This window comes from Pipistrellus kuhlii, unplaced genomic scaffold (genome assembly GCF_014108245.1).
Source record: "Pipistrellus kuhlii isolate mPipKuh1 unplaced genomic scaffold, mPipKuh1.p scaffold_m20_p_27, whole genome shotgun sequence".
Taxonomy (NCBI): domain Eukaryota; kingdom Metazoa; phylum Chordata; class Mammalia; order Chiroptera; family Vespertilionidae; genus Pipistrellus; species Pipistrellus kuhlii.
In genome coordinates this window covers 4,055,036-4,199,214 of record NW_023425526.1, presented here as the reverse complement: position 1 = coordinate 4,199,214, position 144,179 = coordinate 4,055,036, and positions in this window count along the sequence as shown.

The window sequence follows — 144,179 nt, the reverse complement described above, 5'->3', positions numbered from 1 at the left end:
CAGAGCGGTGAGATGGGCAGAGCCCGGGGACAGGCTTGGACCGGCCTGTTCTGAGCTCGCCCACCTCTCCCTCCCTCAGGACCACCTTTGGGGCAAGGGGGAGGGAGGGCCTGGGGCCACCTTTTCAAAAATAACCAGGAGACCCCAGCGTAAACCCGACTATTTGCTCACCTATCAGACGCTCACCATCTGTTGGTTTGAGAAATGATACTCAGTTGAGAAACCGAGGAAACCTAGTATTTCAGACTGTCTCTCTCCCGGCGCCTTGAACCTGGAGAGTGGCCCGCTAAGGCGGGAGCAGAGCGGAGGCCGAGGAAGGAAGGGCTGCTTCTGAAAGGAGGGCACCGCCACAGCGGCCTCAGTCTGAGACGGAAAAATGCCTTAGCTCCACGCAAGCCCGAGTTCAACGGCGTCCTTCATTTGTGAGGTTGGCAGCGCGGAGCCCTGCGCCAGCAGGTACTTAGATATTCACAGAGTGGAGATGGAGCAAGAATCCTGACACTGCCGGCTCACAATCACCGCCGCTGGCAAGCCGCTATACTTGCAGCATCCCCTCGGCATCTGCTTCATTACAATAATTTCCAGCCATTGAGCCTCTGTCTGAGCGAGCGCTGGGAACAGACGCGTGTTACTAATTTGAGTCTCTCTCCGCTCTCTCCCCACTTTGAATTTTATGCCTGTTGATGAGTTTGAGGTCTGCAGCTTCCTATCCTTATGAGCAGACACATCCTCACCACATCCGTGTGCGTCAGCATGAGGAAAGGGCGCCCCGAATGCGTCCCTCTTCCTTCTGCCAACGGTTAGCATCAGCTGAGTGTCCCGACTTTTTCTCCGATCAGAAGCGGGCTGAGACTAAAAGCCTCCTTTCCTCTGAGTCTGTGCAGAGGTCACCTGAAGTCTCTCCCAGGTGAGGTGGTTCATTTATCTAAAATGGCAGTTGGTATGAACCTGGATTTGAAACTGTACCCCGCCAGAGTGCCCCATGCAGAGAACAGGGGCTCTGAGATTGGCTTGCAGTGAGACATGACTTAACCGTAATTTGCCTGGACTCTCTCACCTGTAGATGAGACCACCCTTGCTGTCTATCCTTTTGAACAATGTTTTCATAGGGGGATTTCTTGGGATAAACCTAGTAGGAGTGAATCTGATATACCTAGCAGACTGGGCTCCTCATTACCACTCACTCTATGCTTTGTCTCCTATTGCAGGTCAATGCGAGTGGCCCGATCAGAGGATCTTGAATATCTACACCCATTGTGATTCACTAACATTTATCACTAACGTCAGAGATTGGTGCATGTGATTCCTGAGCTTATTACAGGAGCAAGCTTCTCTAGTGCTACTGGGCATAGTCTTCCTGCCTCCTTTGCCAGGCTGTTGCGTCAGTTTAAGATGCTCCTTTGCTTTTATTGCATTTGCCCTGTAAGATGCATTCCCTCACCCTACGGGATGTCTGGAGACGGGGATATTCCAAGGTTGGAATGTTTGTTGCTCTTTATTTAACATGATTCACTCTTTCTTTGATCTGTGGAACTTCCTAGCATCCTGCCACGGTTGTTGGGACCCAGGGACGGCATGCTGGAGCCTGCTTATGTATTAATTGTCTGGTGCTGAATGATTTTCTCTCCACCACATTCAAGCTGCTACCTCTGCAGTCTGGTATGCAGTGCCGCACTGCATCACTGAGGAGAGCAATTGTAAATTAAGTAGGTTCTGAAATTGCCCGTTGAACTCACATCATTAAATAATTCTATGAGAAATTCATAAGCAGAGACAAGTAAAGGATTAAAAGGCTATAAAATATGTCCATGGCATAGGGAGGCATATACACTTATTTTACCCTTTGTTCTGGCCACAAAGCACCCACTGCCAGACCTGGTCTGCCCAAGGCGTAACAGTGAGCACCTGAAAGGAAGCATGACCCCTCAGTGCCCCCAAAAGGGGAATTATTGCAACAGCACTTAGCTCATTTCTAGGACCTGATACTCAGCTGAGAAGCCAAGGAAACCTCTTATCCCCTGGCATCACTCGTGTTACACTGGTCCCAGTGAGGCGGTGAGGTGTCCTTCCCCCTTTCTTACCTTCTCCGCCAGACAGCCCCCTCCTCCACTCCCCTCCCATCCAGCAGCATGGAAGCTGGGAAGGGACAATGCTTGTCTTGCACAGAAGGCATTTCTGCCATTCACCCCAAAATGCTAAGAAAGTTCTACTCACACCTGGTCGCTGGTCCTTTTCTCTCCCATTATTTGTATTTATTACTGCTTTTTTATTTTTTTATTTTGGCAAGTGTTCATCCAAGTCCTCCCAGTTTCTCTGTTTCCACCTGGTCTAAAACTTTATGAAAGCAAAGGCAGTTCTATTTTCAAACCACTGCAATTCAGTAAAAAGTAAAAAAAAAAAAAAAGCCAGGGAAGGCCCAAAAGCAGTGCTCTAGTTACCCACAGTCATGTATCAAATCACTCCACAATGTAGTCATTTAGAGGAACAACAATTACTTTATTGTCCCTCTCAGGTCTGCAGGTCCGGAATTAGAGGAGGGCTAATTCCTACACATGGTCTCTGGTTCTTCCTCAGCGCCTTCCATGCAGCTGCTGAAGATGTAACAACTATGGACTTCCTGTGATCATTTCCTCTTGCACAGTCTTGGGGGCCTCTCTACGGGCCTCTCTTCAGCTGCCCAGTTGGGCTTCCTTACAGCATGGCTGTCTTTGAACAGGAGGACAAGTCACATGACAACTGGAGACGTGAAGACTGAGAGTCCAACAGCAAGACAAAAGCCATGATGCTTTTTCTGACCCAGGCTCGGGAGTCACACAGCCTCACTTCCAATGCATTCTCCTAGGTCCAGGGAGTCCTCTGCTTACCCACACGCCAGAAGAGTGGACTCTGCTTCCTACAGGGAGCCTGAGAAGATTCTAAAAGTCACAGGATTTGGGACATAATGCTGCAGGGATCCCCCTCTACTGTGTTAGTTCAGCTTTTTTATAGATTATCTTTATGAAACACTGGCTCCCGTGTCTTCTTCAGCCCACGTGCTTTCTCCCTCTGACTGCTATATATTCTTACCTACCAAGGAGGTTCTGTTGAGCTTAGATATCCAATGATGGTCTTCCAGAAATGAATCTAGAAAATGTAATAAATCCCCTCATCTCGAACTATCATACCCCACCCAACACACACCTTGATGAAAATCACTTCTGTTAAAATTTTATAAGTTTCCCCTTTGTTCCACATTTTCAGAATTATGTGTCCATGCTTTTCCTCTCCTCTGACATCCAGTTGGTAATTCCTGCTTATCTCTCTATAAACTAACTAAATGCAAATAATTAATACAAATCTAGCATAACTGCACTAAACTATGTTCTCCATAAATGTCTCTTCGTTATCCACTTCTCAAAGAAGGCTGGGATGAGAACGAATGATTTCATTCCAGTACACTCATACTCATAGTAGCATAATTCACAAGATCCAAAAGATGCAAGCAAACCAAGTGTCTGTCTACATATCAATAGATTTAAAAAACAAAACAAAACAAACCTGTGGTATATGCACACAGTGAAATATCATTCAGCCTAACAAAAGAAGAAAATTCTGACAGATGCTATAAACTGCCTGAAACTTAATGACATCATGATAAGTGAAATAAGCTAGTCACAGAAAGACAAATGCTATAGGGCTCCACTTGTATGAGGTAGTGAAGCAGCCAAATTCATAGAGACAGAAGGTAGCCTGGGATTGCCAGGATCTAAGATGGTCAATCGGGGTTGTTTGATGGCTAGAGCTTTGGCTTTCAAGATGAAAAGAGTTCTGGGATTGGATGGTGGTGAACGTTGCACAACAACATGAATGTAATTAACACTATCGAGCTATTCACTTAGAAATAGTTAAAATGGTAGATTTTATGTTAGGTGTGATCCAACACAATTTAAAAATTTTTTAAAGAGTTGCTCAACTCCCTTAAACTTTTCTATTTAAGATTTGTAAATTAGATCCTAATCGCAGCTTCTGCTCCTGGGGTAATCCACTAAGGCCTGACAACTCTCTTTTCAGATACCATTTTGCTAAGTTACCGATCATAAAAGCAGAGCCCATCTATTTAATAAAAACGTTTTTGAAATCAAATGGGTGACTTTTAGCACCTTTAGATAAGGATGTGAATGTGCATGATTTACTCAGAATTATCAAAGATGAACTGGTGGGATCTTGGGAAGTGACAAAAGGTAATGCAGGGGTACCTGTGAGTGGGAGGATGCTGTAAGTATTTGAGCTCAGATCTGTTGGGATCTCTGAGAATTTGTGTAGAACATGCTTCAGAGCTGTACCTTCTATTCTTCTGGTCCTTCCTGTTGATGCTGGTATCTGGTGAGTCTCATTCCCCCTATCCAATTCTCTGCTCTTCCAACACATAGGTAGCCAGTTCCCTTTATTAGTACCTTCCATTGAAATACCTAGAATGGGATCAATAGAGTTAGTGCCAGTTCCTTCTGCACAAGAGATGCTAATCATAATATCACCAACCCACTGAACCAAGGACAGTTTCTGTCTCTCTCCAAATATCATGTAATGTGAGAAAATTATTTATTTATTCTGATTTACTTTTTAAATCTGCTGTCATGGGGGTTTTATTTTACCTCTAAAAAATCTAAAAGGTCATCTTTAAAAAGTTAGCCTAAAATTTATACTTTATATAATAATTGAACTCCCCTTACTTATTATTTATTTGTTTATTTTTAGCATCAAGTGTAATTGACATTCAGTTCATTCATTGGACAAGCATTTGTTTCCCATCATGGGATCTAGAACCCTTGTCAGCAAACTCATTAGTCAACAGAGCCAAATAACAGTATAACGATTAAAAATTCTTTTGAGAGCCAAATTTTTTAAACTTAAACTTCTTCTAACACCACTTCTTCAAAATAGACTTGCCCAGGCCGTGGTATTTTGTGGAAGAGCCACACTCAAGGGGCCAAAGATCTGCATGTGGCTCTCGAGCTGCAGTTTGCCGACCCCAGGATTAGAGCATCATCCTCATACTCTAAGGTTGTGGGTTCTATCCCTGCTTCATGCATATACAAGGATGAACCAACTAAAAGAAAGGCTAATCACAGTCTGCAAGTGTTCCCTGGGATGGAAGCAGCTGCTTTTCTGAGGACAGGGGAAGGACTACAGCCTGCCTGCAGAGCAAGTAGAGCCTACCTGCAAGGCTGTAGGCATGGCATGTACACTTAGCGTCTTAGAGAAATAGGCTGTTTAAAATCCTTTCTGTAGATAAAATGGATGTGCACAGTCTATCCATAAAATCACATAATTATTTGACTTGTTTTACACAGAAAATTAGAATTGTTTCTGAGGGTCATATCTGGTATGAGGATGAGAGAAACAATGAGGAAGAAGGCAGAGGTAGAGACTCTGAGGAAAGAATGCCTCCATCATTTGTAAGTGCATTCAAATATGCCACTAATAGATGTTTTTCATAAAAACAAACATTTCCTAACTGTGCTGTCACCCCCAGTGTAGGATGAACCTCACCCCATCAGGAAGACGGCCTTTGGGGAGACTGAAAGCAGTATTGTAACGGAAGCCAGAGACCTGGGTCTGGATCTGGATTCCTCCACATTTTTGTTGATTGGCCAATTACCTTTCTTTCTGAGCTTTGGGTTTCTTGTTGGTAAAATGAGGATAATAATATAACAACATGAGCGTGCTGCAAGGATCCGAAGAGCTAGTAAATGAGAAACTGCTCTGCAACCTGTGGTGGGTTGTGGGAATGCTGATTTGGTGGCAGTCTGAGGAAAGTAGGGGCTGCCATCACAATTGCTGAACATCTGCAATTGGAATTTCAAGTCCTAGGAAGAGAAATGTCTATTGTTTAGGACTTCAGATGATGAAAGTTCTGTAAATTGGATGCTCAGTTATGAACATCACTTGGTGCAAAGTGCTTTTCTTGTCTTATTTCATGATTTTCTCTTTGACCTAATTTGCATCCCATTTCTTCCTTTCAACCACAACTTATCCTTGATATGTGTAAATCTTTTAAATAGATTATTTTTAATTTACATATGCATGATATTGTGTTTTATATATCACTCTGCATTTTACTTAATATGTGTGTGTGTGTATTTGTGTGTGTGTGTGTTTCAGTCTATCCATTTAATGTCATCAGTAACTATTATACCAGTAATTCTTTTTTTAACTATATTCTTGACATGGATAATACACTTTTTACTTTGCATAACAAATGTCTTTCATCTCCCCCTTCTTAATAGTTCATCAAAAAGGATAATTTAATGCCAAAAAGTTCTCAAGGATGGATTCTCAAACTAAAGGTTAACATTTATGTTAAATACATCTAGAGTATCTAGATTATCTAGATTTGGGGTGAACTCATCCATTGCCGTTGTGTGTGGATCAGTGTTGCTTTATGTCAGGCTACAAATGGGGAAATGCTTTGTGGGCCAGAGCTGGCTTCATGGGCTTGGACCTGTACAGCTGCACAAGGCCTTAGAGGGCCTCTGGGCGTGGGTTACTGTTCTGCTTTCACTGTATTTAAATTCTCAATAATTTGTGAAAGAGGCCCTGCATTTTCCACTGAGCCAGAGAAACATGGAAGTAAAAGCACATTCTTAGAAGCGTGCTTAACTTACGTGAATTCCTCAAATCTCCCAGTCCCAGGACACAGGGACGATGAGTGAGTGGCTTGTAGAAAAGAAACCTGGCAGCCATCCATGGGATAGCTTTGCATCCCCTCAGCGATGAGATCCATATAACTGGCTCTTCAGGTTACTTTCAGGCCAGTGAGTTTTACTTTAGAAAACGTGATTGATGTGTCTCCATGCACACACCATTTGTCTGTGGCAGGCAAGCTCAGATGGTTGGGGCTTTGTGCTAATGAGGCATAGGTTAGAGGTACTGAACGTACCTCTGTGGGCCACTTAGCTTTTGTATCATTCATGTCCCCAGACTACTCCCAATACCGGCCACCTGTCTTGAAAATGTATGTCTACATTCAGGAGGAGGAGCCATGAAAATGAACTGGATAAATTGCTAAAAATATACTGTGACTCTTGTAAATCAAACCCTCTATAAGTTCCTGGGGTTTGAGAAGGAAACACCATTTTAAAAAGAGCAAGCATAATACTCAAGACATGCGTGGTCTGTGAATTGTGTGAATAACTTGTTTTTATATCCTTGGAAAATATGTAATCAAATGAGAATATGTTATACAAAACAGTGGTGAGGTGCCCTTCTCTTTAAGTAAACTAACTATAAATATTTACTTGCATACAGAAGAGTGAACATTCACTTTGCAGAAAACTCATCTTACAAAAAGCAACCACAGATGTTCGTGAATTATTTAATTGGCAAATCCTCCATTAAATGTTACTGAAATAATAGTGGAGTTGAAACAAAACATCTTGGTCTCTTCTTTTTTGTGTCTTTTTATAGAGCAAAGCATATGTTTGACCCAAACCATTCTTATTTGCTTTGGGGGAGGGCACAAGACAGAGGTTAGGAAACAATCCACAGCCTCCCTGACCCACAAGCTTTTCTCTCCCGGAGGCACAGGAAGCCAAGTGGTGGTGCCCTCACAGCTGTCATACCTGCCCTGCCCCATTCTCATGCCACCACTTTAGTTTGAACCCTGGTCATTTCCTCACTGGACCCTAAAGCACACAGCTAATTAGTCTTGTCATCCCCAACACTGAGGGTGACCTATGAGGGTGAGCTCCATGGTCTGGCTGCTGGGTTCAGACACTCACTTCGACATTTACCAGCTATGTGACTTTTAGTCTTTGCCTCAGTTTTCCTCACTTGAAAACTGGGAATGATGATAACTGGCTCATGAAATTATTGTTAGAAATAAGTTAATTTATCAAATGCTTTTTAACAATTTCTTGAAATATATTCGAACTATAATAAATCAATGTTAAATTCTATTATTATTACCATTAATATTGACCATCATTTTTCCCCCCTATAGATGGACCTTGTAGGCAGACTGTTAGGCTAAGTTCTACTGTCAGACGTCCTGATTAAGTTGTCTTGGATAAGCTCCCAGCCCTCGAACTAGGTTTCCTCATCAACAAAAAGTTTACCCAAGTGGAATTAACCACAGTATCTGCTTCACAGGGTTTGGTGATGTGATACTAGAAACTGCAGTAAAGTGGTCGGGACACTGTCTAGCACTTTTTAAATTTTAATATTTTTTAATTTTTTAATTATAGTTGATACACAATATTACTAATATATTAGTCTTAGATATACAACCTGGTGTTTAGACATTTATATAACTTACAAAGTGATAAACTCAGTACTGATCTGACACCATATGTAGTTATTACAATGTTATTGTCTTCATATGCTTGACAAATGGGACAAGTACATATCAGCCGAATCATTGATAAAAAAAAAAAAAAAGGCAACAGATTGCCCTCTCCTGCTTAAAACCATGTTATAAGACTTCACCAAATATATCTGTTAAGTGACCATCACATACATTCCAAATACTGGTGTGAAGCTTCAACAATATTGCACACCCAGGTTGCAGGAAGAGATCCCTCCTTCATAGGAGTTTATAAATATTTTGAAAAAAGATATAAGTTCTAATGCTTAGGGAAATTCTAAAGACCAACAATAGCCTTCCAAGAATTAAAAACTGTGAGCTCCTGCAAAGCTAGAGAAGACTCTAGAGTTTGGGACCAAGACATGAACAACCACATGGGAGCAGGTGAAAAAAACCTCTCACCTGCACACACTGGAATGAATTATTTTTTAAAGTCCAGAGTTGTGAAAGGCTACGTGGTCCAAGAGAAAAAGAATTAAAAACTTCATACACCAACCTAGAGAAATAGCAATGCAACTTGACATCTGTCTTCAGTTATGAGAGAAAAGATCACCTGCAAGACTTTAAAATCACAGGCGTGTGACATGAGTGTACATGAGATCCAAATGTATATTACTTCCTCATGCTATGGGAGCCACAACCTAAGAAAATTTCATCTGTAATATGAAATATCAAAAAAATATGAAGGGAAAGAAAGAAAAACTGCTTTGTAGGGACAATTATGCAACCCCAAGGGCAAAAGAAATCCATAGAGACCCCATCAAAGAACAGAGAAAAAATACTATTATACATATAGAATTAGGACCCAAATAACTGAACAATAAAAAAGACCAGAAAATAAGTGTGATGGGAATTAATAAAGAATTTAAATATATATATATATATATATATATATATATATATATATATATATATATATTATAAAAATAAAAAATGAATTTAGAAAAATAGCAAAATACAAAATATATATCCAGAAATCAGTTGTATTTTTATACACCAACTAGAGGCCTGATACACAAAATTTTGCCTGGGGGAAGTGTGTCGCTCAGGCTGGCCTGAGCCCTCTCGAAATATGGGATCCCTTGGGCGATGTTGGACATCCCTTTCCCAATCCAGAACCCCTCGCTCCTAACCTCCTGCCTGCTCACTTCTAACCACCCACCTGCTCACTCCTGACCGCCCATCTGCTCTCTCCTCCATGCCTCCTGCTCACTCCTTACTGCTTGCCTGCTTGCTTCTTAAAACTTGGCTTGCCACTCCTTAGCACTGCCATAAAGGCAGGAGAGGCTCCTGCCACTGCCCTGGCACTCGCCAGCTGTGAGCCTGGCTTCTGGCTGAGTGATGCTCCCACTGTGAGAGCACACTGACAAACAGGGCACAGCTCCTGCATTGAGCATCTGCACCCAGTGATCAGTACCATCATAGCAACCAGTCGTTCTGGTTGTTCTGCCATAAAGGTCGCTGGGCTTTTTTATATATACATAAATAATGAATTATCGGAAAAAGAAACTATTAAAACAATTCCATTTACAATTGCAAAATAAAAATACATAGGAATAAATTTAACCAAGGATATAAAAGACCTGCTCTCAGAAAATTTTAAGACACTGAGGAAAGAAATTGAAGAAAATAAAAATAAGTGGGATCATATACCACGAACATGAATAAGTTGAATTAATGTCATTAAAATGTCCATACTACCTGAAAAAACTATAGGATATTGAAAAAAGAGATAGAGGAAGACATAAATAAATGGGAGAATATACCATGTTCATGGATTGGTAGAATCAATATCATAAAATGTCCATATCACTCAAAACAATCTATAAATTTAATGCAATCTCCATTAAAATATCAATGGCATTTTTCACAGACCTAGAACAAATACTACAAAAAAATAATATGTAATAAAAAACGACCCCCAAATAGTCGCAGCAATCCTGAGAAAGAAGATCAAAGTTGGAGGGAACACAGTACCAAATATCAAGCTATTTTACAAAGCCATAGTTCTCAAAACTCCCTGGTACTGGCACAAGAACAGACATATAGACCAATGGAACAGAACAGAGAACACAAAAATCGACCCAAGCCATTATGCTCAATTAATAAAGAGGCAAGAGCATACAATGGAGTCAACATAGTCTCTTCAACAAATGGTGTTTGGAAATCTGGACAGATACATGCAAAAAAATGAAACTATACCACAAACTTATACCATAGATTAAAACAAAATGAATAAAGGACTTAAACATAAGATGGGAAATCATAAAAATCTTAGAAGAATCCATAGGCAGCAAAATATCAGATACTAGAGGCCCAGTTCATGAAAATTCATGCACTGGAGGGGGGTTCCTCAGGTCAACCTGCCCCCTATCACAGTCCAGGAGCCCTCAGGGGAAGGAGGCAATCCAGCAATCAGGAAAAGGCAAAGCCCCATCACATTTCTGCTGCTGCCACTGCCAGAAGCACAAACTTCAGGTCAGTCCTGGGGGGCTGAGCAGCCGACATCTGAGGTTTGCTTGCATCTTGGCTGTCAGTTAGGCAGCTGCCATCCAAGGCTTGCCTGCACCACAGGCAAGTCCTAAGTGGCTGGGGGATTGAAGGAACTGGGGAATTCTGGAGGCAGCCATACACCTGTCATTTTGGTGGGGTTGAGAGAACTGGCACCACCATCTTGTGGCTGTGGGTGCTGCCATATTTGAGGGTGGGGCAGCCAATTAACATGTTCCCTCCTTATTGGCTATGGGTGCCGCCATCTTTGCAATGGCATGAGGGTCAATTAGCATATTCCCTCTTTATTAGATAGGATATGTCCTAGCAATATCTTTACAAATACAGCTCCTAGAGCAATAGAAACTAAGAAGAAAATAAACAAATGAGACTACATCAAAATAAAAAGCTTCTGCACAGCGAAGGATATCAACAAAACAACAAGAAAGACCACTGCATGGGAGAACATATTTGCCAATGTTATATCTGATAAGGGACTAATCTATAAAATTTATGGGGAACTCATATATCTTAACAAAAATAAGATAAATAATCCAATCAAAAAATAGGCAAAGGACATAAATAGACACTTTTTGAAAGTGGACATATAAAAGACCAAGAACATGCTCAAAGTCACTAATCTTCTGAGAGATGCAAATCAAAACCACAGTGAGGTACCATCTCACACCTGTCAGATTGGCGATCATCAACAAATCAACAAACGACAAGTACTGGTGAGGATGTAGAGAAAATGGAACCCTTGTGCCCTGCTGGTAGGAATGCAGACTGGTGCAGCCACTATGGGAAACAGTATGGAGTTTCCTCAAAAATTTAAAAATGGAACCCCCATTTGACCCAGTAATCTCACTTTTAGGTATATATCCCAAGGAATCAGAAACACCAATCAGAAAGGATAAATGCACCCCTATGTTCAGAGCAGCACAATTTACAATAGCTAAGATTTGGAAAAAGCCTAACCCATCAATAGGTGAATGGACTAAAAAACTGTGGTACATCTACACAATGAAATACTATACTGATGTAAAAAAGAAAGAACTCTTACTATTCACAACAGCATGGATGAAAATGGAGAGTATTATGCTAAGCAAAATTAACCAGATGAAGAAAGATTAATTTCACATGCTTTCACTCATTTTTTTAATATAACGAACAACATAAACTGATGAACAAAAATAGATACATGCCGAAACCGGTTTGGCTAAGTGGATAGAGCGTCGGCCTGCGGATTGAAAGGTCCCGGGTTCGATTCCGGTCAAGGGCATGTACCTTGGTTGCGGGCACATCCCCAGTAGAGGGTGTGCAGGAGGCAGCTGGTCGATGTTCCTCTCTCATCGATGTTTCTAGCTCTCTATCCCTCTCTCTTCCCCTCTGTAAAAAATCAATAAAATATATTTTTAAAAAAATAGATACAGAGACAGAGAAGCATTGAACAGACTCTCAAACTTCAGAGGGAAGGCAGAGGAAAGGGGGTTAAAAGATCAACCAAAGGACTTGAATGCATACATATAAGCATAAGCAATGGACACAGACACTAGGGGTGGAAAAGGCATGTGCTGGGGCATGGGAGAGGTCAATGGAGGGAAAGTAGACATATGAAATACTATATGTAATACTTTAAACAATAAAGAAGTTTTTAAAAATGTCCACACTGCCCAAAGCAATCTATGGATTCAATGCAATTCCCATCAAGATACCAATGGTGTATTTCACAGAACTAAAACAAATATTCCAAGAATTTACTTGGAACTACAAAAGACCCAAATAACTGCAACAATCTTGAGAAAGCAGGACAAAGTTGGAGGAATCACATTACCTGATCTATACTAATAAAAGGGCAATATGCTAATTAGACTGGGAGACCTTCCAGGAAACCTTCCGGACATCCTTCCAGACAAAGTCATGGTGATGGGGCTGAGGTAGAGGCAATTAGGGGTGATTAGGCCAGAAGGGGAGTGCAGTTGGAGGTGATCAAGCCAGCAAGGGGGAGGTGGGAGGAGGTTGAGGGCCAGCTGGCTGGCAGGGGGCCAGTTGGGGGAAAGCAGGACAGCAGGGGGGCAGTTGGAGATAATCACGCTGGCAAGGGGGGGGGGGTTGAGAATGAGGAGGCGGGTTAAAGGGCATTTGGGGCAAGCAAGCTAGCAGGCAGAATGGTTATGGGCAATCAGGCAGGCAGGCAGGTGAGCGATTAGGAGTCAGAGGTAACAGATTACTAGAAGGATGTCCCACTGCTGGTTTAGTTGGACATCCCCCAAAAAGTCCCCGATTGGAGAGGGTGCAGGCTGGGCTGAGGGACACCCCCCCAGTACACAAATTTTGTGCACCAGGCCACTAGTATAAAATAATACTACAATTTTATAGTAATCAAAACAGCATGGCACTGGCATAAAAATAGACACCAATGGAACATAATAGAACCCTAGAAATAAAACCTGGCCTTTTTGGTCCATTAACATTTGACAAAGGTGAAAGAACATATAATGTAATAAAGACAGTCTAAACAATAAATGGTGTTGGGAAAATTAGATAAATTAAAAAAAAATGAATCTAGAGCACCTTCTTACAACCTACACAAAAATAAACTCAAAATGAATTTAAGTCTTTAATGTAAGATTCAACACCATAAAATTCCTAGGTAAAAACATTCTATATAATATCAATAAAAGGGTAATGTGCAAATTGACCCTAATGGTGAAACAACCAGGAACAACCAGTCACTATGACATGCACTGACCACCAGGGGGCAAATGCTCAGCATAGGAGTTTATCCTTGGTGGTAAATGTGCTTCCACAGGTAGAGTGCCACTCAGCCAGAAGCAGGCTCATGGCTGGCTAGTGCAGCGGTGGTGATGGAAGCCTCCCCCACCTCGACAGCATCTCAAAGAGTGTCCAACTAACAGCTTAGGCCCACTCCCCGCCAGAGGGATGTCTGACTGCCAGCTTAGGCCTTATCCCCTTGGGAAGCATGCCTAAGCCAGCAAGTGGACTTCCCATTAGGACTCTCAAACTGAGAGAGGGTGCAGGCTGGGCTGAGGGGCTCCCCTGAGTGCATGAATTTTTATGCCTGGGCCTCTAATAGGCAATAAAATTTCAAACATTTCTCCTAGCAATATTTTTTCCTGATATATTTTATCACGCAAAGGAAACAAAACAAAAAATAAACAAATGAGACTCCATCAAACTAAAATGTTTTGGCACCAAGAAATCACCAAGAAAATGAAAATACAATCTCCTGAATGGGAGAACATATTCTCCAATGACACATTTTATAAGGGGTTAATACCCAAAATGTATAAGGAAATTATACAACTCAACACCAAATAATAAACATTTTGATTTAAAAATGGGCAAAAGATCTGAATCAACAATTCTCCAAAGAAGACATACAGATGGTCAATACACATATGAAAGATGTTCAACTTCACTAATCATCAGAGATATGCAAATTAAACTACACTGAGATCTGACCTTACAAAGGTAAAAAATGGCTATCATCAGTAAATTGACAAATAACAAGTGTTGACAAGGATGTGGAGAAAGGGAACCTTAGTACACTGCTGGTGGGAATGCAGACTGGTGCAGCTGCTGTGAAAAAAATTAAATCTGGAAATGCCTATGATGCAGTGATTCTAATTCTGAGTATATATATATAAACCCAAAATGCTAAGTGGAAAGAATATATGTACTGCTATTTTCATTGCACAGTTATTTGTAACTAGAGGCCCAGTGCACGAATTCCCTCCTCCTAGCTGGCGATCCAGCCAATCTGGGCCACAGGAGGTTGGCTGTGGGAGTGCAATGACCACCAGGGGGGCAACTCCTGCATTCAGCATCTGCCCCCTGGTGGTCAGTGCACATTACAGTGACAGGTCAGTTGGTCCCTTAGGCTTTTATATATATAGCTAGCCAAAATATGGAAACAATCCAAGTGCCCATCAATAGATGAATGAATAAAAAAGCCATGGTATATATAAATTATGGAATATTACTTTGCCATACAAAATGAAATCTTACCATTTGTGACAGCATGAATGGACCTGGATAATATTATGCTAAGTGAAATAAGTGAGTCAGAGAAAGATAAATACCATAAGATTTCACTTATATGTAGAATCTAGTAAACAAAATAGAAACAGACCCATATTTACTGAGAATATACTGAGAGCTGTCAGAGGAAAGAGAAGTTGGGGGCTGGGTGAAGGCCTGGGGTGTGGTGGAGCTGGGTGGAGGGGGTCAAAGGCAGAAAAATGAGGGACATCTGTAATATTGTCAACAATACATTTTTTGCCCTAACCGGTTTGGCTCAGTGGATAGAGCATCAGCCTGGGGACTGAAGGTTCCCAGGTTCCATTCCAGTCAAAGACATGTACCTTAGTTACAGACACATCCCCAGTAGGGGTGTGTAGGATGCGACTGATTGATGTTTCTCTCTCATTGATGTTTCTAACTCTCTATCCTTCTCCCTTCCTCTCTGTAAAAAATAAAATAAAATAAATAAATAAATAAATAAATAAATAAATATTTTTAATACATTTTTAAAAGTCAGAAAGCAAAAAAATAGAATCCCCAAAATAGAAAAAGAAGCATATAATAGTTATAAATGAACTTGGAAAAAAATAGAGACTGAAGAAACCCTGAGGTTAGTTATGGTTATTTTTACAAGTAATTCCTGGCATTTAAGGAGAATTTCATAATTTTCACAAATGAAGCTTCTTGTATTCTGAGATGCCAGAACATTAAGAAGAATTGACTGAGCTTGAAATCTAAATAACTTTTTCTTCTAAGCATGCACATTTTTAAATTCTCTTTGAGTCAACCTACCACAAAAGTCATTTTCACTGGGTGATCATTTCAGACCTCAATTTGTTTCAAACTCCCGAGGGCTATATTCCACCTTCTGATAGGACCTCAGTAGAAGCAGGTTCTGCTGAGACTGGGCAGGAAGAATGTGGAAGTCCCAAACTGTGGGCAGTGTGTGCTTCCAGTGTCTGCCTGCAAGGCTGTGTCTCACTGTACCCAGACAGAGGTCTGGCCCTTAGATTCTTCTTGATTAGAAAGAACAGACTGGCTAGTTCACATTTCTTTTATTTCTTCATTTTATTTTATCTTTAACCATATGAAAATAGATGATGATAGAAGATAGATGATGATAGATAGATGATAGATAGATAGATAGATAGATAGATGATAGATAGATACCCTGTTTCCCCAAAAATAAGACAGTGTCTTATATTAATTTTTGCTCCCAAAAATAGGTTTTATTTTCAGGGGATGTCTTATTTTTCCATGTAGAAGAATACCTTACACATTTATTGTTAAATGAAAATAAAGGAAATTTATTACCTGTATACGGTATGGTAATATGGTAGTTGTCAACACAAACTAGACAAACTGTGAATCCTACAGTATCAAGAATTTACTCATTTATTCAATGACAATCATGGCATCATCTTCTGGAACATCATCATAACAATCCAATTCCTGAATTTCCTGGTGAATTTTTTGTGACTCCATTTCTTTCAGAACCAGTGCACTACATCTCTCATGTTTAGCAATAGCACTGTCTTTAAATGAGTACTTCTTGTCAAGGTAGCCTGCTCGCAGTGCATTTGCAATGCAACTGTCAGTGATTTTCTCCCATGAATTCACCCAAGTCACAACTTCTTGCAGTTTAGGTTTCACAAAGTTTCCACGCTGATTTCCCTCCATTCTATTTTCAATGTAGTCATTAATTTCCATGCACAAATTGTCTTTGAATGGCTTGTTTATTGCAATATCAAGAGTGTGGAAATAGGCTGTCATTCCTGTGGGAATCATTATCTGATCTATTTTTTTTTTCTCGTGAAGAAATGTCTTCATGTCTCTAGTGCGGTGAGTGCTGGCTGCATCCCAGACTAGCAGACCTCTTTGGCTCCCTTGCATAACAAGCAGCAGCATTAAATCGACCCACTTCCTTATAATTGCTTGTGTGGCCCAGGCTTTTTCAGTTTTAAGAATAAAAATGCCTAAAACACGTTCAATCTTTTCCTTCTTGCCCTTATAAATGATTAAAGGTGGGATTTTAGTGCCATCCGGACGAATTGCCAAAATACAGGAAACATGTGCACTTTCATAAGCAGTGGAGGGAATGTACACTAAGGAGGCACCCACTGTTCAATTGTTGTTTGAGATGATTGGCCCATAAACACTGCAGTTTCATCCATAGCAATCATGTTGAAAAGAGTGTATTTAGAGTAGTCAGCATCATCAATAAAGGACTTGAATGCAAGTGCTCGCTTAATAATTTGAGTATCTTCCAACCTAAACAATGTTGTAGATCTTAAAGACAGTTCACTTCGCTGAAGGAAATTATCCGGCCAGTGTTGTGATGCTTTGAATCTTCAGGGGCTATGTCAAACTGTGGTGCCATTGCAAGGGCAAATTCTTGAATCTGAGCCCTATTCACAACCAAAGCCTTTGCTCTCCTGTCAACAACCCATTCACAGATCAGGTCTTCCAGTTTGGAAAATAATGGTTGCCGACCTGATCCACACTTGTGCTTTTTAGCATTTCCCTTGTCCACTTGTTCAATGAGGTTACCATACTCTGCTTGCCATTTTCGGACAAATCGGATATTCAACATCTTCTCTTTGCAGAAAGCAGTAAGATTTTGGCCCCAAAAGTTTTCTACGATTCCTTTCTTGTACTCCATGGAGTAATTTTTTCTTTTAATGCTCATTCTAGGGGAAAAAAAAAAAAAAAAAAAAAAAGGAATTGGGGTATCAAGGTGGGGGGAGGGGGATCACTTAAAATGACACAGGGGGGATCAGAGGGGGGAATCAAAATGGCACAGGAGAATCAGAGGGGGGATTACCATTTTAGTAACCCCTTTTGATCCTCCTGTGTCATTTTGATTGCCCCCTCTGATCCTCCTGTGTCATTTTAAGTGATCCCCCTTCCCCCCTGTGCCCCTGAACACCTTCACCAGACATCCCCCCTACCCCTTTATCAGACATTTACCCCCTGGGGCCTGTCTGGGGACTGTCACTGGCTTGCTGGGGCCTGGATCTGGGCTGGAGCAGGGTCTGCCACTGACTGAGAACCTTCAGTCATCATGAGGGCGGCCTCGAGCATCAGGTAGTGTCACCACAGACAGACCAGCACTCACCACCTTTGCCGCGTCCTGTCCTCTCTAATCCTCCTGTTCTTCTACAGGCATCTGCGAAAGTCTCCTCCTCTCTCCCGCCCCCTGTACACCACTCACTCCGACCTCCGCTCAGCCTCCACACGGCAGTGACGTCAGAACTCCGCGTCACTGGTTGCTAGACGCCATTTGGGGCGGCCCTAGAGACCAGTTTACGGTAAATTAATTTTCATTCTGAGACAGAGCCTAGGGGGGCCTTATTTTTGGGGGGATGCCTTATATTTTACTCAGAAGGAAACCAGTAAGTAGGTCTTATTTTCGGAGGATGTTTTATTTTCAGGGAAACACGGTAGGTAGGTAGATAGATAGATAGATAGATAGATAGATAGATAGATAGATAGAGATAGATAGATAGATAGATGATAGACAGATGATAGATAGATGATGGATAGATTTGATCACAAAACGAAGACTTCTAAAATTATCAGTTATGCCTTCAAACTGCACTATATCTAATGTGTCCCAGGTCAGGGCCTGCTCCAGGCTGAACCGCAGGGGGAGGCCTCCAGGGCAGGGAGGTTTCGCTGATGCTCCTTCCTGGGAGGACAGAGCTCAGGGTAGACCACAAACCCAGCTCTGTAGGCAGCACATTCAGAAAATTCTCCAACATAAAAAATACACTATTTTTCGGACCATAAGACGCACTTTTTTCCCCCCAGAAGTGGGGGGGGAAAGTCCCTGCGTCTTATGGTCCAAATATAGCCTACACATATACTTTTAAAAAAAAGTTTTTTTACTTGCCCGGCTCTGTGTGGTCTCTGTGTGCTTGCCCGGCTCTAAAATGGTTCTAAATGCTGCTGTTTACTTTACAGGGTTGATTACATGTGTTTATGACTGTGATGTTGGGTTTTAATGCACATAAAATATTTTAGGACACTATTTGTTTCAGAATCTTTTTTTCTTCAATTTCCTTCTCTAAAAATTGGTGCGTCTTATGGTCCGAAAAATACGGTATATTGTTTATCACGGGGAAGGGGGTAGAGAGAAAGAAAGAGATAAGGAGGAAAAGAACTCTCCCTCTCTCAGCCTGGGAAAGTCAGTAGGTACCAAGAGTCTTTTATCACACAAAGGGCTCCTAGCCAGCACCCCCTGGGGACAGGGCCACCTCGCCTCAGGGCAGTGCTTCCCCTGCCTCCAGGCCTTCCTGCTCCACTGGGGGATGTGCCTGAAATAAGGTACAGTTACCAGCAGGGACGCCCACTCAGCCTTCCCAGGCCCTCCTCTGCCTACCTGGCCAGGTGGGGGTAGGGGGGCGAGTGGGGCCTGGCAGAGGGAAAGCAGATATCTCCCGGACATCTGAATTGGGAAGGAAAGAGCCACCCTGACTGCAGCACGGAAAAGCATAGCAATTTAGGGTCCGGGCATTGCTTATGGAAGGTGCACGAGTTTTTTCACCCTCCTCTTATTTTTCCCTTAAAAAAAAATAATTGTTAAGTTTTTCAACATTGTGGCCTTAGGAGGTAATTTGCTAAATAGGACAAAATTAGCTGATTTTTGGGCCATTTGAAAGAGCGTTTCTTTTGAAAGCATATAAAATGTATTAAAGCAATCTTCGAAGCTTTACCCCTGCTTGAGATTTTAATTTACTCCGAGCTAATAAATTATCCCCCTTCGCAGGAGCTATTGAAAATTTTCGTTTAAATCCTTTTTAAATTTTAATGCGTTCAATTGAATCCGGAGCAATTTGCACACACACACTCGCAGCTTGGGGTGGTCAGCCCACCAGGGCAAGCCTGAAAAGGGGTCAGATTAGCCCCGCGCCCCGCCCGCCCCTAGGATCGCCAAGGTGGCATTCACCAATGCGCCGCCCCACGCAGACAGGCCTGATTGTGGGATAATCGCTTTCCCACCACAGCATTTAACAAGTGCCCCGGTGAAGGCCAGCAGCATTTTCTCCAGGGGAGGAAGCCGCGGCCAGGGCCGCAGGGAGGGGGCCTGGAGGGAGGGGCGGGAGGAGGCCGTCTCTGATTCCGGAGGGGGCGCCCCTGGCTTGAGCGCTGGGTGCCTCTGGGGAAGCACAAAGGCCCATCGTCTAGGGCTCACCTATCAGAAATATTTTTCCCACTATATATCAGTAATTGCACTTGAACATTGCCTCGTGCCCCGGCGGGAGTCCTGAGCAAGCCATAGGAATCAATCCACCTTTACAGCTTCCACCCGGCACGCTCCGCTCCGGATGCCATCTCTCTTCCAGGGCAGACCTGTCCTCAGTGTGACAGGTCCTGGTTAGGCCACCGTGTTTGTAAGGGTTGCACTAGTTAGTCTGGGTGGAGCTAACTTCCATGCAGGCTGCAGGGATCCCCTCAGCTCCGCCTGGTCGGATAACCAGGGCCTCTGCGGTGAGCAGTGTTGATCGCTTGTCTCCTCCGCTTCTCCTTCCCACGCAGCTGTCCGGGCCCTGCCACCAGAACTAATATTAATCAATCATAGACAGACCTATTGCATTTTAAAAATCCAAAATTGGGAAAAGAGCCTGCGTCCCAATGGGAGAAGCCGGAAGCCTGTGAATGCAGGACCTTGTAGGACGGCCCTCTTCCTCCTGGGGCGGCGGTGGGGGGCATGGAGCGAGGACAAAGGGCAGGCCTGCCCTGTCCCCGGAGAAGGCGGCCTGTCCGCAGCCAGGCTGGAGGCTGGAGCTGCCCAGGGCACCGTACCCCTCCCTGAGGGGCCACGTTGATGTGGGTGGACTCTAGATTGTGCAGTGTCTTTGCAGAAACAGAAGTAAAAGAGGAAGCTTTACCGGATACCTGTGTTTTCAAAAGCCCGTGAGTGTGGCTTTGCCTTCTAAGCCACCAGCACCTCACTCTCTTAGGGAACCCTCACGCACAAATAAACCAGTAATCAGATTAAATCCCTGGTGAAACGCTGAATGTCTTCCTCTCAAAACTGTTTCTGTTTTTTAAGATGAATGTGGTTTTATTAAATAATAAGAGGAAAATAGTTACATATTTTAAAGATTCTCTTAAAAATATTCACAAAGGAGCTCATTAGCTGTAAGTATACTATTCTTTTTATTTTATTTTTCAATTACAATGTACATTCAATAACAACATATCCACAGATACAGAGAACAGACTGGTGGTTGGCAGGCGGGAGGGGAAGAGAGGCTGGGGGGTGGGTACAAAAGACGCAGGGATTTAGAAGGGGAAACTGTTAGTCACACAACAGCCATGGTGATGTGGAGCAGAGCACAGGGAATAGAGTTAATACTGTTATAATAACTATGATGGTGTCAGGTAGGTATTTGATATCGACGAGACCACCTTATAAAGTATATGATTGTCTGGCCACTATGCTGCACACCCCCCCCCCCCCCCCCCAAGGTTTTGAACAAGGCAAGGATGTCTGACTTATCACTGCTATTCAACATTATCCTGGGCATCTGGCCAGCACTATAAGGCAAGGAAACGAAATAAACTGCATGTAGATCAGGAAGAGAGTGAGAGCGAGAGCGAGAGCCAGAGAGAGAGAGAGAGAGAGAAGAAGAAGAAAGGAGGATGGAGTGAGGGAAAGAAGGAATCTCTTCCTATTTGCAGACGGTATAATGGCTTACGTAAAATATCTCATGGGATATTTCGAACTAGTAAGTGAGCTCACAGCAAGGCCATAAATTATGTATTTATCTTATCTTTTGTATTGATCTGAAAGAACCAGCTTGTTTGAATAATTTCCTAGTTTTTCTGTTTTTAATTTTATCTATTTATGTTCTTATATTTTCTATTTCCTTTATTTTTCATTTTTTAATTTTAATTTTTATTTTTTGCTCCTCTTGGGCCTATTTTGTTGTTTTTCTAGATTCTTGAGGTGGGAGCTTGGTCTATTGATTTAAGATTTTTCTCTTTTCTCATGTATTAATGCTATAAATTTCCCTCTTTGCATTGTTTTATCTGTTTCCCATAAATTGGGATTTAAATTTAATTCAATTCAATGGATTTTTTTTTTGTTTGTTTCCTTTCAGACTTTCTCTTTTACCCATGAATTATTTGACATTTGTTGTTTAGTTTCCAGGTATTTGGAAAGTGTTCTGTTATTTCTCTGATATTAATTTCTAGTTTGATTTCCTTGTAGAAGAGTACACACACGTTATGATTTTAGTTCTTTTAAAGTTTTAAGGTTTGCTTTTCTGGTCCAGTATATATGTGCTATGGGCATATTGGAGAGAATATAGGCTGGGCTGAGGGACACACTCCCCCCACCCCCGCCCCCTGTGCATAAATTCTGTGCACTGGGCCTCTAATATATATATTAATGTCCCTCAGCCCAGCCTGCACCCTCTCCAATCTGGAATCCCTCAAGGGATGTCCGACTGCCTGTTTAGGTCTACTTGGATCGGGCCTAAAAGGACAGTCAGACAGCCCTCTCACAAGCCAGGACTGCTGGCTCCCAACTCCTCTCCTGCCTTCCTGATTACCCCTAACTGCTTCTGCCTGCCAGCCTGATCACCCCTAACCACTCCCCTGCCAGCCTGATTGATGCCTAACTGCCCTCCCCTGTAGGTCTGGGTCCCCCCAAATTGCCCTTCCCAGCAGGCCCAGTCACCCCCAACTTCCTTCCTCTGCAAGCCTGGTCTCTCCTAACTGCCCTCCCCTGCAGGCTTGACCATTCACAACTGCCCTCCCCTGATGGCCATCTTGTGGCAGCCATCTTGTGTCCACATGGGGGCAGCCATCTTTGACCCCAAGAGGGCAGTTATCTTGTATATTGGAGTGATAGTTAATTTGCATACTACTCTTTTATTAGATAGGATAGAGGCCTAGTGTACAGGTGGGGGCCAACTGGTTTGCCCCAAAGGGTGTCCTGGATCAGGGTGGGGGTTCCCTTGGGGCATGGAGTGGCCTGGGTGAGGGGGCTGTGGTGGTTTGCAGGCTGGCCATGTCCCCCAGCAACCCAAGTGGAGGCCCTGGGTTCTGGGGTTTATTTATCTTCTACAATTGAAACTTTGTAGCCTTCAGAGGAGGCCTGGGCTGACCAGAGTGCAGGAAGCTCGGCTTCCTCCACCACCAGGGAAACCCAAGTCTCCTGCTCACTCTGTAGCTGCAGCCATCTTTCTTGGGTTAATTTGCATTCTTGCTCTTGATTGGCTGGTAGATGTGGCTTATGGGCAATGTGGTGGTATGGTCAATTTGCATATTGCTCTTTTATTACATAGGATTGGTGGCCTACACATGGAAACAAGCAAAGTGTCTGTGTTACAGGACTGGATAAAGAAGATGTGGTTCATATATACAATGGAATACTATTCAGCCCTAAGAAAGAATGAAATCCTGCCATTTTCAACAACATGGATGGACCTTGAGAACATTATGTTAAGTGAAATAAGTTAGACAGAAAAAGCTAAGAACCATATGATTACACTCATTTGTGGGATATAAAACTAAAAGCAACAAATGAATAAATAAGAAAAATAAACAAACAAAAAAATCATAGACACAGACAACAGTACGGTGGTTACCAGAGGGAAGGGGAGTGGGGAGATAGGAAAAGGTAAAGAGGGTCAAATACTAATATATAGTTATAGAAGATGATTTGACTTTGGGTGGTGGACACACACAGCAATATACAGATCTTATATCACAAAATGTGCACTTGAAAACTATATAATTATTTTTAAATATATTTTTATTGATTTTAGAAAGGAAGGGAGAGGGAGAGACAGATAGAAACAACAATGATGAAAGGGAATCATTGATCAGCTGTCTGGCAGCCCCATACTGGCATCAAGCCCACAACCTGGGCATGTGTCCTGACTGGGAATTGAGCCATTACCTCCTGGTTCATAGGTAGACACATGCAACCACTGAGCCATGCAGGCCAAGCAAACCTATATAATATTATAGTCCAATGATACTCCAATAAATGCAATTTAAAGAAAAACTATTTCCACCTATTCATTAGTATAAGAAAGAAAGAAAGAAAGAAAGAAAGAAAGAAAGAAAGAAAGAAAGAAATATACATTCTGCTGCTATTGTGTGGAGTGTTTTCTAAAGGCCAATTGGAACCTTTTGATTAATAGTTTTGTTGAGATATTCTATATTCTTGCTTATTTTCTGTCTAGTTCTAGTCATTGTATTTTTTTAATCTTTATTGTTGAAAGTATTACATATGTATCCTTCTCCCCTCCCCCTTTGACCTGTCTAACCCACCCCACCCTCATTCCCACCCTCATCCCAGTTGTGTCCATGGGCTATGCAAATATGCAAACAAGTTCTTTGGTTGATCTCTTCCCGCCCACCCACTCTCTCCTGCTTCCCCTCTGATGTTTGACAGTCTGTTCCATAGTCTATGTCTTTGGATCTATTTTGTTCAACTGTGGTTTATTTATTCATTCAATTCTACATATGAGTGAGATCATGTGATACTTATCTTTCTCTGACTGGCTTATTTTGCTTAGCATAATACTCTCTAGGTCAATACATACTGTTGCAAATGGTAAGAGGTCTTTGTTTTTTACAGCTGCATAGTATTTTATTGTGTAAATGTACCTCAGCTTTTTTTATACACTCATCTGCTGATGGACACAGGCTGTTTCCAAATCTTAGCTATTGTAAATTGCACTGCTATGAATAAAGGGGTGTATATATTCTTCCTGATTGGTGTTTCTAATTTCTTAGGATATAATCCCAGAAGTAGGATCACTGAGTCAAATGGGAGTTCCATTTTTCAATTTTTTTAAGGAAATTCCATACTGTCTTCCAAACTGGCTGCACCAGTCTGCATTTCCACCAGCAGTGCACTAGGATTCCCTTTTATCCACATCCTCACCAAAACTTGTCATTCATTGATTTCTTGATGATAGCCATTCTGACAGGTATGAGGTAATACCCACTGTTGTTTTGATTTGCACCTCTGGGATATTAGTGACTGAGTATTTTTTCATATGTGCTTTTTGGATTTCTGTATTTCCACTTTGGAGAATTGTCTATTTAGGTCCTTTGCCCATGTTTAAAAATACATTTTATTGATTTTTTTTTTATAGAGCAGGAGGGAGAGGGATAGAGAGTTAGAAACATCTATGAAAGAGAAACATTGATCAGCTGCCTCCTGCACATCCCCTACTGGAGATGTGCCTGCAAACAAGGTACATGCCTTTGACTGTATCCAAACTTGGGACCTTTCAGTCCACAGGCTGATGCTCTATCCACTGAGCCTAACCAATTAGGGCTGCCCATTTTTTTTAATATATATTTTTATTGATTTTAAAGAGGAGGGGAGAAGGAAAGAGAGAGATAGAAACATCAATGATGAGAATCATTGATAGGCTAACTATTGCACGCCCACCATAGGAGATTGAGCCCACAATCTGGGCATGTGCCCTGACCATTGGGAATCATAACATGATCTCTTGGTTCATAGGTCAATGCTCAGCCACTGAGCCACACCTGCCAAGCAATTTGCTCATTTTTTAAATGGATTGTTTGTCTTCCTTTTGTTAAGTTGTACGAGTTCCCTTTAAATTTTGGAGATTAAACCCTTGTTGGCTATATCACTGGCAAATATGTTCTCTTTTCATTTTGTTGGTAGTTTCTTTTGCTGTGCAGAAGCTTTTTATTTTGATGTAGTCCCATTTGTTTATTTTCTCCTTAGTTTCCTTTGCCCTGGGAGGTGTATTGGTAAACATTTCTATGAGAGATGTCTGAGATTATGCTGCCTATGGTGTCTTCTAGGAATATTATGGTTTCATGACTTACATTTAAGCCTTTTATCTGTTTTGACTTTATTTTTGTGTGTGCTATAAGTTGGTGATCTAGTTTCTCCCCTTCCTCCTCCTCCTCCTTCTTCCCCCCTCCTCCTTCCCCTCCTCCTTCTTTTTGCATGTATCTACCCAATTTTCTCAACACCATTTATTGAAGAGACTGTGTCCACTCCATTGTATGCTCTTGCCTCCTTTGTCAAATATTAATGGAGCATAATGCCTCAGGTCAATTTCTGGGTTCTCTATTCCATTGATCTATATGCCTGCTCTTATGCCAGTACCAAACATTTTTTAGTATAGTGGCTTTGTAGTATAACTTGATATCTGGTATTGTGATTCTCCAAAATTTGTTCTTCTTTCATAAGATTGCTGTGGCTATGCAGGGTTTTTTTTGGTTCCATATTCATTTTTGCAGTATTTGTTCTAGGTCTGTGAAATATGCCATTGCTATTTTTTTAAAATATATTTTATTGATTTTTTACAGAGAGAAAGGGAGAGGACTAGAGAGTTAAAAGTATTTATGAGAGAGAAACATCGATGAGCTGCCTCTTGCACACCCCCATACATGTCCTTGACCAGAATCGAACCTGGGACCTTCCAGTCCATAAACCAACGCTTTATCCCCTGAGCCAAACCGGCTTCAGCTGCCATTGGTATTTTAATAGGGATAGCATTGAATCTACAGATTGGTTTGGGTAATATATATATTTTAATAATGTTGAATCTACCAATCCATGAACCTGGTATATTCTTTCACTTGTTTATATCTTCCTTTATCTCTTTTTTTTTTCAATGTTCTATAGTTTGGGGAGTACAGGTATTTTACTTCCTTGTTTAAGTTTATTCTTAAGTATCTTAACTTTTTGTTGCAGTGTTTAATGGGATTAGCGTTGTTTTTTCACTTTCTCTGAGAGTGCATTGTTGATGTATAAAAATGTCATAGATTGCCGAAACCAGTTTGGCTCATCAGTAGAGCGTCGGTCTGCGGACTGAAAGGTCCCAGGTTCGATTCCGGTCAAGGGCACGTACGTTGGTTGTGGACACATCCCTGGTAGGGGGTGTGCAGGAGGCAGTCGATGTTTCTCTCTCATCGACGTTACTAGCTCTCTATCTCTCTCCCTTCCTCTCTATAAAAAATCAATAAAATGTATATTTTTTAAAATGTCATAGATTTCTGGGGGCTAATTTTGTAATCTGCTATACTGCTGAATTCATTTATTAAATCTAGTAGGTTTTTTTATGGAGTCTTTAGGGTTTTCTATGTACAATATCATGTCATCTGCAAATAATAACAGTTTAACTTGCTCCTTCCCAATTTTGATGCCTTTTCTTTTTCCTTCTTGTCTGGTTGCTATGACTAGGACTTCCAATACTATGTTGAATTAGAGTGGTGAAAGAGGGCATCTCTATCTTGTTCCCCTACAACCATTAGGGGAAATGGTTTTAGTTTTTGCCTATTGAGTATGTTGTTGGATGTAGGATTGTCATATATGGATTTCATTGTGTTGAGATATGATCCCTCTATACCCAATTTGCTGAGAGATTTTATCAAAAAAAAGGATGATAGATTTTTTCGAATGCTTTTTCTGCATCAATTTATGTGATCATGTGATTTTTGTTTTGTAATCTATTTATGTGATGTATCGCTTTTATTAATTTGCAGTCATAGTAGGGGACTTCAAGATCCCACTGATATCACTAGGTAGATAATCTAGACTAAGAAATCAACAAGGAAAGAGTGATTCTAAATGATACATTAGATCAGATGGAATTAATTGACATTTTCAATACATTTTACCTCAAAGCTACAGAATATACATCTTCTCAAGTGCACATGGGACATTTTCAAAGATAGACCACATGTTAGGACATAAATTAAGTCTCTCCAAGTTAAAGAAGATTGAAATCATATCAATCATCCTCTCACAATGTCATGAAATTAGAAATCAACTACAACAAAAACACTCAAAAACATTCAAACATATGGAATCTAAATATCATGCTACTAAGCAATAAATAAGTTACCAAAAAAATCAAAGAAGAAACAAAAAATATCCTGGAAACAAATAAAAATGAACACCCCAAATCTGTAGTACATAGTTAAAGCAATTCTGAGAGGGACGTTTATAGTACTACAGGCCTACTTTAAAAAAACAATAAAAACTTTTAATAGGTTATCTAGCCCTACAACTTAAAGAATTAAAAAGAGGACAATAATAAAAGCCCAGAGTAAATAGAAGAAAGGAAATATTAAAGATCAGAGTGGAAATATATGACAATTTAAAAAAAGATACAGATGATCAATAAAACCAAGATCTGGTTCTCTGAAAAGATAAACAAGATTGATGAACCTCTAGCCAGACTCAACAAAAAACTAAGAGAGATGACTCAAATTAACAAAATCAGAAATGGGAGAGTTGAAGTAACAACTGACCCCATAGAAATACAAAGGATATTTTAAAAAATACTATAAACAGCAATATTCCAAAAAGCTGGACAACCTGGAAGAAATGGACACATTCCTAGACAAATACAATCTTCCAAAACTCAATCAGGAAAAAATCAGAAAACCTGAATAGGTCAATAACTACTGGTAAAATTGAAGCAGTAATAAAAAATAAAAAAAAAATCTTCCAGCAAACAAAAGCCCTGGTCCATGGGCTTCACAAGGGAGTTTTACCAAACGTTCAAAGAACTATTAACACCTATCCTTCTCAAACTATTCCAAAAAACTCAAGAGAAAGGAACACTCCCAAGCTCTTTCTAAGAGGCCAGCATTACCCTAATTCCAAAACAACATAAAGACACTACAAAAGAAAGAGAATTATAGGCCAATATCCCTGGTGAACATAAAGGCTAAAATCTTCAACAAAATATTAGCAAATCAGATCCAGCAGTACATTAAAAAGATCATACACCATGACCAAGTGGGATTTCTTCTGGTTGTGCAAGGCTGGTACAATATTCGCAAATTAATAAATGTAGTTATATTAATTATTAACAATAATTATTGAGGTCTTCAACTATAATTATGGATGTGTATTCTTTTTAGTACATATACATTTAATAGTGTTATGTCTATTTGGTGGATTAAAATTTAATCATTATGTAATATCCCTCTCCCTGGTAAATGTTTTTTCTCTGAAATCCACTCATACTTTCTTATGATTGAAGTTTTCATGGTTTATCTTTTCCATCCTTGTAATTCAGCCTTTATATATTATTATACTTGATGGGTTCCCTATAAAAAACATATAATTAGGTTATGTTTTTATTCAGTATGTTGACTTCTATCTTTTAATTTATGTTTAGATCATTTATATTTAATGTTTTATTGATATAGTAAAACTTAGATCTCCCATTTTATGTTCCATTTTATGTTTGCTCTGTTTTTTTCTGTTTTCTTTTTCTTGCATTTGGCTGAGTTATTTGAAGGTGTTTTTTTAAAATCATGTTTTGATTTGTCTATGGTGCTTTGAATATATCACATTGTATAATTTTTTAATGAATACTTTAGATTTTTCTGTACACTTTACTTATCGAAGTTTAATAGGGTTGACTATCTTCTTCTGCATCTTCAATTCCACAACTGTTAGGTCATTTGTTGGAGTTGTGCATGTCCCTGAGAGTCTGTTGTTTGTTTCTTTTTCCACAATCTCTTTTCTTCCTGTTTTTTAGCTGGAGTAATAAATATATATTTATGTATCTTTAAGGTCAATAGAATTTTCTCTCTAGACACTTAGCATCTCTTGAATTTTACTCCATTCATTGAATTTTTAAGTTATCATATTTTTTTTCAGTTCTAAAATATCCATTTGGTTCTTTATATCTTTATTTCCAACATATTTGAAATTTCTCAATGAAACATTTTTATGAAGGCTATTTTAAAATGGTGGCCAAATAATTCTACCATCTATGTCATCTTTGCACTAGAAAATGTTTATTTTCTTTCCTCTTTAAATTTATCATCTTTCTGGTATGATTATGCATGTTACCTTAGATTGAAACCTGGAAAAATTGAATATTATAAGAGTCTTCTTACTTCAATCTCACAATTTAGAAGCCTCCTCTGACACTGCCCACACCTGTGTATGCAAGTCCACGTGCCCGTATGGCCCTGTCAAATTTGGGAGGGGAGGAGCTCCTTGGTGCGGCTGAGGAGGGAAGGAGTCAGGCCACTCACCAGGCCTCGATCCTGGCTGGTCGGGACACAGGGCCTGTCCACTACTCCACACCTTTTCCACTGACACCAAATGGGAAGAGCCTGCGAGTGCTTGGTGATGAGGCTCTGCCAGGCCTCCTCTGTGCCACCAGGAGAGCAGGGAAAGGGCATCTCCTTCCCGCAGGTGGAGTCAAGCCTCCCTAGCAGTGTGCGGGGTGGGACTGGGGTCATAAATGGGGAAGGACTTAGTGTGAGGGCAGTTCACACCTACCCAATCGGGTGGAAGAGCGAGCTCCTCCTGGCCTTGTCTGATGCATCCCGAGCTGCGGGGACAGAGCGGGGGGCACTGTGAGGGTGGGAGCCTAGATTCCTCCTCTGCCTTTGTTGCAGGAGGGCATTCCACAGGGGTTCCACAGTGTTTGTCACGAGTGAACCAAAGACTTCTGTTCACGTGGCCTGTTCTCGTTTGTTGGTTTGCCTCAGGGTCTTTATGGGCCTTACCCATTGGCATTTCCAGCTTCCTGGTTCCTCCAAGGGTTCAGTCTGGGACACATGTGCCTAAAGGAAGGCGGGAAGCTTCCAGACACGTGGCTTCCCTGTCCCCATGGTTAGAGCCGCCACCTCTCCCCCAGGCAGCGGCCTGTCTGCTTCTTATAGGACACCCACAGCTTTAGCTGCCATCAGCAGGAAGCTCAGGGAAAGCGTGTCTCCCCATCTTCCCAGAAGCGGAAGTCCTTTTGATGTATTCTCAAATTATTATTTAGTTTAAAAATGTCTTTTTCCCAAGACACTTCTGTGGCTGTATTTATTAATAGACAAAGGAGTTACTTTTTCAGAATTTGTGTTCATTAAAATTTGAAAGCATATAAAAACAACAAATAGTTCTGATGATAACCGTCTCTTTTTCATATTTATGTGGAAGCTGCTGCATCGTGAATATTGAGCTATGCTGTTATCCCTGTCCATCCTGGCTCTTAATAAATGTAAAATCTGGCAAATGTTACCACTTCTAGTCCTGACTTAGCTTTGAACTTAAGAACAGAAAATGCATTCCCTTATTAAAATTTGAAAAATGTCTTTTTGTGAATAGAATTTCTACAGATATTTATGTATCTCTCTCCCACTACCAAAATATTCTCCCAGACTTGTCCTATCTTCGATTTTGTAAAGGTCAATAAATATAAATTTACTTACATAGCTTATATAATAGCTATAAAAAATAATGAAATAAGTTGTTTTTTACCTGCTCCTGGTTTCATTTTTAACTACATTGAAAAGAGAGGAAGCTGAAAGGAAGGGAAAGGAGAAAAAAACAAAAAACTAAGGGCAAGTCAGAGCCCAGGGGTGACAGGCGGCGAGGGAAGAGCAGAGAGAGGAGAGGCCAGGGCAGTCACCGGGGAGGGGGGAGGAGGGGGGGGGGGGTGTTTGGCGTGGCGCTCCCGTGTGAGTGCTGGAGAAGGTTTCTTGACGTTGAGGCAGACTTTCCGGGTTCAACAATGATGAGTGGATAAAGTAGGAGTGGTACATGTAGGGAACAGAATTATAACTCAACTATGAAGAAGAAGGAAATTCTGCATTTGCAACAACACGGATAGAGCTTGGAGGCATTATGCTAAGTGAGATAAGTCAGACAGAGAAAGACACAGAATATATAATTTATATGTGGAATCTAAAAAACCTGGACTTGTAAAAGCAGAGTAGAATGTTGGTTACCAGGGGTTAGGGGTGGGGCTTAGAATTGGAGAAATGTGCTTTGGGTACAAACTTGCAACTAGTAGCTACATTCTTGGAGATCTGATGCACAACTTGGTGATTGTAGTCAACAATTCTGTATTACAAACTTCAAAATCACTGAGAGACTTCATCTTAACTGTTCTCAATACACAAAAACATGATAATTATGACAAAGGTGTTAGCTGATGCTGCTGTAGTAATCATATTGCCATATATAAATGTACCAAGCCAATATGAGGACATTGATGCAATGTCATATTTCAATTACATCTCAATTAACAACAAAAAAATAACAAACAAACACCTTCGAATCTGAAGTTCACATGATAAGGTATTCTCAGCCAATAGCTCCAGGTTAAACCAGAACAGGAACTGACTGGGCCTAGGTGGTCCTATTTGGAAGCCCAGTTTATCACTTGCTCCAGAGGTGCCCTCAGGGGCAGAGGGACCACATCCTCGCTGGGATCAGCACATTCTCTGGCCCAGGGGCAGCCCAGAGTACAAGCTGGAGGAATGAAATCTGGAGGGATGCCCCCCTTAATGGGACCTTGAGCAATCACTTTCTGAAAGACACAGCCCTTTGGAGATTCCACCTGAAAATTCACACACACACACACACACACTCACACACACACACACACACACACTCACACACACACACAGGCACACACACACACAGGCACACACTCACACACACACGCACACACACACTCACACACACTCACACACACTCACATACACACACACACTCTCACACACACACACACACTCACACACACACACGCACACACACACACTCACACACACACTCACACACACAGGCACACACTCACTCACACACACTCACACACACACTCACACAAACACACACTCACACACACTCACACACACACGCACACACGCTCACACACACACTCACACACACACACTCACACACACTCACACACACTCACACACACTCACACACACACTCACACACACACTCACACACACACTCTCACACACACACACTCACACACACACACACACTCACACACACACACACACTCACACACACACACACAGGCACACACACAAGGAAAAGTATCATTTTTAGTGTATACAGACAAATGTCATTCTAATCAGTAAGTTTGGGAATAATATTTCACTTCCCCCAGATTAATAGGTCAGAGCCTGGCAGTGGCAATGTCTGAAAATTACAGGAACAGGTTGGTGTGTCACAACTGAGCTCTTTGCAATAAGGAGTTGTCACTTGCAGGGAATTGAAGTTACGCGGGCAAGCGCACACTCACGTTCTCTGACAAGACGGGGGAGGAGCCCAGCACAGGTTCACATCTGGATTCTAGCGTCCGCAGGCGTGGGAGCGGCCCTGGGATAGGCACCCTCTGTGCATCAGTTTCTCCCAGAGCTAGTGGGAATGATGAGATGGTCACAGCTGTGAGACCTGAACGCTGTGCAGGTAATAAGCACAGACTTTAAATGGTTACTTTGAGTAGCTCTCTAAATTTCCTATATGTCTTCTGGCAAAAGTATGTAATAGTGGGGCTGAAATCAGAATTTTTCTGAAAGGAAAGAGAATGAACAGCAAAGATGGTGCCATAGCTTTCTCCTGCAGGCCACAGGTCTTACCCCACCCAGCCTACCCACCCCCCAAGACCATCTTCTTGGAAAGCAGCAGACCAGATAGGCTGGGGATCAGACGGCCACGTACTGGGAGCAGCATCTGCCAGGGGCCTGCCCCCGGGAGCAGTGGAGGTGTCTGGATTGTGTGGCCACTCTCGCTGCTGGTGCTCAGGGCAGCTGCCCGGACAGCAGGGGGAGCCGTGCAGCAGAAACATCCTCGGCCCTGATGGTGCGGGGCTCTCCCAGGCCACTGCCCCCTGCACCTGCCCAGCAGTGTGGGAGGAGCTCCCCATCAGCGATGCCCACCTGTCTGCTCACTTTCCTTCCAGAGTCCAACTCCAAAACCCAGCCTCCCACAGGAGGAGACGTCACAGCATGGAGCATGGTGCCAGCAGGGCCAAGGCTGAGTCTGCAGCTCCAGAAGCTTCCGTCAGCTCTGCCTGGCATTGCAGACTGCCCTGCGGCCTCAGTGCTCTGGGCAGCAGTGTTCACAGTGTCAGCATTGCCAGGGAACCAGGTGCCGCGCAGACTCGGGGCACTGCGGAGGGGAAGGAGGCCAGTGACAGTCCATGCGGGCCTGCATTCACCTTCAGGATGTAACGCTGTCCATCCCAGAGCCTCCGGCCCACTGCTCGCAGGGGCTGGTCCTGTCACTCGCCATGTGTGAGGACCCGTCTCCTAGAAGGCACCATTCCACTGTCTGTGCTACAAAGCCAGCCAGAGGAGGTGAAGAGAAGGCCCAGAGGAGGGAGGAGAGTGGAGGGGGCAGGGTGGGGGGGATGCAGAGGCAGTGGGACAAAAGGAGACAGGAGGCAGAGGAGGGAGAGAGGGAGAGATGGGTCCCAATCCCTATGGGGCATTTGAAAACATGGGTGACAATGATATTCCCACTTCCACAGGAGGAGGCAGGAGGCTGGAGAAGGCAGGTTTAAGAAGAAAATGCTGACTGTACACAGAATGTTCAGGAACTATTATCTCACCTGCTGGAGCTTGAAGTGCTGGTGGAACGTGCTCTGGGCGGGAGCTGCAGCTCCCCTGTAGCCAGCCTTGGGGTCTGGGTGATCCAGGCCAGCGGCAGGGGACGCAGGGCTGTGGGCTGTGCTGTGAGCCCGCAGAGCCTGGCACGCTCACAGGGAGGTTCAGACAAGCTTTCCTGCCACCAGCAGAGCCTCAGAACGCACCTCGCTGCGCCTCACCCGCTGCCCACCACCGGTTACCTTGTTGTCGAGTCCCCCCGCCCCGGTGGCCTCCCTGCAGGCATGCAGGTCCGCAGCCTCTGTGCAGTCTATCTGCTCCCACACCCCACTAACTCCTCCCACACCCCACAGAACCCACATGGCAGGTTTTCCAACATTTACACCAAAAGTTCACTTGCTGCGTTCAGATCTGAAAATCCTGACTTTGTTCCGAATGGAACACCTGAAATAATTTAAAGTCCACGGTCTTTCCAAAGACTTAATTCCCGGTGCTACTCCGCCAGCAGGCAGCCTGTGAAGGGGCGTATAAATCAGCCGACGCTCTCTGACAGACATCCAAGAACCGGCTGGATAAAAGGCAGGTATTTGATCTCCTGTTATGAAGCTGGCTCAGCATTCCCTCTGCGCTGAGTGCCGCCTGGCTCTCCGCGGGGGCCGAGTGCTGGGGTGGCAGCACCACTGGGTTCAGGAGATGGACAGGCCTGGCGTTCACAGTGCCACGTGGCATGTAGAGCAGCCATGCCCATGACGGTGAGCATGTAAACAGGCAGAGGAGTCGCCTGTCAGAACACACCTGCCTGTCTCCTCCCTTTTTCTCCTCTTTCAAGAAATGAAAGGAAGTTGTTCACAGGGAAAGAAAGTAGGGACTCAGTGTCACCTCTGAGGGCTCCCCGGCCACCTCGGTGTCCCTCTCGGTGCCAACCCCAGACGTGGCTCTCCGCCCCTGCTGGTGGCCTGTCCCTGAGGCAAAATAAATCAACACATTTCATTCAGCAACTGACCGTATAATTTTCCCAGTTTGCTTCATGCTTTACTTCTATGCAGACAAGGGCTCAGATAAAAGCTAAAGGAACTGGCCGGTTGTTGGGAGGGACACACACGCAGGAGTCTGGCCAGGGCAGCCTCTGACCCCGCGCGGCCTTCTCTCCTGCACATGCAGACCTGCGCCAACGGCCTCACATTCAGAAGGGGCATCTCTTGCGTCCCAAACAAGATTTCCAGAAGAGAACAGGGTGTTGACACCATCCCTTACCATGCCTGAAAAACCGTCATGTGAGAGGTTAGCAGTAAAAATGACTTCTTTGGCGTTGCAAGGTGAATATTGAGAGTCAAATAAATGCAGATTAGAAACCCTCATCATTATCGAGCTTAATCCATTGACATTTAATACCATCCTAGTTACCTGTGCTTATAAAGCAGACACATTGCTGGCTCCCAAACACTTTGCCAGGGTTTTCATTGCAGCAAGGGCACAGACAACCTTTCCAGGACTGAGCACGTGTAGGGTGTTTGTTAATGGCAAAAGGCCCTCTTTGACTGCATGTCCAGGCTGTTATCACAAGGTACATTATCAAAATGTCATTACCAGGTACATTTAAGAAACACAGAAACATTATAATCATTTGAATTTATGATTTAAGAAAGAAAATTATTTAAGAGAAATTGAATGTAGATTAATTAAACTAAAGGAAAAGTTTTAATGATCAGTCATACTGTTCATTGATTTTTTTACTAAAAGAAAATTTTTGAATTAACAAGTACATATTTAGCTGAAACCGGTTTGGCTCAGTGGATAGACCATCGGCCTGAGGACTGAAAGGTCCCAGGTTGGATTCTGGTCAAGGGCATGTACCTTGGTTGCGGGCACATCCCCAGTGGAGGGTGTGCAAGAGGCAGCTGATCAATGATTCTCTCTCATTGATGTTTCTAACTCTCTATCCCTTTCTCTTCTTCTCTGTAAAAAAAATTAATAAAATATATTTTATAAAAAACAAGTACATATTTAAACAAGTTTTATAAAGCCACCATGCCTACTTCTCCCCTCCAGAGCTGTGATCTCATATACCACTCTGCCTGGGGACACAGCAGTTGCTGTGTCAAGGTTTTTTCTAAGGTCAAGATTTATTCTAGTATGGTTTTGCTCAATTTTTTAACAGAATATTTTCTTGCTTTTTTAATAGTCTATTGATTTTTAGAAGAGAGAGAGAGGAAGGGAGAGGGAGAGAGAGAGATAGAAACGCTGATGTGAGAACACAATGTTGATCAGCTGCCTCCTATATGCCCTTTACCTGGGATCGAGTCCACAACCTCCCAGTGCCCAGGACAAAGCTCAACCACCAGAACCACACTGGCCAGGGTTGGTTTTGTTCAATTTTTTTTTTACCAGAGGAGATCCATTTGTTTAACCGAGAATAACCTGTGGTAAACAATCTTCTACTAACTATAGCCTCTCTTTTTCAAGGAAAAAAATAGGTGTCCTGCTTGCTCCCCACAGCCAGAGCACCCTGTCAGCAATTCTGAAGGACGAGAGACCCAGTGGATGGAGGTAGGAGCAGAAGGCACAGGAGAGGCCGGGGTTCTGAGCCAATAGCTGTGCACCTGCTAACGAGGCTGACATGTTTGGGCAAAGCAACCCAATTTGCATTTGTCACTAGAGTGAGACATTAGCAGCATGAATACTGAGAGGGACAGATGTGCCCGGCAGGACTGCCACCTCAGACAGCCTGCTGTCCCAGCAGCACCAGGGGTCGGCCAGCCCAGGGGACACTCTCCTCGGAGGAGCCCGTGGCAGCACTGCCAGACACATCAGAACAAAGGAGAGACGTATGTCCTTCCTCGAGGTCCCGGGGTCCTGGTTAATGGATGGGGATGAATGGCCGGTGCCCTATTGTGTGCTGAATTCAAAGTCCAAGGGGATTGGCTGTCTTTTATGGATGATGCCCTTCACCTTTTCTAGCTCTCCACCCACTCACATTTCTGGTGTTCTTAAGCGATGCAGAGATTTAACAGATCTGACTCTGAGTTGGTGGATGCTGCTTCACCAGGGTCCTCATATTGTCATTTGTCAACTCCCGTTTTTTCCAAGTCTTTCAAACAATGGCAACACAACTGGGCACAGTTTAGAAGCTGGGCTTATTCTAGCAGATGGAAATTACATTGGCTTCATAGCTGATTTTCACCATAGGCCTATCCTAATATATAAAAAATCAGGGTCCATCACAACCTAAATGACCAGATGTTCAACTGAACACCAGGCTAGGGTCCGGCACAGCAGAAATCAGTCTTGGGTCCTGGCCCTCCACGGTGCAGGGGCAGGAGGGAGGTGTGGGAGCAAAGCCATGCTGCCATCAGACTGGATCCCTCCCCACCCAAGGGCTCTGAGGAACCAGAGCCATGCTGTGATGGGACTGGGCTCTACCCAAGGGGTCCCAGATTGTGAAAGCATGCAGGCTGGGCTAAGAGAAAACCTCCTCCCCCTGTGCACAAATTTTTGTGCACTGGGCCTCTAATCTATATATATAAAAGCCTAAGTGACCATTACAGTGGAATGGCTAGTCACTATGGTGCACACTGACCACCAGGGGCAGACACTCAGCACAGGAGCTGCCCCTTGGGGATCAGTGTGCTCCTACAGGGAGAGCACCGTTCAGCCAGAAGCCAGGCTTACAGCTGGTGAGCACAGCTGCCACAGCAGAAGCTTCCGTGGTAGTACTACGGAGCAGTGGCAGCAGACAGACACAGTAGGCTGGGATGAGCATGAGCAGTGCAGCACCAGCCCTGATTCAGGCTCCTCCCTCACCGCCTGCCACTTGGACCCCTGCTATATTCCTCGGGAATGTCTGACTGCCAGTCTCGGACTTCGAGAGGGATGTCCAACTGTAGGCTTAGGCCATTCCTGGTGCCGTTCTCTGTAGAAGGCAGTCAGTCTGAACAGCTCAGTGACTCAGGGAAGCACAGGAAACTCAGGGTGAGCCTGCCTCTGCGCTTGCCTCACCCACTAGAGCATGTTCACAGGACAGACCGTGGTGGCCCAGCCTGTGCACATGCAGCAGCTGCTAAAGCTCAGTCAACAGGCTGTGCAGCAGCAGAAGGCCATCCAGCCACAAGCCAGCAGGTGGACATCCCCTAAGGGATCCTGGAATGAAAGAGAAGGGAACTCCCTGCCCCCCCAGTGCATGGATTTCATGCACAAGGCCTCTAGTTTTCATTATAAGATGAACATTTACATTAGTCTAATTCAGTCTGACTTGGAATTCCTAAGCTGTGTTATTTTTATGTGAGCCAGCGGTTGAAGGCAGGAAGGTGTGGGCATGTTTTTCTGAAAAGAGCCAGTAACTAGTAGGCTGTGGTGCCTCCCTCACAGCCTCTCAGCTGTGCAGATGAAGGGTGGACGCCACCCTAGACCGCCCAGGATGAGTGGCTATGGGCGGGGCCAACAAGATGTTCTTGTTAGAACAGGCAGTGGGCAGATTTGTACCACAGCTGGACTTCATTGATCACTGTTTAGAATAAAATCACTCAGAAATGAAATAGTTTCTAGAATGTTCTCCCGGTTTGCAGAAAGCAAAATGACAGGAGTGTAAAATCCAAGCACCCAGACCTTGTGACTGCTCCTCTCACTGCTGGGTGCTGGGCCACTGAGCAGGCCCTGGGCCTCTCTGAGCCTGCATGAGGGTGTGGCTCCCTCCGCACCTGCTTTCTCTGAGATTAAGTGTAGGATGTTTGACAAGCGAAAAGCGAACACGCGGGGAAATGTTAGTCTCTTAACACTGCCCACACCCTTTACCCTGAAACTCCATCCCGCAACCCGCCTGTGTCCCCTCTTCTCACCTTCTCATCTCAGTCTCTTTTAAGTTTGCTCCTATATTCTCCTTCGGACAACTGCCTGTGAGTGTTCTGGACGTTTCTGGCCTCGGGCCTCCTCTCTCTTCTTAAGTGATGACACTAAACCTCTACAGTTTTAGGTTCGGTAATTGGAGGGCTGCTAATTAAACCCACCAAAGAAAACAGAGTAGCCGGAACAAAGACAAATGTTTATTCATATTCACATGCCGGACCGCAGAGAGGTAAGACTCAGGAAGTGGATAGCATTTGGGGCTTAAATACCAACTTAATAGGGAAGAGGCGGAACACTGAAGGGAAATGCATGCCTTCTCAATGGACTGGACAGGGAGGGATGGCATTAGGGAAAAGAATGACTTTAAAGGAAGATAAACGGGTCACAGGAAGAGAGGGGGAGGCATGCCCATTGCTTCTGTATGTCCACAGCGCGGGCGCTCACCAAGTCCTCCCCGCACCCCGCTGTGCGAGCCTCATGCTCTCCACTGGCTCACATTCCTTAAAGGAAAGGACGCCCTGGCACCCCATGCTGTGCCCCTGCATTGCCTGGTGGTGCCCTGCTAATGGCACTGCAGTGCCATGTTCTACATCAGCAGTTCCCGGGCCAAACTCAGACATGGTGACACGTGCCAGAGCACCCTGGATGTGTCCTCTCGGGGCAGAGGGCAGCCACAGAGGGGGGTCCAGCACCAGCCTGCCATGAAGAGCTGCTAATTGCCTGGCAAGCTCTACTGCTGCTCTGCTCCTTTCTCCAACCCTATAAAATGAGACACTAGAGGCCACACTCTCAGACCTGAGGCTGTACTTGCACTCAGCAGCGTACTAGTCTCTTCATGCATCTGCCCATAACCCGGAAAGGGAGGGGTGAAATTCTTGGGAGTGGCAAAAACTGTAAGAAAAGGCAAAAAAGCATGAATTTTGACAACCTTTGGATGCCCACACAGGACTGCCTGTTTCAATATCTGTTCACTCAAGAGGAAGAGATTTAGAGTGTACTTAGGTTTAAAAAAGTGTATAATTCCATTCTCTGGAGTGGGCTGTGGGATGTGTGATAGCTCTGAATCCTGACCTGCTCACTGTCTCCTGGCACTCAGGGCACTGCACAGCAGGGGACACGGAAAGCAAAGGTCCCCAAAGCCGTGGGCCTTTCCGGGTGGCAGCCCTGACTCTGCAGATCCTGGGACCTTTACACAGGTCATAGGCTCAGCTAGGACCAGGACACCAGCAAAACCCATGGCAGAGGACCATGCCCCCTGCTCGTTACAGGCCCAGCACAGGCCAGTCAGTACGTACTGTGCAATATGAACATCACTCAGAAATGTATCTGGAAAATTCCAGAAAACCTGCCTTTTCCTCACTTTCCCAGCAGCAAGGAGAGGCAGTATCTACAGGGAGGCCCAGTCCCAGGATCTCTAACCCTAATCAGATGCCATCTGGGGAAGAGATCTTTGTCAGAAAAATCCAAAGGAAAGATTTCTCCTAAATAGGTTTTCACAGAACAAAAATATTTGATGGGAAAAGAATAGCTATTTGGGGAAGAACTTTCTGAAGAGAACAGAGCATTTCATAGGCTTGAAGCCCTGTCTCCAGCCCTACATCCACCCTGCCTGTGGCCTGTGGCATGGGCACAGTCGTGGTTTGATGGACCGCAGTGGTATGTAAAGCGGTGACACCTGTCCTGTAAAATGAAGGGGCAGCGAGTGAAAACCTGGGTGATCTGGGTGAGCCCTGACATTACTCTTCTGTTGAAATAAATTTTGCCTATAAGTCTGAGCAGTTACAAATAAAAGTGTTTTTTTTTTAATTATACTTTTAGAACCAAAAAAATATATATTTTCAGAATATTAAATGAAATACATGAGGGAACCAGGCCTCATAAAATTATCTCTTCTCATCACCATAATCTAGTGTATTCAAACACAAAGCTGTTTTGGGGGGACCGAGAAGCAATGATAATACTAACTATGGACTCTGGTGCAATCTCTTTGGAGTATGATGCAAATAAAATCCTTGTCTTTAAATGAAGTTGGACTTAATCAGAGAATCAGGACTAACCAACACAAGAGCAAGGCACCAATAAAACTTAAATACTCTGCACATGGAGGTAAGTGCATGAGCATCTTTGAGTGTCTGTGTAGGTGAGTCCCTGGAGGTGTATGGAAGGAAGCTGAGAGCTACCAACCAGGATGCCTCTGAAGGTGAAGAAATGGACCTGCTGTTTTCCCAGGTTATGGAGCAGCTGCTCTGGGGCTTGGAATCTCGAAAAGTTGAGAGGGTTCAAGACAGGTGGACTCTGCTTTAAAATAATGATGTGTGAAAATTCAGGTATAGAAAAAAGATAAAATAGTGAATATTAATTCAACACTCAACCATGAGCTTTCCATCTGAAAAAGCATGAAGAACAGGATCACTTTAAAAAAAAAAATTGGAGAGCATTTAAACTGTGATCCAATTCATACAGATTTGAGAACATATTCTTGAGAGTATTACAGATGCCCCACCCCTTTCCTCCCCTTGCCCTCCTCTATCTGGATTCTGCCTCACCCCAGGCCTTCACCACCCTAGTGTCTGTGTCCATGGGTAATGCATGTATGAATATAACATCTTTAGTTAATCTCTTCCTGCCCCTCTCCCTCCATCCTCCTGTGATTTGTCAGTCTGTTTCCATGTTTCCATGCCTCTGGTTCCATTTTATTCATCAGCTTATTTTGTTTATTAGATTCTTTGTTCACTTATTTTGAATCTTAATTTATTAATAGATTCATATTTATGCCATTTTACTGTTCATATTTTTTATCTTTTTTTTCCTTCTTCTTAAAGAAGATACTTTAACATTTCTTGTAATACTGTTTTGATGGTGATGAACTCCCTTAGCATTTTCTTGTCTGTGAAGCTTTTATCTGATAACTTTGCTGGGTAAAGTAATCTTGGTTGTAGGTCCTTGCTTTTCAACACTTTGAATACTTCTTGCCACTCTCATCTGGCCTGCAAAGTTTCTGTTGAGAAATCAACTGACAGTCTATTGATGCTCCCTTGAAGGGAGTGCTTTTCTCTTGTAGCCGTTGAGATTCTCTCTTTGTCTTTAACTTTTGGCATTTTAATTATGATGTGTCTTAATTTAGGCCTCTTTGCTTCCTCTTGTTTGGGAATATCTGGGCTTCCTGGACTTATATATCTATTTCTTTCACCAAGTAGAGGAGTTTTCTGTCATTATCTCTTCAAATAGGTTTTCAATTTCTTGATCTTTCTCTTATCCTTCTGGCATGAATGTTGGTATACTTGAAGTTGTCCAAGAGGCTCCTTAAATTATCTTCATATTTTTGGATTCTTTTTCTTTTTGCTCTTCTGATTGGGTGTTTCCTTATGTTTCGAATATCTGATTTAATTATTGGCATCCTCTACTCTACTGTTGATTCCCTGTAAATTACTCTTCATTTCAGTTAGTGTATCCTTCATTTCTGACTGATCCTTTTTCATGTTGTTCATGTTTTCAGTAATTTCCTTGAAATTCTCACCAAGTTCCTTGGCATTCTCATTAATATCCTGAGCAACCTTATAAACATTGTTTTGAACTCTGTATCTAGTAGTTTGTTTGCTTACACTTCATTTGGTTCTTTTTCTGGAGATTTCTCCTGTTCTTTCATTTGTGACATGTTTCTTTGACTCCACATTTTGGCTGCTTCCCTGTGTTAGTTTCTGTGTATTAGGGAGAGCTGCTATGTCTCCTGAGCTTAAAATTGGTAGAATAGCCTTGTATAATAGTTTTTCTGTAGGGCTCAGTGGCTCAGCCTCCCCAGTCACCTGAGCGGGGCACTGTGTGCCCCCATGTTGGCTGTGTGTTCTGTCCTGTGTAGTTGAGCCTTTATTGCTATTGGCATCAGTGGGAGGAATTGACTCCCAGGCCAACTGAGGACCAGCTGTGACTACAGCAGAAGAGCTGCTGTGCAGGAGATACCCCTGTGGAGCAGAATTTGCTTCGGTGGAGCTTTGATGCTCACCAAGTTCCCCCGTGAGTGTGTCACTCATGGATGTGGTAGAGTTATAACTTGGTTTGGTTAGAAGCTGTCCACCAGTTATACTGGCCCAGAGGGCTCCTGGAAGGTGCAAAGTCTGCCACTGTCTGTGCCCTGACTGAGGCCAAGCTACAGAGCAAACTGCAGATGGCTGATACTTGTGTTCAATTAGGAGGTGTCCAGAGAGGCCAAGCTGTGAAGCAAGGTTGGCTACTGCTAGTGCCAGGCCTTGGGCCACCTATTGATAAGTATGGGGCACACTGAGTCCAGCTGCTGCTTCTTTTAGAGATTTTAAGAGAGTCTGCAGCCTAAGCCAGAACAAGTCATTCATTTGGAAATGACCCTGCAAACAGCTTGGGTAGGGCTGCAAATTGAGTGGGGTGGGATCTCAAGTAATCACTAAGGCGGGGCAAATAGTGTGGACCAGATTGATGGAGACTCAGACATGATTCCTGTTTGTCAGTCTGTTGGGTGGAGTACCAACACTTTTTGTCTTGGAGAAAGCTGTCCCTAAGTTGTTGCCCTGATGCCTGACAATTGATTTCCTCCTTGTATGTCTGTAGCTCCTTTCAAGCTGCTGCCCCAGAGCTAGAGCTCAGAGGGAGTAAATCTGGGTAAGTCCATGTGTGATCCCTTTAAGAGGAACTGCCTGGTACTCCAGCAGACTCCATCTCATTCAGCCACAATCCCCTCTGGTTTTTACAGCCCAAACTTTCAGAGACTTTTCTTCCCAGCACTGGAACCCAGGGCCAGGGGCCTGGTGTGCAGATGGGACCCCTTGCTCCTGATGGGAGGCCTCCTCAGGCAAGACATCTCTCCCAATAAAAATCATCCCACATGTTGCTATTGGAAAAGTTCATTCTGAGCCTCTGCCCCTCATTCCAGTTTTATTGTGCTTTCTTATTTAACTCTTTAGTTGTAGAACTTCTAGATTCAGCCAGATTACAGGTGGTTCTGAGTTGTTTTGTATTTTATTGATAGTTGTAATTTGATGTGGTTGTGGGAGGATGCAAGTACTAGTGTTTACCTACACTGCCATCTTGAATCTCTGAGAACATAGTCTTTAGGCAAATCTAGTCACATTCACAAATTACAGATATTGTTTCTGCATATATGTTATTTTTAACAAACAAAAATCTTACATGGGACAATAACTTTCCTTCTTGAGCTGCTTTGGTATATTTATATGTGAATTGAATGAGCATCTGAATAAAGTTGGCTTTCATAAATATAAATTATATGAGGGAGTCTTATTTGATCATGAGTAAAGTTATTTCCATTGCAGTGGAAGGCCTATTCCAGCTATTAGAAGGCAAGCAAACTTTAAAATAGAGTTTCTATAAAATAAACTGTTGCCTTCTCTCTGTGTTTTGTTTGTTTTTTGTTTTTGTTTTTGTTTTTTCTCAAAGTAGCCAAGAAAGAAGCTCAGGATGTGGCCTTTCTTTTACCTACTTCTTTTTTCCTGGAAATATTCAAAGGAAAATCTTAAACTAAAAGAGTTGTAAATTGCCACCCTTCCCTTTTATTGGCATGGGAACCCACCTGCTCCCAACAGCAATCCACAGGAAAAGTAAAGTAAGCTGCCCGAGAAGATGTGCCTATGGTTTTGTCCACAGGTGATCAGAAATAATGAGGCAAGTGATCAATCTTAATTCTTGCAAACAGTACAGTACCTTCACCCATCCAGGCCATCATCTTGCTTATCAATGAAATTGCATGACCTCAAAAACTAATTTGCTTGTGGATTCATTCCCTCTCTGTCTGCAAAAACACAGCCTTTCTATTAAATGATTCCTTAATCTTATTACCCTATTCCAAAAAGTTCCTTAATACATTACTCTATTCCAAAAAAATTCAAGTTGGAATTGAGTGGAACCCTTTTTTACAGAACACTTTCAGCTCCCCAATAAAATAATGCTCAGTTTCACACTAGTAGCTTTCAGAATGCCAACAATTCCACATAATAATAATTTGTTTATTGGTGTTAGCACTCTGAAGTGAACCTGAAATAAAGGAACCCAACTATTTTGAAAGCTCAAACAGTGCTCAGAAATATATAGTTTCTCAAACTTTGGAGCTGAGTGTGAAATGCTAAGAAGAAGGTACTGGGTAGGTAGTTAATTCATATAGAGAGGTGTAATTCTCAGCATTCCATCCTCTAAAACTCGCACTTGCTCATGTGAATAGATCTCTTATCTGATGCTTTCTCGGTGAGTGTATATGTCTGTGTGCGTGCGTGCGTGTGTGTGAGTGTGTGTGTGTAGGTGTGTTTATACTACATATGTAAATTTTGTTGTTTTAAGTTTTCCACTTAAGATGATATGTTTGGCAACCTATACTTTTTTTGGGTTGTGAAAAACTGCGGCCCCAGTTGAAGTCACAGGTAGCAATAACATGGCATGCCAGTAAAACAGAAACATTAGCCCTGAGGTAATCCTTCAAAAACGCCTGAGGGATAGAAATGTGGCGTTTCTTTTTCTGGCCATATGGTATTAATGTTTGTGAGTAAAATCATGCTGTGTTTGAAGATGTCAGTGGTTTTAAAGGCAATGCTTCTCTTTGGCAATTGCTTGCTTTTAAGTGATTTGCTGAGAGTCAATCACCTACTAGGAAAAAGCACTTGGCTGAGAAACACATGCTTTCAAGAAATCAAGAATTAGAGATTAATTCTGCCCCCTTCAGTGCCACCTAATATTCACATAGCATTGAATCTGACCAATACCCTTGGGTTTTAATCCCATTTATTTTGGCTAATTTTCTAATTTCTAGGGGGAAGCATATTAAACAGGTACAGTGCATGTGGTGGAACTCATCATGAGTTAAATATATTGTAGATGGATTGGGAGCTCAGACTCACATTTTCCTATAAATCACTACACATAATACAAACAGAGAATACTTTAAACCTTATGGACAAAGTGGCTGGGAAAATAATAGAAGACATCTAATATTTGAGTTTTCTCTTGATGAGCAATTAAAATTTAGAATCCATTAATGCTTAAGTAATAGGCTTTTACTAGTTAAACACTATGATGTATGTATGAAAAGATACTTTAAACATATACAGTATATAAGATGGTATTTTTGGAATATTCTTTGGTTTATTTGTAAGATGGTTGGTTTTTGTGTTTGCTTTTTTGTTTGTTTAATAGTAAGATAAGTTTAACTGCAATTTCCAGGTTATGTCTATGAGGGTAATATTCTGTATTGTTAACTTCATTTTCTATCTTGACATGTTTATAAGGGTTTTTTACAGATCAAAGAAACAAAGAAAAATGGCAAAACAATGCCTTAATTAAAACTGAATTAGAATAAGGTTATACACATCATCAAAAGAAAATGCATTTAAGTGTCAAAGTAGCCCATGAGTAAAGCCACACTCTTCTTTTCTGGACCAGAAGGGTACACACACACCAAGCAAGAGGAAGCCTTGAAATTCAGAAAGCCCATCACCTGATTTGGGGAAATTATGCTTCAAATGTGAGATAAAACCATACAGGAATTTAGCATTTTCACCAGCATTTAGATCAATCTGACAGGTATCTAACCTCTACTTCCAAACACAAATGGGCAATTTAAGAATAAACTTTCCTGAGTCTATTTGCATATGCTAACTTGTCCATCCTCTAATTTGTGGGAAGCATAAATATTATAAAGGTTCAAAGAACAACAGACAAAAGAGAGAATAACTACAGGATTCTCATTTCTCCTGCATCCTGCCTCTCAGCATTGATTCTTATCTCTTCAGTAATGTCCAACCGTGATTATTTCTGGGGATTCCCTCTTGCCATTCTCTCCTCTAGCAGGTGAATTGGCAAATACTAGCTCATGGACTAACAGGTAGTGGAGGCAGAGGACATCTGTTTCTCCCAAAGCTCATAGAGTCCATGTCATGTGCTTGGATTCGTTTAGCTTGGAATTGCTTTAAGAAATAATGCTTTCACCATCAATTGGCAGATAAGTTACTACAACCTAAAAGATGCCAATGAATGAGCTGGGGGACCAGCAAAGAGATGACAATGGTCTGGTGTAACAGTCATGTTCTTATCATCTATTGGTATTAACTGAGAGGGATGTAAAGTTTTATAACCTGCACCATACACTCTTAAAGCCTATTTCAAGGCTGATTTAGCCTGAAATTTTACTCCTAATTGCATCTATTTAATTAGCAGAATAACTCTCCTTTAGCTTTGGTATTTATTCTGAAACATTGCCTTAGTACCTAATTCATTATCATTAAAGCATGGTTCCTTAAGGTTAGATGATCACTCATTTCCAAGACTAAATCCTCTCATAGCCCAACTCTGGACATTGTCCCTCGTCCTCTAGTTATTTTCCATAACTTAATATCCACTCTCCAAATCCAAGCACAGAAAAAAGTTCCTCGTAGTAAAAACATATTTACCTTGCCCGGCCATTTACCTTGTGGCTTGGTGGTTGAGAGTCGAACCAAGAGGTCACAGTTCAATTCCCAGTTGGGGCATGTGCCAGGTTTGGAGCTTCATCCCCAGTGGAGGGCATGCAGGAGGCAGCAGATCAATGATTCTCTTTCATCATTGATGTTTCTATCTCCTCTCTCTTCCTTCCTCACTATCCTTTTTTCCTCCTATCTTTCTAAAATCAATAACAAAGAAAAAAATTTACATAAAGTTTTTACACCATTTAATTTGTGAACCTTGTGTCTATTATATATCAGATACATAAATGATTGCTAGAAGATGTCATCTGAAAAAAAACAGATTATACACAGTAGCTAACAAAACACATTGAGTCACCTGAATATCACGTGACAGGCCCAGGCTGAGATCAGTTTTTCACAGTCATTTAGTATTGAAGTGTTTTTAATTCTCAAGCACATGTTCACAGTTCTAACCATCTTCCCAAAACATCCAGCTGCCTCCCGCACTTCTCATCTAAACTCTGTTTCCGCCACTTCATTTAGGTACCATCATCCTAATGTTTTGCACTTGTGTTACTCCTTTTACCCACCTGCCTTAGAAGTATTATCCCATTATCCTCACAAATGCCCCTTTTAACAAAGTTAAAATTAGCAATGTACGATGAAGAATTCTCATAAATAATGAACATTAAATACCTTCCTGTCAAAATAAGTGGGAAGGACACTTTGCAGTGCAAGACTCCTGATTTTTGTTGTTTATTCATGTACTGGCTAATTTGTGAAATTTTATAATCCACAATGGATTCCCCTGTCATTAGTGCTAATTAGTAGAATTCTACTGTACTAATAAATCAACATTACCCAAACACAGTGTAGGGGGATGGCGGTTGTAATATATACTGCCTATACATTTTTAAAAATTAGATCATGTTCACTGCTTTAGTCCTGACTTCCACTCAGAGGATGTTGATGAAGATCCCATCCCACAGCTAGGTTTGCATAGAGAAAGCATGCGTATGCATGTATTTAACGATTGTGTATTCAGTCTAGTGTCACACACTTGGTACAGGGAAGGAAGGAACTTGAGCCAGGAAGTGACCTCTGGTCTCACATCATCCAGTGCCCTGAGGTAGGAGCTGAATATAAAGAAACTTGCTCCAAGTCTAATTGGAACTCAGGGATTTTCACACCTACGGCCAGTCTCAGTCTCTCAGCACACCCACTGGCCACCCATGCCGGAAGTGTGACCAGAGTGCCACTAAAGGGTTAGTTGTCATGTGCCGTAGCATAGCCATGATCTTCCTGCAGGTCCATTCATTCCAGTCTTCCAACCCACACCTGAACTAAGGCCCATCTGCTACCCTCGCACTCTCTCTGCCCCATTAGCTGCTTAGCTGGGAACTCTGTGCTTCCTCTTTATATAACGCTGTGTGTATTTTTTTCTCCTGAGAACATTCAGTCAATTATATTAAACGTCATGGCTGGTATGTAGCTCAGTTTTCCTAAAGCATTTATCTGACTCAGGATTCCTCTATTGAACAGTATACCTTTCTTTCAACCTCGCATCATCATTTCATTACAATAGACCAAAACTCCCTGTCCAGTTTGCACCATGAAAGGGTATATGGTCACAACCCACATTTGTTGAACTGTTTTGCAGCTCCTTGCACAGTCTGGCTCTCAGGCTCAATATTTTGAATTTCCAGTAACAGCCCATAGCCAATCAGTGAAGTGCTTTTTGACTGTATAGCAATAAACAATGTTCAACAGTCACTTGCAAGACCTGGCATTTCTCTGCCTTTTTACAAGCGGATGGGTGTCAGGAAAGTCCAAGGTCACAGCTGTAGCAAATCAGCCAGTGTCACAGTCCCAGGCGAGAGGCCAATGAGTCTTCCTCTCCAGAGAGCTCCCAGAAAGAGGCGACTTTTCCCTTTGAAATGGGACGGAAATTTTTCTAGGTGAGCTTCCAAGGTGCTTTTAAGTGGCGACACTTTGATTTTCTCTGCGGTTGCTTTGAATTGTAATTTCTCCTAAATTTTTATGACCTTGTAACTGAATATACATTTATGTGCACAGATAAATATTCAACATATCTACCCACAGTACATTGAAAAATATTGAGTATAATTTTAGTATCCACCTACTATACAAAGGGTAGTCAGAATCTTACTAATAAATACCTTGGCATTCTTCACTACTCTGTAGTCAGAGGCAGAGAAACTGGTTTCTGTCAAGGCTGGATGAATTTAAGAGGCTGCAAGATTGCTTTGAACAGGTACCCTGAAGTCTGGCTGTTTACCAAATCCTGTGCAAGTTTCTGTGGACTGCTGAATTGGTCTGAAGTGAGGGGAAAGACTGTGCATATTGTGGACCTTGATATGACTTCATCTGCTGTTCTTCCCCATCAGATTATAAAATAGACTTTGAGGTGGCTCAGTTAGGTGAGGAAGTGTTGGGGGCCATGCAGGAGAAAAAAATGTTACCAGATGGGATCACATTTGGTTTGTGAGCATATCATAATAGATATGCTAAATATCATATTTTATCATGGGAGAAATGTATGTTTTTCCACCTAGTTTATATGGAGGAAGCCTGGACTATACGTGCTGAAGGAAGTCTTTGCTTTAGGACAGGTTCTGGTTAGTTTTAAGGTCTCATCTGAAACTTTTAATGTGTGACTGTCATTGAAATTAGGAGAGTGTGCATGGACACCTGTGTGTAGCTTGGCGCCTTCCTCTTGGAGGACCTCTTGTATCTGTTCCTCATGGTTTCTCACAGGTCCGATCACACTGGGTGGTGAATGTATAATAAAATGCAAATGGTTGGGAAACTATATGTATATTTCTGAAAGTTATAGACTTAGCCCTATTGACAGACAAAATGGCCAAGACCTTCGTCTGACAATCAAAACGTTATAAATGTGACATCCGAAACATTTCTCTATCACTGCTCTCCATTTAGCTCTCTTCTAGTTTCATAAAGTGAGTCATATCATCAGATATCAATTAAAAGTTGTGCCATTACAAGCAATGTTATATATAGAAATTCATGTGCTAAAGCTGAATACATAGATAAAGCAAACACTCACGGTGAGTAATCAGCACCGAAGTTTCCCAGGTGACTCATGTCCATTCCAAAAATTAGTATTGACTTCACCTGCTTCATGAACAACAACAAAAAGCAGAGACAGCGGCTATAAAATTGGGGGCATAATGACAATTAGTGACCACTCTATTGTTTCTAAACAGGAAGTTCATGGAGAAGATCTTCAGATGTTATAAGTGTTGAGCAACAAGATTCTTTTTTAAGTTGTGAAAAAGCCATTGATGACACTGTTCCTCGCATTGCCAAAGAAGACATCACTCCGTTCCCAATTTCCTGCAGAAGAGGGCAAAGAGAAAGCCCTGTCAATGCAAACTGTGTGCACACAGTGCCCAGGAGCCTGCATCTCTACAAGATGAATGTTTTGAATTTCAAAAGGGCCGATTGATTGCAACTATCATATGTAATATGAATATTTTTAATTTCCTGAGGGTTTGTCAGTCCCAACTATTATATGTAACACTAAAGGCCTGGTGCATGAAATTTGTGCACAGGTAGGGTCCCTAGGCCTGGCAAGAGATCAGGAGTGCCCTCTGGGGCCCGCAGGCTGGGGGCAGCTCCTGCATTGACTGTCTGCCCCCTGGTGGTCAATGCGTGTTATAGCAACTGGTTGTTCTGCCATTCAGTGCACGTTCCAATGGAAGACACAGTACCATGCTTCAACAAATGGAAGAAGGACAGTGGTCCTCAACAAGGGTCAGTTTGCCCCTGTGAGATACTTGGCAATGTCTGGACACCTTTTTGTTTTGCATGACAGGAAAGGAGAGCAGACACAGGCAGGCATCTCAGTGGGCAGAGACCACTGCTAAACATCATCCAAGTCATAGAAGAGCTCCTGCAACAGTGATCTGGTGCCTGGCAGGGGACTCCGATGCACCAGGTTGTGGGTTTAGTCCCTGCTCAGGGCACATACAAGAATCAACCGATGAATGAATGGTTGTGTGCAACAAATTTATGTTTCTCTCTTCCTTCCTCTCTCTCTAAAATCAATTTAAAAAAAACATTTTTAAAGAGTTATCTGTCGAGAACACTAAATATGAGAATCACTGAATTAGGGTGAACAGGAATAGTTGCCAGTGGCTGGCGATACATTTCCCAAGTGTCAGTGGTCTAAAAGCCTGTCACTGGGAGGCTCAAAGATAATGTTCTGACTGTCTCGCCAGGGGGGAGCCTTGTGGGGAGCTCCGATGGCTCCTGCAGCTGGGTAGATATTTGCCTGAAGCAGAAATCCCTTTACTCTCTCCCTATTCATCATCATCATCATTACTTTTTTACTTGGTTAGCAGATGTTTCTTTAGTGCTCTGACATCCTTTTTAATTTGCACATTTATTAATTCGGCTGCCAGAGAACAGAGCTCCTTACCTGCCGAGTCCTCCCGTGCCTTGGGGCTGGAGCATCACACGCAAACAGCTGCCCTGGCCCACCAGGCAGCACCAGGCAGCATGCCTGACCTCCAGCACCTTCAAGTGGGACACTGAATGGCCAGTGCAATTCTGGCTTTTCTCCAAGTGGAAGGAACGAGCTGCTCCCCGTCCATTTACTCATCCACTCCAAGGGGGATTGTTCGGATTCTATCAAGTACCCTCACAACATCCCATTTGTGGCTGCGACAAAGAAGTAAGCAATTAATCAGACATCCCTTGGAACAATGCTGACCTGCCAGCATTCAGATGCTTTAATTAAAATCTCTGCACAGTATATGCCAGGGTGACAGCCTCGCAATGTCTCCACCGGGCAGGAAGCTGCCCTGCTCACCAGTCCTGAAGCAAACTCGTGCTGCTGACCTCCCTGGAAGGAGACCGGGAGGACGCGGAGAGGGTGTCGGCGCAGTCTGTGCTGCTGCTGCTCCATCGCCTGCAGAAATGGCTTCCGCTCCCAGCAGCTCATTCAAAGGCAGCACCAAGGATGGCCTGTAGGGAGAGTTTCTCTGGTGCTCTCCTTTTTTTCTTTTTCTTTTCTCTGCTTTTCTTTGGGGGGAGGGAGAAACAGGGGCCTAGCCCAGGAGGAATCAGATTTTACTCCGAGTGCGAGGCTTAATTCACCTCTGCTGCTTCAAAAATAAAATGTCAGTGCAACTTTGAGATCTAAAATGTTTAAATATCAGTAAGCACGGAGAAAGCTGGATTTTTTTTCTTCAATGTTAACTCATCCTGTGACAGGTTTTAGCCTCTTGATATTCATGCCTGCTCCCCAGTTGTTCCTGTTGCTGCAGTGATACAGATTGCCAAGTCCCGGCGCACACTGCATGTCGGGGGAGGTTACCTGGAGAGTTTGGAAAGATCGGATCCACTTATCCCATCAGCTCACACATTCTTCCAAAGTGGATGTGTGATTTCACTGAAACATGTCAGCATCTGTTTAATACACATGAATCCCACCATTCTCTTCTTAGTTATGTGCTTCCACACTTAACACGAGCCTACTTCTCAGTGGTAACATGGACATGCTAAGAGGTAATTTATAACTTGGGTGGATCATTTTTCAATCCAATCCAAACTAATTTAAAATGCCTCTAACTCTTCATGCCTGTGCTCATTGTCCTACACTTCAAGTTTAAATATTTTCTCTCTTGTTCTTGCAAAAATTCTTCACACAAAGTATTTTTACAGAATTAGTCTCATTCATAAAAGTTCCACTAGAGCATCTAACAGCGTGAATATAAGTCTTCCTGTCTCCCAATATTCCCAGCTGATTTTCAAAACTCCCTGTGCCTTTTTCTAGGCATCCAAAGCCTTGATGTCTTTATTCATGTTTCTCCCGGCGCTGCCTTCAGAGCTGGTGACTTCTGTGCTTTCCACTATAAAGTGTTTTCACAGCACATGTGGCTCCTAGATGTTGGGGCACCTGTGGAAGCCGCGTCCCCAGAGCATTAGAGGGCCTCCGAGCCTCCACTGCCTCCTGCTCGGGGCTCAGGGCTTGGCCTGCTTTCACCTCCGGAAGCCGGCTCCTCTCACGTTGTTTATCCACCTTCCCTCAGGGCACTGCACATGGTGAACTTCCTTCTCCACTCTGCAGCCCCTGCCACCCTCTCTTTCTCATATCCTGCCCCTTTCAAGTTTGTGTTCTTTTCCTTTGAAGGACACTGATACTTCCCACAATAGTTTTCAAGTTGGAAATATGAAACGTAAAATGCTCCTTCATTTCCCTTCTCAACCTCTCTACTTCCTTTCTGTGTTTATTAAAATAATCTCTCTCTCTCTCTCTCTCTCTCACACACACACACACACACACACACACACACACACACACACACACACTGAAAACCAGGCTCAGAGAGAATGACAACTGACTTCAACACATCGGCTCGGTTGTCACTGACAGTGAAACAATGGAGGATCTCAGCAGAGAGACGTGGATCCTGTTGGAAGTGGCCAAACAGGACTACTGTTTAGAAGAATACAGACTATTATAAAAATTGCTGACAAGGAAAATTATTTTTTTTTACACAAAGTTCGGTTTTTCTCTCACCCTCTTCATTATTTCCTCATACCCTGTTTCCTGAGCTATTGATAGAGATTAGATGTATTTGTAAGGATTCTCTAGAGCACATGTGTCAAACACAAGGCCCGCAGGCCAAATCCGTCCCGCCAGGCCTTGCAATGTGGCCCGAACCGCGCTGTCATCACTGCACTCCGCTGCGTTTCCATCACAATGACAGTTTATGACTGTTCAGTAAACCATTCGGCCCGCGATTTAGGCTGGATTTTAGATTTTGGCCCCTTCTCTGATTGAGTTCTACACCCCTACTCTAGAGAAACGGAACCATAAGGACACAGAAAGACAGAAACAGTAGTAATTTATGTGTCCTGGCTGGTTTGGCTCAGTGGATAGAGCTTCATCCTGTGGATTGGGGGGTCCCAGGTTTGATTCTGGTCAAGGGCACATGCCCAGGTTGTGGGCTCAGTCCTCAGTGGGGGGCATGCAGGAAACAGCTGATCAATGATTCTCTCTCATCAATGATATTTCTATCTCTCTCTCCTTCTCCCTTCATCTCTGAAATCAATGAAAAATATATTAAAAAGAAAAGGAGTAATTTATGTTATGGAATTGGTTCATGAGATTGTGGAGGTAAATCCCAAATCTGCAGGGTAGGCCACCAGGCTGGGGACCCAGGGAGAGTTGCAGTGCATGTCCCAAGACAGCCTGCTGGCAGAATCTCTGCTCACTCAGGGGAGGTCAGACTGTGTTCTATTATGGCCTTCCTCTGCCTTGGTGAGGCTCATCCACATTATGGCGGCAATCAGCTCTACTCAAAACCCGTCCATTTAAGTATTAATCTCATCCAAAAATACCACCAAAGAAACATCCCAAATAATTTTTGATCAAATATCTGGATACCATGGCCCAGCCACATTGACAAAGTGAGACATGGGATGCTCACTGTGTTCTATAAAACACTGGTCCCCGGGATTGAACACCAGTCCCCGGGGTTGATCACCGGTCTCTGGGATTGATCACCGATCCCCAGGATTGAACACTGGACCCCGGGATTAAACACTGGACCCCGGTATTGAACACTGGACCCAGGGATTGAACACCGGTCCTGGGACTGAACACCGGTCCCGGGATTGAACACAGGTCCCCGGGGCTGACCACCAGTCCCCGGGGTTGAGCATGGTCCCCGGGGTTGAACACTGGTCTCCAGGATTGAACACTGGTCCCGGGGTTGAACACTGGTCCCCGGGATTGAACACTGGTCCTTGGGGTTGAACACTGGACTCAATGGATCATCCCCCAAGGACTTGCTCTCATTACAGGGAACAGAATGAATGTTAATATATGTCAAACACCTCCCAAATTTCAGGAGCCCAAGAGCCAGCCTCATTTTATTCTTATAACAACCTATGAAGTAGTGTCATTATTACAATTTTTGATATGTCAATGCTCTTATAGTCAAAATTTAACACTGGTCCCTGGGATTGAACATGGTCCCCGGAGTTGAACACAGGTCCCCGGGGCTGAATACTGGTCCCTGGGGTTGAACACTGGTTCCCAGGGTTGAACACTGGTCCCCGGGATTGAGCATGGTCCCTGGGGTTGAACACTGGACTCAATGGATCATCCCCCAAGGACTTGCTCTCATTATTACAGGGAACAGAATGAATGTTAATATATGCCGAACACCTCCCAGATTTCAGAGGCTCAAGAGCCAGCCTCATTTTATTCTTATAACAACCTATGAAGTAGTGTCATTATCACAATTCTTGATATGTCAATGCTCTTATAGTCAAAACTTATTAATGTAGATATATTACTTTTATCAAACTCACACTTTATGAAAAAAAAAGACTCAAAGTCTTCATTGAAATCATTGCCATCATCAGACAAGCCACTTCTGAATCATGTAAATCGCCTGGCTCTGGTCATCACTGCTGTTTACGTCTAATTTGTGTGAGATACAGCATTTTTTTATCTATTATCCCACAGAATACCAATAGTGGTGTATTTCACCGCTACTGTAGAAGATTTTGTGAAGTATGACTTGGAAGTTCTCAAGTTTATGAAGAAGCAGAAAGACCTTTGCTCACCCCTATAAGCTTCCAAAGCCAGCCAGACAGAGATGGTTTCAGGCTATACAGTTAGGAAAAAAAGTTAGCAAAGAGTAAATCTAACTGCCTTTTTTTTCTTTTGAGTGAATATTCGGTGGTGACGAGGAGGGAGGAGGATGCGGCCTCTCTCTCCTGCACACATGGCAATAGGTTTGATCAAAGTGACACGGCAGTTTAGTTGATACTGGGTCAACACAGCCTTTCGCCTTGGGGTCACCAGAGGTAAAGCAGGGGCTCCATATGTTCCAGTGCTGAGGGGAGAGCCAGGAAGAAACACGGGAAATTTTGGGAGGGGAGGAATGAAATAATAGCAAAGTCCCATTGCGCTGGGGAGAGGAGATGCTGAATTCTTCAAGGTCCAGGGCGTAAGGCTGCTGTGCACTCTCTAGAGTAGGGGTGTCGAACTCAATCAGAGAAGGGGCCAAAATCTAAAATCCAGCCTAAATCGCGGGCCGAATGGTTTACTGAACAGTCATAAACTGTCATTGTGATGGAAACGCAGCGGAGTGCAGTGATGACAGCGCGGTGCGGGCCACATTGCAAGGCCTGGCGGGACGAATTTGGCCCGCGGGCCTTGTGTTTGACACATGTGCTCTAGAGGCTGTGCACCACGTCAGGCTCTCTGCTTGTTTCTGCCCCTCATTTCCGTGTTGCCGGGAGTGCTTTTGCTACAAGGGCATTCTTGAGTAGCTATGGCAGAAACCATAGAACTCTCAGAGCCTGAGAGTATCCACTACTTAGCCTCGGACGTGGCATCTGCTGGCCCTGGGCTGGGGCAAAGCCAGCACCAAGCGTGCCCACCCTCCCAGCCAGCGCCTGCTCCACGGGACCTTGTCCAGGTACCTCCTGGACACTCAGCAGTGATTTTTTCAAACATCCTCCCAACATTTGTAGCGCATCCTTGCTTCCCCCGTTTTAATCAGGATGACTGTTGAGGAAATCACCTTTATGTTACTTTGATACGCTCAGGAGGAAAAAGATTCATCAAGATGAAACCAGGTTTGGCCTGCAGGAGGCTTTTGTAAGAGAGAACGCCAGAGCACTGGAAATGGGGGAGAGCTAAAACCCTGGTGTAGTCAGGCCGCCAGGCGGGGGGAGCACTGAGCAGGCCTGACACCTGAGACAAAGAGCTGCGGAGCCCACCTCCTGACCACAAAAGGGGCCGACAGCACCGGCCCTCCTGTGCTCCCGGAGGGTTAGAGAGCCGGCACCGACAGGATGCAACAGACCCTGTCACCGCTGAGCGGCCGGAGCAGGATCTGTTCCTCACAACTGTGTGGTCGTCTAGGGAGTGTCAGTGTCTCACCTGGTCCTCACGGCCTCCGAGGTCAGCGCTGGGCTGGGGCTGTGTGGCTGTGACTCCGCACATCCCTCCAGGGCTGCCCCGAGGGTCACCTATGGCCCCGTGAGGGCAGCCTCTGGCCATGCCTTTACCAAGTCCTGCTGCCTCCACGTCTGCTGACGTGTTAGCGGCCCAGACAAGGCACTGGCCCAACCCCGAGCAACGTGGAAGCCACTGATGGGAGGAGGCTCCAGTGTGGAATTGCCAGCCCCATAATGTGAACAATGACTGACTGTCGCCTAAGCCACTCAGCCTAGCAGCCTAACCTGGCAAGGACAGGCAGTCCAGGCCAGTGGCTAATGGATGCACACTGAGCTGTGTTTGAACCTTGCTGTGCCACTTCTAGTCACGTGGCACTGGGACTGCCTTTGACTTCTTTGTCCAGCACCTACAAAGTGGGCATGGAGCTGTGGTGAGAGCATGCAGTCTTGTGCTGGCCTCAGGATGCTCCCGGGCCGCTGTTCCTCTCAGGTCTGAGTCCATTCCAGTTCTCCCGGCTGCAGGAGGTACCACCTGCTTTCCTAACACTGAACATACCTCGCTCTGGGCCTGACACGCTGTGGGTGCTCCCTTAAGCACCATAGCGTAATCCACCTAAGTGTTCCCACATTTTGCAATAACTTTTTAAAATGTAGACATTTCAAAACTATTTTTAGCATAAAATAGTGCAAAAAATTGAGATTGGAAAGAAGTTCAATAATGTGTAATGTTGTCATATGGGCCAGGGCTACAAATTAAAAGAACGTTTTGAAAGAAGAGAAGCTATAGCCCCACCTTTATTAGCAGCTGACGGTGCATGAGGCCTGCTGACCCTGCCTCCATGTACCAGGCAGGTGCTCAGCGGATTTTGCCTTTATGAGCTCCTCCTCGGCCCCACACACATCTCTGAACTGTCACTCTGACGCTGTGGGGGGGACCGAGGAGCTCCCAGCACCCAGGGAGCAGGTGGCAGGCGAGGATGGAGCAGCCACCCCAGAGGCCTGTGCCGCTGCTCTGCTCCCCGTGGGAGTGGGAGCCTGCCCCAGCCCTGGGGGCTGGCTGGCCGGGAAGCCAGATGAGAAGAGAATCTTCTGCAAGAGGAAAGCGCTGCCTTGAGACTCAGACTTCTGATACCATTTTGGTCTCTCAAGGTTTTTTGTTTTGTTTTTGTTTGTTTGCTTGCTTCTATCCAAGTACACACAGTGTTCTAAGGTAGTTGAGTTTCCAGGCTGGCTGGCTAGAAAAAATTATTCACTTTACTTCTTACAAATCAGCATATTTTACCCAAGGGAGCTTTCAGAATATGTCACTCTCTGTGCGCTGCCTCTTCCAGCCAGAGCCCTGGCCCGCTCTGCCCAGCAGCGGCGGGTCTGCTCTCATTAACACAGACACCACAGCCCGGTGGCGGATAAAAGCACTCCCTTTTCCTCTACTGCAGGCTGGTTTTACATAAAAATAGACCATAACTCAGACTCTGTAATGTCTGTGGAAAGGTTAGCATCGTTACCATCCAAATGGACTGAACTAATAAAAATTATATTTGTTATAATCCAAATAGATTAGCTGGCCTTAAGGGCTTAGCTATGTATTGCACTTTTCAATTTTCTTATAATTAAATTAACATAAAATAGTCTTCACAAATAAATGACTATTTCAAAAATAGTTAAGTCTGTTTAACAAAGATGGCGATGCTATTTCCATGTGCAGGCGCTCAGGAACAGCTGGGAAGTGCAGAGAGGCCCCTCTCTGTGGAGTGGACTCCAATCCAGAGGTTGGCAGAAGACGCCTCCTCTGTCCGGTGGAGGCCGGCGGCCCAGCTGGTGAACAAACCAGGTGACTGTCTGGGACCGCTCCTGCTCTTCGCTGGTGCTCCCAGCAGGCAGTGGGCGGGGACCGGGACCAGTCCAGAAGCCCATTGCCACAGGACCTGATGCCATTTTCTCAGCTAGTCTCCCCTTGTCCTGCCTCCACACACCTGCCTTACAGATGGAAACCTTGTCAGAATGGCGCTTCCACTTGTAAATCCTTCCCTCAGGAACTTGTTTTGTTCAGGTGTCGCGTTATTACCCTTCCCAGCAGTGCTCACAGTGAGTAAGCAATGGTGACTTAGCCCTCCCCCCACCCAGAAAAGACCTAAACGAAGGCGTGGACACCCCACCCCGGCTGATTGATTGAATTCCTTAAATGTGAAGATCATCACAAAGCTAATTAATTTCAGATGAGCCTATTGTTTCATTCTATAACACTCATAAAAAGAGATAAAGAAATGAAACGGGTTATGAATCTGTTGCGATTTGAAGCAATAAAAGCTTGAGATTTCTCAGTTCTAAAAGTCAAAAGGGAGAAAACTCAAGGACAAGAGGTTGGAGCTAATGCACCGGCTGCGGGCTGAGATGCGGGTCTGGCTGTGCCAAACCCCTTCACTCTTACTGTCTGAGCTCGTTATCCCACACCTTCCTGGCTGTGAAAGAACCAACCCAATTCAGGAATGGCCAACAACAGCCACAGAGCTGGTGTGAGCCAGAGAGGGCTTCGCTAGCCAGAGGTAAGCAGAGGCATCGCAGACTGTGGAGCCAGGTCTGGTCTGGAGGTGCCCTGAGTGGAGTATCCGTGGAAACCTGAGGCAATGTACCATCACTGCTCAAATGTGCATGCAAGGACTTGAAGGGACTCTGAACTTGACAATATAGTCGATAGCCATCATACTTGAGTGCTCTCCTTTGAGCTCAGTGGTTGCCTGCATCAACAGTGACATACAGTCTAACATGACTACATGATAATATCATGTGAACACACAGGCAGCCCCTGGCGTGCCAGTGTGATTACCTCCTTGAAAGGAAATGCAAGATATCTTGACCATGTTGAGGCAGATGATGCAAACTCTTTAAGCCTCTGTGTGCCCTGCCGCTGCCACCTGTGGGATTTAGTCCCATTAATACCCACACAACAGGCTGGGCGAGAAAAATAGGCAGGAGGCTCCAGAGCCCATTTGGCTGCACATCAGCAGCTTTTGCCGTAGGTCCCCTGAGGGTGGAGGCAGGAAGTGATGATGCAGGAAGATCCCTAAATTATCCGGGGAGCACCTCTAGTTATGGCACCCCAACTCCCCATCATCATGGATGAGCAAGATCTGTCCACACACATGGGAAGATTAAGAACTTTAATTCAGAAGCTCCAGTGAGGGGAGCAGCTGGGGAACCCTGGAACTTGCATTTGAGAGCTCCGCCTTGTAGGGCACGTGACAGTGAAGTTATCCATCGTTGTCTTCCGAGTGCCCGGCACAAGGTCGATTTCTAACATGCAACTGCTCTGAGGACAGGCCAGACCGAGGAGTCAGACGCCTGCAGCTCAGAAGGGAATGCACCCAAGAACCACCAGCCAGCACCTCCATCTTGGACTGCAGCCTCCAGAACTGCCAGGAGTAAATCTCTGCTGGTCGAGCCCTGGTTGTGGTGTGTTAGTCTGTGGTGTGTGTTGGTCTGTGGTATGGGGTCAGTCTGTGGTGTGGTGTTGGTCTGTGGTGTGTGTAGTCTATGGTGTATGTTGGTCTGTTGTGTGTGTCGGCCTGTGGTGTGGGGTCAGTCTGTGGTGTGGTGTGGTTCTATGGTGTATGCTTGTTTGTGGTATGGGGTCAGTTTGTGGTGTGTGTGGTCTGTGGTGTATGTTGGTCTGAGATGTGTGTGGCCCGTGGTGTGGGGTCAGTCTGTGGTGTATGTTGATCTGTGGTGTGGTGTAGGTATAAGTTGTGTGTTGGTTTGTGGTGTGTGTTGGTCTATGGTGTGGGGTCAGTCTTTGGAGTGGTGTGTGTTGGTCTGTGGTGTGGGGTCGGTCTGTGGTGTATTTTGATCTGTGGTGTGTGTTGGTCTGTGGTGTGTGTTGGTCTGTGGTGTGTGTTGGTCTGTAGTGTGGGGTCAGTCTGTGGAGTAGTGTGGGTCTGTGGTGTGTGTTGGTCTGTGGTGTGGGGTCAGCCTTTGGAGTGGTGTGGGTCTGTGGTGTGTGTTGGTCTGTGGTGTGGGGTCAGCCTTTGGAGTGGTGTGGGTCTGTGGTGTGTGTTGGTCTGTGGTGTGGGGTCAGTCTGTGGTGTATTTTGATCTGTGGTGTGTGTTGGTCTGTGGTGTGGGGTCAGCCTTTGGAGTGGTGTGGGTCTGTGGTGTGTGTTGGTCTGTGGTGTGGTGTGGTTCTATGGTGTACGTTGGTCTGAGATGTTTGTGGCCCGTGGTGTGGGGTCGGTCTGTGATGTATGTTGATCTGTGGTGTGGTGTAGGTATAACGTGTGTGTTGGTCTGTGGTGTGGGGTCAGTCTGTGGAGTAGTGTGGGTCTGTGGTGTGTGTTGGTCTATGGTGTGGGGTCAGTCTGTGGAGTGATGTGGATCTGTGGTGTGTGTTGGTCTGTGTTATGGGGTCAGTCTGTGGTGTATGTCAGTCCGTGGTGTGTGTTGGGGCAGCCAGGCTGACTGAGACAGAGAGTGAGTCCATATGGGGAGCAGGCACAGTGGGCACTCAGCCAGACCCCCTGGCTTACCTAGCACACACATGGACACACATACACATATGCACACACCTTCCCAAGCTCATGCCTGCAGAAATGTGTGAAAGTCCTTCAGGCAGAGTCATTCTTGCCAAAGCCACTTCCTTTCTCTTCCCCAGGGAGGCGGGTCTCAGGGAGGCACAGCTGGGTCAGGAGTGAGGAGGCAGTGTCTGGTGTCCAGGCTGCTGTAGCACCCTGAACCGGGAGGCTCACACACACACTGCTTCTGAAGTCAGGGGCTGGGAGCCCAGATGGAGGTGCTAGCGGACTGGGTGCCTGCTCTCTGGCTCCCAGTCCCTGTCAGGTCCAGTGTTCGCATGGGAGGAGGGAGGAAGCTCTCAGGAGCCCTCTGAGAGGAGCAGCCATCCCACTCACAGGGGTTTTGTTCTTGACCTAACCACCTCCCAAAGACCCCTTCTAATGCCGTCATATCGGGAATTAGGTTTCAACGTATGGATGTTGGGAGATACAGACATTCAGATCACAGCAGCTGTCAACAAGGCTGAGCCCCTTTCACACCTCTCCTGGTTGCTCTGGCACTCACCACACCCAGGGCAGCTTCCCCAGAGTGCCAGCTCCCCAACCCCACTCTCCCTGCCCAACCTCCACTCCCCCTGCCCAACCCCAACTCCTTGCCCAACCCCCACTCTCCCCACCTGACTCCACTGCCATCTGCAGGCACCTCAGCAGGGGCAAGCTGCCTGTGGCTGCCTCTCCCATGTACCAGCTCATTAGACCCTGAAAGACTCAGCTTCCCTGGCACTTTCTTGCTGAAGCCTGTTTCTGAGGGGAGTGTAATTCCCGGTCTCACAGGAGACCACGCTCTCTGGGGACCTCAGCATTAAAGTCTCTCTCCTCCCTCCCACACACACACCCCCAGCTGTGAGGAGCCACTCTGTATTCTGAAAGGAGGGGCTGCACTCAGCTCCTCGGGTCAAACCAGGCCATGCTTAAAACAGCACCGCAGACAGCAGGGGAGGAGAACATTGACCTACATACCAGAAAACCCCAAGCCTTCCATTTCAGATCCCAAAGCAGGAGGAAATTCCTCCCACACACCTGGGACATTGCACAGGAACACGGTAAAAGTCCACTGTCAGAGTGTAAGGACCCTCAGAATGGTCCAACCTGGTTATTAAGTAGAGATGCACTTCAAACCACCTGCAGGGGCGGTGGTGTCAACGTGGACAAGAGGACCTGACTCTCATTTGAGCTGAATAGGAAGGAATTGACCCTGTGCTGTTTAGTTGGGTGAATAGGGAGAGGGGGTTATTTTTTTCCCGTCATTTTCTGAGAAGTAAAAACACCCATCCTCCCTGACTGGCTCCCCTCACGCTCCGTGACCATGAGCTTTCTATACCCTCGCACCTGCCGCCTTGAAGGAGTAGAGCAGGTAGGGGTGGTGGGGGCTCGTCCCAGGAAAGGAGAGCCAGTGAGGGCAAAATGACCAACCTCTCTCCTTAGAGATGGGCCCTGTGCATGGCTCCTGCTGCTTCAATTGCTCAGCCATGTCCTTCTCCGCCCATCTACCTTTCTCATGAAGATCCCCCTTCACTTCTTCCTCTGGTCCTGTTCCCTCCACCTCCCATTCCCCCATCAGATCCCCCTTAAACATGAAAATGACTTCCCCACTTGGGTTTTCATAATGTGGGACACGGATCCAAACCTCTCTCCACATCACTCCGCCCCAAGGACAGCTCGGGGAGATGTAAACCTGAAAAATCACCTTTAATGGTTTCTAGAACACAGACTCTCAGGCCTTCCCTCATTGAATTTGATTAAATAGGTACACGTTGGCCCCCCTAACTCTATTGTAGAGCACAGAGTGATTATAATGCAGGTCACCCAAGAAATACACAGCAAAGAAAGCTGGTGTGGATGCAGAGCCCTAGGATTCCTAGTTCAGCTCTCTGCACAAAACATCAACTACCTATTTGCACAGCAAAGGAAACCACCAACGAAGTAAAGAGACACCTACTAAATGGGAGAAGATATTTGCATATTATACATCTGATAAGGGGTTAAGATCCAAAAGTTTAAAGAACTCATATGACTTATCCTCAAAAAAGTAAACAATTCCATTTAAAAAATGGGCAGGGGACTTAAATAGACCTTTCTCCCATGAGGACAATAGGTAGCCAATAGACATATGAAAAGATGTTCAATGTCACTAATCATCAGGGACATGGATATTAAAACCACACTGAGATATCACCTCACACCTGTCAGAATGGCTATAATCAATAAATCAACAAACAAAAATTGTTGATGAGAATGTGGAATACCCTGGTGTGGGAATGCATACCAGTTAGCCACTATGGAAAATAGTATGGAGATTCTTCAAAAAATTAAAAATAGCCCTAACAGGTTTGGCTCAGTGGATAGAGAGTTGGTCTCTGGACTGAAAGGTCCCAGGTTGGATTCTGGTCAAGGGTATGTACCTTGGTTGCAGGCACATCCCCAGTAGGAGGTATGCAGGAGGCAGCTGATTGATGTTTCTTTGTCATCGATGTTTATAGCTCTCTATCCTTTTCCCTTCCTCTCTGTAAAGAAGCAATAAAATATATTTTTAAAAATTAAAAATAGAGCTGCCATAAAATCCCACAATTTCATTTCTGGCTATGTATCTGAAGAAAACAAAAACACTAATTTGAAAAGATATATGTTAATTTATATTCATTGCAGCATTATTTTCAACAGCCCAGGTATGGAAGCAGCCTAGATGTCCATCAGTAGATGTGTAAATAAAGAATCTGTGACACACACAATGCACTCTGGAATACTGCTCGGCCATAAAAAATTAACTCTCGCCATTTGAGCCAACATGGATGGATTAGGGAATGTTATCGAAGAGGAATAAAGTCACAGAAAGATAAATGCCTTAGGACCTCACTTATAAGTGGTATCTGAAAAAAATGAGTAGACAAAACAAAACAGAAACAGACCTGTAGATATAAAGAACAAACTTATGGTTGATAAAGGAGAGGAGATGGGCAGATGAACACTAAAAAAGAAACAAGCAAACAAAAACAAAACCACAAAAAACATTTAACTAACTCGCCTCCTCTGAACCCTACTTGTCTCCTTTGATCAAACGGGAATCGCCATCCCCTCACACGGCCCTCCAGCACAGCCAGGGACCAAATGAGACCGTGCAAAGCACTGAGGAGACAGGCAATGGCAGCAGCTTTCTTACTAAGTTCTTCCACACTCGTTCTCAAAAATCAACTCTTCTGATTAGTGTCATGTTATTAAATAACAGAAAATAACACTCTTGTAAAGATTTAACTTTCACCTTAACATCAATTTTCTTCCCCATAATGTCAGACCAGAACCTTGGGGACTTTAGACAAAGGAAATAGTTTTCTTTAGGGTCCGTCTCCATGATCAATCACCCAACTCTTCACCTTGCCATGAGTCACCTTTGTAAAAGACAGTACATTGGAATTTCTCCTTTCATTCCAATCATGTCAGTGAAAACCTAAACTCACCATGAAATGGCTCCAACTCATCACGATAATCCCACCCTCCAGCATCTCCTGCATGCTGCTCTCTTCCTCCTGCACTTCCTCACACTCAGCATCAGGACACCGCGGAGGCCCAGGCATTGGCTGGCTGGCGGCCTGTTCTCACTGCTTCCCATCTTCACCTGCAATGCCCGCAGGGATGACCACTGCCTCTTGTCTGGTGTGTTGTGTTTCACAGCTTTTTTCTTTGTAATTTCTACTGCAGCCACTGGGCCTGGCATTCTTTCCCAAAAGGACAGGTTGTCTTCAGAATCTCGGAATCCCCAGCGCCTCATCAGAGGCTCAGTGACGGGTAAACAAGTCTGGACTTCTGATTTCTTAGACTAAAAGATAAGAAAAGCACCAGAACACTCTTGAAAATGTCTTGAGGACAACTGATGTCTAAAGCCAAGTTCTCTATATCTTGGTCTGTTTCTGTCTGGTTTCATCTATAATACATCTCCTCCTCTATCCCTTGCAAGGGTTTAGTGGGATAGATTGAGTAGCACCTAAGTGTTCTGTGCTTCAGGGACAGAACTGTAGAAATGAGATCCCAGACTTCTCTAGGCCTAGTGTGTCCATGGAATGTAAAATTGTAGCATATTGCTTAACAAGTAGTGGATGACCACTATCTATTTACACCTGGTAAAAGGAACACCCATGCATTTTTGTCTCTTCATTAGTACTCTTCTAAACTTCAGTCATTGTTTACATGGTGCTATTTGGGAATTATTGCAATGGGGGAAGCAATTGATTTATACCACATTTTACATTTTGTTTCAAAATATAAATGGTTTGTACATGCAGTTTGCTTTATTCTTAGGCACGGTGTTCGTTTCCAGGACTGCCGTAGCAAAGAATTACAACCTGGGGCTTCAGACAACAGAAGTTGTTCTCTGTGGTCCTGGTGGCAATGGTCCAAGGCCCAGGCGTGGGCACGGCCATGCTTGCCTTGGCTCCAGGGAGGAAGCCTTCCTGGCCTCCCTCCCCTCCCTCTGGCGGTTGCCAGCAATCCTTGGCATTCCTCAGCTTTGTCTGTATCACTCCAGTCCCCGTCTCCATTTTCGCATGGCATTCACCCAGCTTGTCTATCACCTAACTTCCCTCTTCCTATAAATTAGATTTAGGGCAAACCCTAATTCAGTATGACCTCACTATAATTTGATTGCATCTGCCAAGACCCAATTTCCAAATAAGATCACATTTGTAGATCCCAGGTGGACATGAATTGGCATGGCTGAAGCCAGTGTGGGTACTGCTTTGTCCTGAGAACTATAAATACGTACAGCACACTGATCTTGTCCTCAGCCAGTCCTTTGTGGGGAAGCAGGTGAGTGTGCAGTTAGTGAGGGGAGTGCGTGGGGATAGGGAAGCTGATGAGAGAGCTATTCAAACATGGGATGCATTTCCCTGGGGCAGGGGTCTAGCCTGTGTTCCTGGACTGACTGCCATCCCAGAGAGAACATCTCCAAGTCATGGAACTAGGCTGGAGGAAGGGAGAGGGAGACAGCGGGCCGGTCTCCACGTTGGTGCAGATGCCGTTAAAACGTCAGTCAACTCAGGCCTGGCTAACAGATATCAGGGGCTGGATGCCTTAAACAGCAGTCATTTATTTTCTTACTGGTTTGGAGGACAGAAGTCCAAAATCAGGGTTCCAACTGATGTGATATCCTTTGAGGATGAGCTCTCTCTTCCTGGCTTTTGATGGCTAACTTCTCCCTGCAGCCTCATACAGCCTTTCTGTGTGTGTTTGGGGGAGGGGGATGTCAGAGAGGAAGATCTTTGACATTCCTTTTCCTTTATAAGAACAGCATCCTATAAGAACCCCTACCCCACCCTACACCTCCTATTTAAGTTTAATTACCTCCTAATACTGGGTTCAATGGTGCCCCCCCAATCTTCAGATATAGTCACATTGGAGTGAGGGCTTCAACATGTGAATCTGGGGGACACAGTTCAGTCTATAGCAGAAGGGGCCTTGGAAATCACAGTCCCAATCTCCAATGACAATGAGGGTCATTCGGTAGGTGAAGAGTCTTGAAGAAGGTAGCCCAGCTTGACAAAGGCAGCATGTTCTTCACATTCCTCTACTCTACTGAAACCTCGAGTCCAAAGTTTTGACTTGTCCTTAGCTTTCTCCTTCACAGAACACATACATACATACACACACACATACACACACACATACATACATACATACATACATATACTTCTTAAATAAACCAACATGAATAGCATCCCCTTCATTTTCACTTATTTCCAAAGGTATTATATAGAAGCTTAATGCAAAGGCCCCTTCCATAAAGGGTCATAGATTAAAATGGATAATCACTTTGAATTCTTCATGAACCTATTTGTTATGTATAGCACTATGTGTTATACATAACAGGCAAGCATTAAATATAGATCGTATTTAAATTGATAACTAACCCTTACTACTTATACTACTCTAAGCACTTTGATATACAGTGGTGCCTCACACAACGAACTTAATTCGTTCCAGGAGCAAGTTTGTTATGCGAAAAGTTCGTTATGTGAAACGTGTTTTCCCATAACAATACATGTTAAAAAAAATAATTCGTTCTGTAGCATAAAATATGCTAAGATGACATAAAAAAGATAAAATTTTTGTTATTATTTTTATTTAGATACATCTAAAAACATAATTAAAAAAAAAACAAACACACATTTTTTTAATTTTAAGACAGACTAAGTAGAGTCTACCGAATCTTGCACATCTTCGTCCATTTTCTGCTTTTTGGCCGATGGTTTCATAAAAAACCTGTCCAAAGTCGTTTGTTTTTCTCTTTTCTCCAACATCTGCCGGAAATAACGGACAAGAGTATTGGAGTAAAGATCATTGATCCTGTTTGCTTCAGCTGAATCCGGATAGTGGGCATTGGTAAACTCCTGAACTGCTTTCCATTTGACCAGGATGTTCTTGATGTCAGCAGTTGGGATTGGTTGATTGTTTGATTGTTGCTCCTTGTTATCAGATGACGCTTCCCTTTGAACATTGTCCTGTTGCTGGACCAGAAGTGCTTGGAGCTCTTCAGTTGTCAGCTCTTCTTCGTGTTCCTCAATAAGCTCCTCTACATCCTCTTCCTCTACCTCTAATTCCAACCTTTGGGCCACTGTGATGATATCCTTCACCACTTCTGTGTCATCTTCTGCTTCTTCCTGGGTCCACGAAGGCACAAGCATCTTCCAAGCAGAAATGAGGGTCCTTTGTGACACTTCTTCCCAGGCCTTCTGTATAAGTCGTATTGCCATAAGGACATCAAATTTCTCCTTCCAAAACTTTCGGACAGTCATATTGTCTCCACCAAACTTGCATTCTTCAAACACCTTATTAAAGAGGGCTCTAGTGTAGAGTTTTTTAAAGTTCGCAATAACTTGCTGATCCATTGGCTGAAGAATGGATGTGGTGTTTGGTGGCAAATACTGCACCTTGATAAAAGGATAATTTTCCTGCAATATTTCCTCTAGGTCTTTTGGGTGAGAAGGGGCATTGTCAAGTATCAGAAGGGCTTTGAGCGGCAGTTCTTTTTCCAGCAAGAATTTCTTCACGGCAGGAGCAAAGGTTTCTAGAATCCATTCGTTGAAGATAACTTGGGTCACCCAGGCTTTTTGATTGGATTTCCAATGGACGGGCAGTTTGGACTTAATAACATTATTTTTCTTGAAAATTCTTGGATTTTCAGAGTGATAAACCAATAGAGGTTTGATCTTGAGGTCTCTGCTGGCATTAGACGAAAACATAAGGGTAAGTCTGTCCTTCATGGCTTTGTGTCCTGGCAATTTCTTCTCCTCTTTTGTAATGAAGGTTCTGCTCGGCATTCTTTTCCAGAAAAGACCCGTTTCATCGGCATTGAACACTTGTTGTGGGCAGTATCCTTCATCCTTAATACATTTTTGAAAGTTAATAGAGAACTTTTCTGCTTCTTTCTTGTCAGCACTGCCAGCCTCACCATGCATAGTAACGCTGTGGATTCCACACCTTTTCTTAAATCTAAAAAACCACCCCCTGCTGGCTTTGAATTCTTCTTCATTATCTTGATTGCTGCTCCTTCCAGGGACGTTTTTCTTTAGATCGTCATAAATTCTCTTGGCTTTGTGACAGATAATATCTTGGGTTGTTACGTCACCTTTCACCTGCCTGTCCTTAATCCAAATCGCTAATAGCCTCTCCATTTCCTCGTGGATTGAAGACCTATGTTTTTCATGAAATAGTTTTGATACTCCTTTGGCTACTTTGGCTGATTTGATTGCATCCTTATTTGTCAAAATGGTGAAAATGGTGGTCTTGCTGAGGCCAAACTCTTTGACGAGGTCACACTGTTTTTACCCCACATTCACTCCTTCTAATTATTTCCTGTTTCATTTCAACAGAAATCACCTTCCTGCTTTTTTTAGAAGCCATGATATAAAAAAAATATTGAGTTTAACTTAAAAGGACGACTGCCATGATACGTGCGTGATTTAATTCGTAATGAAGAACGATTGCCGCGATACGTGCTTAAGTTAAGCGCAGTGACTAACGACTGCCTGCAGTGCCTGCGTGGAAGGATGCAATACATCGGCAGCGATTGTGGAAGCTCGGGCGAAGCAGTTGTGGAAGCTCAGGCGAAGCAGTCGTGGAAGCTCGGGCAAAGCGGTCGTGGAAGCTCGGGCGACTTCGTTGTGTGAAACGAAGTTCGTTGTATGAATCATGAAATGAAGTTCGTTGTGTGCAGCGTTTGCTGTGTGAGGCGTTCTTTATGCGAGGCACCACTGTATTAGCAATTTTAACCCTCACAGTAACTTAATACATAGGTTTTATTGTCAGTAACATTTTACAGATAAGGAAATGGAGGAACAGAGAAATTTATTAATTTACTCAAGTTTTACTAATGTATACATGAATAAATGGATGAATCAAGATATCCAAAGATTATGTTAGCTTAATGTTTTAACCCTACCTATCCATACCCCTCTTCTTTCAACAATCTCTAGTCTAAATTTTTGGGGGGATATTTTATTCTTGTTGAAGGTAAGAGAATGCCAGACAAATCACACTAATAATGAAAGCCACTAACTATAAATATTCACCACTCTATTTATTATCAGTATTTTTATCAAGATTCATACTAAAACAAGTTTTTATATAAGTATTTATACTAAGACAAGTTTTCCCAAAATAATATTTAACCTCACTATATATTATATGTATTCTGTTACTGTCTATTGTATTCTATTTTGGTCTTAGTCTAGTTTGTCCTTCAATTTAATTTTTTATTGCAGATCATGGCCAACAAGATTAACTTCATGAGTACAATTGGGTCATAATCAGCTGTTTGAAAACAACACTGCTTTATATGAGTAGATTTTTCTTCTGCTTTCAGTTGCTATATTCATGATTATAAAAATGCCATATGTATATCATAAAATATGTTCAGATTTTTTTAAAATATGTTTTTATTGATTTCAGAGAGGAGAGGAGAGAGAGAGAGAAACAATGATGACAGAGAATCATTTATCAGCTGCCTCTTGCACATTCCCTACTGAGGATCGAGCCCACAACCCGGGAATATTCTGTTGGCCAGAATCGAACCCAGGACCTTTAGTCCACAGGCCAATGCTCTATTCACTGAGCCAAACTGATGAGGGCCAGAATTTTTTTATTTTTTTTTTAATGAAAGCTTTGCTTTCAGCATGGAATAGATGGCACTAACCCATTTCAGAGGCTTAGGCTTTGAAAATAAATTTAATTTTTCTCCTTTCAGAATGTTTCCTTTCAATGGATGTGACCTGCTTAAGCAGAACACATTTTCTTATTAAAAGAAACAATTCAGGCCCAACCCATGTGTCTCAGTGGTTGAGCGTCAATCCATGAACCAGGAGGTCACCTGTCAACTTAAGGTCAGGGCACACACCTAGGGTTACGGTCTTGATCCCCAGTAAGGGGCGTAGAGAATCCAGCTGATCAATGATTCGGTCTCTCATTGTTATTTCTATCCCCCTCTCTCTCTCCCTTCCTCAAAATGCATTTTCTTTTTTATAAAAAGGAAGACACAATGCAGGTCAGACATCAGATTGTGGTTCCATTTAAGTTATAAATTGTGAATCCCAGATGCATCCCAAAAGTTGGAGAAGTCACATTGTTTTTTTGAATTTCTAGTGCTATAGTAACCCTATTTTTTTTTGTACACACCCACTGTTATGCAATCAACTTTCTCAGTGTTGGACCCAAAGCCCATATTCTGACAATTCAGTTTGATGCTTTCCCTCAGAGGCCTGAGATCTGCATCTTCCAGGGCTGCAAAGAGAAAAAACATCAAAGAAAGAGTTGAATGCATCTTGGAATGATGCACTCAGCAGGTAAAAAGAGCTAATATATTTTTTAAGATGATAATAAGATAGGTTTGAAGCATCCCCTATATATTCTGTTTACTTTAAAATCATGAGACAGAAAAAGAAAACTGCATTTGAGATTGAATTGAAATGTTTCTTTAAAATATCTTAATCTTATTTATAGGAGTAAATTTTTATGAAGGCCAAAGGGACATAAATAAGTATGGCGCTGCATTATTAAACAGCTGTAGGACAGCCTGGCCAGGGGGCTCAGTTGGTTGAGTGTTGTCCCCTGCACCAAAAGTTGCAGATTCCATTCCTGGTCTGGGAACATACCTGGGTTCCAAGTTCAGTCCTGTCCAGCACATATAGAAGGCAACCAATCAATGACTACCTCATCTTGACGTTTCTTTCTCTTTCTCACACTTCCTCTCTCTAAGCATGTCCTCAGTTGAGGATTAAAAAAAATAATAATAAAGTTGTAGGACTTAACTTTTTAAGAGATTTTAATGATATCAGTATTATTTTTCTCAAAAAAAAAAAAAAAGTTAGTTCAGAGATCTAATTTGCCCTTCCCCTTCCTAAAGCAAGAAAGAGTCACCTTTCAGTAAGCCACCAAGAGAGGATCCCAAATATCTGGGGCCTTCCAAAACAGAATTCCCACCTGCCTCTGCCATGGACCTCACAGAACAGTGATTCCTAAGGTGGCCAGGGCTGCACTCCTTCTGAGGTCCTGGGCCGTTCTCCCAGAAGCAGCGGCTACAGCAGGGAGCAGCATGCCAGGGCCCAGCGGTATAAGCGGGTCATTGGTTTGCAGTTCATTAAGACCAGCCAGTGATTCTCAAACTTGAGCAGGTACGTATCAGGAACGCCTGAGGGCTTGCTAACGCCTGGACTGCAGCTCACCCTCCCCAGAGCTCTGGCTCAGTGGGCGGGGCCAGAGAGTTCTCAGGCCAAGGCATTCCCATGGGCTACAGTCTAAGAGACCCACTGCTCCAGTTCCACTCTGTGGGACGGGAACACTTGAACCTATCCCCAAGGGTAAAGCATGGGGCCTTCCTGATTTCCTTAGCGATATCAGCTGCAAGCTGGTGATCAAATTGACCGAAGTCGGAGTGCACGATGAAAACAAGAAGGTGGCCATTATAACCACAGGAATGCTGTCCCCACTCAGCGAGAACTTACAGACTCTGAGACTCAGCCCGGGTTCTCAAGATCCTATCTTTTACGAAAGGAAAGGGAAAGAAAGTTTTATCAGACTCAGTGACTATAGAAATAAATGCACCAGCCCTCGTTCTCCCTCTCAATAAGCAGCTGACATTTCATGACACCAGACAGAGAAAGGGCAGGCACGTGGGGCCAGCCTGTGTTCGCAGGAGCAAGGCCTGTGACTTATCTGTGGGTAACATAAGGTTTGGGAGCACAGGTGCTCTGAGACACGGGACCTGTTTTCACTGAAGGACAGAGAGGAGAAAGAAAAGGCAAGGGACTGAGAGAAGCAGTGCTCTTAGCGACTGTCACTCGGAAACAGTTTGTCAGCTGCGGTATGGTCCAGGAGACTGGCTACAGCAGGTGGAACTGTGAGCTCATCTCCCACAATGCCACAGGCAGCCCCTGCGGAACAAAGAGCACAGGTAAGCCACTGAAAGCAAGCCTCAGGGAGGGCCAGCGGATCACGTTAAGAGAAGAGACTTCATTAAAACCCAAAGACAAAAGCCGCCGAGATGACTCAGACAGCATTATGCATTTATCGAACAAACACTGCTGAAGACATTTCCGCAAACTGTGTGTTTAAAAAGTAATAAATAGCTATTGTGCTAACTTCATAAACTTGTCAGGCTGTCTTCATTTTATTTTCCTGAACAAACTGGATTTCTGTACGGCTCATCCCCAGCCAGTTAATAAATACATCACCCTAAAAAGTGCTGTGGCGGTGCGTTTACAGCGGATAAAATATGGATGAGGCCTCGCCCCGGGCGTCAGTGTGATTTAATATCCACACCTCCTGCGGGAGGAAGAGATTACTTGGCGGCTTCACCTGCCCGAGAGCGACCTTTGCCCTGAGTAACAGCCACTCAGCAAATAGCACCAAATGAAGACGAAGAACAGCGTATAGATTTGCCATAAGAAAAAATTGATCTCCATCCACATATTAAACCTGCTGATCGGAGCTCTGCACAGACCCCTGGCCGCCTCGGGGCGGGCGCAGCTCTGCGGGGAGCCCCGTCAGGAGCCCAGGACTCCGTCCCACCTCCTTCCTGTTATTACTTACGTCTCAGACCCTGGAATAGCATCTCTCCTCAAATGCTCTTTGACTTACTGTCTTGGTGTTAAGTGTTTTCTCTCTGAGCATTTCAGAGATCAGGGGGATCTTATAAATGAAGGCATGTTCCCCAGGGAAATTTCTCAACAATCTGATTTAATTTATATCTTTTTTTAAAGTTCTGTCTAAATGATTTAAAAAAAAGAAGAAAGAAAAGCTCTCCAAGGAACACATGTGTTAGCTCAGAAAGTAAATTCTTTTTTTTTTTTTAATATATTTTATTGATGTTTTACAGAGAGGAAGGGAGAGAGATAGAGAGCTAGAAATGTAGATGAGAGAGAAACATCGACCAGCTGCCTCTTGCACACCCCCTACCGGGGATGTGCCCGCAACCAATGTACATGCCCTTTGACCGGAATCGAACCCGGGACCTTTCAGTCTGCAGACCGATGCTCTACCACTGAGCCAAACCGGCTTCAGCAGAAAGTAAATTCTTATTATTACCATTTTGCCATTCACAAAGGCTGGTGACTGAGAGCTCTCAGCACTTCAAAGGTGGAGAGAAATGAGCTTTAAGACCAGAGTGCAAAGAAGTCAATTGCTGCTGAGTTATTCTCATTCCAAACACATACATGTGGAGCCGGTGACTGTTGGGAGCATGTGCACGGAGCGGGCGCAGGGCCTCCTCCAGCGGCTGTGAGAGAGGGGCTGGCTGTGTTGCTCGGGGGCCAGGCCTCCAGCCCCCAGAGCCTGTGCCTTCCGACTTTGAAGGTCTCCCAGGTCTGCTGCCCCTCAGATGTGACTGCCCCGCTGGGTCCACAAGAGGTGAGAGCAGGCCTGGGGGTGGGGGGGTGCTGCCTCTGTGTGTGTGTACATGCACACACACACACACACACACACACACGCACGCACACATGCACACGCACATGCACACACTGTCCATGGCAGCTCTCCCACCAGGAATGAAAACTTCCTTTGGAGATGAACTGGACAGGCCTGGACCCTCCCACACCGACCGGCCCAGATTCGCTCCGTGGGATAGCTCTGCCCTTCCGCCATCCTGATGCTATGAGGGGTGGGCCATGCAGGGTGACCTTCTGGAGTGACAGATGTGCCAGCTGCAGGAAAGCCAGGCTGGGCCCCAGGCCTCAGGGTGGGAGGGCTGCCAGGGGTGGTGGGCAGGAAAGAGCCAGTGACAGGGAAAAGGCCAAGAGGAGGTGACACTGTATGCTTGGGATGGTTTGTTTTTAAAATACATGTGCACAGTGTGAGCTAGGGAAGAGCGTCGGGGACACTTGGCAAGAATCCGGAGGTGGCGCAGCGGGAGGGAGGTTTCAGTGGTCCTGAGTGTCCAGCCTGGCCGGCGTCTTTCCCAGACCCACCAGACAGGGAAGGTTGTGTGTTCAGTAACAGATGAAAGGAAAATCATGCCCGAATTTTAAAATACCAAAGTCCTTTCCAATTTCCCCTCATTGGGACACAATTTTATTTTTATATTTTGTTTACCTTCCCACTCTCAGTTTACAGATGATCCTGCCCACCGTTCTCAACATGGAATTTGTTCCCTAACCACGACTGATGTGGCCAGGGATTTGGTGCCAACCTTGCCCCGCAGTGGCAACAAGAGCCCAGCCCGAGGAGTGCCAGAGGAAATCTCTCCGATTAAGAGTCTCCACTTCCCATCTAGCAGGTGTTGAGAAGATCTACAAATGAGCAGCATTGATCTGCATACTGAACTTTATTTGCAAAACTAGCTTTTGGAGGAATAAACTTACTCACTGAAAATGATCCCATGGAAATTGATTAGCATTTCAAAACAACTTGTAAGTGGCCATTTATTTTCTATTATTTTTAAAAAGCTCACAATACTGCTAATGATTCTCCTTAAGAGTCCTGATAATGGCTGTGTACTTACAATAACCTGGTATTACACCCTCAGGGCACAGCACCCCTGCATGGCATAGCATTTTTGTTTTCAACAGGAGACTCTGCAGACCTCTGAAACTCTCCATGACTCAGCAGATTACAGGTGTGACTCCAAATCTTGCAATTCCTGATGCTTCAGGTCACCAGTACTAACCACTCCCTGTGTCAGCATCCCTCCCTCTGCTAAGACCCTTGGCTGGAATGTGCCTACTGAGAAGAGGTGGTTCTAGCTCTCACCTGTCCAGTCTAACACTTTCTCGGGCCCAGTCCCACTGCAAACTAAGTTGCAGCTAATAGTGCACTTTTAATTTAGTTTAGGTGAATTAAGTTTTTATTTTTTGTTTTTCAATCCAAATTAAAAACCAGTTCATGTCCTGGTGTATTTTTTTCATAGACTTTATTTTTTTTCGAGCAGTTTTAGGTTCTTTCTGTTGTATCTTTAATATTCCCTTTGTTTTCTTCATTCAATGAATGTCACTGAAAATGTTTGGAAATTATAAACCATGGTTTTTAGCCTGCATGGATTAGAATTTACTGCCCCTGAAACAATGATAAAGGGGAAATTTTCATACAGAATTTCACTGATGCTATGACTAAAAATAAATTCACTTGAAATGTTTTTTAAAAATGGAAGGTTAACTTAGTGGTACGTGGGCAGGCTAAATAGCCATCTCAGATGGTGGATAAAGAAAAGTTGAATTTATTTAAGGAAAAGAGGAAAAGGGACAGGGATAACCAAGGGAAAGGGCTACAAGGCACTGAGCCAAAGGGTACTGGGTCCACGATGGCAGCAAAATGTACCTAGGACCGCCGAAACCGGTGTGGCTCAGTGGATAGAGCGTCGGCCTGCGGACTGAAAGGTCCCAGGTTCGATTCCGGGCAAGGGCATGTACCTTGGTTGCGGGCACATCCCCGGTAGGGGGTGTGCAAGAGGCAGCTGATTGATGATTCTCTCTCATCAATGCTTCTAACTCTCTATCACTCTCCCTTCCTCTCTGCAAAAAATCAATAAAATATATATTTTTTAAAAAATGTACCTAGGACCATGCAACAAGGAAGGGTATGGAGGCAGCAGCAGGAGAGCCAGGCTGGGCTGCTCTGGCCCAAAGGGGGCCCTGGAGACAGGTTCATAGGGTTAGCGTGGGGTAAGCTGCCACTGCCTATTGCTCCTCTGGTTAGGGTCTCTTAGAGGATAGAAGGGGGAAGGGACTGGCATGGACGGACTCCTTTGTCTCCAGTGTGTTTCTCTCACTCCTGCAGGTGGAAATCTTCTGGGAGGTCTCAGGGAGGGTTCTAATAGAATATTCATTAGCTCTCCAGTGAGCTCTTTCAGGGTCCTGGCCTCCACTGGTTCTGAGGCAGCCATGGCATACATGTCTGGTTATTTTCTGGGCCTGGAGATGCAATATACCTGAGGCGTAGATGTTATGTCAGGGGTGTAAACCACATGAGCAATGATATGCTAGAGGGGAAAGGTCAGGGGAGAGAATGAATCACAGGACCACTGATAGGAACGAGCAGGGGGCCAGACTATTGCTAGGGGAGAGAGATTACCCTGGGGGCCAGGTCCTTGTTTCCCCAGTTTTACCCCTCGCTGGGCATCCAGAGTTTTCTGCCCTGGGGAGTGTCTGTACCCTTGCTCTGCTCAGACCTAACAAAAGCATGGAGCTATAGATCATTAGTATTCATAAAAGAGCTAGATTGCTTATTTTTTTCCTTGGGGAAAAAACTTACAAGTGAAATTGCTGTATCAAAAGGAAGATCCATTTTTAGAATGCTAATCTATGGACACACCCACACCCACACTCACACGCATGCATTGTCCCCAGTTACTACTCTCAAAGGATATCCCTGCTACTCCTCCTCACATCCATTCAACACAGGATGCTTGTTTTCCCAAACACGGCCAATGCTGCTTCCTCTCACTTTAAAAGATCTGTGTAAGGAGTATCTTATTGTTTTCACTTGCAATTTGTCAATTTCTACAGTTTGACATTTTTCACATGTATTGTTCTCTGGTAAATTCTTCATGTCCTTATCTTATTTGTCTATTGGGATGGTCACATTTTACTTGTGATTAATATATAAAAGCTCTTTTCCATATTAAGAGTGTTAATTAACCTTTATTATTTAGTTACAAGGACATTCTTCAATTCTGTTACTTGCCTTCTATTTTTAAATTTTATTTTTCTTTGTTAGTTTGCTATTATAATATAGAATACGAGGTGAAATTGTTTCATTTTGAATATTAAAATATGGTAAAATACATAGGGTATTTTCCTTCACACTCTCTGTCTCAGATGTAAGGTACATTTTCTCACCCGCTCCAAATTATATATTCATCTATATTCCTTTTAATATTTTCTTCCAGTATTCTGACTATTTTTGTACCAATGTCATGCTATTTTTGGCTTTATAGTATATTTGTGTTAAAGCAAAGTTTTCCTCATTCTTATTTTCAAAATTCCCTTTGCATTACGGAGTTTAGTCTTATTAATGGATTACTTAGAATAAGACTAAGATCCAAACTCTGATTGAAATTACATGAATTTTATTTTAATTATTATGAAAAAGTTAATGTTCTTATCACTATTGAGTCTCCCCATCCAAGAATACTGCCTGGCTGTGTCTGTGCTAGCTGGTTCCACCACGTCACCAGGTGAGATCTGGTTTCTCATGTCAGTCACGCACTCTCCTTTCCAATCAGGTTACTGGACAGAGGACTTTCTACCATTTTTAATGCTTATTATAATTCTAGGAGGAAGTTATTACATTTTTACTTTCTTACCAGCCAAAATTTCTTAAAATTTCAGATAGCTGTTCAGTTGCCTCCTTTTTATTTTACAAGTTTATTAATCATGTTATGTACAATTAATAATTTATCTCTCATCTCAAAATTTACATGCCATGTTCTGATTCCATGTCTAACTGCAATGGCTGACTTGAAAGGTAAATAACAATAATAATGGTGGGTATCTTTACCTCCTTTGGCATTTAAAGAAATACTTTTATTGCTTCACCATAGAACATAAAACTGTTTTTGGGTTTGAAACAATGACCGTTTACAACATAATCTGCCGAATATGGTAAGCCTGCCATGGAAACCTACTGCATGGAAACAAAACAAAAAGTTCCTTTCACAATGCCACTGCTCACTGGCAGTGCACCGTGTCACCCAAGAGCGCTGATGGAGAAATACACATGTGTGTTTCCAGGCCTGCTAGCACAACAGCTGTCCTGCAGCCCAGGGACCCAGGAGTCACCTCTACTTTGAATTCTCAGTATTTAAGAAATACACTTTGTGAGAGGATCACTGCCAAAGATAATGGTTTCTCTAATGAACTTGAGCAAAGTGAATTAAAAACATCATGGAAAAATTTACCATTGAAGAAGCCTTTAGGAACATTGGTGGCTCATGGGAATAGATCAAAATATCAACATCAACAGGAGTTTGAAAGAAGTGGATTCCAATGCTCATGGATGTCTTTGAGGGATTCAAGACGTCAGTAGAAGAAGTAACTGTAGATGTGGTGGAAATAATAAGAACTAAAATTAGAAGTGGGACTTGGAAATGTGACTGGATTGCTGCAATCTCATGCTAAAACTCAACAAATGAAAGCTGCTTTCTATGGATGAGCAAAGAAAGTTATTTTTTGAGATGGACTCTCCTCCTGGTGAAAATGCTGTGAAGATTATTGAAATGACAACAAAGAATTTAGAATATTACAGAAATTGATTTGATAAAACAGAGTTAGAGTTTGAGAAAACTGACTCCAATTCTGGAAGTTCTACTGTGAATTAAATGCTATCAAACAGCATTTTATGTCCCTAGAAATGGTTTGTAAAGGAAGGAGTCAGTCAATGCCACACATTTTAATGCTGCCTTAAGAAATTGCCACCCAAACCTTTAGCAACCACCACCTTAATCAGTCAGTAATCACCAACATTGAGGCAAGACCTTCCACCAGCAAAAATTATAACTTGCTGGTGGCTCAGATTATGGTTATCATTTTTAGCAATAAAGTGTTTTTAATTAAGGTGTGTACATTGTTTTTAGATATAATACTATCTTATATACTTAATAGTCTACGACATAGTGTAAAAAATATTTTAAATAAAAAAACTGTGTGACTTGTTTTATTGCAATCCTTGCTCTGTTATGGTGTTCTGGAACCAAACCCACAACATCCTGGGGCATGCCCATACAACACACGAGGTCCCAGATTCAGGACAACAGAGTGTGTTCCTCACAGCAACAGCAGGAGCCAGCGTATCACCATCTTATGGACTCCTTAAGCCCCAATTCCTACAGGGGACGCAAAGAAGACCCCATGACTCTCCTACATATATGGGCTGCGTTCCAGGCAGGAACCCTGAGTGTAGAGAGCATGAGCCTTTTATATCGGGCACCGAGCCTGCTTGTTCTTTGCTCCAGAGTAAAATACTGTCTTCGTTATATTACCAGCATCCATGAAACTATGGCGAGCTAATTTGTTAGCTTGCACGTAAGATAAAATCTCCTTTGCTGCGAATGGAGATACTTGTCCTATGATACTGGGCTGTCTGCTGTGTGACATTCTGTAAGGAGGCCCAGCAGAAAGGCAGTCACTGCCCTGGTTTGCAAGACGTTCAGGAACAGGACAAGTCTGCGGAGAACTGGCTCTCAACACTGATACTCTGAAAACCATGACTTGGGACTACAAGTTTTCCATGTTCTCTGAAACATTGCTCAAATTATTTACCTTTTATGGGTGAGAAGTGCTCTAAAACACACACACACACACACACACACACACACACACACACACCACCCTAGGAAAGTGATCACAAGTTTGTTTGTTTGAGAAAGTAGAGACTACACATGTAAAGTCATTTTGAAAGGAAAGTAGGAGAAGTTTTATAGACTGTATTTCCGGTCATCTGTTGCTATCTCTCAGCCCACCCCAAACACAGTGATTTCAAACAACAATTCACTATCATGTCTCACGGTTCTTGGCTCAGCGGGGTTGGGGCTGCTCAGAGCTTCTCGTGTGGCTGCTGGGAGGGTGCAAGGGCTGTTTCCCAGGGGCCTGGTCAGCGACCTCCTGGGCTGGAAGGGCTGGAACGCAGGGGCCTGGTCAGCGAGCTTCCTTCCTCTCTGCGTGTGGCTGTGACCAGCTGTGCTCCCTCCCCGCCTGGCGGTCCTGGCTGGCCGTGCTCCCGCAGAGGAGAGCTCCGGAGACAAGGCTGACGCTGCAGGACCAGGCCTCAGTGACCCTCTGCCCCTCTTCTGCCTCCTTCAGTGCTGGCAGAGGCCAGTCCTGGGCTCACACCCAGCTCGGTAGCAGGCTGCCTGGCTCACTGGGGCCTCCCTCCTAAACCTGCCTCTTCAGGAACAGAGAGGGAGTGTGGCCCGCACACCCACGGCGAGTGTCACACATTCAGGAGAGAACCAGTGATCTGCAACCAGAAGCCCCAAGCTTGAATTCTGATGTCTGATACTTAGTGACTGTGCAATCTTAAACGAGAGGCGAGAGCCTACTGCCCCATCCTTAATGTAGAAATAATGTCGCCTCACGCACAGGTGAACAGTGAGGAATGCATTGAGTGACTGGAAGCGCTTTGAAAAACCAGTGACAGTGTACATATTAATACCGTAGCTTAATATGGACCAAATTCTTCACTTGACTTGCATATTTTGAAATTGTAACTTATATTTTATAAAATGGATCATGCCCGTCTATTCAACTCACCTGAGAGTAGTTTAGGACCCGTCAGTAAGCGTAGGTTTGCTTATGTTTCAGAGAGCCTCACTCTTTCTGGCCTTGAAGTTTCTGAATACAAGCGAGCAGGGCACATGGCGCCTCACTCAGCAGGTGACACTGAGCTGCTGTGTGTCACAGGAGCCAGGAGCTGGCCCGGACACAGGAGGCGGCTGCCAGCCTGAAGTTGTACTATAACATTTCAGTCTGTCCGCGGAGAGTGCCAGTCCCAGAAACAGCAAAACCCCGAGCATTTAAAACAGACCATCACACGGAACACCATAAATTATTGCTGCCAAATACTCTATCACTCCTCTATGCTAAGCAGAGTTGTCTGCCTGAGGGAAGAAAATACAAAATCAAAACCTTGCTTCTGCTTTCTTTTGATTCCCTCTCTTGCCCACTGCTGGAGAAACTCGAGGACACCTTTATTTAATTATGTAATACCTTCTGTCAGTTTTACATATGTAAGTGCTTCTTGGAGTTACTCAGGATGGGGGGAAAAGAATCTATTTCAGAAAAAGAGTGAGATAACCATTCTTACCTGCCACACAGAAGGATGTGGCAAAATAGAAAATTGTATGTAAAAAAAATATAGAGACACAAATATATTTTCATCCTGATTTCCATTATAATTTCAGATTTGGTTCCTCATGGGAAACTGATCTAAAGTGCGATAGAAATCACCATTTAGGATCTTCCCATCCGTTCCAGGGAGTGCCCTGCCTCTCGGCATGCCTTCCATGCCATGCCGTTCCCTGCAGGGGCCTCTGCTGGAACCACCAGCCAAATGCGAATCAGGCCCTGGGTCATGACCACTCAGTAAGGGCAACATACATCACGTGCACCACTCACAGGTCGCCATGGGTTTAGAAGTGTTAAGCATCTATCAGTCCACGTGTCCGCCCACAGCAGCCACACCATGGTTCCAGGTTTCCAGCGGAACCCGAAGGCAGCCAGCCACACGGAGGCTGCATGGACTGAATGCAGCCTAAACCACTTCATTTTCCCCTCGCAATTATGATATGATCAGTGTGAGCAGCACCCATTAATACAGGTATTAAATAATCACTTCTACGTGTGAGAAAAGAGAACAGGGAATGAAGCATTCCTACAAAGTAATTCTATAATTTTTTGTATTGTAGTTTTCATTTATCTTCCACCATCAGAAAAGCCAGGTTGACTTATAATTTATGTATAGGTAGAAGATGATAGATGATAAAGAGATAAATAATAGATTGATAGATCAAACCTGAAGATACACTGGAGAACTCCCCTTATTTCTAACTGCACAAAATAGAAACTATCCTAAGTAAATATGCACAGATCCAGGTTGACTTATCATTCATGAGAAAGGAACTTCCAGGCTGGTTGACAGCGTTCAGTCCCAGGGACCTTGACATTCACTCATGCACTTCCTTATTTATTAAACATTACTGTGTCAAAAGCTGAAGAAGGAACCCAGGTATGAAAGTCAGAGTCCATTTTCATGTAGCTTATATCTAAGAGTAGAAAGACATGCAAGCAAAAAATGTTACACAGTTTAGTGAGAGTTATAACAGGGTCACAGTGACGCGGGGGTTCTAGAAACAGCGACTTCAGTCTGTGGCAGCGGCAGGGTGAGTGGGACGTGCAGGTCAAGGGTCTGAGGAGAAGGAAGACCATTAGATAGGTGAGGTGAGATGTCAGAGAAGCCTCCCGGTCCAAAATGTCCAGGCTGGCAGCGTTAGGAAGGCACAGCGGTCTAGAACAGCCCGTGTCTTGGCAGAGCTGCCGAAGCTAGGAAGCCAGGTAGAGGGGGCAGAAGATAGAAGGCCACCCTTTGAACAATTCCATCGCAGTCCGCAGAGAGAGTTTTCAAGTCTTTCTGAACAAATCCGCTGGGGCTTTGTAATAGCAATTTTTAGAGACCAAAGTCACATCATAATTCTGTCCCTCATGCTCGCAGCTCCCAGGGCTGCTTGTCAGAGGTGAGGATGGGGTGTGAGGGGGTGGCCGCCCCTGGCTGGTGAAAGGCGGCAGGGACACTCAAGTTACAAGTGCTAAGGAGGAGGGCTTACCTTGGAGTTAAAAAACCTCAAAGCGATTGCCTTTTGAGGAGTGACTTAACTCTTCACTATAGGAGAACAAAGCACTTGACAATTGTGAAAACAGCGCTTGAGGATGTGAAGCTGCCTGGGTATTCCCGGGTTCTCTCATACAGGATGCAGGAGAGCTGCTCATGTGTTGCAGGGGCACTAATTCCATCAGAACACTGTACAGAGCATGAAAGTCACTAATATGAAGCGAAAAATCCAAGCGTCTTCAATTATATCAGAAGCACTAGTCCATTATATTACTCCTTTACACAGCTCCTTTCTATCAAATCAGATTAGCAAATTTGGTTTAAACTAATGTGCTATAAAAATCTTATCATTTTATTAAGTATGAGAAAATTGTGGTTTTGCTGATATGGAATGGTTGGTCTCATTCATCCCTCTAAGTCAGATTAGTGATAAAGGAGACCTTCGCTGTCCTTTATTCCCCATTTCTTAATAATAAAGACATGAATCTTATCCCTTGGGTAAGAGCAAGTTTGGAATAAGATACAAAGGAATGCCAGCAGGCCCCTCGCAGGAAACTTACACATTTAAACTTAGAGTCCGGGTAACTCACTTTTAATGATATTTGCTCTCACCTTCCCCAGAGCTGCCCACCAGCTTACCAGTGCTTTGTACCTTTTGCAGGATGTACTTCAACTTGAGCATGGCATTTCCACCCCCTATACTAAGAAGTGTAACTTCCACTGAATTAAGATGGAAAACGTCTGCCTAACTGGAACACCTGAGAGGGAGGCCTGCAGCTGAGGGCCCCTCCTCCCTGACCGCCACTGTCAGCCGGTGACCTGGCCCCGAGAAAACCAAAGCCCCGTGGTTGGTTCTCGTCTTTGAAGGACCTGCTTCCCCTGCCGGGAGGACACCACACCTCCCTAGGCTTCCTCTGACCTCGGGGGTGGCTCTCTCAGTGCCACTGCCTCTTCCTCTCGTCTCCACGTCTTAACGTGGACCTGCTCCAGGCACATTTCTTACCATCTTCCCCCTAAACGTACTCTCTGTGCTCTCACCAGGACGCGCTCACTTGCAGCCTTCTCCATCGCAGCTGATCTCAACCTGATCCTTCCAGGTGCTCAAGTCTTAGTCATCTTTGACTTCTCTTTCTCTCACACCCACATCCAACCCACTGCTGGCTTTGCCTTCAAAATGTGTCAAGAACCCAACTTCTCATCACATGATAGCTGCGTGGTCTCAGCCACCACTGGTGCCCAGATTACTCATGATCAGACTCCTTGCAGCTGCCTCACAACTATCAGGGACCCTTTAACAACAGAAGCCACCTGTCTTCTCAAAACCCTCCGATGGCTCTCTTTTTACTCCCAGTGAAACAGAAGTCCTTACCGCAGCACAGCCCTCTGTGGTCTGCCGGCCACAACCCCTGCCAGTTGTCTCTCTGAATACGGCTGCCAGTCGGCCCATCACTCATTCTACCCCTGCATCCCAGCCTCTCTGCTCTTCTTTCAAAGCATTCCCTTGTCCTGGCACTTTTGCTCTGACAGTTCTCTCTGCTTGCAACGGTCCTTTTTCCCAGGTGTCCACAGTGGGCTAACATGCCCTAAGCCCTTGGATCAATGTAGGATATGTCATAGAAGTCAATAAATGTTGAATAAATAAATGCATATACTGAAAGATTACCCATCCATAAAAATTATTTGTGAATATCATGTTTTTATTTTACATTTTTAATAATGAAAGTAAAACAAATTGATTTGGAAATTATTTTTAAAATAACCATATATTAGTATATAAAGCTATAAAAATTACATCTACCAATCAGTGATTTTTCTATAATTATTTAGAGATTATATTATAGTGGAGGCACTGATGGATATTGATTTCTTTTCTTTTTTTTTTTTTAAGTTATATCAAAGCCATTTTCACATTAGGAATGTATTAAGCTTGGTGAGGTGTAGCCAGTAAGGTTTATCCAAGGCAGGATTATTGTTAAAAGGATATATCCAAAACATATTTTCTAAATAGCTACATAAAACCCCTTTATGCAAGTTAGCATGTTCTGCTTAATTATGGTCATTCATAGTTTCTTAAGTATTTTTGTTATTTGCTGAAGCAATGAACATCTTTGTGCAAATGTCCTTGTTAAGATATCAATTTATTATTGGAACCAATTCATAGAGGGCTAGGAGGTCCTGGGAAAGTGGCATGCATATTTTAAAGGTTCTTATCTATATCAGCAAATCGCCTTCCAGAAAGAGGTTGCCAGTTTATGCTGTCACCTGCAGTGTATGTGAGCCAAAGAGAAATCATGACAGGATTGAGAATCATAAAACTATTTAATTTACCAATTTTATACGGTTAAATTGTGAGTTTATGATTATAGCAAAACTGAGCATTTCTTTACATCTGATTAACTATTTATATTTTTTATTGTGATTTATCTTTCATGTTCTTAGTCAATTATCTATTGAATCCTTACATATAACACCTATTCTCCTCAAACTATTCCAAGATGTCAAGAAGAGGGAAGACTTCCAAGCACTTTATATAAGGCAAACATTATTCTAATTCCAAAACCAGATAAAGACACTATAAGGAGAGAAAAGTACAAGCAAATATCTCTGATGAACATAGATGCTAAAATCATCAACAAAGTATTAGCAAATCAGATCCATCAATACATTAAAAAGATCATACATCCTGATAAAGTGGGACTTATTCTGGGGATGAAAGGTTGGTACAATATTTGCAAATCAATAAATAGTAAATATGATATATCACATAAACAAAATGAAAGATAAAAAGCACATGATCACAAAAAAAAAGCATTTTACAAAATCCAACACCCACTTATGATAAAGACTCTCAGCAAAATGGGAACAGAGGGATCAAAACTCAACACAATCAAGGCCTTATATGAAAAACCTACGACCAATATCCTACTCAATGGTCAGAAACTAAAAACATATCCCTTAAGTTCAGGAACAAGACAGGGATGTCCACTTTCATCACTCTTATTCAACAAAGTACTGGGAGCTTTAGCTATGGCAATCAGAAAAGAAGAAATAAAAGGCATTGGGGAGGGTCAAGATAGCAGCATAGGTAATTATGTTACTGGCTTCCTCCTACAACTACGTCAAAATTATAACTAAACTACAGAATAAGCATCATTCAGAACCACCAAAAATCTAGTAAACAGAAGTCCTATAACTAAGGATATAAAGAAGAAGCTACATTGAGCTTAGTATGAGGGGTGGAGGTGCAGAACGGATTAGTTTAACACCCATATGTGGCATTTTTAAATCAGGATGGATATCTTGGTTGCAGGGGTCCCCTGGGAGGAGCAAGGGGTCCCAGACCCATAGCAGACCCCTCATCCCAGGGTCCCAGAGCTTGGAAGAGAAATTCCAAAAATTTGGGGCTGTAAAAATCAGTGGGACCTTGGACAGTTTGTATCAGTGATTAGAACATTGACCCATGTATTGGAGGGTTAATGGTGGGTTTGATTCTGGTCAACAGCACATATCTTAATTGCAGGTTTGATCCTCAGTCCTGATCTTGGTGCATGTGGGAGGCAACCTGGCAATGTGTCTTCCTCACATTGAAGTTTCTCTCTCTCGATCACTCCCCCTCCTTTCTTCTCTCTCTCTCTCTCTCTCTCTCTCTCTCTCTCTCTCTCTCTCTCTCTCTCTCTCTCTCTCTCTCTTTCTCTCTCTAAAAATCAATAGAAAAAAACATCCTCCTGTGAAAATTAACAAAAAATAACAATAGGGAATGTAACTGATGAGATGGAGGTTGCAAAAGTCTCAGACAGTTCCTCTTAAAGGGCCCACATAGGGGCTTACTCAGACTCACTCTCTCTGGGCTCCAGCACTGAGATAGCAGCTTGAAAGGCTCCTGGGACATATGGAGAGGAATTGAATTGTTTAGCCTCATGGCAATAGTTGGGGCTAGCTCTCTCACAGACAAAAGTGCTGGCAAAGGTCATTGTTCCCTTGCTGAGAATTTCATGCCACAGAGACAACTGGCAGGTGCCATACCTGAGTTTCTATCAACCTAGGACACATTGTTCACACTGCTCTGGTGATTTCCCCACCCCATCTAACTTGCAAAACCACCCAAGCCATTTGTAGTGGCTTTTCTTATGAATGGCCTATTGTGGCTCAGGCTTCAGACTTTTCTAAAGTCTCTCAGACATGCAGCAGCTGGCCTTAGCATGCCCCATAGCTCTAAATAAGGAGACCCAGGTCTGGCATTAATAGCAAAATGCCTTAGTTCACAGCTTGGCCTCTTCTGGGCACCTACAAGCCCAGCACAATTAACGGCCATCTGCAGATTGCCCTGTAGCTCCTCCAGAGTGCCCCAGGCAAGGCAGAGGGAGTGGCTGACTTTACTCCTCCTGGGAGACCCCAGAGCCATTGCACCTAATGGTCAGCTTCAGACCATTCAAGATTACAAACCTACCACATGCAAGGGGGACACACTCAATGGGTGGACTTGGTGAGCACCAAAGCCCCACTGAAGCAAATCCTGCTCCACAGGGTCATCTCCCACACAGCAGCTCTTCTGCTATTGCCACAGCTTATCTGCACAGCCTACTAGTCTAGGGGTCAATTTTTCCCAGTGATGTCAACATTAATCAAGCCTCAACTACATAGGATAGAACACATAGCCCACAGAGGGGAACACTTAGAGTGCCCAGCTCAGGTGAGTGGGGAGGCTGAGCCACTGGGTCCTATAGGATACCTACTACACAAGGCCTTTATCGATTCCAAGAGACATAACAGCTCTGCCTAACAAATAGACACAAACACAGCGAAGCAGCCAAAATACAGAGATAAAGAAGCATGTAAATGAGAGAACAGAAGAAATCTCCAGAAAAGTAACTATGAAATGGAAGCAAGTAAACTACCATAGATAGAGTTTAAAACAATGGTTATAAGGATTCTCAAGAAACTTACTGAGAACTTCAAGGAACTTAGTGAAAACATCAGGAACACAAAAAAGACCAGTCAGAAGTGAAGGATACAATAACTGAAATGAAAAATAACTTATAAACAATCAATAATAGAGTAGAGGATTCCAAGAATAAATCAATTATTTGAAATATGAAGAAATAAAAACACCCAATCAAAAAAGAATTCAAAAATATAAAATAATGTAAGGAGCTTCTGGGACAACTTCAACCATACCAACATTGGCATTATAGGGGTTGCCAAGATGAGAACAGAAGGCGCAAAAAAATTGAAAAACTATTTAAAAAAATAATAACCTAAAAATTCCCCTACCTAGTAAAAGAAATAGACATACAAGTCCAGGAAACACAAGGGAGTCCCAAACAAGAGAAACCCAAAGAGGGGCACACCAAGACACATCATAATTGAAATGCCAGGAGTTAACAACAAAGAGAGAATCTTAAGAGCAGGGAAAGAAAAGTATTTAGTTATTTAGAAGGGAGTGCCCATAAAACTATTAGCTGTTTTCTCAACAGAAACTTTACATACCAAAAGGGAATGGCAAGAAATATTCAAAGTGATAACAACAAAGATCTACAACCAAGATTACCCAGCAAAGCTATCATTTAGAATTGAAGGTCAGATAAAGAGCTTCACAGAGAAGAAAAAGCTAAAGGAGCTCATCACCACCAAATGGGTATTACATGAAATGTTAAATGGTCTTCTTTAAGAAAAAAAGAAGAAGAAAGATAAATAATATGAACATCAAAATAGCTGTAAATACATATCTGTCAACAATTGAATCTAAAAATCAAAATAATTGAACAAGGAATCTAATGAACAAAATAAACTGACTAATAAAATAAAACCAGAGGCATGAAAACCTGGAATAGACTGACAAATCTCAGAGGGAAGAGGGGTAGGGGGCAGGAAGAGATTAACTAAAGAATTTATATGCATATATGCATTACCCATGGACACAGACAATAGGGTGATGAAGGCCTTGGGTGGGATCCAGGTGGAGGGGGTCAATGGGGAAAAAAGGGGGAGGAACATCTCAATACTCTCAACAATAAAGATTTTAACAAATAAATAAAAAATAATAACATTAACTTTTTAAAGGCATCCAATTGGGAAAGGATGAACTAAAACTATTGTTATTCACAGATGGCATGATATGGTATATAGAAAACTTTAAAGACTCCATCCCCCCCCCCAAAAAAATACTAGATTTAATAAACAAATTTGGCAAAGAATCAGGATACCAAATCAAATCCAGAAATCAATGGCATTTCTATCCACCAATAATGAATTCTCAGAAAGAGAAACTAAGAAAAACAATTCCATTTGCTATTGCAATAACAAAAAATAGAGTACCTAGGAACCAATTTAACCAAGAAGATGAAAGACCTGTACTGGGGAAATTATAAGATACTGAAAAATAGAAATAGAGAAAGATACAAACAAGTGAAAGTATATACCATGTTCATGGATTGAAAGAAATTACATCATTAAAATGTCCATATTACCAAAAATAATGTATAGATTCAATGCAATCCCTATTAAAATAAGAATGGTATATTTCACAGATTTAGAACAAATATTCCAAAAATTTATATAGACATATACCCATCTCCAAAAGGACTCTGAATAGCTTCAGCAATCTTGAGAAAGAAGAACAAAGTTGAAGGGATCAGAATTCTGGATATCAAACTGTACTGCAAAGCAATTGTAATCAAAATATTCTGGTATTAGCATTAGAACAGGCATATGGATCAATTGAACAGAACAAAGACCCCAGTAATCAATCCATACCTCTATGGCCAATTAACATTTGACAAAGGAGGCAAGAGCATATATGGAATGAAGATAGTCTATTCAATAAATGATGCTGGGCAAGTTAGACAGATACATACCAAAAAATGAAACTAGACCACAAACTTATCATACACAAGAATAAACTCAAAATGGATAAATGACTTAAATGTATGTAAGTCACAAAACCATAAAAATCTTAGAAGACATAGGCAGTAAAATCTCAGACATCTTCTATACAAATATTTTAGTCAGTATATCTCCTAGGGCAAAGGAAAAAATAAACAAATGGGACTACATCAGAATAAAAAACTTCTGCACAGCAAAAGAAACTATCAACAAAATAAAAAGAAAAGGAACCCACTGTATGGGAGAACATATTTGCCAATGATACATCTGATAAGGGGATAATATATATAATGTATAAAGTACTCATACTACTCAACAGAAGGAAGACAAGCAGCCCAATGAAAAAATGGGCAGAAGACCTAAATAAACACCTCTCCAAAGAGAACATACAAATGGCCAATAGACATGAAAAAATGCTCAACATCACTAATCGTCAGAGAGATGCAAATTAAAACTACCATAAACTATCACCTCACACCTGCCAGAATGGCTACCATCAAAAAATCAACAAACAGTGAGTGCTGACAGGATGTGGAGGAAAAGGAACCCTCCTTCACTGCTGGTGGGAATACAGACTGGTCAGTCACTGTGGAGAAAAATATGGAGTTTCCTCAAAAAACTAAAAAGGAAAGTGCCTTTTGACCCAGTGATTCCACTTCTGGGAATATATCCTAAGAATCATAAAATGCCAATCATAAAAAAAGATATGCTCCCCTATGTTCATAACAGCATTTACAATAGCTAAAATCTGGAAACAGCCCATGTGACCATCAGTAGATGAGTGGATTAAAAAAAAAAAAAAAGCTGTGGTATATTTACACAATGGAATATTATGCAGCTTTAAAGAAGAAGAAGGAGAAGGAGAAGGAGAAGGAGAAGGAGAAGGAGAAGGAGAAGGAGAAGGAGAAGGAGAAGGAGAAGGAGAAGGAGAAGGAGAAGGAGAAGGAGAAGGAGAAGGAGAAGGAGAAGGAGAAGGAGAAGGAGAAGGAGAAGGAGAGGAGGAGGAGGAGGAGGAGGAGGAGAAGGAAGAGGAGAAGAAGAAGGAGGTGAAGAAGAAGGAGAAGGAGAAGGAGAAGGAGGAGGAGGAGGAGGAGGAGGAGGAGGAGGAGGAGGAGGAGGAGGAGGAGGAAGAGGAGGAGGAGGAGGAGGAGGAGGAGGAGGAGGAGGAGGAGGAAGGGACTCTTAACTTTGGGACAGCATGGATGGACCTGGAGATTATAATACTAAGCAAAATAAGCCAGTCAGAGAAAGGTAAGTACTGTATGATCTCACTTATATGTGGGATCTAATGTAAAAAATAAACTGATAAACAAAACCAGAGTCATGAAAGCATGGTACAATCTGACAGATGTCAGAGGGGAGGGTGATTGGGTGGAGGGGGGAGGGGCAGGAGGAAAGAAAGTAAAGAGAATAGCCAAAGAACATATATGCACTGCCCATGAACACAGATAATGGTGTCTAAGGGAGGGGAGGTGGAGGGGGAAAAGAGGGCGGTAAATGGGGGACAGCTATAATAGTGTTAACAATAAAAAAATTCTTACATGTAAATACCATTTTGCCATCTTATAATTGTTGCTTAAAACCTTTTAGCACTTTATCTGATTTTACTATAGCGTTATTACTCTCTAATATCATTAGTCTCTCCCCCACATTAGGCTGTGAGCTTTCTGATTTTTCCCCTGATAAACAGAAGCTGGTAAATAGATTTGATAAATTGGTGGCAATTCAAGACCTGCCTACAGTCAAGAAGCCAGGAGACTGGATGAACGGAATGAATCCAAGGCCTTTTTGCCACTCTCCCTTGGAGATTAGAGACTGATTTCTGAGGGGGAAAGGGAAGAGGGGGAATATAGCATCTCTGGTTTAGAAGGAACATTAAGAAAGAAGGCAGTTTTTCCAAAGATCTAAGTAAAATAAAATTTCTAGCATGTAGGTCCCAAATGCCTTAATTTCCACAGCTCTATATGCATCCCTTTGACTTTAGACTTTGACCTGAGCAAAATCCGGTCACCTATTGAGTTAGTGCCATCCCTCCCAGGCAGTAACTCCCTACAAGACTGGCCGAGAGCCAGACTAGCGTGTATACTGCTGTTCCCATAGTGATCCACATAGCAATTAGCACGTAGCACAGTAAGTAAATGTTTTTGAGTGAATCAACAAATCGACAGAAATGAAAATAGTAAGTCTAAACAATCATTGCAATGTCAATATGTCTACAGGATACCTTTTTTCAAAAATAGTTTTCCTAGAAATGAAAATAAACTTATGCAAACTAATGACCTGAGGGTCAAGGGTAGAAGATAATGGGCTGGAGAAAAAGCATGAAGAGCAGAAATGGAGGCCTGGCCATCATCTTAGGTCACTAAGATGGATGTTGAAATTATCCGGATACTAAAAAGCGACACCTTAGCTGTTAAAGTCAGACATTGTGACTTATGTTCAGAAATCCCAGGTAAGCATATTTTGCACTATTCTTCCCAGGATAGTTTTCTGAGTTTTAAAGAATGCCTTTTATTCCAGTTACCTCCGGTTACATAACAATCACATAACAAGCAATATTTGTTCTACCCTCTCACGGTCTGAAGTCAGGTTCAGGGAGGTGATTCTCACCTGGGACCCTTCACAGAGCTGTGGCTAAATGTGTCCGAGGTGGACCATCTGCAAGTTCCTGTTTCTCACGTGGGCACCCCTCCCTGCAGCCTCTCAGCGTGCCTGGCTTGGCTCCCTCCGGCAGGCGCCTCCGCCCAGAGAGCTTTCTGCGGAGAGAAATGAGCCAGTCAGAGAAGACAAGTCCACATGATTGATCATTCAGAATATAATGAACACACTGACTAACAAGCAAATAGAGACAGGTTTAAGGATGGAGAGCAGGCTAATAGTTTCTAAAATTAAAGATATTTACGTCTCCTCTGGGATCGCATTTTCCCTGTCCACAGAACGAGAAGCTAAAACTTATATCATACTTCCCAATTCTAATATGTAGAAGTCTATAATAGACTCTTTACTCATCCTTTAGTTAGTCTAGTACAAAAAGTCTAAAAACTGCTTCATAAAAGACACTTATTTTCCATGACTGAACCTCAACCATTCAAATAACTGACAAAAATCCCTTTCCCTCAATGACTAGCTACTCCTGAATTATTATTGTCTAATAGAAACAGTTCTGAATTTACACATAAAAGATAAAGTTATTACAACATTTTGAAGAAAATCTTTGAAGCTAATTATCTAAAGATTAGAGAAAGGATATATTTTAATTAATTTCAACCCCTGGATTGAGTAGGAAGCAGAAACATGAAAGAAAGATTTCCCAAGGAAAGTGGTGGTGGGGAAGGGCCCCCACCCCTGAGGATTACCATTTAATTTTCAGCATTGATTTGAAATAAATGCTGGTGTGATCTCCGCGGGAGGACTGTCTCCGTTAGAGAGCTAATGAGGATGCCCGCAGTATGATAAGCAAACTGGATGCTGTGCTCCTTTGTTAAACTTCCTCCTGCCTTCCTCCCTGCTCCGGCTTCAGGGAGGAGCGGAGCGAGCAGCCACACTCTGTCCTCTCGGGGAAGTGCCAGGGAAGGTGAGTTTTTGGGCGGTGCCTTGAGCCTTTGCTCATCTTTTTACTTACTTTGCCTCCATCCAGCATCTGACACACTGCTTGGCACTTTGAATTTTGATAAATTGCCTCAAATATTTTGCTGTTCTTTATATTAATGAAAAACTTAAAAATTTAAGTCATCCAATTTGAAAGGTAGGAATGATGCACACTCTGCCAGACTAAGCTTACAGTTACCTACAGGTTATGTCTACAGCTCAATAGTCATATACACTGAGTGGCCAGATTATGATGATCTCTGAAAGCATAATAATCTGGCTACTCAGTGTATATGCCATAGGCCTGATGAAATTCATGCAAGCTGCCCGGCCCCCTGCCCCACAGCCACTTCATCAGGAAGGTCCTCTAGAAGGACGTCCGGTCTAATTAGCATATTGTGCTTTTATTATTGTAGATATCCTGATTAAAACATGGCTTAGGACTTGATCAGACATTTCTCCAAAGACATACAAATGGAGAATAAGTACATGAAAAGCTGCCTAACATTACTAATCATCAGGGAAATGCGAACCAAAACAAAGATAAATCACCTAAAGCCAGTCAGAATGGCTATTATCAAATAAATAAAGAAGAAGAAGAAGAAGAAGAAGAAGAAGAAGAAGAAGAAGAAGAAGAAGAAGAAGAAGAAGAAGAAGAAGAAGAAGAAAAGTTCTGGAGGAGTGGAGAAATACCAACCCTATTGCACTGCAGGTGGGAATGTGAATTATACAGCCATCATGAAAAACAGTGCGGAAATTCCTCAAAAAATTAAAAATAGAGCTACCATACAATTTAGAAACTCCACTTCTGAATATTTATCCAAAAGAATTGCGATCAGAATCTTGGATAAATATCTGCACTCCCATGATAAATGCAGCATTATTCACAAGAGCCACGCCATAGAAAGAAGCTAGATACCCATGACAGATGAATGGATGAAGAAAATGTGAAGTATACTAATACATACAATGGAATGCTATTCTGTCCTAACAGAGAAGGAAATTCTGAAATATGTGATGACATGGATGAGCCTGGAGGACATTATGCTAAGTGAAATAAGCGGGTCATAGGACTCCACCTCCATGAGGAATCTAAAATAATCAAATCCATAGAATCAAAGAGTACAATGGTGACTGCCAATGGCCAAGAAGAAGAGGAAATGGGAGTGGTTAACCAGCATGCATTAGTTCCAACTAAGATGAATGAGCACTAGAATCTGCTGTAGAACTCTGGGCCCAGGGTTCCTTTGTGTATGTATATATTAGAGGCCGGGGAGGGTGGGGGGAAGATCCCTCAGCCCAGCCTGCCCCCTCTCATAGTCTGGGAGCCCTCAGGGTAAGTCCTACTGATAGCTTAGGCCTGCTCCCTGCTCCCCACAGGGAGCAGGCATAAGCCGCAGTCTGGCCTCCCTCTGCAGGAGGCGACCAGGCCAATCAGGGAAGGCACAGCCCCATCACTCTGCTGCTGCTGCCTCTGTCGGCTGCTGTGGCTCCCTGCCTTGGGCTTTCGAAACTGCTGTGGCTTTGTCTGGAAGGATGTCCACCTGTCCAGTCTAATTAGCACATTACCCTTTTATTATTATAGATATACATAGACACAAATAACAATGTGATTGCCAGAGGGAAAGGGGTACAGAGGTGGAGGTGGGCAAAGGGAAAATTGGGGAAGGAAAGAGACTTTGTTTGGGGTGATGGGCACACGATATAGTGTGCAGGTTATGTCTTATTGAATGGTACAGTTGAAATTTGTATGGTTTTTGTGAACCAATGTCACCCCATAAATTCAATAAAAAAAAACTAAATAAAAATGAAATGAAATCACACTCATGGCTTGAAAAAATTACCTACAGCTTTAAAGAGTGTGGAATTCTCAGAACTTTACTAAATCTTAATTTCTCAATGGTTTTGTTTTATTGAAAAAACATGTACAAAGTCCATGCAGGGTGTGAGAGGACCAAGCAGGCGCTGAGAGTGCCAGGACGCTGCCCCCCTGCCGGGAGCAGAGCTCCTGGGCTCCAGCTGGAAGGCCACGGGGACTTCTAAGCTCGGCAGTCGAGGTGCCACAGTCCTTTTCTGGCTCCCATTTCTGCTTCCTTTTGCCAAGCTTTGTGTTTAAGTTACCTCCAATACACCTTATTTTATCTCTAGAACTATCCTGTGATATCCAACTCATGCTCTTTCCAACATAATGCTCAAATTCAAAAGAAACGAAGCCCACTCTTTCTTCCACACTATTGGCCTTCCACAAAGTTACTGTAACTTTGACCTCCTAGACAGCCTTCCTAGGTGGCAGCATGATCCTCACAAGGGCATACAGCTTTCAGTTCCTCTCACAGCAACATGGTGCATGTTAGCAAAAAGTCCATGACATGACCCCATCAGTTCCAAGAGCAGTAGGGATGCTAAAGAAAAATTCCAAGTGGCAGAGCCACCCAGGCTGATGAACAGGGAATTTCCAAGGCTCATTAACACCCACTTTAACTTAGTGTCACTTTATTGACACAGATTAAACTTTCCCCTTTCCACTATTATAAAGCTCCTAACTGAACTCTGTTCTTTTATTAAAGCCTTCATTTACCATTTATATTTTTAAAAACAATATTGCCATCTCTTATTTACTCAAGTCTATTTTTCTGTTAACCTACTTTCTAGGCATGAGTATCTAACATTATGATGAGGATAAATTAAATTCAAGAATAGTTTGACTCTTCCTAAACAAAAAAGGACTAACTCATATGTGTTACCATACAATGCATACCAAAGAAATTGTCTCCTCATCAGTGATTCTTCCTGTGACTTAACTACGAGTGCTTGACATGAAAAAGATACAATCAGAGAGGTTGACAGGAATGAAATGATGGATGACTGGTGTATCACTGAAATTGTAAACTGTGCAGATCCACTGCAAGTTTTGAGCAGAAGGACCACGTGATCAGACAGGAATTTTAGGGAAATTCACCTTATTTTATCTCTAGAACTATCCTGTGATATCCAACTCATGCTCTTTGGGAAAGCAAGTTGGTGGGAGATTCAACCTAGGCAAGAGGTGGGAGTCCGTGGTACTGGAGATGGAGAAAGGAAGGCACAATAACATATTTAGGTATTAGAATCAATAGACTTAGGGTATGAAGAAGAAGGAGTCAAGATGACTACTGACTCACTGGGAGCAATCCAGTGGAAAGTGAGGAAACATTAGAATGCCATGGCTGGGACAGAGAAAATGTGTTCTTTTGCGGACATGTTGGGATTCATAGATGAGATCCAGTTGAGAATTCAGTCTCCCAATGCTTTACATACATCCACATCTATGAAACTCTAGAAAGTGCAGATGCCCAAGTTACTCCTCCACACCCACCCCAAACCTACAGAACCAGGTTATCTGGTATTGGACCCTGGAACTCCTCACAGGGTTCCTATCACAAGGATATAAATTTCTGAGGTGATTTAATATTCCTGTCTGAACCTTAACATTTCATTTTTAAGTTTAGGTTTAAAAATCATTACTGCTCAGGGGTAGTTGAAATTCTGGATGTGAGTGAGATTATACGGAAAGAATGACAAGGGTGAGAGAAAAGAGACACTGAGCAGAGCACATGCACCATCCTGGCATTGAAAGTGGAGCTGAGTGGAGGGAGACCAAGAAGGAGCCACTTGCAAGATGCACGAGTTGAATCTGTCATGAGAGCACAATTGGAACTGATGATGAGGATGCTTGAAGAGTTCAGAGGAGAGAACCAGTAGCCTAGACGTTTGAGAAAGTTTGTTTTATGAAATCTGTAGAACCTCACAAGGAATTCCTCTTAAATGCATTTAGGCAGAAGGAAGAAAAGGACGGATGAGCATAGAGGTAGGTAAGTTGGTAATGCAGGGCATAATGAGGGGAATTGATGCATTGTGTGGTGAACTGCTTTGTGAAGGGTGCAGAAAAGGGACTCTCTGAGTGTGGATTGGTTTAGGGTAGTCCTGAGCAAAGTGGGAAGAGTGTGAATCAGAGACATCAAGAGAGACTGATTGTGTAATTGCTGCTGAAGCTCTCCACACATCAGGTGCAGCAGCAAGTTGTCACCTTGAGGATTCAGCCGGTCAAAGAGGTTAGAAAGCTGAGGGGCTGCCGTGAGGGAGGCCAAAGTGGTATTCCGGCTCCATTGGAAAGGAAACGGAAGTACGGACAGTGACGGGTGGAAACAACAGGAAGGGGTCAGAGAGCAAGTGTAATGCCAGGGAGGGGGTGGGCTGGAGATGGGAGGAGTTCCAAAATCACTCCATAGGATTAAGGTCTCAGAGCGAATTCCCAGTGCCCATGGGAGTGAGATGCCGGCACGGGATGCTCAAAGCAGTTTGAACTTGGGTTGTTGGGAGGGATATTTAGTACCTGACTCTTAAAGTCCCGGGTCCTGGGATAGGCAGGAATGGAAGGGAAAGCTGTGAGCTGGGACTAAAATCCTCAGTGATCAAGGGACGGAGAGAGCTGAGCTGGTGGCAGCAGATTTGAAAGACAGGGCTCCTGTGTGTCTGAGTAAAAGTCTAATAGCCGCAGGGAGTGAGAAAGTGCCAACTGCCATTTTCCCGCCACACTTGCTCCACTGTGCTGTGGCTCCAGGGATTTAAACACACCGATCTGTGCCCCCTCTCTCTTTAAAACGTGCCCGGCTCCCATCGCCCTGAGTCAGGTCATTGTGAGGAGGCCCAGCTTCACATCCCTCTCCTGCTGGGAGAACCAGGCACCTGCTGGTTGCCCCCGTGCCTCTGCTCTCCAGCCCCAGCCCCGAGCCATGTGTGCTCCGCCCTCCTCTGTGGCAGTCCCCGGTGGCGGGGGCGGAGGCTCTCAGCCCATACAGGACCCTCTGGAAGCCCTCCTGACTTGCTGCTGCCCCCACGCCCCAACTGTCCTGTAGAACTGAACCCACTGAGTAGGTCTAACAAAACAGGACGGTGATTTTTGGCTGCTGAGCCAAATTTGAAGAATATTTAGCCAGGAGAACTGACTTCTTTTCCCTTAGATTGTCAAATTATTAATAAAAAATGACAACTAGCAACATAACAATAACCTTCCAGTGTGAATAAATTAAAATCATACCTATTTTTGGTCAGATTGGCAAAAAAATATATAATTTTTGGTGTGCCACGCAATGAGAAATGAGTCTTGTGTGCCGTGGGATGAAAAAGGATGATAGAGGTCTCTTCCCCTGCTAGATAATCACCTTGAGAACAACTGAGTTTTTCATCTGTTCTCTGTACCTTCAGCCCTGGCATTGCGCCTGAGACATAGCAAGCCTTCCGTAAACACTGACCAAGTGGCATCTGCTCACTAAGCTGCCGAGTTAGTTCCTGTCATGGGACAGCTTTGGTTTATAGATGAGTCATAATCTCAGAGTCACCACAAACCCACACAGTTTCCAAGAATTATCATAATAATCTAGTCTCAAACTGGCATACATAACTTATAGTTTGATAGGGCCTCATCCTAACACTGACATGGAGGAGACACAATTACAACTTTCCAAGAACAAAAAGAAACTTCTCTTTCAGTGGACCTGCCACCCTGCAGCCGCCCAGTGGGTTGGAGTGTTATTCTATACAGGGAAAGACATTGGGGGGGGGGGGGGGGGGGGATGCGATCCCAGGCCCGGTGAGAGCACATACTCAGGTTGAGGGTTCAATTACAAGTCTCTCTCTCTTTCTCCCCCTTTCTTCCTCTCTCTAAAACCTAATTTTTAAAAAAAAAAACAACAACATGTATATTCTTGGGTGAGGATTAAAAAAGAAAAGAAGCAGCCAATAAGTTCTTTCTCTCTTTCAACTTCTAATCTTAAAGTCAGATCCAAACTCCTGAAGAGAGGCATCTGAGGTAACTGACACCACATATATTTTTAAGGTGCATTCAACCTCTTCCTCTCTCTCTCACTTTGAGACTTTAACACTTAGCAGAGCTTTGAGGATGTTTGGTTGACTGAGGTTGTTAACTGAGACTAGAGCAGTGAGAGTGGGCTCATCAGGGCCCAGACATCTGTGTGTAAAACCTCCCCCAGGGGGTTAGGCCCTGCTCTGGAGCATCCCAAAGCGGCAGCTTTCCAGGCTGCCTGGGCTCCTGGGCAGTGAGCAGCTGCCAGGCGGTCGGCTGAGCACACCCAGCTGGTCACGTGAGGCCACGTCTAGACAAAATGAATGGACGCAGCACGCCCCTCCCATCAGGCCCATCAGGCCATCCCAGCATTTGGTGCAGATCAGCCCGAGCTCAGTGAACTGGAGCAGCGTGGGAGCGAGGCGCGGGTCAGACTGGAGCCCTGCCGCCGTGGTCCTAACTCCAAGCTGGGCTCCCCTTCCTCACTCCCCCCAGGGGCTCCTTTGGATCTCAAGTCCCACCAACCAACAGTCCCAACAGGAAGCTGTCTCTGCACCCCTGCCGAGCACCTGCCTGCAGAACCCAGGGCCCAGGGCCCAGGCCTCTGCACTTCTACCGATTGGCTACGGGGGAGAGGGGACACTTTAAGCCGGAAGAGGTGGCGACTTTTCCCAGCTTCCATCGGATGACATATATGGTGGAGGGGGGACGGGACCTGCAAAGCATAACCTGGTCACAGATACAAAATGTGACTGAGCCGAGCAGGCCGCCCGCAGCCTAAACTTCACAACAGGCAAAATAAATAAATAAGGAAATCGCTTTGGAAGAAGTTTAAAAATCACAGTCCTCCCTCAGACGTAAACACGTCTCTGTAAACTGGTTATCAGTCCTGTGAGAGGGAGCCTGTACTGTGGATAAAGAACGCTGTTCAGAGCCCTCAGAAGAGAAAACAGGGAAGAAGGGAGACGCCAGGAAATCTGCCGAGGAAATGGAAGCTGTACGGCTTCCAGCAACTCCGGGGCGAGGCAGGCGCTCCGCTCCCACCAGACATGTGGCCCCGCAGAAATGTGCCAAACAGCACAGTGTGGGCTCCTGTCTCCCAATTAATACCCTGAGGAGCTGCTCCCATGGCCAAGTCCTCAGCCAGCCCGTCACAACCCTGTCTGTGCGGGAAAAGGCTCCTGTTAATTCTGCCTAATGCCCGACAGTGGCTAAGCACCATTAATACTCCCTAATTTCATTGTAGGTTATTGTAATCATATCAGCATATATCTCAGTGGCCGCGCGAGGCTCAGCCGGCTTTGGTGAATTACAGGCCACGTGACGCTGCTGCAGAGACTGTCTTCCATCACAGCCAGACCTCCCTGCCCTCCCCGCAGTCAGGAGCCTAAGCAGGTATTAATAAAGGTCTCCTTTTTTAAATTGCACAGCTCTAAATGGTCTTTAAGGGACCCAGCAGTAATCTCAAGATCCCTATATTTTAGCAGGGAAGCAGGACAGAGGAATTAATAAGAGCCCTTTCTGTGTAAACTGCTCCCTGCTCTGAGGCTGTAGCGCGGTGTCAGGGCGCTAAGAGAATTTTAAATGCACAGGATGGATTGTTTGTGTTGCAAAAGCGAAACAGGGGGCAAAGGCTAAGAGACTTGAGGAAATTGAAAGACTGCCAGGGATGCCGGGATGCAAATAGCAACAAAACAGGGATAAATGCTGCTGCTCACATATGCAGGAGTCCTGCGGAAGGGGAGAGGAGAGGTTATTAATTTCCACCGGGCTGTATCTTACAGCTGGCGGCTCAGCATCAGTTTTTGGTGTAATGAAAATGGTCTGAGCGGAAGATAAATGGTTCATAAAGTGGACCATTTAGATGCAATCGAGGCTCAATCTGCCCAGTGACTAATCACATCCCCCCAGTGAAGCTGAGTTCCACGAACAGACCCTTTTCCCCGCCGCACCAGTGAATTGTGGCCGGGTCTAAGTTCACGGCAGGCGGAGAATTATCGTGATTTATGGGCGCTCCCGGCCCCGCCCGGTGCGGGAGAGTGATCCTCCCGGCTCCCCGGGGACCGCCGCCGCCTCGTCCCCGCGGCTGGAGAAATGGGCTGCTCGCGCACCTGCAATTTTTCTTCTTCTGCCGCTGAAGGTATATAATATATCTCTAAAGTGCGTAATAAGTTTCTGAAAAACGTGTTTTTAAAAGGAATTGATTCCAGTGGTTTATCAGCCGAGCAAGGCCACGGAGGAAGCGCACCGAGGCGGGGTGTGCCCGGCCGCAGGGCGGCGCCCTTCCCACCTCCCTTCCCGCTGCCCACGCCCCGCCTGCAGCCGGTCCAGAGCATCCTTCCACACGGTTTTCTATGTGGTAGATGCCTCTCGTCATGAACTCTGATCCAATAAGGATGCTGTTTCTATTGAGACCTCACTGGTCCTGATTCCACATAGAATGGAGTGGGATCCCTCAGAATGACACTAAATTGCGAGGGAGAAAGGTTGCGGCCAGAAGAGCCTTCAGCGCGTTTGCTCGGGGTTCCTGTGCACAGAGCCGCTTACAGATCATTTCATTAGGACATTATTCTGAGCAGCATTATAGCAGCTCACTGGCTCCCCAAATCCTAGACCTACGGCACATAAACCCGGGTGATGGTCAGTGTTCTGTCTGGGCGTCACTCACCGAAAGCCCTTCGTTCCCATGAGGGTTGGCTACCCACTCGGCTACAGTGAATTCTGACGCTTCACCCATAACCTCGTGAGCGTCTTCAGAAAGGGAGTCAATGGTGCTGAGGACTCGAGGAGAAGCCCAGTGCCTCCTCTTTGCGGCTCCCAAGATTCTGACTAAACGTTATTAATAACCCAACATATGGCAGCGGGGCGGGGCCGCGCTGGGTTCCTCTGAGCCCTCCGAGGCTGTTGCTTCCTTTTCTGAAGGACCTGCTGGCGGTGGTGGGTAGACCAGCAGGCGGAAAGTGGAGGAATGAAGCTGAAACCCTCAGTAACACACCTTGTGAAAGGAGCTCAGGTTGTCAGCTACCTGCCTGCAGCCTCACTCCTCCCATCGCATCGGTCATTGAGATCCATTCCCGTCTGAGCACCGTCTCAGCCCTGAGTCTGCCCATTGAGCAGATGCCCCTGCTCTCCACACAGAGTTTGGGCCGATGCTGCTCTGGACTGGATCTGCTGTAAAACCAGCGGGCCTGTGTGATGCAGCCATACCTAAGCTTGGCAGAGGAAGCTGTGCAGAGCACTGCAGTCGTGCAGTCATGGTCTGCAGCCAAATGTGTCACAGAGCAGGTCTGCGTGGCACAGCCAGAGCGACCGATGCTTCTGTGGCTCATTTACACGTATTCACTGCATGCTTAGCATGTGTCAAATACCACGATATGTTTGCAGAACACACAGATGGGTGAGGCAAAGCCCTTCCCTGGAGAACCTGCAATCCCGGGTGACTAAAAACTAAGTGAATGCATGGATGGGTGTCTCTGGGCCAGATGATGCTCAAAAGTCTGAAAGAATAAGGCCAAGGGTCAGTGACCTCTGGTTCTAATCAGAGTCACCTAGGATCGGTGTGGCTTTGGGAAAGTCACTGAACTTCTCTGTACTTTAGGCCCATAAATGTAAAATGAGGATGAGGCTTTTTGCCTTATTCAGTCACTGAAGATAACTTTGAGAATGAATGAGATGGCATTTGCGCAAGCGCTTTGATGTGTCAGAGAATGTCGGGAATCATTACTATTGCCTGGAAGGTCAAGGACTCTCATGGAGTTATGACACCAAACCCTGCCCAAGGGCACCTAATAGAGGGGGACTGGCTGCACCACCCTGGCTCACCAAGCCGTGTGGTTGGGCATGGGGCTCAGTCACCCCTGGAGAAGGGGCACGTTTTCCTAATTTGCACATATCTGCCAAATGGGCTAGCAATGGTGTGTGCACATGTGCAAAGTATACCAGAAAGCTCTGGAACCATTCCGGCGCTAAACATTTCTGTGAGCTGTTAGTTCTTGAGCTTCCACTGGTTTCTCTTACATCCCACATAAGCTTTTGACATAAAGTTATATCTTAGAAAACTACATCTTGGTAAAAGAACATGATTTTTTTTAAAATTAGCCATAAAAAACAAAACCATTAATTTTTAATTCACAATGACATCAATGTGCATGGGTGAGAAAGTTTTCATAAATGAAAGCAGAGTTTACCCAGTGAGAGGATCAAATTCTTTAGAGATAGTCCTTGCTGAGAGTTAAGTCAGTCCCATGTAAATTCAACCCAGGACCCACATGACTGAGAGCCAGATAATCTCCTACATGTTCTAGTCCTCCTCCGAAACTCCAGACTAAACTCCACCCCTGAGTCTGCGTCTGCCCTTGCCCACCTTATCTTTATAGCACGATAAATACAGAAATTATACTTTTTTGTTTGCCTCTTTATTTTCTATTTCCTCATTTATGGGTCCATGAGCAAGTCTTGAACTTCAGTTTCCTCACCTGTCAAATTGATGCCAACACCCTTCAGAGACCCTAGGAGACAGTGATGGGTAAAGAATCTGATAAAGACTATGATGAGCCTTTGACAGTACTAGTCCAAAGGCCCAGAGAATGTCTGAATCCTGCCCAAAATGTAACAACTTTTCCACACAAAGCCCCTGAAGGGCAGATATTTCATTGGCTGCAGTAAATAAAATTAAAGTAATCCTTCCTCTTGAGCCTGGAGCAGTGACAGGGACCCAATCCAGCCTATCAGTCTAGCCTGCCTCTCAGTAAAGCAGTAGACGAGAGAGATCAGGGAGTGTGTGTGTGTGTGTGTGTGTGTGTGTGTGTGTGTGTGTAACAGAGTGGAGTGGGGTCACTGGAAGGGAGAGCAGGCCTGATGGCCCTCCTGCAGCTACAGGAAAGGAAGAACAGAGTGTCTGAGAGAAGCCAATCCATGGCTCTGAATTTTAGTTCACAGTGACTGTACCTGCTGGGAAGCTGCATTCTGCAATAAGACCAACACACATCCTGGGGTGGTGAGGAGGGGCAGGGAGGTTGGCAGCGGAAGTGGGTAGTAAACTCTTGACCACCCACACAGCGGTCTTCAGCACCTGATACCTACTGGGCGCTCAGGGTGACAGTGAAGCAGACCATGTTGACCTTATAATAGCATGTTTTTCCCAACATAATGGGATCCACTCCCTTTGAGCGACTTAATTGAAGGTGACCTTCAGGATTGCCACACAGGAGCATAGGTTGTGGTCCTCTGTAAAGGTGCGCTACTCACTTGAGGGCTATCCAGTGTCTTGGTCTATAGCTGAGGCTGCTATAACAGAACACCGCAGGCCAGGTGGTTTAAACAACAAACATTTATTTCTCACAGTTCTGGAAGCTGGGGAGCTCAAGTCCAAGGTGTCAGCAGATTCGGGTCCTAGTGAGGAGACATTTCCTAGTTTACAGGCAGCTGCCTTCTCAGTATATCCTCACGTGGTCTGAGAGAGGCTTCCACTCTCCTCCTCTCCTTATAAGGGCACTAATTCCACCCTCATGACCTAATTACTTCCCAAGGGTCCCACCTCCATCACAATGGGAGTGAGACATCAACATATGAATTGTCCGGGGGACATCAAATCTAGTGCAGAGCATCTAACATGGGTTTTTTAAAATAACTGGCAATTTTGAAAAAGAAAGTACACTACCTCAGAATTTCCTTTTTTTAAGAAAGTGCAGAACAGAGAATGGTCTAGGGCAGTGGACCACTGGTGGACTGAGACTTCCGAAAGGTTGGTGACCGCTGTTCTAGGGGATATGGCTGACATTTGTGTAGAAAGATAAGTCCATGTTATTTCTAATGTGGAAGTCTTAGAAAGCTAAATGACTTACTAGTTCTATAGTGCAAATAAAATCAACACTTCTCTATATTAGTTATCAGCTTGTCTCTAAAAACACTTGGATTAATCCAGTATGTACTTGTCTCTATGTTAAGATAATCATGGCACCTCTCTAAAACATCAATAGAAAACTGAATCCACGTACACTGAAAGGCTCACTGAGCAACTTCCACCAGCCAGTAGGAGCCAGATGTCATCTTCCCACCTGGCAGACATCGGAGACTGGGTCGGTAAGTGCATCTGAGGACAGAACTAGGAAGAGTTTGGGCTGACAGAGGCAGTCCTCCCAGCACTTCCCACCCTCATGGGTTCTGCACGATTCTGTGACCCCTCCCCTTTGGTATCCCAGCGTGACAGTATATTTGTCCTGACAGTAAGTGTGTGTGTGTGGGGGGGGGGGGGGGGGCAGGGAGTACTTGTTATTCTATTGGGACACAGAAAGCTAATTGGCTAATTATTTATTGAGTTGACAACTAAAGATGATTTTTAAAGCCCAATTGGCTACAAATTATTCACTTTTCCCCCCTGTACTTAGGAAAACTGCTATTTAAGTGGAAAATTATATTAACAGCAATAATAAAAATAATTAGCATCATCCCAGAATTGATATCTCAATTTTGTCTTCACAGAGTGCCATCTCCTATCACTGTCACATTTCTTAAAACATTAATTCATATGTAGTTTATTTTTTACTAGCTTGGCAAAGGACATTGCTTAGCCAAAGCCTTATGGGCTCTATTCTCTCCCTACCTAGGTTCAGGATTGACAATCCGGGACTCCTGCAGTTCTCAGGCTCTCCTTCCAGCTGAGCTTTCTGCCAGAGGATGGCTGGCTGTTGTAAAGGCGGAGCACAGCATGGGAAGCAGGAAGACACAGGGATTAAGTCAGTGCTCACAAGAGGCACCTATAGCTGCTACTGTCTGAGTGGGAACAGTATTTAAAACAACTTCCAACTCCACCTTCCCTCCAGGACAGGCGGGGGGGGGGGGGGGGGGGGCGGGGGGGGGGCGGGGGGGGCGGGGGGGCGGGGGCGGGGCAGAATCCTACCTGGCAGCCGCTCTTCCCCTTCCGCTGCTCCCATCCCCTGTTGGGCACCAGAGCCTCGCTGGCACGGTCAGGGACTAAGATGGGTCCTCAATCCCTACTCATCCCTATGTGGGATGTGGTTTTCCTGGTAAGCAAGATAAAGGCAGAGGTTGGTCAGACCCTTGTCCTTCTGCTGAGATTTCCAAAGCACCAACAGGGCCCAGACCCTGCACATGATTCTCAGCCACACGTGCAAGGCAATGTAGGATGGGAAAAAATTGCTATGTTCATGATCTGCGTTCTTATCTCAAAAATCAAACACCCGGCCAGGTTAGGCACTACAGACCCTTAGATTGGGAAAAAGGGGCCCATGGTCCTATGATATTTTCATAGCATCCAGATCCAGCTCTGGACACTCCCCCTGGGTCTGAGGGTTCGAGAAGGTGCGGTCCTGGCTAATGATCTCACAGGGAGCTGGAGGCCACAGTTCTCAGGAGGAATTGCACTCTGACCAAGGCCTTCAAATGCCTTGTGGAAAGGCATCGGGGAAGGAAGCAGAGAGGCTCAACGCCTGCCCTGTGGTGGCGATCTCTGTGCACCTGGCTGCCAGATCCCCACAAGGAAGCTCCGCCATGGGTCTCACGTTGCGTATCTGACAGTCACAAACACCAGTTCCTAGGGACTCATTAGGAACCAGAAAGATTGAGGTCTTCTCATCGCTGCCCGGATTCCCCACAGGGAGAGTTTGCCAAACGGTGAGCTGCTATGAAGCGCTCTGCCTGCAGAGGGTCCGGCTCCCATAAAGAAAGTCGGCGAGAAGCAGCGGCACAGCCTCTCACAGCAGGGAACCAGCAGCTCCCTTTCCCTGCAGGGTGAGCACCGCTGCGGGGGAGGCTCCTAGCTCTGAAGTTTAAATCACTGTCAAACAGCTGCCCGGCCCTCAGGCAACAGAGGTTTCGTTGTGCTCATCCTGTGCCAGCCACTGTCCCAGGGGCTTCGACAGAACCCTGCCCTCGCCGAACAGAAAGGTTTGGGTTAATGGATTTGATAACAGCATCCCTAGCCCTGTATCCCCACGAAGTTGTCACCAAGACAATCCACTTCCTTTTTGTGCACTGCCCGTTCCCGGCTTTGCTTACAGGCGCAGGAGGATAAACATGGCAGCTGTGGCGTGGAACACTGGTGTGCTATTTCTGCGGGGCTGAAACTGTCCACTCCGTGAACAAGCGGAAATCCCAAATGTTATATTTGGAGTTGAATTCAGCCCAACCTGGCGCTGAGCCAGTTCCAGGAGCCAAGTGTGCGGAACAGGTGAGGTTCGGAACCCCAGTCCGTCCTCACACAGAAGCTGCCCTCTGTATATGCGACCAGACCAGCACCGCACCTCCACCGACCAGGCCCACACAGGATGCACCGCGGCCGTGAAGGCTTTACGGGTTCCGGTTGGATGTCAGCCAGCCATTCAGAGGTGAAGGTGATCGGGCCTCTGACCAACCCCCACCATCCAATTCCCGGAGAGGCAGAATGGCCTGCCTGTGCTTGCCATTCTCTCTGTGCCTGCATTTCCCATTTATCTCTATCAGTGGGCATCTGGGAACCCTAATTGCTGTGATTTCCATTGTGAGCAGGCTAATAGGTATCTGAGAGGGAAAAGCCTTTTTTCCTCCCTCTCTGAATTTACAAATAATAATAGCATTAATAATACAAGAACAATAAGACAAAAGCCCACGTTGATAAGGAAAATATGACAAAATTTGTTTCATTAAAACAGAATACGCAGCATGGCTCCTTGATTGCTTTGGTGCGTTGCACTCACCGGCATAAATAAACCCGCCGCCTCTGAGCTGGAAGGCTGCTATTTTAAAGATGAAAAAATTTCAGCTTCTGGATGGCTGCTTTCATTTAACACAGCTTCAAGTGAATTTATGAACTGTTCTATAATGTTTTCTGCATACACCAAATGGCAGGCTTTAGGCAGAAACCCAATATATGTTTAGTTAGTATATAATAAACATAATATTTACATGGGCTGTGCACTGTGTTGAGAATCAAGAGCAGTCGCTCTATAAACTGCTATTGAATTCCCCAACACAGCAACACAGAGCTCTGAGCCAAGTCAAGTGGCCCATCAAGATTCCGGAAGAATCTTCAAGAAGAAACCCTGACCTACTCCAAAGATGCACACACGTGTGTTTGTTGGCACACATGTGTGGGCATGCAAACCTATGCCTTCTTCATTAAAAAAATATCTTTAATCAAAATCTTGACAACAATTTTATTTTCTTTGGATGCTAGGATGACAATGTAGTTAAAGATACTGATTTCAACATTAAAGGTGTCTCTGAGGTTTTGAAGAATGTTTTGGGGTTGTGCATGTGTGCGTGTGCGTCTGTGTGTGTGTGTGTGTGTGTGTGTGTTAAATCCCAGAAGCCAGTTCATTTCTTAAGCAATAAACAGAAAGCAGGGGTGCGGGGTGCTGAATAAGCATGCTTATACGGAATTTTTCTTTGAAAAGCCTACTAGTTAGGCACTGTAACACTTCAGTTGATATTTCTACAGTGCAAACACGATAGTGGAAATTAAGTTGCCCCAGCAAATTCAGTTTAGTGAAAATTTGTTATGAATAAAATGCTGCTGTTGGCTCTAGAACATTGAATTTATCCACCAAATAATATCTCAGAAATACCACTTCAGAAGAAATCAGCTCTAAATAATTGATAAATTTGGTTTGTTTAGAAACCTTCTGACCTCTGTAATAGAAAGTAAAAACACATTTCAGTTATTAAAGTCACATATATTCCCTCCAGTCAGGCGAGCTTTTAATTTTAAGCTGGGCTCCACAGAGGCCATTTGATAAAGCTTAGAGAAATTTTTCAACTGCTGTTGTTGGATTTGGGTCAACCTCCTTTGGGGAAATGGAAAAAGATAAATTTGTAGCTTTTCATGACACACAGGAAACTTCAGAGATTTTAAACATTAAGACCTATTGGAAGTGAAAGGTGTTTTTTCCATAGCCCCTCCCTTCTGACTACCTTCCACCCCAAACTCTCTTAACCTTTCCTTCTCCCTTTCTTTACAGAGAAGATGTAAGTGTCCACGCTGTTAAAATAAAGGGGCAGAGACTCGGCATTCCCTATGAATGGCAGGCACTTCCTCTTAGATAAAAGCTGAAGCTCTTACCTGTCATATTCAGGAGGATTCTTCTGAAGTTTCAGAGAGAAAATAGCAAGATACTCCTTAAATATCTTCTTGCTTAAGCATTTTTTCAAAGACCCACTAAATAAATAATTTTATTAGCGTTTCCACTCTTTCGATAAAAGCAGAGCTCAGCAAATGATTTTCAGCATGGCTTACTATGTTAGGGAGAAGGCACCAGCCCTCCATAGGCTTACCTTCTGTAACATTATAGTCAATATCATGGATATATATTGAAAAAGTTTCTTCTTAAGGATGAAAAAACTAAAGTAAAAAATTCATCTCTATTGTTATGTTTACCTACATTATGTGCTCCAATTATACAGCTCAAGTAAGTTAATTTTATAAATTTTGTGTCTCAAGCGTGTACTTTGAAACCCCACATCTACTACCCATGTGTACCTAGCACAGCCACGATGACATTTGAACATGACCACACTTCTGGCTTGTGAAGGCAAAGGATCATGTCTGATCTTTATTGTTCCTTAGAAATTCCATTTGCCATTTTTGCCCAACTGATGATTACAGGTATTTATTGGAGGGAAACCTTACCCTGACTTACACATCAGAAGCCAGTGGGCCTCTGGTTGCACATGGCATACGGGGGAAGGGAGGTTTTGGTGCTGTTTTCAAAGCTCTCCAGTAGAGGAGCCCACATCCCACGTCTTTGTTTCCTCCAGCTTCATCCCCATCAGACTCTACGCCCTCCTGTTCCTCTCAACCATGCCAGGGCCTGCGGGTCTCTCCCATTGGATCCTCTAGCCCCACATGTGCCAGGCACTGTGCTGGTCACAGTGGCTGGAATCTCAGATGTTCTGGATACAGACACAAATGAGACCGCAAAGATAGAAAAAGATTTCTCTCCTGATGGGGTGAAATACCAGTGGCCTCTGACAATGACCTCAGCCTTGGCTTAATTCTGAAGCCACCGACTGCAAGAATATCATGAATTGGTATGAATGATGCAGAAACACATACATAAATAAGAAACAACACCATTGTTTCTCCATTGAGCATAAAGAGTTGGAGGTCTGAGAGGAGAGAAGAGGAACAGCTAGAGAAATATGGGTGAGTTCATGTCTCAGTGTCTGAGGGAAGGAAAGCTCACCAAGCACCAGGCAATGGGACCCTCCATAAAAGTAAATATGCCCAGGTCCCAGAATTTAAAACAGCGACTCCAAGAAATTCTGAAACTCAACACGACCTGAGGCGCTAGAGCACACGAGCCTTCAAGGCAGGATCAGCCGGCGTAGGTCCCAGTGTTCGTGCACAAGCCCATGATGCATAGAGGCTGCACGGTTACATTCCTCCGCCGAAGAGGCAGGGCAGCAGGCTGCGTCTGCACCACACGGTGACGGTGCTTTTCCAACGTAGATTCAATCCTTATCTTCATGGACCAGTTGGCTAAAACGAAGTGGCGTGTGTCCCAATTCCCAGGGAAAGAGGACTCTGAAGGACAGTGCCCACACTGATCAGGAGTACTCTTATTAAAAAATTTTAACAGAAAATAAATGTTAGTGATGATGTGGAGAAATCAAAACCTTGTGCAGTATAGATAGAAAGATAAAATGGTGCAGCCACTGTGGAAACACTATGGTGACTCGCAAAATATTTAAACATAGAATTACATAAGACCCAGCAATTCCACTTCTGGATACATTCCCAAAAGGATTGAAAGCAGGGACTCAAACAGATAGTGGAACACCAGTGTTCATAGCAGCATTAGTCACAGAAGCCAGAAGGTGGAAACACTCAAGTGTCTGTCGACTGATGAGGGGATAAACAATATGGGGTTTGTGCCTACAGTGGACTATTTGGCCTTAAAAAGCAATAAACCCGAAACCGGTTTGGCTCGGTGGATAGAGCGTCGGCCTAGAGACTGAAGGGTTCCAGGTTCGATTCCGGTCAAGGGTATGTGCCTTGGTTGCGGACACATCCCCAGTGGAGGGTGTGCAGGAGGCAGCTGGTCAATGTTTCTCTCTCATTGATGTTTCTGGCTCTCTATCCCTCTCCCTTCCTCTCTATGGAAGATCAATAAAATACATTTAAAATAAAAAAAGCAACAAAATCCTGACACATGCTACAACATAGATGGACCTTGAAGACACTATGCTAAGTGGAATAAATCAGACACAAAAGGACAAATAGTGTATAGTATAATTCCCCTTATACGAGGCACCTAGAATAAGTCAAATCCATAGGGACAGAAGGTAGAGTGGTGGTGACAGGTGGGGGAGGGAGAGGAGAGGGTTATTTGACAGGGACAGAGTTTCAGTTTGGAAAGATGAAACGGCTCTAGAGATGGCTGGGGATGGCTGAGCAGCAATGGAAATGTGCTGAGTGCCCCTGAAGTGTGCACTTAAAAATTATTAAAATGGCAAGTTTTATGTTGAGTACATTTTACCACAATTTAAAAAAAATCTAGTGCCACTGACTAAAAGCTCATGATAAAAATCAATAAATCCAATCTGAGAGATCTTTATGTTCCAAGCAACACGTGTAGTCAGGCTAACAAGCCTGCTTACTATTCCGGCTGCCTGTCAGGCTGCCGGGCCCTGACCCAGCGTGGCCCAGGCGTCCATCCTCCTCCTGACTTGGCAGAGGCATCGCTACACGTTCATGGGACTTGAGTTCTGATAACCCTCCCTGTGTTTGGACATTTTTTCCCCTATTCCTGATTTACTTATTTATTTATTCCTTATTAAAGGTGAATAGGTTATCCCATTGAACTGATAAATCAAATTTACTTGTATCTCTCTAGGGATATTAGCATTCTTTGGTTTCACATAACCTTTCTTTGATTTCAAAGATTTGGGGGATAGTCATGTGAATTAGTTTTCTCACACTTAAAAGGCTCTGGGTTTAATCATATGAAAGTGATTTCCGTTAATCTCGCAGGCTGAGTGTCCTCATCTGCTGGGCCATGAGCTTTCAAAGGAGCCCTCAGCCTTTGTCCCCGTCTGCGGCTTTTCTTCATTCCTGTGTCTGCGTCCAGTGGTGCATGCCTTCCGTAGCCTTAGTTTTCGTGGCATTAATTTACAAACAATGTAAAGTTCTGGAATGTTGTGAACTGACACTTAGGACACTATGCATAATTTTTCAGGGTTTCAAAGTGAAATTTCATAACTAATATTTTCTCTTTTCTCAGCTCTGCTCAACTTACATCGCTTACATCTTTCTTGTGTCAATTTGAATTAAAAGTAAAGTAGTTTTATCTGATCAGAAAATAATTTCATAATTGAGGTGACAATAGTTAGAGTTGTTGTCCTTAAAATGTTTGTAATATAAGTAATTTATTTTCTTTACTTTCTATAGCTAATTCTGACAAAGATCAAATTAAAGCTATTATTTGAGAAAGATCTCCACAGCTCCCCAAAGCAAGCCAGCTTTTGGCAAGCACCCTGTGCTGAGACACATGCTGAAATCTGTGCCTGATCATTTGACCCTGCATCCTGCTCTTATTACATCACTCAGCAGCTCCCTTCTCCTCAGAAGACTTCTCTCTGTGTTCGCAGGTCTGGCTGTGAAGTGTGAGTTTGGTGTGGAGAGCTTCCATCACATGGATCTTTGTCCGGGGGACGGGAGAGTCTACTTCTCATGTATCTCTACGCATACAACTTTACATTTATCCAAAAAATGCTAACAGTAAATAGTCTTTTACTTTCACGAATATAATAAGAAAATGTGGTTTAGTCCAAACAAATGTTTCATTTTACTTAGTTTAAGTTACATATATTATATCTATGCTACTTTAATCTGCATACACATTTTTTATTAAAAATTAAAATTATGTGAGCCCAAGTGTCCATCAGTAGATAAGTGGATAAAGAAGCTGTGCTGCCCAACTGGCATGGCTCATTGGTTGAGAGTCGACCTATGAACCAGGAGGTCGCAATTTGATTCCTGGTTAAGGTACATGCCTGGGTTTCAGGCTCCATTACTGCTAGGAAACATGCAGGAGGAAGCCAATGAATGATTCTCTCTCATTATTGATGTTTCTGTCTCTCCTTCTCTCTTTCTCTTTGAAATCAATAAAAATAAAAAACTGTGGTACGCTGGGACCGGTTTGGCTCAATGGATAGAGCGTCGGCTTGGGGACTGAAGGGTCCCGGGTTCGATTCCTGTCAAGGGCGTGTACCTTGGTTGCAGGCATACCCCCAGTAGGGGTGTGCAAGAGGCAGCTGGTCGATGACTCCCTCTCATCGATGTTTCTAATTCTCTATCTCTCTCCCTTCCTCTCTGTATAAAATCAATAATAAAAAAAAAAACTGTGGTACTACAGGAGTATTCTACTGTTGTGAAATAAAAATAGAGGGAAATCTTAACTTTTTGGACATCATGGATGAACCTGGAGAGTACCATGCTAAGTGAAATAAGCCATCAGAGAAAAACAAATACCATATTATCTCACTTATATGTGGAATCTAATGAACAAAATAAACTAGCAAACAAAATAGAAGCAGACTCAAAGAGACAGAGAACAGACTGACAGCTGTCAGAGGGGAGGAGGATTGGGGACTGGGTGAGAAAGGTAAAGAGATTAAGCAAAAAACAAACAAACACACACACAAATCATAGACACAGACAACAATATGGTCATTACCAGAAGGAAAAGGGGTACAGGGAGGTAGAAGAAGGTGAAGTGGTGATAAACAAGGATGACTTGGGGTAGTGAACCCATAATACAATATACAGAAAGTATATTATGGAATTGTACATCTGAAACCTATATATTCTTATTAACTAACTAGAGGCCCTGTGCATGAAATTTGTGCGTGGAGGTGGGAGAAGGTGTCCCTCAGGCCAGCCTGCACCTTCTCCAATCTGGGACCCCTTGGGGGATGTCCGACTGCCAGTTTAGGCCCGATCCCTGTGGGATCAGGCCTAAACTGGGACTGCTAGCTTCTAACCACTTTGCCTGCCAGCCTGCTCACCCCCTAACCACTTCCCAGCTGGCCTTATTTGAAGCCTAATGCTCCCCTGCCAGCATGATCAGGCCCTCCCCTGTTGGCTTGGTCACCCTCAACTGCAGGGGACTGAGGGACTCCGGCTGGATGAGGCAGGGCTGAGGGGACTGGGGGACTGAGGCTGATGAGGTGGGGCTGAAGGGATAGGGCTCCACCATCTTGTGGCTATGGGTGCTACCATATTGTGAGGGCATAGCAGTCAATTAGCATATTCCCACTTTATTGGCTGTGGGCACTTCTATCTTTGTGAGGGTGTGATGGTCAATTAGCATATTTCCTCTTTATAAGATAGGATATTATGCCAATAAATTCAATTAAATAATGTATGTGAGTAAAGGTATCTTATTTATATTCAAAACCAGATTAGATGTATGTAGATATGGCTTGGGTTTATCAATTAACATAAAATTTTCATGATTCCACATGTGTATCAACAGTTCTATTCTTTCAACCAAAGTGTAGTCTATGTCTAACGTCCTATGAAATGTTTTACCTTATTTTCCAGAGTAGAAGAGGACCCCCTAATTTTACAGTTAAAACATAGGTTTAGGCCTATATTCGCTGTATAAGACTGCCCCCCACTTCCGAGGCAACACCAGTTCTTTTTTTAGTAGACCACCTCTCTGACTCTGGCCAATCTGAGCAGGCTTTTTAATAGAACACAGTGTCGTCTTATATGCCGGAAAATACGGTAGTTTAAATTTCTTCCTAATACATGCCCCAGATTTTCCCCCACCAAATCAGGAAGTATGTCTCTGCCAGTAGGACAGCCATGATCCTTGTTTCCAAAACTGATGTCATCTTGGATTCATGCCTTACCTTCAATATTAGTCCAACAACATTAGACTATCATCAATCTTGTGCTGACCGCCTCGTGAGTACCAAACGGCTTTTTTTTTTTTTTTTTTTTTTGTCTCAGAAGTTGCTAAAACCCAACCCTTTCTCCTCATCACCCCGTCCTTCTAGTTCAGGTTCCCATCACCTCTCATCTGGATAAAACTACAGTTCATTCTGCAGTTGCCTCTTTTGCCCCCTGGTATCCCAACCCCACACATACACACCAGCAGACATCAAGACCACCAATGCCTAAGCGATATCTTGGAAAGGTCTCCTTCATTAAGCACAGGTACTGCCTAGAAGCACTCCTTATTGGCTGTGGACTCTTCCTGTATTTTGCACCAGGCTCTCCATAAACATTGGCACTGACTCACATTATAGCCTTGGATCTAAGCTCACTTGCTTGATCACTAGACGTTGATTAAACACCTGATATACCTTTCAAGACTCTTGCCTTTCCAACCTGCTTCTCACCACTACCCCGTAGGCAAGCTAGAGTACAGACAGTGCTGAAATCGTTTGCACTCTGCATTGTGTCTACAGCTCTCTTTTCACCTCTCATCTTTATTCTTCCTTCCTTCAAACCGAATCATTTCTATCTTGGAAAACTTTCCTTATAATTCCAAATTTTATAGACATCCCACTCTTCTGGAAAACAGTCAGCTCAATCCAATTTCATATTTACTCTTTACCAATGAGAACAACTTATTGTCGAACAATTTATAAGCTCATTCAGGTGAGAGTCCATGCCATCCATGCTTATGGAATTCTTTTAAGGGCACCCAGGGTGTTTGCATGTAGGGGAAACACGTTGGTTGATTACATAGCTCCCTTTCATATTTGCCCTAAGTGTGTACAAAGAAGCTTTATTAATAATTGTATCTTATTTGGGGATAGTTCCTACAAAAAGTAATTTTGCAAAAGTCAGGCCACATTTGTAGGTGTCTTGACACCTTTCCAAGATAAGGCACACTGTGGTAGACAATTACGTCTGATAGAAAATACATTTTTGGAGCTGTTGAACTGAGGTTCTTGAGACCACCTGCCTATTCAGGACGGGGAGTGTGCGAATATGTTGGAAGTAACAGGGTGCGTAGGTTATCTACAGCAGCCCCGTGGCGGAGATCGTGGCCTCAGCTCCCTGCGTGCAGACCTTGTCAATGCTTCTGGAGAGTCTGGTGAAAAATACAGGAATACAGATCAGAAATTGCATTTCCTGCTTGTCTTAAATGAGAGGAGACTTGAAGGGTGGAAGTTGCCCACCCGCTTGGCCATGAGAAAATTGTATCAGAGTGTTCTGTTTTGTTCTGGCTGGATAGCGTCTACTTATCAAAAGCAGGAAATTGCATTTTAACTTGGATCTGTAGGGTGCCTGCCCTACGGGCAAGGCTGGTCTGGCTGGGAGGGTAGGCGTGCGAGGAGGACATGGCTGAGAACTGTCAGTGCTAGACCACTGCAGGAACCCTCCGGAGCTTGGCAGGAACAAAAACTGCATTAGAAAGAAAAACAAAAGCCAGGGGTGGGAGATGAGCAAGCCTGGCTCCTCCAGATGTGAAGAGTGTGAGGGCTATTTTTTCTGATCTGGAGGGGAGCATTCTTACCAGCTACACAATCTGAGCGCTGATTGAATTATAGTCCAGAAGAGGAAGTAAGTGGCAGAATGGTCTGATGCCAGACCATGGACATCACTAATATTGAGACAGGAGTGTCTGCATGCCATGAGAGAGCCGGTGTGGGCGGGGGCGAGGGTGAAGGGAAAGCATGTTTTGTGAGCAGTCTTTTGTTTGTGTTCTGTTTATAATGAACGTGGTAAGAGATGTGAGGCTAATTTTAGCTAATGAAAAGACAATGAAGGCTATTAAGGAATTTTAATATACAGGAATATGGAAGCAAAATCACATTTATTCACTCTTCTGTAAACAAAAGCAAACAAATGCTAATAGGACATTTAGCAATTAAAATCTCATCTAGTAAGAGAACTCATAGAACTAGTTGATTCTTACCTTTTAAATAGGTGTTCAGAAAGCATGGCGTTTATCCATTTCCCAAGTCAAAGGTGGTGTTTCAAACTCATGAAAAGGCAATACGGACTCCAAATAAAAAAACATATATGTGCATATGTATCTGTGTATACACATATACACACAAACATGCAGAAATAAAGAAATATGGAATCTGTTAGAAAGCAAAATAGCACGAGAGAATATTACTACCATTATACCTAAAAGTCTAAGCTATGGGTATATAATAATTTGTCTGGTTAGACCTTTCATTCTTTTATATTCCTGGAACTCAAACCACATTATAGTTATTCTGATGTTACAAGTTAGTGCAAATAATAAATTAGTACACAAAAGCCAATTACATTTTTCTAAACCATGGATGCCTTTCTTATCAGAATATCGTTTCAACAGGAAGCCGCGGGAGTGGCATGCTGTCGTTCTTTATTTTACTGTAACTGATGTTCCATCTTCTGAGACATTATTAAAGAATTATAAATCCGAAAATAAACCTATTCAACTAAGGGTTATCTTCATTTGAAACGTTCTGCATTTAAGAGTGGTGTGCCCAGACTTGCAATGAGATAACTAGTAGGTAGATTTTTAATATAAAAATATAGGCGGAGGCTATTTTGAAGGGACTAGAGAGAGAGAGAGGAGAGAAAACACAGATGTAGTTTGTGTCATTTTAAATTATGCTAATGTTTGTAAATCTACTTTATTAAAATGTTAAAGGCCTGGAACTCCATTTTGTATTGCAATAATTCAGGAAGGGAAGACCGCGATGCTGTTTAAAGCCAGCTTTGCCTCAGCTGCAGCACCGCCTTCCAGCGGAGGTGCCCAGGCTTCTGTGTTTGTTTCCTGACTGGCATCGGAATGGCTCCGGTTAAAACATAGTTAATGTTCCAACTGCAATTAGCCAACTGTCAAAGGCTCAACTCCCAGCCGTTGATAAGCTTCATTTCACTAATTTGAGGAGTGGAAGTTTGAATTTTTTTTTGCAGGAAGGTAGCTCATTTCCTTATTTCCTGTCCGGAGAGCAGTCCTGTGACCTGTGGCCACGAGGGCTCTTTGTAATTATAATGATGGGGGTCTCTGAACAGTTCTCACAGGAGGAGGGGACTTCCTTTTCTCTTTCTTTCTTTCTTTCTTTCTTTCTTTCTTTCTTTCTTTCTTTCTTTCTTTCTTTCTTTCTTTCTTCTCTTTCTTTCTTTCTTTCTTTCTCTCTCTCTCTCTCTCTCTCTCTCTCTCTCTCTCTCTCTCTCTCTCTCTCTCTTCTTTCTTTCTTTCTTTTTTAGAGAGAGAGGGCTTCAGAGACAGAGAAGGAGGAGGAAGCACGACACCACTTAACTAAGTAAGTGGAGTCCCCGGCCAGGACCCCCGCACCCCCGCCGGCCCTGAGGCCACTGGATGGGCCGCAGACACTGGGCGCGGGCCGGGGGCGGGGCCCCCTGCGCAGTGCTCGGGCGCCAGAAGCTGATCAGCCCTGCTATATCAATGACATTCTCACACCAGGTTGTGTAAATTGATCTTTTACAATTTCTCTCGGTGACAGTCTCTGTAACCAACAAGATAAATCATTCCTCCCGTGGCTTTTTTATTGATTGCTGAGACCTGTATAAAAATTACACTGCTCAGCTGCGAAGTGAACATCCTCCTAAAAGAGACTTTTTATTTACAGTCACAATACGTGTGGGCCCGGATCAAGCGCAGATTTACTAGTCCAGAACTACAAGAACAGTGAAATCCAACAGCCTTGGAGAAAACAAAAATATTTTTTTAAAAAGTCACTACCAAATTTCAGCTGCCCATGCAAACTTCAGGAAAAATCATGCAATGTGTCTCAAATTAAGACAACTTTTTTTTTTAAGGAAAAGCCTTACACATTTAACTTTAAACTTAACAGCGACCAGAAAGCCAGCTGCTAAAAATAATAATAATAATAATAATAATAATAATAACCTCTGCAATGGATTTTATTAAACTTTCACAACTCGCCTTATGCTTACACTACCAGTTCTTGTTAGGATATTAAAAACAAGGTCCTAGAGCTCTTTGTATCTCATCAGGAAAGCTTAGACGAACCATGGAACAATGCACCCCAGAGAGATGACAACCTTTTTCAAGAAGTTTAATTCGCATCATTCTGCCATCATGAAAATATCTTTAGTTGTGCTTTAAGAATAATCTAAGTTCTGGAGAGCTTAGAAGTTTTAAGTGGAGCTGAAACATAGATAACTGGTATCTGAATGTGTACTTTATATGAATATCTTGGAACAGAAACTTTTCCTTTTTAATCCGAGTTTTACATTGCACGAGGAGGTGAGCATTGGCAGTTTGAGGCGCCGTGAGGAGCAGTTTAAGGGGAACCCGGTGCTGTTCCTCCTCTCCGCGCCCTCCCTCCCTGTGGGCACAGTGCGGAGTCACCTCCAGCAGCCGGCCTTCCCCAGCAGAAGCACAGCCTTGGCCCAAGGACCACTTTTTGGGAAAAGTGCAGGAGGAAATGCTGTTGTGCCTGGGCTCATAGATGGGCTGGCGGCGCAGTGAGCAGAGCAGAGGGCCTGCTTTCCCTGGGGCGGGCGGGAGATTAGGTTCAGCTCCGGCCCGGCCCTGGGAGCCGGCTTTGTGCGCTCCGCTCCGGGCAGATGGCCTTTGTCCTCAGGGCCCGCCCGGGAGCCGCCGGGTATCTGAGGGGGAGAGGGGAGGAGAGGAGGACAGGAGGAGAGGAGGAGAGGGGGAGAGGGGGAGAGATGGGGGTGAGGGGGAGAGGGGGAGAGGGGAGGAGAGGAGGAGAGGAGAGGGGGAAAGAGGGGGAGAGGGGGAGAGGGGGAGAGGAGGAGAGGGGGAGAGGGGGAGAGGGGGAGAAATGGGTGGTGAGGGGGTGATGGGGAGAGGGAGGGAGAGAGGGGGAGAGGAGGAAAGGGGGGAGAGGGAGAGGGAGAGAGAGGAGGAGAGGGGAAGAGAGGGAGAGAGGGAGAGAGGGGGAGAAGAGGAGAAGGGGAGAGATGGGGAGAGGGGGGAGAGAGGAGGAGAGGAGGAGAGAAGGGGGGAGAGGAAGAGAGGGAGAGAGGAGAAGGGGAGAAGGAGAGAGGGGGAGAGGAGGAGAGGGGAAGAGAGGGAGAGAGGGGGAGAAGGGGAGAAGGGGAGAAGGGGAGAGATGGAGAGAGATGGGGAGAGGGGGAGAGGGGAAGAGAGGGAGAGAGGAGGAAAGGGGGAGAGAGGGAGAGGAGGGGGGCCCTGGGCGGGCAGGAGGGAGGGAGGGGCTGGCTGTGCGGTGGGAGGGAGAGGGGTCCCACTGGGCCACGCCCGGCTAGAGGGGCCCCAGCAGCGGCCTGCACAGTGACAGGCAGGGGGCAGTGCCAGGCAAGGGGCAGTGACAGGCAGGGGGCAGTGCCAGGCGGGGGGGCAGGTGGCAGAGCAGGGGGGCAGGGGGCAGTGCCGGGCAGGGGCAGCGGGGCAGGGGGCAGTGCCGGGCGGGGGCACGCGGGCTGGAGCACGGCCGGGGCCTCCCGCGAGGGGAAGATAAAGGCCGTCCAGCGCCGCTCCCAGTGCGGGGCTGCGGGCTCCTCCAGCTCCGCTTCCCCCGGGCCGCCTCCGCCCGCCGGAGCCGCCAGCGCCGGGGGAGCTCAGGGCCGGGGCGGGGGACTCGGCTGGGCGTCCGCCCTGTGCCCCTCCTGGGACGGAGGGAGGCGCCCCGCCAGGCTCCCTGCGGGGCCGCGGCGCGGGCAGGGCCGCTCCGCCCCCCAGGAGGAGCCCTCCCCGGGCTGGGGGGGGGGCGCCCCAAAGACCCCCCGCCCCGCAGCCAGCCGGGCCTGGGGCCACACCACCTGGGGCACCGGGGCGGCGGTCAGGCGGAGGGACGGCCTCGGCCCGGGCCAAGGGTGAATCCCGGGAAGCTGAGCCTGGCTCCGGGGCAGAGAATGGGGGCCCGGAGGCCGGGGGGCCAGGGCTCCCCCCACACACACCCACACACCCCGCAGGGGAAGGACTGGCCGGACTGAGGAGTGTCCGCTGCTGCTCCGGAGGGCTTTCCTTTCCTTTTCCTTTTTGTAAACACAGGTTAGTGCAGATCCTGTCAGATGGCCAGGGTGAGAAAACCACAGAGGGGCCACGTTTCCTCACAAAAGACAGAGATATAGACAGGTAGAGAGACAGAGATAGAGATAGAGATAGAGATAGAGATAGAGATAGAGATAGAGATAGAGATAGAGACAGAGATAGAGTAGAGATAGAGATAGAGATAGAGACAGATGATATAGAGATAGAGATACAGAGATAGAGATAGATATAGATATGGATATGGATATGGATATAGATGTAGATATAGATATAGATATAGATGATACCGAGATAGAGATAGATATAAATATAGATATAGATATAGATGAGATAGAGATATAACTATAGATAGCAAAATACCTTTTGAGGTGTTTTATTCCAAACCAAAACAGTTTCCTAGGGGAAATATATGTATGTATATTTCATTCTCAGACATAAGGTGCTCTTTCTGGTTTGTAGTGTGTGTGTGTGTGTGTGTGTGTGTGTGTTTGTGGTCTTATTTAATCTTCCCAGGGAACAGAGACACAAAATAGAAGGGGGTTCAGGGGTAAAGGTGGGGAAAGCTCATATGAGAAGGATTTGAGTGAGCATTTAATTTGAAAATTTGTATTTTTTAAAAAAGTTTGCCAGGCTCAGTGGATAGAGCGTTGGCCCACAGAGCATGGGGTCATGAGTTCGATTCCAACCCTGTGGGGTGCCTCCCGGCTGCCACCAATCCATGTGTCTCTCTCACCTGAAGTTTCTCTCTCTGTCTCTCCCCTCCCTTCCACTCTCTCTAAACATCAATGAAAGAATATCATCAGGTGAGGATTAAATGTATGTATTGCTGTGGCTAGTTGGCGTCTTAAAAAAAAAAAAAGTTTGCCAGAAGAACATCATGCATGTAGCCGCTGTCTGTCTGGTTTTAATAAGATGATTCAGGCGTCTCCTCCCGCAGGCCGGCTGCCAACACCCCCAGCCAGCATGACTTTCCCAAGCAGGAATTTCAGTTAAATGAGCCCAAAATTTGGTTGCCAGATATGGGAACTATTTACCTCCGAAATGGTGTTTGCATGTGCTGTGGTGAAGTTTTTCTTTCCTTTTTTTTAAATTTTATTTTTTTATTTTTAGTCCCGGACAGGTGGTGACCGGGTGGTTTCAGGATGGGTTTGCTGGTGTCCTAAGTGAGAATGACCACTTCGCCTCCAGTCCTGTGACTTCTCTCTTTGAAGGTCCTAACTCACATCACCGCCAATTGGCAAGGCCCCAGCTACACTGCTAAGAAATGAATTTGCAAAGATTGCACCCCTTGTCTCCTGCCAACAGGGCCCTCTGCCCCAGGCCGGGTTCCCACTGCCCCAGGTCAGGGTGCCTGGAGACAAGAAACGAAACAGGGGGAACAAGCCAGGGATGCAATTTGATCTCCCTGCCTCGGACCCCTCAGCACCCGGAATGAGCAGGTAAGTACAGAGGGTGTGGCCACAAACCCTGGAGCTGTGGGGAAAAGGTCCAGAAGAGCAGGAGGACAAGAAAGAAGGGGCGATGCTATAGAAGACACACGGCCACTTAACGGGGGTACACTGAAGGACCTTTGGCAGGTTTGATTAATTTTCCTCTTTCATTATCCTCTGCAGAGTAAAGCCTGAGTTGCCTAAGAGCAGGTGAGCTTTTCTTATCCCCCGAGTGATATGGAGAAAGGAACTGGGCGTGAGGGGCCTTTCCGGGAAGCACTGACCTCGTGCTCTCCGTACAGAGCCACACATGGATACACACGTGTGGAAGCGTTCCTCCTGAAAGCCTGAAGCAGAAGCTCACTTCTCAGGTAAACTGAAAAGTCCCCCCTCTCAATGTGATCACTCCGTGTCCTTGGCCTGCTTCCTGAGGGTGGGCGGCAATCCGGGAGAGGGGTGGGTGGGACACCGAGAGGCAAAGAACAAGATACACTAGCATGTTCCAAATTAAGCCTCTAAATTAAGCTGGACAACAATTCTGTTCGCATCTTTCAGGTGCTTTCCGAAGATTCCTATTAAAATTCACATTTTCTCATAATTTACATGGAAAGCGATGCCAGAAGTATGTCTTCCAAACTATGGGAAACTATCCACAAACAATACTCATATAGGACAAACACAAATGTCTTTGTAATGAAGTCAGGGAAGTGGGAAGTGGGAGGCAGTAATTTGTAAGTTATAGCCTATTATGTTTATGAGTACAATATTGATTTTCAGAAACAGTCACGGGGGGGAACTATTTCCAAAAACCTTCCATGGAAAGCAACAGTGTGCATTCCAGGAGGACAGTGCCAGGGTTCCGCCCGCTGGTGTGTGAAGCCGGAGCTCTCTGTCCCTCCAACAGCCTTCCGTGGAGCAGCTGAAGAGTGTGGCTGTTACCGGCATGGTTAAAGGTCAGCACAAAATTCCCTGGAAGGCTAAATTGAAATGAATATTCCTACATGTTTCCCAATGTATCCTGGGTAGTCACTCTGAAGAAGTAAAAAGTCCTTTGACATCACAGCACTTATCTGTGGTCCTATCGTAACCATTTCTCCGCCTCCTGTTATTTAAACACTAGAGGCCTGATGCACGAAATTCCTGCAAGAGTGGGCCTTCCTTCCCCTGGCAGCTGGCACCAGCTTCCCTCTGGCCCCGGCCGGCTTCATCAGGAATGACATCCGGTCTAATTAGCATATTGCCCTTTTATTAGTATGTTTATGGAAGAAGAGCACGTGCAGAGTTGTCCTTTCATATGAGTGAACTTCTGGCCCCATGGGAAAAGGCTGGATCCACTTGGTTCCTTCGGTGACTCCTCCCAGAGGTTCCATGGAAAAGGGTAAAGCGTCTCTCCTTCTCTTACCTCCTTCCAAGCTGTTGAAATACCACCTTTAAAAAGAGAAAGAAAAATACAATAAGAAGCATTATTATTCCAACCTCTGTTATACGCATGTCACGTGTTCCTGAAGAATTGTTGGCCTGGCGGGAGAATAATAAGCGTGACATGCAGAGAAAGACAGCGCAGCCCAGCCGTGGCGGAGCGAGGGAACAGTAGGCAGCCTCCCCAGGACCCCGTCCGCCGCCGCCTCAGCCTCCGAGTCCCAGCTTCCCAGGGGCAAATGGCAGTTCTTATAATAACCCTCCGACCGCTGTTTTGCAAAGAATAATGATTACAAACTAATGCAAATCATCCTGTGTGCGTTGAGAATGACATACAAGTGTTCCGAAATATCATGAGCTTGTAATTCACAATGCAATTTCCAGAAACAACAGGCAGATGCTGAAAGCATGGGATGATAACAGGAATTGGGGACCACCAAGCAAATAGGAACCAAGCGGGTCCTTTAGAAAGAATGCCTGGCGAGCCACTGGGCCAAAATAGGGACAAGGAAAAGGAGAGTTAACTCATTTTTTCATGTAAGTTACTGGCTAGAGCAATTTGGGTTCAACAAACCATAACACACACTTAGCGTAGTTAATCTATGATTCTGTGGAAATGCTGGATAGATGTTACGTATTTCACCTGTGGAAAACAGATACATAACTCAGAGAAGGTATTTTATGTTGAAAATATAGAATGTCTTATTTAATATCTACAGATCACGTGTTGTTCTGTGATCAAGGAGGGTTTACATGTGGCTTTTTAAAGATGAAACATGCAATGATTAACTAAATGCTCAGTTATGGTTTACTTTAGTTTACTTCTAAAGAATCAAAATTATCTGATTTAAAGATGTTATACAGAAAAGCACACTTTAAACTATCTCTATTTTTATAAAAACTCAAAACTGCAGAAAGATGATATAAGGAACCTATAAAATGTTAATGATAAAACAGTAAATAGTGTGCTCTACAGATAGAATTATTACAAATCAATTTTAAAAAGATAAATAACTTAGTTGATGAACAATTGACATGAACAATTAACAAAATAATAAAAAATTGTACAATTCACCTGTGAATAAATATTTAACCTCAATAAGAAATTAAAATGCTCTGTGCCATGCTTTAGGTGGTAAAATAATACACTAATACTTTCTGAAGACATACCAGAAGTAATTATTAAATACTTCAATAAAAATACTGTGCCTTTATTCCAGTTACTTCACTTCCATCAAAAAAAAAAAAAAATCATTGTGCCCTAATATTTAGCTTTAAGGAGGATTAGTGCAGCACTGATTATTTATTGTATAATTACAAATTACTGGAAAGTGCAACAATGGAGCAACTTGTTCATAAACTATGGTATGTGCATAAAGTGCATTATTATTGAGATGACAAAAAAATATGCTGTGGAATAGAAGAACACATAAGAAATTGAAGGATTTTTTTAAGTGGGTTAGATGCAAAAATAGGTGAAAATCAGGTATGGTCCTATTTTGAGGAAAGAAGTATCAGGAAGATCAGGCTAGATTATGTTGCACTGTAACAAATACTTAGAACTTAGTGTCTTATAACAACAAGGGTGAGTTAGGCTTCTCTTGGGGCAGTTGGGAGCTCCACTCCCATCTCCTCACTCTGTGGCCCAGGGTGGGGCAGTTGTCATCTCTCACTGCCCAGCACCCTGGCGGAGGGAGACAGCTCCACTTCCGGCCGCTCAGCCACTAGCCACAAGCAGCCACCGCCCCTTGGAGCGGGCCTGCAGGAACTGAGATTCGGTAAGTGCGGAATGTGCACCTGATGTCAAAGACTTGTAGAGATCCTAATTGTGAGAAAAGAATATAAAGTATCTCAATCATTTTATGTTGATTAATGTTAACATGATAATATTTTTAATATTTTAGAGAAAACATTAAAATCAATTCCACCTCTTTTCTTTTTTTTTTTTTTTTTACTTTTTGTGGTACTAAAAACTTCTAAATGACATCTGTGGCTGACATTTGTGTGAGCTACAGTGTTTTGGATCAGCAGTCACCAACCTCTCAGACCTCATGGACCACCAGTGGTCCACAGGCCACTGATTGGTAACCACTGTTCTAGAGTGTCTGGTCCTAACAATTAAATGCTGCTGCTCTGGCTAGACTCAGTCACATGACCCCCATGATCAGGAGAGGTCCAAAAAATGCAATCCTACAGTGCACCCTGAGGGCAGCAAACTGAAAATATCTGCTGACTAGTTCTATAAGTGCCACAAAATAGAGGGAGGGGAGGAGGAAGAGCATGCACAAAATTTGGACAGTATATTTGAGAGAATCTGTGTTAAATACAGGCTACTTGCTATCAGAAAATTTAACTGGATTCCCTGCTATGCAAGATGTAAGATGTAATTGCTTTAACCTCTAGAGCAATTACAGGAGTTATGAGATGACCTTGTAATGGCTGATGGAAAGCAAAATGCTACATATATTAAGACACTGGACAGAAAAGAAAAAGGGATTAGCAACGATCTGGAGTACACACACACACACACACACACACACACACACACGGACACACACACAGACACGCACACACACGGACATGCACATACACAAGGACAGGCTTCTGCAGAGAACATACATTGATTTGCTATTGAGCTGTTTCTTAACTTGGCAACTCTATGTAGTATCCTCCAAGATGAGAAATGACAAGGCTTGGCTGGTTGATTGATGGGTACTCTTCTCATAAGGAAAGCTGAGGGGACCAATAAATGTACATCTGTGTACAGATGTGTCCAAACACAGTGAGAAACTAGAATGACACACTCCAAAGCTTTATCATATTCATCACCTTGGTAATGGGATCCCAGGTGATTTCAAATTTATTCTTTTTTCTTATTTTTAAATCACTGTCAAGAAACTAATGATGTTCAAAATTATTTGTCATACCCTCTGCCCCAGCCTCAAAACAATATGCAGGCATACTAATTTCCACTACAGAAAGGCGAGGTAAAATACTGTGTATTCTAGAGGCAGCCCACTGAATTCAAATTGCTAGCAGTATGACTTTTGACCTGTTGTGTGATTTCTCTTCCTCTGTAAAATGGGGATTTATTCAGAGCTACGTCATAGGGTTGCATATAAAAATCCAAATGAATAAAGAAGTAAAAGCCCAGCTACAATGTATTACTAAATTTTCATTATTAAATTCTAACTATCATTTTTTAAATTTAAAATAAAGACTAAAATCAGCCAAACTATATTCCAATCTCCAGCCGATGTTTGGAGAAACATTTGCAGTATTAGCTTCATCTTTACTCATCCTTTCTTTTAAAGTGTATTTTTTAACTTGGTTATACACTTTCCCCTCACATCTGCACAAGTCATTGAATTGTCAAGAAAAAAATACAAAGATTTTCGCATTTTTGCAGCTGTCTCCTGAATTAACATTCTACTTCTGAATTTAAGGAAGCAAAGCACCATTCAGTTTTTTAAGAGTGAATAAAATATAGAAAAATTAGAATGGCGTTGACAAGTTAACATTCTTTGAATGACACCAGAGAAATAAAAGTCTGTAGATGAGTACTTTCCTTTAAATGGTCTTACGGGTTTTTATTCTCTTCAGATTTACAAATAAATATTTTTTAAGACATGGAGTTAATAACCAGGTGAGTTAAAACATTGAAAGCTATCATGGTTTGCTCAATTGAAGTTCCAAGTTTTGCTACACAAAACTGGCTTAGAGTTACAACAAAACAACAATATCATGCAATACCAAATTTGTATTTCTCAGTTCAATTACTTTTATTTTCAACCTTTAGGCAACTAAGACATGCCTGAGTTGAAATTTCCTAGGAGCCAAATAATTAACCCACTTACCTTTGAAGATGGTATACAAATTGTTTTCAGCCTTGGCTTTAAAAAGGTGGGGCATATAGTTCCAGATTAATAAAGAAAACAGCCTGTAATTTGTTACGTTTGGACTGTAGCTACCTCCCTCCCTCAATGTCCTGACAGAGTCCTTGCAGGAGTGTCCCTGAGAGCATGCCGCCACCGTGCCAAGACAGGCAAAGTGCCAACACCGACAAGGCACCGGGGGGAAAGCCAGAGAGGCCTGGCCGTCTGGGACTGCTGTACCCCCAAAGTGAAATCAAGAATGGAAAGGAGTTGTAGGCTTAAATTCAATCCAAATAAACACTTTCAAATCAATTATTTTACTATTTGGAGTAAAAATAGAATTTTCTGGTTAAATATTTTGGTTCTTTGCCTCTTTTTTTTTTTTTTTTTCTCATGTGTGATCTTATTTTAAGTTCCATTAAGACAATGCACATATGCCAGCCATAAAATGCAGATATTAAGGGATTTTATTCGTAACAGACTAAATTTGTCTCTTGTGAAAGATAAAAACACTTTAAAGTTGATGAGTCTGATCTTAAGTAAAATCCTCATTGAAATGTGATTGCTTTATAGGTTTCTGGTCAGAGTAATTTGTGTTCTTCCTATATATTATTCTAACTATCGATATAATAAAGCTGTTTATGCAAATGTGAAATTGTTACTATTGCAGAATGTTTCCAACCATGTAAGTGGTAATGTTAAACTCCCATTCAAGATCAAAACTCCACATATTTACAACTCCAAACATCCAAAACTCACACTTCAACATCTGTGCCTGCCAACTTCTCCTCCAGTCTACATCATGCTTTTTCATAAGTGGAAGGGGAAAAATTGAGGTAAGTACAATTCAATAGTTATATTAAATATTTCCCAAACATTTGCTATAACATACATTTTATCAATTGACAATACTTAGAAACTGCACTAGAAAAGCAAAAGCCTTAAAAGTTTGAAAAATTCTAATAGCAAGCACATTGTGATTCAAGGTTTTAAAGCCTTTTGAAACCCTACAACATGCACAATTCACCAAAAATTATGTCATTTTTCTAAATTCCTATTAACTTTGAAATTTATCTGATGTTTATTTTTGCATTCTCAACAATACCTTTAATTTTTCATATTTTCTCCCATTGAAAAGTCTACTAAACCAAACACACTCATAGTAAATAACTTAAGATGATTACATGTGTAAACTTTTGTTCTAAGATCTTTAAAATAGTTCAATGTTTCACATTTCTGCACAAAAGTATGTTAATCTAATTACAAATTATTAGAACTCAGACCATACTGCCCTGACAACCTGATTTGTCTGCTCATTGCCTTAATCATCTCTGTTTTTCCTTCCCCTAGGTTCTGTTCCCTGTGAATGGGAGGGACACAGCGGGGCGATGGGTATTGCGGAAACAGGGAGTAAAAGGGTAGGCTGCTTAGACACACGAGCCAATCGCTGGCTTCTGGAGAGGATACTGCAAGCTGCCTGAGAGCAATGACTCCAGATCCTCTCTGACCGTACACCTGTCACTCACCTTCAATGCCTGAGCCAAGCCATCCTCAGTTACTATGGTTTTCCACCCAGGAATTCTATTTTCTAGTCCCACTATGAGATTCAACTCATGATGCCTCCTTTATCAAGGCTTTCTCATCAACATCTCCCACTTAGCACTGTTTCTTAAGAACCCCAGTCATTTCTTCTGCATAACATGTGGTCTTAGTTCTGCCATGAAGTCTCTGTGTTATCCTTAATTATTTAGCCTTCCTAAGTCTAGTTTGCTCATTTATAAAATATGAACAAATTGTAATAACAAGCAATATCTTCATTGTTATTTGGCCATTATTACTTGTGTGAATTCCATTGCACTGACATGAGTAATCTGTACTAATAAAAAGGGTAATATGCAAATTGGTCACGATGCCCTCACAGTAACAACTGAACAGCAGGCTGCATGGAGAGACCAGGCTAGCAAAAGGGTTAGCAAGGGACAACCAAAGGACTGACTAGCAGGCTGTGTGTGGCAACCAGGCCAGCAGAGGAGGCAGTGAGGGGTGACCCAGCTACCAGAGGGGGGCAGTGAGAGGTGACCAGGCCATCAGAGGGGGGCAGTGAGGGGCAACCAGGCTGGCAGGGTGGGAGCAGTTGTGTGTGAGTGGGCGACCAGGCTGGTGGGGGGGAAATTGGGGGTGACCAGGCCAGTAGAGGGGGTCAGTTAGGGGCGATCAGGCTGGCAGGCAGGTGAGTGGATAGTAGCCAGCGGTCCAGGATTAAGAGAGGGATGTCCGACTCCCACAGCAGGAGTGCTGCACAGCTGACTGGCCTGTTCCAGCAGCCGACCAGCCCAGTGGCAGCCCCTCCCTCCCTCAGTAGTCCTGCAGGTCCATCTCTAGAGAACAGGCCTGGCACCGAAGGACTAGAGCCACCAGCAAGATCCCAACAGCACTGCTGGCTTCCTAGAAGCCGGCTTCGGGCACTGCACCTGCTTCCCCTCCCTAGAGGCTCTGCAGGAAGAAAGGATATAAAAGCACCACCAGGTGGTTCCCAACAACGGGCACGAATGTCAGCGGGATGGATCTGGATCCCAGGCCGGCAAGGGCGCCCACCACCCACCTGGAGGGCTGGTTGCTTTTCAGCACCTTCCCCCTGGGAGCCCCACCCATGCACAAATTCGTGCACCAGGCCTCCAGTTTTTATAAAAGTGACTAAATGCATATGAAATATTCAGACAAATGAGCTACATCATTGCATCCTAGTGGTACATGGCTTTGCTTTGTGACTTTCTCCTGGTTATCTCTTTTAACAAAATAACAATGGGCATCACCGGGAAGTTGAGGCTCAAAAAGTAAAGTGCAGTAGGAATAGACATGAGGTTACACATTAAGTCTGAAAAACAGTCCCAGAAGTGGAGGATTTATGCACTGAACAGACATCTTTATTAAGCACCCCCGAGGGTCAGGCTGGGCTCTGATAACTCAACAATTTTAAACATCCCATGTTTAGTGACCCTGCAGTTTCACAGTATCTGCAGCCACTGAGCTGGTGTGCCTCAGTCTAATACATGAGAGGGCTCTGTTCCAGAGAAGCTCACGACACAATTGAGACACTAGGAGAACTATTAAACATAAAAAGGCATTTTTCTTCCATGAAATCTCTAAGTACAATAATATAGTGAGCATTTTCTTTGTCAAAAACCTGACTCATGACTCACTGCATCTTTACAAGGATGCCCTAAGCATCAGGGTTCTTTTTTTCTTTTAATGGGAGAACAGGAAGGCACCCCAGGGTACCAGTGTCTGTCGTCAAACCTTGCTCCATAATCCTCCATGGTGCTCTGAATGCTCTGGTGCCAGGTATTCTCAGCAAGTATGTGAACAGTATGTTCTTCACAAATACGTTTTTAAGAGTGGCTAAGGAATTACACTAAAATGCAGGGTGAAATTCTAGAATATTTTTTCACTTTAGTATATTCTACATTTTTCACGTTTCTCAGAATGTTCACATGTGTTTTTTTAAATCAAATAAACAGCATATATGTTGGGATTTTTTAGTCCATAGGATTATGATTTTTGCTTTGACACAAAAGGAAACTAAAGTGGTGTATGGAGCAATGGTGGCTTGTTTTATTGCATGATTTATTTCCCCGTGTTTTCTGAATTGAGCTTTTTCTTAACATGTACAGTTTTATTAAAATGGAGCCACAGACAAGCTAAAGAAGAAGGAAGCTCTGGAAGCTTCTCTGTGGGGAGGCTCACGGCTGACACTCGCCCCCTGCTGAGGTGGACTGCCCGGAGCGGGATCCCAGCGGAGAGGTCTGAACCCCGGAAGGTGGGCTGAGGCCTGCGCCGGAGGGGGCTCCCCTAGGAAGGAGTAAGGACGCCCCTTCAGGGAGAAAGGACCCTGGGCGGAGAGTCGCACTGCAGCTGCCCCCAGGGCTGGGCCCACACCCTCTCCCACTCCTCTCCCTCCCAGTGTCCTGAGCCCCGGAGCAGGCGAACCTGTGTGCCCGTGGCCTGGGCACTGCAGGGGTGGGAGGTCAGTGTGCCCATTGGCCTGGGCACTGCAGGGGTGGGAGGTCAGTGTGCCCATTGGCCTGGGCACTGCAGGGGTGGGAGGTCAGTGTGCCCATTGGCCTGGGCACTGCAGGGGTAGAGGTCAGTGTGCCCATTGGCCTGGGCACTGCAGGGGTAGAGGTCACTGTGCCCATGGCCTGGGCACTGCAGGGGTGGAGGTCAGTGTGCCCATTGGCCTGGACACTGCAGGGGTGGGGGTCAGTGCCTCAGAACACCCCGAGGAGCTGGCAGAGCGGTGCCTCTTGCAGGGATTGTGGACTGAGTCAGACATGGAGCTTCTGGAATCCACAGGAGCCACAGCCCTGTGTCCTGAGCTCTGACCAAACCAGAGCTGACTGCGCGTCTCCTGCAGGAGGAGAGCTCATCATCCCAAGATCTCCTGCAAGACGGCTCAGCTCCTGCTTTTCAGAAAGATCGCTATGGATCTGACTCATAAATGTATTTATTTTTCGTGAAAGAAGTAGCACACTCCATTTCTTTATGTAAACTGCTTATTCTAAATTTACCTGAATTTTCAAAACAGTCTGTAACCGACAACTCCTCTGTGGCTGGTAGGACGGACTTCCTGCGGGTTTGCCAGGAGGCCCCGCCAGCCGGGAATGCCACCGTCCCTTACTACAGCTTCACTGTTTCCATTCCAGGCCGGCAAAGGCAGGGCTACGGGAGAGAAAAATTAACGGGAATATTTTCAACCTTCAGAAAACTCGGGATTTGATATTTGGCAACAGAGCTAAGAGGGTGGTTAAGGAAAAAAGTGCAAACGCTCAAAACTTTCTTTGAGGCAGAGTTTGAATCCAACTGACTCCGTTCTTTTTTCACACTGGCACTAGCAAGGGCGCATTTCCCTGGCGAACAACTCCTCCCTTATTCTATGGAATGTTTCTTTTACCCTTTGAAAGAAAGTATGGTTTGTTCCATTTTTCCATGTGCGATTTCTGTGCTATTTACAGACTAAGATAAGAATCAAGAAGGATTCAGATGCCAAAAGCACAAACTCAAGGCTAAGAGAGGAAATCAGAGTCCAAGTCCCACATGGACACCAGAGTTCTCCCTGCAGAGCCCAGGGCTGTGCTCCGTCTGCCCTGGCTACACGGTAACAGAGACTGTCCCCAGCACCCACTGAGCCACCGCACAGACCATCCCCAGTCAGAGAGGGGCAGCAGGGCAGCACCCCTCCCGGATTTGCTGAACAAGGTCCCGGAGAGTTCCTGGTGGAAGCACTGCAGTGTTAGCCCAGTCACTTTCTCCCTCGTGCGGATGTGTGATGTGCAAACACCAATCGCTGTGCTTCGCAAGTACGGCCTGCCTATCACCAAAGAATCTAAGTTGAAAGTAATCCCTGTTGATACAACAGACAATATCTAACTGGGCCTTTATTTCTTTAAATAAAAACCAGTATACTGACCAAACACAGGCCTGTGACCAAAACTGGGACAAGCAAGCTCAGCAAGCACGAGGGCCCACTGCAGTGCCCCTGTCAGCCCCAGTTTGTTCGGCCAGCCTCCTCCCTCGGCTCCGGATCTGCACCTCCTGAATGACTTCCTTTCTATCCCAGTCTCCACTTAGCTGTCTGGGCAGCACCAGTGGCCAGTCCTCACTCAGGCCAGCCATCCTGCTCCCCACTTGTGACTGGAGCATGCGCTGCCCTGATCAGCCCCCACAGCACAGAAACTGCCCTGGCTTGTTCCTACAAACGTGTTAATTGCCCTCACACTCCCAGGCAACATGAAAGGTCTCTTTCTTACCCTCCTCAGGACATAGCACCTGGCTCCCGCACAAACCACAGCCTTCACCTCACAGAGCCAAGGACAAGTCCCCTCTTTTCTAAACAGCACACATTATTTCAGTAAAAAAAGAAAAAAGTCATGGCTTACGCATGTGCACGCACACATACACACACACACACACACACACACACACACACACACACACACGCGCGTGCGCACGTGCACGCGCACACACACTTCACATCCATAGTCTTTTGAAATGCACCGTTACACTGGCAGACACAAAATCAGCCTTCCTAGTTAGAGAGTTAGGATCCGGATGTAGGCCAGCGTCTTAGGGTGGAGTTGGCCTTCCTGCTCTCAGAGGCCCCATCCCCATAGCTCGGTCTGCACTCCTTCCCCGCCTTGGGATCTGAGGCAGAAAACTTCCCTCTGCTCTGCTTTACATTCAAGAGCCAACTCTTAGACACCCCCAGTGCATGCACCCCGAGTTGGTGCCAAGCCATGGGAGAGATGAAAAGTGGGTCTTACTTTCGGCTTGGGGACCCTGTCATCTGCAAGTTATAGGGAAGGTGACTACCAAATGAACAGTGTCTAATCAAATAAAGAGGGAATATGCAAATTGACCATTATGCCACAACAAAGATGGCAGCACCCACAGTGTGTGTGTGTGTGTGGGGGGGGGATTCTATAACACAAGATGACTGTACCCACAGTGAAGGCCGAAGTCCATAATGAGCCTTAGCAAGCAATCAGCTGGGACCTGAGGCTGTGCACCCCCCCACCCACCCACCCAGTGGGGTTTGATGGGAGACCTCAGGCCGGGCTCCCCACCCCAGCATTGGGCCAGGGGATCTCAGGCCACACCTCCACTCTGGTTCTAGGCCAGGCAACCTGAGGGTACACTGGGGGACCTGAGGCTGCCCCTCCCCCCACTTGGCAGTGCTTTATGGAAGACCTGAGGCTGTGCCCACCCTCCTCACCCAGTGGAGCTTGACAAGGGTGGGGCCTCTAGGTCTGGATCTTGCCCAATGGAGGTGGGGCTGGCTGGGGCTGGGTCTCGTGCAATTTTGAGGTGCCACGGGTGGGCAGGGACTTGACTCTGGATCCCATGGTGCACCCCAGACTCTGACAGGAAGAAGATTTTCATATGCATTTTACTAATTTTCTTTTATCTCTGACACTTCTATTATAGAGAAAGTGCAAATAGCAATATTTCCTCTAATTAATCCCCTTTTAATGTGCATGAATTTTATGCACCAGGCCACTAGTAATCTCATAAACATTTTAAAAAGTAACTATAGTACTTGTCTGTAAAAATAATTGAGATCTGCATTTAACTTTTCACTTTTGTACCTTGAAGTCTCTCATGTTCATTTTAGTACTCTGGGAGTAACTGCCTACAGGAAAGCTTTAGCCAGCATGGCTTAGTGATTGAGCACCAACCTATGAATCAGGAGGTCACAGTTCAATTCCTGGTCAGGGCACATGCCAGATTGAGGGGCTTGATCTCTCAATGTTTCTATCTCTCTCTCCCTCTCCCTTCCTTTCTGAAATCAATTTAAAAAAATTAAGGAAAGCTATACCCAAAACTCCCAGCATCACCCAAAACTCACTCCTATAATCAAAATGGGCAAATATGAAGTGCTGTAAGGGTCCCCATTACTAAAAGGTAGCATCTCCTAAATGGAATATTGTGCATTGTTCACCAGTGGCCGAGGTCTTATGGCATATAAAACCCCTGCATATTGCTGTGGGGAATATAAATTAAGACAAACTTCCTGGAGAGCAGATTGGCCACATAGATCTAGATTCTTACAAATGTTCTGATCCATTGACCTAATAATTACACTACTTGGAATTTATCCCAAGAAAATTACCAGAGAAACAAACAAAGAATTATGTACCAGGATGTTCACTGCTATGCCATTTATAATAGCAAAAAAATTGCCACTGCCTAATTAGCCAACAATAGAGATTTCGTTAAGTAAATTATAGTAAATCCAGAGAACAGAATGCTCTTCAGCCATTAAAAACCAAGTGTTCAAAGAATGCAAACTAGCTCAGGGAAGTGCTGACAAGATAGCTGTTAAGTTGGAAGGCAGGGCATAGTGCATCTAATGCACGTGACTCCAGTTCTCTAAACACACATGTATGTAGTATGTAACATGAGTGCATAAAAAATGGAAGAAAGGATGAAAACTACATTGATTTAGGGTTGTCCCAGGGTATGTGATAAAACTTTTAATGCATTATTTTATTTAGTCATCAAAATAATTCACAGGATAGCCCTAGTTGGTTTGGCTCAGTGATAGGGTGTCAGCCCTCTGACTGAAAGGCCCTGGGTCTGGTTCAGTCAAAGTCATGTATCTTGGTCAAGGATCTGTATCTCGGTTGCAGGCTCAATCCCCACCCCAACTGAGGTGCATGGGGGAGGAAGGAGGCAACCAATAGGCATTTTTCTCTCACATGAATGTTTCTCTCTCTCTCTCTCTCTCTCTCTCTCTCTCTCTCTCTCTCTCTCTCTCTCTCTCTCCTCTTCCATTCTCCCTAAAAGTCAATGGAAAAATATCCTCAGGTGAAGATTAACAAAACAAAAAACAAACAGGATGGATACTATTTTGATCCCAATTTTAATAATGATGAAATTAGAGCAAAATTGCCTAAAATTATTCAGCTGATCAGTTTAAGTAGCCAATGTTTAATCCTATGCAATGTAGATGCTACAAAACACTATCTAGCCACTGTTTTTGTTGTATGGATTATTTTCGCCTCATATTATTCTTCTATTTTTTCACATTTTTTCAATAAACATTTTATTTTTATAGAAAGATTTTAAAATATTTTAGTGGTGTGCATGGAAATTAAACTATTATATGCTTACTGAAATGAAAATGAAGTGGGTATTTTTTACTTGTTAAAATCAGAAGACAGGATTTTTAATCAATGAATTATTTTTTAGATTTTGAAAATGAACCACTAATCTTGCCCTTTATATGTTTTGGCACTTTTATTTGTAATTTGGCATTTTCTGAAGCAGAAGAGAAACATTAGTTCTAGGATATTTAAAAGGGTGGGTCAAGGTACAAAATTAGATCTCCCTAGGTGTTTTCAATCTTCTTGATAGAACATAAGGCCAGCTTTTCAGAGCGAGTTGGGCAGGATGAGAACTGGAGTTAAGGAGTAAAAGATCTGAGATAACTGTCAAGGGAGGAGGCAGAAGTAAAGGAAGACATAATGTCGCCGTTATTATTAAAATAATGGTGACAAAAAATAAATAAACGGGGACAGCCATGTTGAATTTGGGCACCTGAACTCAAGGCACTCTGCCCAATAGCTCTGGCCAGGCAACCCCTAGCAGTAGCAAGAGCTACTGGAGAGAGGCCTGATTTCAGGGGACCACACCTATAGGCCTGAGTGGAAAGGGCGGGGGGGGGGGGTGCCCCATCCTGCTAGGAGGAAGACGGGCAGGCCAGCTGCTAGGTGAAAAGACGGGCAGTCTGGCTGAAGATTGATAGGTTTCTTCTTCGGGGCATCAGCTGGGCAGCGTACGTTTGGGCCAGGAAGACTGGGCAGGTGGAAGGAGCAGTGAGTTTCCAGGAGGGACCACTCCTGAGCCCTCCCAGGGAAGGGGTGTGTGCTGAGGAAGAGGACTGGTGGCCAAGAGAGAGTGAATTAGACTTTCAGAAAGAAGTCTGCAGAAAGGCTCCTGCACAGAGGAGGTGAGAGGCATCTAAGAGCCCACTATGGACTACCACGGAAAGACAGGGCGAAGAGAAGGTGGGTTCTGGCACCTTCCAGGAACCTGGCAGAGGTCCAGGAGGCTTCTCTGAGTTTTAGTCAAATTATATGGCTTTCTAATAATGAAAAGGAGTTAAGCAAGGTTTAAATATAATGTCATATGAAAACAATCTCTTTTTTTTTTAGGTGTAATAATGTTAAATGACAATACTACACCAATAGATCATCCTACAAGATAACAAGAGAAGGAAATGTAAATTTGGAGTAGTAGATAGCCATTAAAATTCTATTAATGGAATGTTAAGAACAAACTTCATGGAATTTACTCAAAGTCAAATAAGAAATAATTTTATATTGCATTCATATAACATGATGTCAATTGTTTATCTTAAAATCACAGACAAGAAAGGAGCACCGGTGTCCTTCTAGGTAGAAAGGTTATGATGGCAAAGTTTCTCCTTAAAACATGTATGTAGCATCATCTCAAAAAATAAAATATTTGGAAAATCTTTCTGATGGCTCTGATAGGTACCATAATCTCCACTTAAATCCACCACAACTGTCCCCTCACACCCATGGTCACCTCTCTCCTGTCCTGTCCACAGGAATCAGTGGCACCCTCCACTCCCATTTAGCACTTTCTCATCCTACCCACTTCCGATTCCCAGTCTCTGGGTCTCTGGTAGCCTTCCCTTGAAACCCAAACCCCAGCCACACTTCAACTCTCATCGGAAGTGCAAACTCCTCTTCAAGTTTCCCTCTACCCTCCCATTGGGAGTGATGAGCTCTGGATTCTGTGACTGTTCAGTCTTTCCTGTCCCACATCTAGCCTATGCGGTTTGGGTGCCTATGGCTTTCCCCCACCAACCCTAACCTTCTCAGTGGTGGAGCTCTTCTTTGTTTGTATTCCTATATCTACTCCTCTTGCTCACCCCATTCCATAGCACCTAGTATCTGGAACATATCATGCTTACAACAAAATATATTTATTGAGTTGATTTGAAAATATCCCCAAGAGAGCAATGAGAAGTCCCATTTTTCTCCTTTTAGCTTGGCCTCTGTGCTCTTGGGTGTGGAAGATGTGACATATACACGATAATAAGTGGAAAATAAAGTGTCTTGGAGAAAGACAGAGGGCAGTATATCAAGAATCTGAAGGAAGAGATGACAATTGTGTTTTCAATATATAGGCTCTGCTCTCTTTGAAGCACAGAGATTCCAGAAGAAAGGACACTGAGACAGACAAAGTGGGCTGAAAATGAGTAAGCAGCAGAAGAGAGAGGCACCTGTGGTGTTCTGGGAAATAACCAAGTCACTGAGAAGAAAGAGAAGCAAGTGCTGTGATATGGACTTCTAATAATGAAATGGCATCAAGGCCACACAGGTGCATGCGACAGTCTGTCGAGAGGCCCCCCAGGGTACAGGATGGAATGTACCTTTAGATTCAGAATCTTCCTCCTCTAATTGGTATAATTTTAATAAAAATTTTGGACAACGTATTTAAGTGCAAATACTTAGTTTTGTTTTCCCACAACTATTTCCTAATCTGGTTTCTTCATAATCAGATCTTATGCAACCCGTGGTCAATACATTTGCTAAGATTTCAGGTGGGAAAACTTCATGAATCAATTTTTTAACCTACTATATAAAATGCACAGAAACTCAACTAGGGAGGCTAGCCACACTAACATTTTCCTAGAAAGCTGCAGTTTTCCTATGGAACACTTCATCATATTCATTATCACCTATTTATACTCATGTAAACCAACGTCCCCAGAGCAACCAAACTTTAAAATGTTAATATAAACATTATACCTATTTTAATTGCAATAGACACATTCTTAAGTAATTTTATTTCAACAAGGCCCCTTACCAATAAACAAAAAACACATTTTTGGCTGCTTCCCTCGGTAGTAGAAAGTAAGGAGGAAATTAAATGCTTACACTGCAAGGACCAGCAAGTAGTCTTGAACCTTTGTGTTTTGAAGCTGAATTTGTGGATAAAAATTCAGGTTCAAGGATAATCACATAGTAGATGGAAGAACATCTAAAAACTGACTTCTGAGCTGGTGGATAAAACTTGGGAAGGTTCAAAGAATTTCTAACTACCATGAGTATCTAAATGTTGACCTCCTGGGAGTATTATCTCAGTACATTGAGATTCTGCTTCCCGTTAATTGTTGACAGTTTGGCTCAAATAAACTCACAAACATTATTTACAAGTTGGAATGTTTCTTACTGTAACATTACTTTGTGTAATCTGCAGGATTCCAAAGAAACTCACCAGGGACCATCCCTTGGATCCAAACCCGGTGCTGGGATCCAACAAAGGGCCGATGGAGCCCACTGGTTCCCCTCACATTAGGTGAACTTGGGTGAATTATCTGTTAGATCCAGGACCTTCCCTTGCTTTGGGTAGAGGGAATGGCTTTCAGAGAGGAAGAGAGAAAGATAGAGAGTTAGAAACATCGATGAGAGAGAGTAACTGATCAGCTGCCTCTTGCACACCCCCTACTGGGGATGTGCCCGCAAACAAGGTACATGACCTTGACTAGAATCGAACCTGGGACCTTTCAGTCCGCAGACCACGCCTCTATCCACTGAGCCAAACCGGTTTCGGCTTGAGCTGTATTTTTTAAGTCCTCAAGGTAGAACTAAGGTTAAGAGTTGACAGACCCAGGCTAAGGTAAGACTGGAGGGAAAAATGGGTGGCTGGTTTTGATTTTGGTTTTTCAATTGGAATTGCTTTCTGAGAGTCTAAGCAAAAATTCTTTGCCAAATAAATGAGAGCTGAACTCATTCAGCTCTGAAGATAAAGGGGCACATCCTCCCTCCAGCCCAAATCTCGGGTCTTCTTAGGCAACTAAGAATCTTTGTGGAGGTGCCAGAGGTCATTCCTCACAACGTGCAAGAATGCCATAGGGAAGTCCCAATTCAACTGAATTCATTGATTGACCCATTCGGGTGCCCTCTTAAGGCTTGTTCTGCCAGGGCCTCAAGCCCTTCTGGTTGTTTTAGACAGCTCGGAGAGAAACTGAGGCACGTTAGATGGTTGAATGCAACTCAAGGGATGAGAGCCTCATGGAGTTCAACCCGTAAGCAGCACACTTTGACCCACTACCTAACATCATTAGAAAATTTGCTCAGACTGCAGATGTTAAGAAAACAAACAATAACACTAAAATTAACATGGAAAAGTGTGCCTCCAAGGCCAGAAACCCCCAAACCCCAGCCCTCTTTCAACATGTCTGATAAGAAGCCTTTACTTGCAAGTGCTTTGCAGAATGGAAAAATTTAACTAGAAAATATCAACTTAAAAAATGGTCAAAATGCAATTGTCTTTGAGTACCTAAACTCATATTTTGTGTGTAAAAATAAAACTGAATGAATATCTTGATTTGGAAATTAGAGGCTTCTAAGAAGAAGCATAGGACAAATTTTTTAAGAAAATTAATAAATTTTAGAGACTGTCTTGGAACTATTCTGAAGTTAATGCCAGCCTACACCCTATTCCTCACCCTTCGATACCTCTTCCACCACATCCTTTGCTCTCTGAGCTTCCTTGTCCTGACTTGCCCTTTCCTCTCCTTTCTTCCCTTCTGTCTCCTCTACTACCACTGACTTAAGAGAATGAAAATAGGAATTTGAGCAGCTACCTCGGGGGGTGGGGGGGAAGAGCTGGTCTCAACTGGAATGGAACCAGCAATTATTTCCAACTTTATCCAGGACCTCGATGGGTTCACAAAGAAATTTAACTGTTAGGACATGTAATCCTGGCTATTCTGACCCATTCCAATTAAAATACTTACTTGTTTCTGAGAGCCAGGGAACAGCATTGCTCAATAAGGTCTGCTGTGAAACTGCAGAGGAGTCTTGTTTGCTATAAAAAGCCTGGTTACCATAAGAAAGATTGTAAAAATCTGAAATTGGATTTCCAAAGAAAATAGAGAGAAGCAAACTAGGGCTGCTCCAGGACTCTGAGAGGGTATTTCCCCTCTCCTTACTATTACTTTCAGAGAAATTGAAATATGTTAAAAGGGGAACTTACTAAGGCACTTGTAGATACTAGGACTACTTTATTCCTTCTTAATCCAACTAAGGTTCCCTCTTCTCGGAGTAAAGCTTCCATGCTAATAGTAGGGGTACCTAACCAAGCAATGGCTGTTTTAAAATCAGAATTTGTACCCTTACAACTAAAGCATGTTACAGGACAACATACACTGGTCAAATCAGCCTCAACTCACTTGATAGGAAGATTTTTTTTTTTTAATCAGTGATGTCCACATGCTTTTTTCAGAAGGAAAATATATATAATTATTACTAGACCCGATATATATATATCGTGTGTATATATATAAAAGCCCAAACAACTGGTGGAATCAAATAAACAAATGACTGGTTGACCAGTTGCTATGACTCACACTGACCACCAGTGGGCAGACGCTCAACGCAGGAGCTGTCCCCTGGTGGCCAGTGCTCTCCCACAGCAGGAGCTTTGCTCAGCTAACTGACAGGTGCAGATTCCAGGCTCACAATGGGAGAGCCCTGCTTTGGTGGCCAGAGCCTCTTCTAATCAGGACTGACTGGGCGCAAGCCAATGACAGGTGCAATGGAGATGAACAGGAGCCGCTTCAAGCAGTACTCCATCCCTGGCCTGCAGGGACCAGGCCCAAACCAGCAGTCTGATATCCCCTGAGGTATCCCGGATTGCAAGGAACCCCACCAGTGCATGAATCCATGCACCAGACCTCTAATGTATTTATAACTAAACTAGAGGCCTAGTGCACAAAATTTGTGTGCAGGTAGGATCCCTTGGGGTGGGCTTCAGAGATTGGGCCCTAGCTCACACACAGCTTTGCAGACCCAGCTAAAGCCCCTGTCTCACAGCCCCACAACCCCACCTTGGCCTCATGCTGTCTGCTCACTGGTCCCACCACCTGCCCCTACTGCTGGTCACCAGCTGTGGGGTGGCCTGGCAGCAATCAGGGCTCTCGCTAATACCCACCTTGGCCTAGCCTGCCCAATCACTGGCCCAATTTCCCTCTGCCACCACTGTCAGCATCACTATCACACTGCTGCTCACTGCCAGCACCATGGCATCGCCGCTACCATGTTCCATGCTGCCCCTTAGTGGTCAGCACATGTCATAGTGAACAGTCAAACTCCCAGTTGGTCAAACTCCTATCTGAGGGGACAGTTTGCATATTAGGCTTATATTATATAGGATGAACCAGATACTAACCCAAAAGGAGAAAATTATTATTTTAAAAAGAGAACTTCCCAAGAGGAAATTAATCTTGAGACTGACTGAACATTTGCTAACCATCTTTTCTTCATTATTAATTCTGTGAGAGCCTGAGAGAGAGCTTAAGATGTCTTCCCTGCTCAGAATAGCCCAAACAGCCCAGAGACTTGCAGATATGCTTCTAATTCTCAGCTTGCTACAGATGTCTTTCTGTAGGTGGGGAACCAGGCTACAGTGCCTTGAGAGTCCCCTTTTTGAGGGTACATACTCTCCAACAGGGAGAAATTTGGCTCAGGGTCCCTCAAGAAAAAAAGGCTAATATTTTGCAGCATAGCCTGGCCCACTATAAAGGGAAGTGACCTGGACCTGTTTTCCCAAGGAAGTGAATGAAGAATGAAGTCTTAGATCAATATGTCTTTTCCATACATGCAAGCCCTTACAACTCTCAAAGATGACCCTCAGCTATATGCTACCTGTAAACTGGATCTCTCTGTAATTGTTACAGAGCCTCAGAGAAAAACATACTCAGATAGAAAGAAACATTTCAAGAATGGGTGAACGAATTTATTAGACCTTTACAAACATTTGCCAATCTTTTAGGAATAAAAGAAGTACTGTCCTTG